The 120483-nt window shown below is 45.0% G+C and overlaps 3 protein-coding genes and 1 pseudogene across 4 annotated transcripts; all 4 read right to left on the reverse strand.

Moving 5' to 3' along the window:
- Positions 1–14510: 14510 nt before the first annotated feature.
- LOC137672762 (protocadherin alpha-3-like) lies at positions 14511–111016 on the reverse strand. Of its 2 annotated transcripts, XM_068417155.1 has the most exons (5): positions 108557–111016; positions 50592–50650; positions 48238–48326; positions 16545–16646; positions 14511–16104 (listed from the first exon to the last, which is right to left on the reverse strand). In XM_068417155.1, exons 1-5 carry the CDS (start codon positions 110996–110998, stop codon positions 16034–16036), a joined length of 2763 nt encoding a protein of 920 aa, XP_068273256.1. In that variant the 5' UTR covers positions 110999–111016; the 3' UTR covers positions 14511–16033. The 2 variants fall into 2 exon arrangements, with proteins under 2 accessions (XP_068273256.1, XP_068273255.1); XM_068417154.1 differs by having other exon boundaries at positions 16014–16646.
- On the reverse strand, positions 61752–94573 carry PCDHAC1 (protocadherin alpha subfamily C, 1). The gene is made up of 2 exons (XM_068417120.1): positions 92162–94573; positions 61752–61925 (listed from the first exon to the last, which is right to left on the reverse strand). The coding sequence occupies exons 1-2, from the start codon at positions 94571–94573 to the stop codon at positions 61752–61754; spliced, it is 2586 nt and encodes an 861-aa protein (XP_068273221.1).
- On the reverse strand, positions 98440–104536 carry LOC137672720 (protocadherin alpha-6 pseudogene; annotated as a pseudogene).
- A 4508-nt stretch (positions 111017–115524) lies between the features above and the next one.
- On the reverse strand, positions 115525–118486 carry LOC137672791 (protocadherin alpha-3-like). The gene has a single exon (XM_068417197.1). The coding sequence runs from the start codon at positions 118415–118417 to the stop codon at positions 115703–115705; it is 2715 nt and encodes a 904-aa protein (XP_068273298.1). The 5' UTR covers positions 118418–118486; the 3' UTR covers positions 115525–115702.
- Between the last annotated feature and the right edge of the window lie 1997 nt (positions 118487–120483).

Below are 120483 nucleotides of genomic sequence, written 5' to 3' on the forward strand. Positions count from 1 at the left end.
TGTGTGTGTTTTTCCTTTTTAATCCCTTGACAAGCTGCTGCTGTTGCTGCCTCCTCCATGACTTTATAGCAAAAGCAGTCTTTTCCCAGCTTTCCAGGGTGTGCCTTTTTAATCATCAGTGGCTGATCACCCATGATCAACTCATTGCTGACTCATACTTCTGGGGGCTCTGTTTCAACATGTGCCCTTGTTTTCAAGGCCTTCACTGCTATCCTATGTTTAAATTGTGTATATAGCTAAAGACACTAGTTCAAGCTCGGGTTTACACATAAAGTTCTTGTAACAAGCTGCTAATGAACCTAACAGGCAGGGACTGGAGTCTGGCACAGTTAGTACAAAACCTGAGACCTGTTCCTAGCATTGGCAATATTACTTTTACTAGGTCACCGAGTACAAAAATGCTTATACACTGTTTGATAGCTATGTGATATGTGTGTGATCATGTTTGAATTCAGAACAAACACTGATATTAACTATATCCTGCTTATTGAGCTCCTACTTCCAGGGCTGCAACAGGCCTCTGGTTTGGCTAGAGCCACCTTCAAGCCCCAGAATTTTTGAAAGCTTCATCTTCTGTAGAAAGAGCTATTGGTCTCACGTTGCTTGTCCAAAAATACAAGTACTCTTTACGCTAATAAAGAAACAGTAGCCTTATTCACAATTTCAAGGCTTCAACCTTCAAACTGCTCTGTTTGAATTAGTGGTTTACTCATTTGTTTTTCAATGAGACTTCTATGTTTGCTTTTTTATGGACATAAAAAATTAAGGGATGATTTAAAAAAACTATTACAGAAAAGAAGGAGGCTAATCTGAAAAGTCTGAGAACAACTAACTTTGAATATAGCAGCCTTCAACAGCAGAGTTTCACACCTAAGATTTAGAATAAAATTATTTAGAACAATTTGCAGCACTGGGGACTAAGCAAGCAAGCATAACATTTAACATATTTGAAAACAAGGGATTTTCTTTTACAATGAGTATTCAGAAATAGCCAAGATTTCTTACCCGGTGCTGGTCAGAAAGAAGAGCTCAAAGACAGTGTTCAGACTCCAGAGTCATGTCCAGCTACGAAAGGTCCCATCTTAGAAAAGCCCTCCTAAAATTTTTCACAGTGAGAGAAAACAAGTCATTTCTTGAACGAAATAACTTCTGCATAATGAGAATCCTAACCAACACCAAACACGACTTGAAACTCTTTTCTACAGTACAGAGCTGGTGTTCTGTTGGTATTCCCTGACTCTAATGCAACACTGAATTATGTACTTCATCTTGGGACTTCACATAATTCCTCAGCACTCTGTGGTCTTTTAAAATGTATTTTCTTACATTCAGAGCTTAATATCACTGTCTTGGAACTAAGTGCCATTTTTTAGAACATCAGAAGTTATCTGGAAAAACCTCCTCTGTCTCTTTTCCCTTTTTTGGTAAATTTGTCTCTTCAGTAAATTTGTCAGAGCATCAGCGACCAGCATAGCCTTATCTGTAACCAAAGAATCTCAGTCAGAATTTTAGCAGTTTCGTGAGAACATTTCTTGCACGACTTTAGCCAATTAAGTAGTTGGTTACTTGATCTGAAGTAATCCTCCACACGCACCCTCCCTTCTGAAAAGTGAAAAAGAAAAAAGGACTTTGATCCTTTAAAAGTGAAGAATGAGCATCTGCAAGTGATAATTCACTTCTAAAAAGAACTCAGAAGAGCTGCCCTCCAGGAATGCTCTTCTTTGTTGACTGTAGAGGCAGACCGGTCAAGTGTCTTTGAATGAACTTGTGGCATTGAATAAACAAAAAAGCAGCTTTGAATAACTCCTCCGTTTTAAGGTGGCTACAACTGGAAAGAAGCAAACCAGATTCTTTTACAAAGTGATACTTCGAGAATTATTTTTAACTGTAGGAACTACTAGATTGTTTTTAACTGCTTACCATGCCTGCCTAATACCTAATCTCTTTTTGAGGCAGAGACACTACCAGATTTTGAAGCAACAACAAGTTTGAGGTGACACAGCAACAAAATTCTCCCCTCTTTTTTGAACGAACCTGTGAAAACCACAGAGGGCTTGGTGGCTTTACTACTCTTAAAAGTGAAGTTTCTCTCCTTTCCTCTTTCACCTCAGCCTGCATTATGCCCTTTAAGGAAGGGAACAAGCAATCCTGTATCTTTTATAGGCTCAATCAAACCGGATGTTTCTCAGCCTAATTGAAACATTTCAACTAATTAGTACCAATTCAAAGCACATGTTGCTCAGCTCTTCATCCCACTGGCTTTGCAGTTATCCGCCCAGCCCACGTGCTTTTTGATGTGATGTGTTTTCTCTGCAATATTGCTGCCAGATATAAGGAGAATAGGCAAAATTAAACAATTAATTTTCTTCAAATCTAAGGTTCTGAGTTTAGGTGAAAGCTCTTTTTTCTTCTTTTAAATTCCTTTTTTTCCCCTCGACAAAATACAGACTTCAAAGGCAAAAATACTTCTTCCTTGTTGCAGTCAAGAGCTGCTACTTGCCAAAAAGCAAGAGCAAAGGTAGACATACACCTCCAGCTCACTCATTGTCTCACAGCATGAAATGTGCAGCCTGTTTGGGATTGAGATTGCAAGGTGGGGTCTGAGAGTGGCTGATGCTCTAAGGACTGATTCAGTCCGAACCCTTCCTGAAATCATGTCCTTCTCTGACACTCCCAGTCTGGAATGACAACTAAGGAGTTGAATATCACGGGATAAAGTTAATTTTCTTCCTTCTTTCTCTTCCAAACAGTGATTTCAGAACCTAAACGCTTACAAGCACTTGTGTCTTATCAGAGGAGCAAACAAATTAATGTGACTCATTTATTTACCAGAAAAAAGGGGGAAGAGGAAGGAAGATATTTAAGCATCTTCCTAATATTTAATGCTACAGCAACCCTCCCATCCCAACACTTAACAATAAATTAGGAGTTTAGTCTCGTAGCATAGCAAATAAGGAGGCGGGCTTACATGCACACAGATTTACTCGAAGGATCCTTCCCACAGCTGACAGAACACATCAACTCTAACAGAAAAAGTCATCACTGGGCAAAGTGAATTAAAAAAAAAAAAAAAGAAGGAAGAAAGAACAGAAAAGGAAAGCTCTCCTAGCAAAGAGCATCTCCTCCAAATGCAACAAGAAAACCCCAAATACTTTTCCAACTGTTACAATACAGTTTAACCAGGCCCCACTCAGTCTCCCCATTGTCAGGCTAATAGGGTTGATCAGAGCAGGCTTTGATGAGGTGCAGATATTACAGTGCTAATTGCCCATTAGGCTTTGTGCTGCTCATCACTGACTAATGTTTATTAGTTGTTTAAATGACCACTGCCTCCTGCTGTTATCTACTGAGCAATGGGGTCCCTAATAGTTTTAGATCAAAGCTACAAAGCCAGAGGTGGAAAAGGAAAGCCAATTAACCCACCAGTGCCCCACCACAAATCCAACACATCAGACCTAACAGATACTTACAGTGGGCTAGTGCAAGGCCTGGAGGGTTAGAGGACTTTGGGTGCAGAGGTGAAAGCACTATCCCAGAGCCTGGTGGAGATTGAAGGGCTGGAAGTGAAAGACAGACTGCAGGGCTATAAAGGAAAGGCTTCAGAACTGCAAGTATCAGGAAGTTCACATTACAGAGGTGAAAGCACTGTGAGCAAATCTTTGCCTATTTTGGAGGATATCAATGTTTGAAGTTCAACGTCCCACTAGTAGAACTACAAATAGGTATTTCATGGCCCAATACAATCTTTCCCATCAGAGGATGTCTTCCACAAGCTTGAAAGATCATCTCCCCAGATTTCAAAAATCTAACAAAGGAACTTCAAATTCATAGCCAAAAATATTGCTGTCCTACAGAGAAATAAAATTTGAACTACTACATACTTAAGACGTGGAACCTCCAAACACTATTCAGTAGGTGTTTTCTTCTCTCTTTGTTATGACCCAATGATTCTTTTACATTTTTGTTAAAAGTATTTTTTCCACCTCCCCTGTCCTCAGGGTTTTGACGTGGAATAATCTTCTTTCCTAGTCTGAAATATATTAAGCTGTGTATTAAAAGAAGCTCAGCTGCCCATTAAATGTCAAAATCTTTTGTGAAATCATGTATTAGCTTTTAAAAAAATTACATGAGTGAGAAGTGTATTAGAGAAAGCATTAAATAATTGCATTTTAAAGTGACAAAATGAAGAAACTAGGTTAGTAAGATACATAAGATTTCTAAGCTGAATCAAAACAATAAGCTCAGCTGAGCAATTCTTCTGCTCCCAATGATATTTAATTTCCAGATCAGCTGTTTGGGACAACAATAAAATCATTAAATGTGTATAAAATTGTGTTTCTTTGTTCAGGATGGGATCTCCCACACAATACACCCTGGCAGTGTATGCTCACTGGGACTACCAGATACTTTCCAAGAGTTCTGGACTTCTTAAGCAGGCGACTACCTAAAATTGCCAGTTCTGGACTATTTCTCTAACAGCATTATGCCCGTCAAGCCACTCATGCATTCATTTCTTTGTAGGATCTGGTGTGGTCATTGCCCGCAGCAGAAATGTACAAAGAACAGACGTTTTGTCATTAATGTTGCTCAGGTGGAAAAGAAATAGTGCCTGTGAATGCCTTGAGTCTACGTGTGCCTTTTCTTAGCCATATTCGTAGGGAGTCACTATGATCTTCTATTAGCAGAAAAAAAAGCAGTGAGATGATCACAGTGACTTTGCTGGACATATTTGAGGAAGAAACCCATCTACGTGACTGTAGCAGAAAATGTCTTGTACTGACTGAGAAAAGCAGTGCATGCAATAACGCCCCGTTTTTAACACATGCCAACGAAGGCCAACCTGCCCCCAGCTTTTATCGTGGCCTGTTACATTTCATTACTGTTAAAAGCTAGAGGCTGATGAAAGACCTTGTGCCATTTGCCCACTGCGTGATCGAAATTCCTATTTTATTTCTGGTATTTCATGCTTCTCCTTGTCATACAGAAGATGAACTTGACAGCACGTCTACATTTTGAAGAGGTTGTCCTAAGTCACCAGCCAGCCAGAGAAATGGGAACTGCCACATCTCAAAGAGCTTAAAATGGTGAAATGAAACATTCATAGTTCAAAAATCAATATCTTTAACTCTTTCATTTCTCTTCATATTTACAGAAAAGCTCCCTTATCTACCACTCCCTCCTACATCTTTTCATGTGTCAAAAGCCCCAATTCTTCTCTAATATTTTTGACACTTTCTATGAGACCATTTTATGAGAATAGGACAATCAGGGCTCTTGAGAAAAAAGGATAAGTATGTTATGTATGTCATTTAATATTAAAGTAAACAGTTCAGAAGAACTGTACTGATTATGTGAACAATTGAAAATGAAACCACTGCAAATTTTCTAGTCTTTTGCACCAGGGACTGGGGAATGAGATACTTGAAAGCAGGATTTAGGGCTCAGGTTGCAGCAGCACGTACATGGCTTTGACAATTAGATTTGTGACATTTCCCTACCTCCACTAAACTGCATTTGGCAGAGGCATTAGATTGTATTTCACACTTCACTGTGGCCCGAGTGAAACATTTCATTAGATCCTAGCTTCGGTACGCCCCACTGTCAATATAAGGGTCACTATTTATGAGATAAGAAATAAGCCCTGAGAAGCTGTGAGAGCTTCATTCTCCAGAGCCTTGAAGGGGATGAGAAATTGCTAGATAAATATCTGCCAAAAATGACTGTAAGAAATGAGAACATTTCTAGACAGATTTCTAAAGTGTATGGATTTTCACTAGCTATTGTTATTTTATTAAAGTATTGGCTCAGAAGCTTCACCTGAAATGGTTGTTCTACTATGTTAAGTATAAAATAAACCTCTGCTGTGATAAGATGACAGTCAAAACAGATAAAACACTACAAAGCACAACAAGTGAGCATCTGTTTACATGTATTTACATTTTTGCATGTGTAAGTGTGCCTGGAGCTGATGGCAGGTGAGATAGATATCTTCATTCAACAGCAATACAAGAATTGGCTCCGGTCTCCTCAGTGATTGATTATTTTAACTCCTCTTGGAACTGTGGAGAGAGACCAGTGAAAGAGGCCAAATGGCAAGAGCTAGAAAATTATGGGGCAAAGGGCCTGAAATTTGTGCCAGAACACATTAAGGAAAGACTGGTATGGTATGCAAACAGTGAAGAATAAAACTATGGTTTTGTGAAAAATGGGTCTTGTCAAATAAATGCAATACATTTTTTTAATGGATCATTGGCCTGATTTATAGAGAAGACTATGCTAACAAAAAAACCCAATCATTTTGTGTGCCTTAGTTTTACACAACAGTGATCATATATAATAAAGCTGTAAACTAACTACTAAATGTCTTAGAACAGATAGAAAGCAGCAAGTAAGTGTAAATCTTTCTCTGAGATCTTCTGTGCATCTCCAGGGGATTTAGTCTTCACCAAATGCTGCTAAATTAATAATGTAGAAGAAAACACAAAATTATTTAAGGAAAAACATGCAGATGGCACATACTATTAGATCAGAAAATGAGACAGGTAGGTCAAATATACAGACTAAGCTGAAATGGTTTGGAAGGTGGAGACCAACTGAGGCACACACACTTTACCACATCCAAAGGCATTATCTAATATAATCAAGAACATAGGTCATGTGTTTGACTAGAGGAATCATATCCATAACGGCCATACGTTGAAACAGGTTTTGGACCCAACAGCAAACCAGTTCCATTGCGAGCTTACGCTCAGTATGACAGCTAAGATTGTCCCTGGATATATGTGTACTGGCTACGCATGCCAGAGAAGTGTTGGGACACTGGTTGATGGAGCTTGGGGATCTTTGCTTTCTGTGTCAGCCCTTGGCCACTCAACTTTACAAATGACTAAAAACCTGAGAGCCATCAGTTGCCAGGAAGGAAGGTAGATGGCTTCTCAAAACATTTTAAACAGTTTTCTGAACCAGAGCTTGGGGTAGGTGGGTGGGTAGGAGAGCAGAAGAGAAGCTGACTTGATAGCCTTAGACAGAAGGTGTTTGGACAGTCTCTTCCTTTTGAAGGTGTGTCTGGACATGGGCATAAATCCAGTCTTGCTGAGCTTGCCCAGGTCTGCATTTTAAAACAAGATTTTGGAGAAGGCTAGGGCAGGAGGAGCTAGTACATGGTTTTTACCACCAAATTATTGTATTTGTTTTAACAGTATATAGAAAATACAGAAAGATGTAACCTCCTCCATGCATTTAAAAAGAGGATAGGGGACTTGTGGTTGAGTTAACTTGTCAGAGGAGAGGAACGACAGCCCTGACCTCACCCAGCTGCATAGACATGAAGAGACCTCGGAAGCTTGCTTTATTTGCCATGTGAGTGGGTGTCTTTGTTTAGCCCACACCCAGGCTAAACAATAACAGTTTTTCTCTCACCTAATTTCCCTTCCCCAGCTGAGGAAGGAATTTGGGAAAAAGAGTGAGACTGATGCCTTAAAATTAAACAGATTTAATAAAATAAAAAACCAATATAAATGCTAATACAAAACACACAAAAGTGTACTTAGCTACAGGTTGCAGGATGTTGTCCAGGAATAGCAGTCGTCAGCAATGAGGGGGGGAAAAAGAGATCAGAATAAAGAAGAGCAAGAACAGCCTCACCTTTCCCCCCCAAGCCCTCCCTTTTATAGGGAACTTGATTGTTAATGATATAGAATACATCTGTGGCCAGCCTGGGTCAGCTGCCCTGCATTTAACTGCTAATGGCCCTGATCACCATGGCTGGCCACAAACTGAAACCAAATCCCAATGAAACCAGGACAGTGGGTAAGCATCAGGGCATCTGTTCCATTCGCCACAATAATCCCACTATTGTTTGTCAGCAGGTATGGATTTTGTAGCCAGCCCTATGCCTTTACACAGAGCAAGTACCAGCAGTCCAGAGCCCAGTGGTATCCACAGTCAACAACATAGACGTGTATGGTGGAGCGTACACATGACCTTGCGGAGTGAGGTCAGGGAGCATGGACAAGAGCCTCTGGGGTTAAGAGTTTTTAGTACATACCTCTGTGTTGGGGAGGGACAAGACTTAGCACGTCATAACACTTTTCTAGAGTCTACCCTGCAGGGCGTGCAGCTGTCCTGCAAGTGTTCTTTACACAGCGGACCATTTGGGCTGCACATGCTTACACCTGCAGTTTGCCCGCAACCTATTTATTAGGGGAGGTTCAGGTTGGACATTAGGAAGAATTTCTTCTCAGAAAGGATTATTAGACATTGGAAGGGGCTGCCCAGGGAGGTGGTGGAGTCACCATCTCTGGAGGTGTTTAAGAAAAGACTGGACGTGGCACTTAGTGCCATGGTCTAGTTGACATGGTGGTGTCAGGGCAATGGTTGGACTCGATGATCCCAGAGGTCTCTTCCAACCTGATTGATTCTGTAATTCTGTGATTCTGTGATTATTTTATACAGCCACACGATTCTGGTAGGCACTGCAGCAGCGAGCGCTTCACCACGAAACTCACTTGCTGTAGGGGTTTCGCTTTGTAAGTTAATCGATGCAGAACTAACTGCACCATCAGCATTGATCTGGTTGTGAAGGCTTTGACATTCTAGTACTGCAATGTCCTGTTACTTCCAAGTTGCTTTGCATTAGCCTCTATGCATAACTAATGAATGCCAGCACCTACATGGCTCGGCTTGGCAGGTTCACGGCGGAGCCCAGCAGTGTGCAAGAAGGGCCTAAGCAAAGATACTTGATAGGAATTTTAATTTTTCCTTAGGTACAAACAACTGGAGCAATATAACTCACAGGTCAGCAGTTCCTGCCGTCAGCCAAAGTGTGTATTTGACAGCTTTGCAGATTATATGGACTGTCCATTTGTGAAAGGTTGCTTCACCCAGGGGGCCATTAGCAAGATCTGTAGGTGGAATACCTCTCCCTCTGACTGTAAGTAAGTGCATTTAGTGCCCTGGGTTGACCTGTCACACTTTGAGACTGGTATCTTCTAATGTTGTAGAAGAATTCACCCACATGACACCACCACTGCTTTCTGGCTAATAAATGTCTCCTTGCTTGTGCTGCTGTCCAGAATCTGACCCTGTGTGGCCAGCTGAGACCTCCCCTTGTGTGTGTGAAGGGAGCCTGAGGCTAAAATAAAACAGATTTCACCTTTTTGTGCCATTTACTCCCTGAGAACAGAGGGAGGTACTTGTGCCTGCAAGTTCTCAGTGCAGACACCCTTCAGGGTAAGATGGAGCTTATCTTCAGGATTGCATTTATATTGCAGCTGCACTGAACTAGATTACCAAGAGATTGTTACATGTGGCTTTGGAAAGATCAAGGCAGCTTTTGTGACATTTGGTGGCGGCTTAAATTCAGTCCTACAAAGACCTTTCTGAGTCTACAGGTAGCTGATCTAACACAATTTACACACTCCTGGTGTTAGGCAGCTCCTCTTTATTGGGTAAACACCCATAAGGAGCTTTGTGGGTCACTTTCTCAAATGTCAGTACCTAAATGTTGCATAATCCTCTTTTAGGCATCTAGGAAGACAAGCAGAATTTCATGGCTTGTCCCTTTAACATGCACCCCAGGTAATTTCCACACTGCAAGATAAGGAGTTGAGAGCAAGTTCAGCAAAGTTAAACCTCCTCATCCTGTCACCGTGTGGCCCTGGTGCCCACAGCTGGGGTTCACAGCATCTGGGAAGGGCCAGGTTGGCATAGCTGCTCTAGGCAAGGCCTGAGTCTCCTGTGCCAACCCATGGGAATTAGGTCTTGGGTCCTCACTGAGCCTAAGGCTGTTTGCATCATAGGTGATGAGGAAGAAGGTAGACACCAGTCAGTAATGGCTTTGACAGCGTAGATAATCCAGGAGTGCAAGGGGTTCATGTCGGAAAAGCCATAAGACCTAGTGTACAGAATTGATTTGAGTCGTAACTGCTCAGCCCACCGTTTCACAGGTAGAGAGACTTCAGGTAGGATTCTTTAAACACTGACAGAAGGAAGTTCTTTGAGGTAGGGAGTGATTTGTGCCTTCCTAAAGGAGGACTATGACACATTGGGGGGCTTAGCTAGGCCATACGATTACATCTACACACATTTTCAGTCTAGCTTCCCCCAGAATCACATGCATTTTTCCTCCTGCGGCTGCACTGAGTGGAATTTGAGTCCCAGAAAAGCTGAAGGATTTATTTAACAGGAAAACTATTGCAGGATTAAAAGTCTAGGGTGGCTGTGATTGATGTGTTTTAACAATTACTATGTCTTGTCAGGCTTCTTGTGTGGCGCCATTCCTGTAATTAATGGGCAAGGACTTTCTAATTCTCCTCAGTGCTGCTCAAGGGGTGCCAAGACACTTGAAGAATCCATAAAATATCACCAAAGGCGCTGGAATAGGGCTGCCAGGACCAGCTCTAATGTTATCCCACCTCAGTGCTGAAGCCTGAAATCATGTGTAATGCCCCAGCACTGCTGCAATACCCACTGCTGAGCCCACAGGACAGCCCTTCAGGGTCTCACATTTGGTAGGAGATTCAGATATTGTTCCTGCTGGAATGGCTCACTGGTAACATGGGTTTTCACCCTTCACCTAACACAAAGCCCCATAGAAGTGCCCAACATCCCATTTATGTGCCTTATTGCAGTGGTATGCCTGTGGGATAACATTTCCCACCTGACAGCATACATGGGGTTATCTCTTCATGACATGTCCCACTCTCCAACTCCTCCATAATGGAGCTCATTATGTTGAGGAACAAGTGAGTTGAGTGGTGGGAGTGACAACAGATTTATGGCTGCTCTACTTGGTATGAAGGCCAGCTTAATACCTCTAACTCTTTGTCAGGATCTGGTTTTAAAATCTAGTTTTCAAGCCTAGCACATCTGCTTTGTAATGTGCTCCAGACATTAGTTCATAAATGTGGATGAGTTACTTGCTGCCTTTATTCAGACAACCATTGCATAGCTCTGGGCACCACTGGCAGGCAAACTTTTTTAATATTTGCCAAGCTGTGTGGCTTTTGAGAGATACATCTTCACTACATCTCTGTCATCTTGTGATGTTAAAACCTGTGTCAGAGTGATTGCATGGAGGCAGCCCTGGGATATGAAAGGAATCCACAGTGCAGTGTAAGATATGCTCTTCTCACCATGTGGCAGAAGCAATTCTGTGGTACTTCACGCTGAAGGATTCCTTTCATTAGTTCTCTAAGCCAAAGGCACCTGAACTAAACATACTCTAGAAGTAGGTGCATAATGTCACCATAGTAGCATCACTTCAAAAAATCAGATAGATTTGCATAATAGCCTTTACCTAAGCAGTATTACCACTGAGAGTAGGTGTTGCAGTATTCTGTATAACAGCATAACCAGGTCCCAGATTTTTATATCTGTCTATCTAAATGCTTGCACAGATAGATAGATAGATGATAGATAGATATACCTATCTGCAAATGCAGAGCAGTGTCACTGGATCCTCTAGTGAGGGATGGAGGCTATAGGGAGGAGCAAGAACTCTGGAGAGTGGAGAGTAGAGAGTACAGCATCCCCATAGCAAGAGTGAATGGAAAATTAATTTATGTGCTAGCAATACTGATTTTCTAGTATGCAGGTTTAAGGAACTGTATGCATCACATCAGGTCATTAAGATGTGATAAAGCATTTATTTCATTACAGCTATTCTATGTACTCTTGGTATGTCTTGGTGTGAGTACTGTGCAAAGCCAGCCACTCAGGCATGTGTGAGCATCATACAGGGCCTAATATATACCATCCACCACATCAAGCCTTTCATATACACAATTATTTAATTGCTTTGAGCCCTCAGCCTGTCCTGTCCTTTCCAGGGCATGTATTTGCTTCATGCAGATTAAACTATGTGTGATGATATCAAAGTATTCAGCTGTTCACTCATTTCTCATTGAGACACATGTGAAGGAAGAAACCGAAGGGCTTCAGTGTACACTTACTCACCAAAGCCAAACTGTTGATCAAAGTGATACTTCTGCATATTTACAGGGGCCTTAACAGAACGTGGGACTCTTGGCACTGTCTTAAAATAGTGTCTGTGTGAAGGAACGGCCAGTAGTTTCCAAACAAATAAATAACAGTAAAACTGAGGAACCTGCTCATTCCTTAGGACTCAAACAAGGATAATAGCTCAGCTCCTTCCTGAATGCTTGTCTCACATAGGATCCACAAACTGCTGCTAGGGGAGAACAGGATAAGGAAGGAAGACTGCACACAGTTTATTTTACTCAGTTGTTGACACAAGCTTGGCTACAACCTGGATTAAAATAAGTGAGGCCAATCGCATAAAAGAAAGGCAGTAATTGACTTTACATTTTAAGAATGTAATTACAGTTTGAGAAGGGGTGATTTTAGAAACACAGAAAGCTCTAACTGAAGCATTTGGTGGAATGATGCTGGAAGATTCATGGACTCATTTTATACCAAAATATGTTACATATAGATTAGGCAGCTAATAAAATGAGGTTTCCTGGACGAAATACTATTGGAATCTTGAGACAGTTAAGCTCCAGAATGGGCAGGTCTAAGTTTTGACCAGCCAACATGAATTATGTATGCTATATACACTGTAGTCACTGTATCAGGTACTAATAAGCACTGTTCTATAAAGGTAGTTACTCACATTTCTCCTGGGGAGAAAGTCAATTAACAATGTAATGGCTGTTTCCAAAAATGGAAGTAGTTCTTGAAACACATCAAATGCATGAAAAAGAGGAGGAAATGAAAGATGATCCTAAAAGATATCAAAGCTGGCTGCAATTAATTCCATAATGGATTTTCATATATGAAATTTGGGAAGTGCATTTTGGGTTCTATGTTCTTCCCGTTATGTAAGATCACTGGAAAACTTTAACTGAATCCCCTCCGGTGATGTGCAATGACCCAAATACTGAGCAGAAAGAAACTGCACAAGACTAAGTCTCAGAAGCCTAATGTAAAATGAGGTATCTTTTTAATGATAGGGTGTAATTAATATACAACGTATCTCAGACTTAACTATTATTAAAGGTCATTGATTTTGGCCACTGATCTTGTATGCATAAAACTCGGACTTCCAATGGATTCTGAGAGGAATATATTGTTTCAGTGGTAAAAAGCCCCAAAACTGTAATTTCCTTGTTAACAATTTCTGCAGTGTATTTTGTCTGGCTTACTTCATTGTCAGCAAGAGGATAAAAGAAACTTTTGGGTTTTGCTTCTCGTTGGTCTTGGCCACCACCTCTGATTGTCAGTTCCCATTGTTGTGTGGTCTTTAACCAGTAACCCCCAAAAGTGTGGCACAATGTGCAAATTCTGTCCCACCCCCCACCCTGCCAAAAACACTTCATGCCAAGTGTTTCTCCTCCTCCTGCACATCCAAAATCAAGCTTGTCAATGGTATCACTTCTATACTAGTTTTGAAATATCCAAATTTCACTTAAGACGTATCAGTTGTACTAGAAGGTTCAAATGTGGAAAAAACTTTTTAAAAAATCTGGTGAGGTGCCTGATGCAGTTTCCTGAAAAGAGAGTGATTCTGTGTAATGTATGTTCCCCTGCTCCTCTCCAAGTTTTTTCTCTATCAGACCTCCGTACTGGAATGCTTGACTTCAGATACTCTGTTTTGTCTACCAGTTCATGCAAGCATACAGTCCTCCTGCAGTAAGCACCTGCAACGAAGCCACCATTGGTAAATGTAATTTCGTGTTAAAACAGGCAAATCAGAGACATACTGCAGCTCTTGGTTCATTCTGATAAAAGCAAGCCTTGGAAAACCGGCTGTGCGTGACCACTGATGAAAAATGAATGAATCAGATTGGCCTGTAGAGAGGAAAATGCAAGCACTCAAAAGAAAAAAAAAATATTCAATTAAAATTTAAAAATAATCAAATGTTAAAGATTCCTGGAAGAATTAAATCTTTGTGCTGGATTTTTGTCAGGGGCATTGAGGAGAACTACTTTGTGATGAGTACAAAACAACAGTATCCTTCTGTGTGTTTAAGTTACTGCTGTAACTCCAGTTTATGAACATTTTGGGAACTGTTGGATTAGTCATCAAATAAAAAAATAAGTCTAAATGTACTTGCATAGCACACACTCATAAAAGAACATCTCCCTCCCCAAATCTCAAGTTTTTTCCTCTTGGCTAGCCTTTAAAACTGAATCGAGGACTCTGTTTCTCAAGCAGCATCTTTTTGTTGCCAGTAAAACGAGACTGGTAGCAAAAGAAAAGTCTAAATAGACCACATGAGGCTATTGGTGGTTCATGCTTTGAGATATGGATTATTTTATTAAAGCTTTACCTTCTGCGATGTTTTAAGACTTGCTGCAGGTTCTTAAAAATGAATAGGGATTGTCCTATTCTGAACTGTCAGCAGTTTGGAAACTTAAAATATCCAAGACATGTCTCAAGAAATCCAGTTGTTCACTTTGATCCTACATTAAAGGGCCTGTTAGAAATTTTAGAGCTATGTAGTTTCTTACACAGTTCCAATTAATACGACATTTCAGCTTTATTCTGTGAATGTACAATAATGTAGAAAACTCCTTGGAATTCCCTCATCAGCTATATTCTATTTAAAAATACATGTATTGGTTTTATAGCAACATCCTCAACCACATTCAATATTCCACTTACATCCTTAGGTTTAGTAATTCACAGAGCTTTAGCTTCACAGATCCTTACCAATAAATCCCAAAATGCATGCATGGCTTGATTTAAGAAAGATATTTTACTTGTGTTTCATACACAAAAAACTGATAATCAACAGTGGCTTAAAAAATTAACACTACTCCACTTTTTTCACAAGTGTACAAAAAAAGAAATAATGAATTTACATTCAACGGTAAAGCTTAATGTCCACTCTAATAATAGTTGCATTGACATTCACATACACAAGCACATAATAAATATTTCAGGATTCTTATAAGAGCATACAGCATACATACAGTACTTGAATTTTACATAATGAGTGTTAGTAGGGTCAGAAATTCATAATCTCATAGAAAAGTAAAACTAAAATCAGAAAAGGTTGTGTGGGAGGTAACACCAAGGTACCGCACAGAGCTAGCAGGTAAGTAAATCCATCTGTGTGAGGAGTTTGCTTTTGCTTCTTCATATTAGGACAGTTTGTTTGCAAAGGTGTATTCAAAGTGCAGATTAATGCAAAAAAAAAAAAAAAAGATATTCTCATATTTATTAACACATGCAAGAGGCAGCCCCCAAGTCACCCGACAGAATAAAGCTGTTATTGGCAAGTGGCCGATATAATACAGATGTTTCAGGCAATTTTTCTAAAGCACTTTAATAGCAGCAATTGTCATTTATAATGGCTCTAGATTGACTTGTTTTTGGGTTAAAGGGCATCATATTTCTTTAACATTTACAGCTATATTTCTTTATAAATAAATATCTCAAATAACAAATAGCATAGTTAACATTTCTTTTTTCTCTCTTTTGCATAAGTGTCGTGGAAAAACTCTGACCTTTTCAGAGACATAATGTGCAAAATAATGTTAAGAGTGGAAACAGGGACACAGAGCATCACAGTCAGTTACATTCCTGGGATGTCAGCCCAGCCCTTCGTACACTCTGAGGGCTAACCTTGCCAGGGTAATGCAGGGCTTTAAGGGATAATTTTCCCAATGGCTTGCTTGGTAAGAGATAAAATTCATGGTATCTTAAAGAGCTGTAAATGCAAGGGTTTATTTGCAGGAGTGTGTACAATACGTCACGTACAGGGCTCAGTATTCCCACACAGTGACCTCTCAAGATTTGAAAAGCCTGGTCATCTCCTTTCAGACATTTCCTCCCCAGCCTGAACATCTTTGAACATTTGTGTTCATTAGGTGTTTCCTCGGTTGCATATTTACCAGCTCTTCTTGCATTTTATAATCTGATCTCGTATCACCTAGCTGACATCTGCACACAAATATTTCCAATCAGATAGAGGGTGCACAACATTAAAACTTTTAAACCTGTCCTGTAAGTGTCATCAAGACAGGAGCACAGGAACCACAGTGCAGAGAGTCCAACCTCTCACTGGCTGTACTGTGAAGATTCTCCTTTTCGGCGTAGGAGAAAGGAAACTTGTGTCTGCTTTTTAGATTCTGAAAACAAGCCAGAGTGGAGAAAAAGAGTTAACACCAGACTTAATAAAGCTTTCAAGACAAAACCTGTTAAGCAATTTAGACAGACACTGTGAATTTCCTGCTGATTTTTCTCAAGTCTGTACATACAGGAAATTTGTTAACAGTAGGAAGAAGTTGGGAGATGCTACATAGGAGAAATCTGCCATTATTAGAAAAACTGGCTAAGTGGGTTCTTTGAGTATAATCCCCTCACTGGTCACTGTTCTCAGTGGTGCTGTTGCCCTTTTCTTTTTTCTCCTGAGTCTTGCTCCCCTTCTTCTTTTTCTTCTTTTTCTTGGTCTCTTCCTTCTTGCCAAAGGTTATGAAGTCACTTTTGTCAATTTGGCTGTTTGGTGGCTCCTGCCGGATGGAGATGATTGCAGGAGATCCTGGGATAATGAATTTGTCTGGCAACTCACCAGGACCACCTTGTTTGGGATTGCCCGGTCCAAATTTAAAGGTCCAGCTGTTGCTGTTCACACCAGCTCCCACTGGGGGGGACACCTCTCCCGCCTCAGGTTCTGAAAAAGTCAAAACAGCAAGAAAAGCTTAAAGCATCATTAAATACAAGCACTCAGTGAGTATCAGCTGCCTGTTTAAAAGCTATGGCTTTAGCCTTGCTCTACATTGACTCTTGGTTGCCTGGCTGCTCATCTGGGTGTTATCCCCTGGTTCTTGTCCAGGCTGCTCAACGGTAGTATGCAGTGGCTCACGCCACATACTGCTGGGCCCAACACACTCTGGATCCCATGTTGTGCCTTGAAATACAGTTGTTCTCTCTTTTTCTTTTGAATTTGAAGTGCATGGAACAAGAGATCGCTGTGATGAAGTCCACTGTAGTGTTTTATAGCATGAAATACAAGCATAGAATCATAGAATTGTTTTGGTTGCAAAGGACCTTTAAGATCATCAAGTCCAACTGTTAACCCAGCACTGTCAAGTCCACCACTACACCATGTCTTTTAAATCCCTGCAGGGATGGTGACTCCACCACTGCCCTGGGCAGCCTGTTATAATGTTTGATAACCCTTTCAGTGAAGAAATTGTCCCTGATCTCCAATCGAAACCTCCCCAGCACAACTTGAGGCCATTTCCTCTCATCCTATCACTTGTTACCTGGGAGAAGAGACCAACACCTGCCTCGCTACACCCTCCTTTCAGGCAGTTGTAGAGAGCAAGAAGGTCTCCCCTCAGCCTCCTTTTCTCCAGACTGAACAACCCCAGTTCACTCAGCTGCTCCTCATCAGACTTGTGCTCCAGACCCTTCACCAGCTGTGCAACGTGCAACATGCACAGCATGTGCACAGCAAAGGTCCAGCATGTGCAATGCATGGCACAGGGTACGTTTGAGGGTGTCAAGTCTTTTAGGAAGGGGTTAGAGGAGTGTCCATGGCAGGGGGAGTCAGCCTTGGCAGTATGCACATCCATGCCGGATATCTTAGCAAACCATCCTGTTAGCTGTGGATTCCTCATGGCGGGAATGAGTTGGTGCATCCCAGAGAGGAACCTGAGAGCTGACTAGCATGTATGTATGTATGTACGTAGGCAATGTGGCTGATCAGCAGACATGGCCCTAGAGCAAAACCAGGAGTGAACTGAATTGCCTGGGTACAGATATGCAGGACTCCTTCAATCAGGGTGCAGAATCTGGTCCCAGAAATATTCACAGTTTTCTTCAAGGCAAGGCTCTAAGAACCTGTTCCCCTTTGCCAGGAAATGGGGTGACTCTTGTTAGAGAGCTGTAAAATTTTTCTAACTATGAACTTATAAGTAAAATGGGAAATTGGAAAGGGCTGGTGCCAAATTTGTGGTAAGCTGTCAAGAATGATTCAGAAGTAAATAATACTGGAGTGAGTTCTCAAACCTGGAAAGTCCTCACTATTACGTTTCTTTTTTTCTATTGTAATATCACAACATAAAGGATGAAAAACACCAGACTGGTGACTAACTCTTGGTTCTTTGAATTGATATGGTAGAATGGTAGGCCACAATATTTTATACAGGCAGATATAAAGCGAAGTGCTGTTCCCAGTTTCAGGCTTGCAGTATGAAGCAAGTTTTTAATTTTATTTCCGTGATTTTGCCAAGATTGAGCTAATCAGATTGAAATGTTTTTATGCTGTCCTGACAAGGACAATTTTCTAGCACAACTAGATACAACACAGATCAGGTTCTTCTGTGTCAGAAAGTCTTAAAACTTGGCGGTTCTCCTTTTTCTTAAACTTTGAAAATTCTTTGTAATTTACATATCTCCCCATTTTGAATAGGAACAGCATATCCATTTTAGTGTATCACTTTAAGTGTTTAAAGGATTGTGATCAGGGGAAAGCTCAATGCTTATGCATTGATGCTAAAGCCTTCAAATCTGATGAAAACATTCTTATCTACGCTCTAAAAGTGCAGTATCACAAACATAGGACCTGTCACACTTGTAACACTCCTAGCCACACACAAATTCTTTCAAGACCACACAAACAATGCCAATACCACCAATCTGACTGAGTCTCAGCATCATCCTATTCTGCATCAGAGCTGTCCAGTTGAATAGGTCAAGATGTTCGGGGGAAAGAAGGAGGTGGGACCTGCATTGCTACAAGGAAGAGTTGGAAAACCAGCCGAGAGGGACTCCATATCCCTTGGAAGAGGAGATAAGAGTGCAGGAAGGAGGAGAAGAAACACAAGTCCTAGGTCTCCTGCTGGTGAAAGAGGGCGGGAAGAGCAAACAAAGCAGACAATCTAGAGGGACATCTCCAACATTTTGCCAGCCCAGAAGATGCGATTCAGTAAACCCCAGCTACTGACTGCTCTGCACCCCTGTAGCAGTAATGGAGAATATTGCATTTGCTTTAGCAGCCATTTCATGAAACGAACAGAATCATCTGTACTTCTTATTCTTTTATGATTCTTAACCTTCTGTTTTCTTCTTTTTTCTATTTTATGAAATAAAATGTATGTCATGCGTGCAGACATAAGGCTCTCCTCATTCAAAAGCTAAAGAACACAGTTTGCTGCTTGACAATCTTTCTCCTGTCTGGCAGCAAAACAAACACCCCTGGAAAGCATGATTCCTTTTAAGCTTTTCCATGCTTACACAGTACATCCATGTTACAGAGCCAAAGAAAGGTGTATGCATGACACATCAGAAGTGTCTCTAAGACCATCTGTGTAATCGGTTTGGCACATAATCTTTGTAAAGCAGGTGATATGACTGCTTTTACAACGTGGTGTTTAATCGAGAATTAGAAGAGCCTGTACACTTCTTTTCCCCCTAAAACTGTATTTAATGATGAAGAAGATTTGACTTTATGTTCTTTCCAGGAACTGCTGAAGTTGTTTTCATGCCCTTAACCTCCCTAGTCTCAAATATCTTTTTGGAAGTTATTATTAACGTGGAAGTTCCTCTATTTTATCAGTTGTAGCTTTTCTGTAATTTTCCTACAGTCTTAATTATCAGCTTCAGATTTTTTATGTTTGTTGCTGGTACTAGCAATGTCCTAGCAAGCCCTTTTGTACTAAATGCATTAATAGGAACCAGCTTTCATTACTGCTTAATAAAGTATTTTGATCAGGTACCTTTCATATTGATTTTGTTTCTTTGAGATTATAAATTACAAAGGTGAATGTTGTGTATCTTGGCCTTTTTCCAAATTATTAATCAATTGTCTTTCTCCAGCAACACAAGAATGTGAGTTTTCATATTGTATATAATAAATCAAGCTCTATTTGACAAATAAATCCTTTCTCCTTCCCAATTAGCCCATGCAATATTCATTCCAAACAACACTGGCCCAGACCCAATGCTTTTTTTCTTTCCTGGCAGGAAAAAAACAGCTGAAGGTGACCTCAAATCATTTTTGAACCATCCTTGCTCTGGTTGGGGAGAGCCCTGTAGCAGTGAAAAGTCCAAACACTGCTTTGATGTGTAAAGGGTTACAGCACTTTATGGATCGCAGTGCCACCACAGCACAGCTGAAAAACCACGGTGTGTGGTCGTGCCATTTTGACGTGAGTGTATTAGGCTGAAGCCAGGACATGAGACAATGACAGTGACTTTATATTATCCATTTTACCACACAAATACACTAACGTGCAAGAAGGGAGAATATCCTTAAGGGGCAGTAACTCTTTTTCCTTGCATGAAAACTCTTGCCAGTCTAACAGGGTGCATGTACACGTCTGCATTACTGAAATCTAATTCAGAACAGGATACTGACCCTTTAATCTGGTTCTGCCTAGACAAATCCACTCACCAGATGAAGTCAGTAACATTCATCACAAAGCCAGCTCACATAATGTATCCAAACACAACAAACCCATCATATCTTCCCTGGAATCAGGACTCTGTCAAGCTAAAGACTAAGGGGGTTTGCTTGCATTTCTGTGTGTTTTTTTTCCCCCAGCCTCTGAATATGTTTGTTGTCTGTACAAACTAAGCATTTTAATACTCCTTAATACTCACTAAGCCAAAGGAAACTAATTATCCTTAGAGCTGTGTGGAGAGCTCACATACAAAAAAGCCAGAGACAGACAGAACTTAATGAGTTAATAGCTATAATTTCCTGAGTGGGGCTTCAACAGCCTCCTCAGGACATTTCCCTTCTGTGTGATTTACCTGATAACGTGCATTTCTCTGTATTGGCAGGCTGGAAGGTCACAGTTCAGGTGCACTAACAATGTTGTATGTTTAGGCATTTCAGATCAAGGATAAATGTCACCACCCAGTTTCCAAAGCTTCTTTAAACATCTCTTCTGTTTCTTACCAGCAGGAATTTAACAACAAAAACTTTCCACTTAGATGCTATTTTACATTTAACAGGATTAGTTGTACTTCTCTGGCATATTTTCTGGGTCTTATTGAATGCTTTAAAGTTGTTTATTAAATTTAGAGGAAAATCTAAATAAAGCAAATCCGACAGCTATATTTATACCACTTAATTTAAAACATTACACTTCTTCCTACAGCTACACAGTGGGGTTTTGCCACAGTTCCCGCATAAAAGCACAGAGTCTGACCATTTCCTGGTGTAACTCAAAGGATTATTTTGAAGACTGTCCCTTTGCTTTATTCTCAAGGAATACAGCAGCCTCCATGTTCAATGACCAAATGATTTATTTTTAATGCATGCATGCAGCAGAACCCAAAATCTAGGCTGCACCTGCAGTTCCTGATGCTTCTTCGCTTGTCTGCGTGCTAAAATGGGAGATGAACTTTTCACCCCTTCCATTTCCTCGTACTCTCACCAAAATACAAGTGTCTCAGTAGACTTTAAATGGAACCTAGAGCAACAGAGACTCCGCAGTTCAGTAGAGCATATATTTAGTTGGGAGGAAAGGACTTCTAGGTTGTCTTTCAAAAGACTTCTTTTTCTATCCAGTGACTGTTGTCTAAAATGCACAGGCAGATCTACATACAAAAAACCCCCACATCCTAAGATCACCTATCTGAAAGCTTGAAGCAGTAGGGTACAGTGCCTAGCTACCTTTTTCTCTTCCAGAGCCATTTATGGGTCATATAGAATCATAGAATCGTTTTGGTTGGAAAGGACCTTTAAGATCATTGAGTCCAACCATTAACCCAGCACTGCCAAGCCCACCACTAACCCATGTCCCTCAGCACCACATCTACACGGCTTTTGAATCCCTCCAGGGATGGGGACTCCACCACTGCCCTGGGCAGCCTGTTCCAATGTTTGACAACCCTTTTGGTGAAGACATTTTCCCGATCTCCAATCTAAACCTCCCCTGTCACAACTTGAGGCCTTTTCCTCTCGCCTTGTCACTTGTTACCTGGGAGAAGAGACCGACCCCCACCTCGCTACACCCTCCTTTCAGGCAGTTGTAGAGAGCAATAAGGTCTCCCCTCAGCCTCCTTCTCTCCAGACTAAACACCCCCAGGTCCCTCAGCTGCTTCTCATCACATTTGTGCTCCAGACCCTTCACCAGCTTCGTTGCCCTTCTCTGGACTCGCTCCAGCACCTCAACATCTTTCTTGTAGTGAGGGGCCCAACACTGAACACAGGATTCGAGGTGCGGCCTCAGCAGTGCCAAGTACAGGTGAGTATATGCAGTAGCCCTCTACCTCTCACAGGACTCAAAAAACGTACACATCTCAGTCAATAGGCACTTGTTCAACAAGTCCTAATTACTCTGAAGGCACCTGATTTCCTACACATTGTCAGACAGAAAGCGTCCTGTGGATGTCACAGGCTCCAAGATCTCAGAAGGGGAGCAGGCTGCAGGTGAGCTGTGCCACCTCGCTGAGCACAGAGCGTCTCGCTTGCACGCTCCAGGCAGTCCTGATCTCAGCACACGGGTTTTTCAGAGGTACCTAACTCTCACAGTGCTCTGTGCAGAGAGCCCAGGCACCTACTACAAGGAGCAGGGTCCCTAACAGTTAGCTTGTAGTAGCTGTAGGCACCTCATTATTTTCTTAGATGTCACTCACAGAGTAAGGCATCCCTTTTCTAAATTCAGCCACTGAAAAAGTAGGCGTCCAATCTAAACTGTCTCATTTAGTTCTTGCTAGAGTCTATAAAGAGAGACAAGCACCCTCAGAAGGCAGTTCAACCCACGTAGCTTAAATGACTATTTTAGATGCACTGAATTTTCTTTGTTCCTCTCCTTTCTGTGCTGGAGCTGTATTACCTTTGCTTCTTTAACTACAGATAAAGCCCGGAGAGACAGTTTAAACTAGACAGCTACCTTTTGGGTGGCTCAGGAGCAAGCTAAGCAGCATCGTTGCTTGGGGGATGTTGTACTAATGACCATGTCAGAGTATTTAAAAAAAAAAGAAGTTTGTAATGAATCTCTTTTAACGGTGACAGCCACAAAAATCCTGTGCCACTATTGGCAAGCTGAAGCCACTTTCTCAGCCCTAATCCCTTCGTGGGATTTTCATTTAGGCAGGCCTTGGCATCTTCTGTTCAGAAATACCAGAGAAAGTTCAGCCATATTGTTAAGGGTGCACCATTTCCACCCCTTGAAAGGTCACATTTTAGTTATGACAGCAATAACACCAGTACAGTTTAGGTCTTGAGCAATCCTCTGCTGCAAGACTCCAAAGCACAAGTCTGTCACTGAGATTTACGGTGCTGTCTTTTCCAAGGCGGCATTTGTGAATTCACTCAATTGAAGGGTTAGCTTTCATCAGCTTGTAAAACCATCCGAGCTGGTATGTAAGTGCAACAAAGTCGGAATGCTGCGTGATGGGTACAAACAGCCTGAAATTGAGATGTCTTCTAAACTGGGGGCAAAACGCCTGCTCACAGAACATGCCATCACTCAGCCCACAAATGGATATCCCACCAGGTCTGGGCAAAGCCTGCAGCTTCTAGCTCACTGACATTTTTCTCTCTTTTGTGGGGGGACACATGTTTTTTTCCTGTCCCCGTATAGCCCCACAGCTCCAATCTGCTGTTTACTAGGAACAGGTGGTGCTCACTTCCCATAATGGGAGCTGGCCATATATTCTGAGTGTCACGTACATCGTCTCTACCTCCTACGCCTCTGCTGCTTTCTTAAAGAACCTTTGTCAGAAGGCAGCTAACTCATGTTAGAGCAGATGTGCCCCTGCTCAAGGGGGAGGAGAGGAGAGTGTTTCTGTGCAGCTCTGTCTCCCTGCAGAGGCATTTTTGACTGTGTGACATGCTCAGCCCAGACAGCAGCTTGTTTTCACTCTGTTCCACCCCTCCCCATTCACCATTTTGTCCCTGTCTTTAAAAATTTGGCGGCACATGGATTCAGATAAAAGCTTTCAATCAAACCATCTATTATTATTAAGTTTAAAAGAAATATTTTTCAATGTGTTTTTTTTTTTCTGGACACCAGAACATGCCGACTAAAGCCACTGTGAGACTAGGAATACCCCATCATTAATCACAGACCCTTCTGTCCGCAGGTCAGGGTAGCAAAACACATTAATTAAATGAATTTATTTAAAACTGAGATCAGGCAATAAGCAGGAAGCAAATTGCAGAGAAAGCTAGTCATTAACCTGATTTCTCTTTTCCCTGCCTCCTCCACTGATGCTGTACTGACTGCAGCTTCTGCCTCTGGCAGGCTTAATGAATATTCACTGTTATAAAGAGTCTGACATTCTGCACTGATTCCGAAACAGCGTATCAAATGCAAACAGCGTGCACTGAAAAACCCTCTCCGTGTCATTTGGAGTATCTCTGCGGACATTCTGGCTTCACTGATCATCCCTAAGCCTTTTTGGGATTAAAATGCCCATTTAATCTTTCTTTTGAAAAACAGAAAAAAAACCCACCCCAAAACAAAACCACAACAAACAACACAACAAAGAAATCCAAAACCACGAAAAAATCCATCATCAGCATGATAAAATGACAGATACTGAACAGAAAGACAGAGAAATGATTCAGTCAGAGCAAAGTTGAACCGTTTTAACTATCAGTTTGCCAAACAATCCCAACCATCTCTAAGGACTGTGTCCATTTGGAGTCTTAAAGAAAAAGCAAATAAATAATTCTCACACTCTGCCTTTCCATCTGTTTGACCTGTTCTGCACTAATGATGCAGAGACAGGAGGAATGAATAAAATGAAAACTTCTCCCCACCAAGGAGCCTGTAGCTTTAATCCATTGCTTGGATTTAAAGTCAGTAACATTAAACAGGGTAATTATGGCACATATGTTGTGAGAGATCTGTAACCCCCCCACTGCTCCAACATCCAGATACAAAGCAGGGGGTGGGCACGCTCGGCCTCAGGTTACTGTCCGTGCTGACACTGAAATTGAATTTAAATAGAGATTATGTATCCCGTTATAAGAAAACAATCTTACGTGGCTATGTATTAAAGCGATTGTCTCAGCTACCGAAGAGCTCTGCCAGCATATTCTGAGATATGTGAAAGCAAAAATTGATTTGCTTGCTACCACAGCCTGCTGTGGCCAGGGCACAACACAGGCTAAATGGCTGCTCACAGCTGCTGAAGAAGCAAACAAAGCCCAATGTCTGCAGCCCCAAGCTTCTCTCACTCTCTTCTCACTAAAAGAGGCTTTTCCTCCCACAAAAAAAAAAATCAACTTTCTCAGGTAACATCCTAGTGCTGTACTTGTGCCCAGTCCTGCTCCCACCGGTAGAATTTGTCTTGGAAAGCACCTGTTAGTGCTTGCTCAGCACAAGCTTTAACCTTTTCCTCACCAAACTGAGGACTAATCTGCTGCATCACCAAGGCACCATGCGCACACATCCAGGATGCTCCACAGCATCTTTCCAGCTCCAACTGGAGGCTGGGGATGCAGTGTATGAACATTTGTGTCGCACGCAGAGGTTGTTAGGGAGAGACTACCCTGCAATATAAGGTAGACGGATTTTTATTTGGGTATTTCGCATTGTCTGCAGGCCCACAGTGACCATTTTTAAGAGTTCATAGTTGAAAACAGCCAAAAAAAACCCCAAACAGATTATTTTCATCTTATAAATGCATTGTAAATATAGTGTGGGCAGCTAGAGCACCAGCCATTCTGCCCCTGTTTTAATGCAAACAGTGAGGTAAGGGGCAGTGAATAGTGTGGGAAAACTGGACTTGGTGTTGGGGGGGGACTGCTGTGCCCCTCACTACCTGGGAAGGGAGAGGGGAGAGGTGGTGTGGGCAGTGGCTGGGGACAATGTTCTCCTGAGGACCTGTGGTGGGTTGGCCTTGCTGCCACCCACCCCATCTCCACCAAAGAAAGGGCTTTTCTTTGCCTTCGTGTCAAACCAGGTGCTATGTAGCCTCCTGGAATGCCCTAAACTGAACCGACTGGAGTGGCAAACAGCTACCCCGGCCTCTGCTGAGGGCTGATTTTAGGATTGCTACATGATACATCCCAAAAATATGGACTTTGACACAAATCTTTAAAAACTGGGATGTCTGATTTGTGGATCAAATCTCCCTCTGGATGTGACCAGGAGGGAGGTGGCATTCTAATGGCTTTCAGCTGACTGGTGCTGTCTGTGGAGGCCGCTTTTATTATATAAAGACATGAAATATTGCCAAGAGAGCAAAAGTCATTGCAGAAGACAAAGCTCCGAATGTCAGGAGGACAGGAACAGATCTGTGCACTGCCAATTCTGGTTACTGTATTCTGTCAAATTTCAATAAAAAATAATTTGATTCTTACAAACAAGCACTTTTAATGTGAAAGACAACAGGCTCACAGACCATCATAAATCCTGCTGTGAAGGTGAAAAGGAGGAAGCATTTCCTGGCTGCTGCTGCAGCCTGTAACAGTATTCTGCAGCCAGCCAGAGAGGGGGGGGCTCTTTGCTCTCTGCTAGATGAGCTATTGAACGGAGGCCAAGCGCACAGATGCACTATCTATCCGGTCGCCTCCTGCCACTGGAGGCCACTGTGCTTCTATGGGGTGAGCACAGGACCAGCAGCTTGGACTCCTATCTACAGCCACCACAGCCACCTTCTGCCTCAGCTCCCATCTCCATAGCTGGCTGGGATTGATTCCCCAACGAAGGAAAATTTGGGGATTTTGGGTTATCTGAAGGGAAAATAGAAGGCAGGATTAGAAGTTCTCCTAGCGCTGGATTTCCTGGACAGGACCAGCTTGTTTTTATTTGTGTCCACCTTGGCGAGTGAACACTCCTCAGAGAATTCAGTTGATTTCAGTCCCTTCTACTTACCCTCAACAAAACTGGTTACCAAGTACCAGTCTCTACAGCTGTGAAAACCTTCTGCAGGTAAATTTACCTTAGCATGCTCTGTATTACAGCTGGTGCCTAAAGAGGAAAGAGCCCAGCACAGCTGCCAAAATCCAGTGCCGGTAGGCAAAAGAGAATCCCCGCTTTTTAACTGAGCACAATTAATAGAAAGACAGTAACTATGGAAACTTGAAGCATCAATTTTAGTCTTTCGAAGCAGAACCTAATTTTAACCAACTAATCGGATGCTTGAAGTGGTAGGGGAAAAAAAAGGGACACATTTATTTCAGTGCTTTTAGAGGCATCTATTTTAAACATGAATGAACGTGTGAGCTGCACCACTTGGAAAGGATAGCATAGTAATGGATCATGGAGACCTAAGAAATGATGTTAAAAGACAACTTTTTTCCTTTCTTCATCATCTATGTTTAGCTCACAGGCTTCAACCATTCCTCTTGTGTATAGCTCCCATCCCAGCAGCCCAAACCATTGTAACCTCCAGGCCAGATGACTACAGTGTGAAGTTTTCTGCTTGGATCTTCCTTTCAAAAAAATCACACAAAGCTTCAGAGAGTGGAAAATGCAGTGCCTCATCTCTCAGAGGCTGGTGTTTGCTCCATACTCTGAACCCCAGAGCTGGAACCTGTTCCCTGGCTCCCTCTGGCTCTGATCACAAATAAAGGGATAATTTTACTGGTATTTTATGGATGAAAGCTGAAACTGGCTTTTTCTCTACCTGGACCATAAAGGGGAAGAAAGAGTACTATTACTGTTTAGTTTAGTTTGGTTTTGTTATCCTCAAGGGATTTCTTCATTTTAAAAGTAAACTGTACCATACAGGTATACAAAAATAATTCAGAGCTACAAAATCCTTTAGCTGACTTACTCTGACTAGTTTATCACTGAATCTCTGCAAACTTCCCCTCCTCTGAAAGCCATTTAACTAAATACTAACCCATGTCTATTTTGATTCTCACCAATACGGCTGTTAGCCAGCAACCTGCCCTAAAAGAGGTGTGTTACAGCAAGGGGCTGTAAAACAAGACATTACAGGCCTCAAAACAGACTCTGGCAGTCACAGCCCTCTTTCCCTTCCACAATACGTATTTCACATTAGCAGCTTCCTATCATCTCCTCTTAGGATCACATCCCATTATTATTCCTTTTTACTGATATCAGATGAATAGAGTTAATATTTCACATCAGATAAAAGGAATCTTAATTAAATGTGATGAGTAACAGCTAATACAATATGATAAGCCCCCTGGACAAGCACACTACACAATTTATCTATTTTTCAGAATCCTTTAAACATTCTCCAAGGAGAAAATGGAGGTGACCTTGCGAAGACTCCCCACATCCATTCTCCTACTGCAGAAATAGCTTTGCTCTTTCAAGTGGATGCGAGGTCCACACTTGGAGAATTTTTTCTTAGGTTGTAGGTAAATCCAGATATTATGATCATTTAGAGTCATCTGGGTCTTTAACCTTTTAAAGTAAATTATTTTGGTACTGATGAGATGAACCTAGCAATAGGACAAGAGGACATAGCCTCAAGCTTCGCCAGGGGAGGGTCAGGTTGGACATTAGGAAGAATTTCTTCTCAGAAAGGGGCATTAGACGTTGGAAGGGGCTGCCCAGGGAGGTGGTGGAGTCACCATCTCTGGAGGTGTTTAAGACAAGACTGGACATGGCACTTAGTGCCCTGGTCTAGTTGACATGGTGGTGTCAGGGCAATGGTTGGACTCGATGATCCCAGAGGGCTCTTCCAACCTGACTGATTCTGTGATTCTGTGATTCTGTGACTGCCCTGGAAGTCTGGACCTACTGTATCAGGGCTCCAAGACCTGTTTGTCCTTCCCTGAAGCTAAAGGTGCCCTCTCTTAATTGGGAAGATGGTATCTGCTTGAACCATATAATGAAAAGTTTGCATTAGGTTTTCAACAGATGTGTTTCTGTGTAGTTCTGATGAATTTAATAGATCTGCATGAAGTTCTGCTCTGGCTGGCTGCTGAAAGCCAATTTAAATGTGAACCTCCTAACTTGTTCAGTGCTTTATTATACTTGGTCTCATAAATTGAAATCACAAATGGCTAGATGATGTGCTGTAAAGGCCATATAATGCTGAAACAAAACAAATTTAACAAAGAGATTACCTGAGGGGGGATAATACACAATTATGGAATATTAAGTATAGTTATCCAAGTAAAGATGAGATCAAAGCGGGCAGTTGCTTGAAATGGATGGCACCACATGGCAACAGCCATTTCAACAAAGTTGCAGATGCCTCTTGTGTGTTATCTCTAGGACGACACCACCTTCAATATTCATTAGATGGTAAGTATTAAGTCTTGGAGGCTTAATACTTACATAAAAAGTGAGTAGAGCCACTGCTGTTCATTTTTGATCACTGTAACCTTTTCAGAATAGAGCCCTCATAATCCCAGTATAAGAGTTGGTAAATGACCTACGTTATATTTCAATTATTTTGATTTTAATTTTATAGCACCGGTTATGCTTTAAGCCAAGAACTGTTCCCTCAATGGAACAATTGAAGAAATGGCTCAGGCTTGTCCTTCCACGTAAAATGATGCTTTACATTGTACTCAGGAACTGCTCATTTGCTAATGAACTCTTTCAAGAAAGGCATTGCTCAAACAGTGGTAGCATCATATCAGGAAATTAATTACATAATATGCCTGCCATTTCACTTCTCTGAAGGAAATATTAAAAATGGAAGAACTAGCTTGAAATGAACAGGAAGATCAAATCTGGGAAATGAATTATTACACAGAAAGTGTAACGGATGTAAAATGGATGTCTGAGAGTAAAGTAAGGAAAATTAACTTCATTTCTACATTATTGCTTAATGGAGGCTGACCTAGAAAAAAAAAAATCCTATCCTGATTAAATTTTAGAAAATTCACATTTCATATAGCTGTGATTCCTGTAAATGAAAAGGCAGGCAGAAAATCAAGGACAGACTGTATCTGGATTGATAGAATAGTTATTTTCCTTCCAGGAAACGTGTCATATGCCCAGGTAACCAGGACAAGCTGTCAAAGAATAGAGATGTTTAAAAGATCTTAGTGTTTATAAAGGCTAAAAGGTGATGTTACTGTTTCTTGAATCCTTCACTTCAAAAGGAATTTTAAATTACCATCTGGTGGAATCTACATGTAGAGTATTTAAAAAATATTTTAACACTGAATTTAACTTTACATTTTTGTTTTTTTTCATGGTTCGTTTGTTTTGAATTTCTGTGATTTTTGAGGAGGTGAGTGACTGGCTTCTTAATTATTACATATGTACTCTACATGTAAGTGCACTCAGAGGGATGTAGAGAGCAACTCCTGACAGCAACAGGGACCACTGTGAAGTGTCGGCCTTCAGTCCGTAACACGGACACTTCTCTGAACTGCAGCTGATGGAGGGCTGTGCAAGGCACTTCCTTAGCAGGAAGGAAACCGGTGATGGAGCTGCACACATTGCTACATTCTGTGCACAAATTGAGGCCTGCTAAAACCCACAGTAGTCCTTTCACAGAGGTGGACATACATAAAGTAAAGACAATGTTACTTTCAGAAACTGTAGGCCAAATCAGATGCTTACACCTCAGGAACACTTTAAAGATTTATTGGAGTTAGAAAAATGAGGTGAGACCACATTATTTGCAATTCCATCAAAACCATGTGCAACCAAGGCCTTCTGAACCTGTCTTTGTGTTTCCCAGGGTGGACCAAGCCCTCTCCCACCTCAAAGAACACCCCATTTCAGATTCTACTTTCCCAGCAGCTTTCCCCAGTCACAGAGCTACCAGGTCAGGTCACGGAGGAAAGCGCTTGTTACATTATCAACCCTGTATCTGGAATAGTAGTTTTACAGCTATTGTGTCCAGGTCTGTTTTAATCCACGCAGACCACTCAAGTTCACAGGGTCCTGATGTGTGGTGCAGCTGACATATGTCAGATCACATGATGATAAATGCACATTCCTGCTATACCAGGGAACGCTGTTCTCCCACTCGGGGATCCCAGGTGCCAGGCAAACCAACCCACCCACCAGCTCTCCAGCTCTCTCAGCTGACTGCATTTGGTGTACGAGTTGGCAACAGTATCAATTCTCCATTGCAAAGGTGTGAAATCAGCATGTGTCAGCAGGGGAGTACAAACCCAGAAGAGCTTCATGTTCAGACTGTGAAACCGGACAGTTCCATAAAGGGGGATTTTTGCTATTTCAATATATTCCTGCACTGGAAAGGGAAAAAAAAAAAAAAAGGAAACTTCTGCAGCAAAATGCAAGTTGCCTGGACAGCAGCAAGAGAAGCCATTCATTAATCTCGATACGCCTTGTCCCACTAAGCACAAGGTGTAAATGGCTGCACTCCTTATACTGCTTCATATTCTCCCTACGAACCATGACTGCAGCGCTGAACCTAACTTAAACGTATTCCCTTTACACCAGACTTGACGAAGAAATGGCTTGGGGTAGCCAGCAGAAGCACAGTTCATGACAACAAGGAGAAAAAAGCTCTATTTTTATCTCTTCCTGCTGACACATGGAATAGCACGCACTTCATTCAAGCATACACGCAGCTGCTCAGGGGCTGGAATTTCTGCAGCGGCTTAGAGACTGGAGGAAGCGTTGTCAAAGCACATACACTGCGTACCGAGGAGAAAAGGCAGCAAAAGGGTGCTTTAAAGGCTCTGCTTGATCTAGTTCATTCCACTCACCAGAGAGGCACACAATTCCGAATTTTATATTCAAAAACATGTGTGCATATTTACTGAAACTAGCACTAATATTTAATACCTCTTCCTGTAAAAACAGTACAATCATGCATGCAGATCTTCGAGAAGCAGCTATCGACAATCTTTGCATCAGTAATTATCCAGTTTGCATCTCTAGTGAAACAACTCAGCAAACAGACAAACAGAGTTGTATCTCTGCGGATGAGCAAATCTGCCAGTTGCTTAGAGCTGATGTGTCAGTCTTCAGGAGGGGACAATACCGGGAGAGTGGGCAAATATTGAGGCTCAGCAGCAAATACTGACGTGAGCTGTATAGCCTTGCCTATAGGATCTGAGAGAAATAAATAGCAGAAATGAATTATGATGGCTTTACTCTTTTTTTTTTTTTTCAGGGGCCAGAGCTTTCCCTTTGGCATATAAATATTTTTTAGAGATATGGACACAATTAAAACAAAAAAAAGGTGAGAGGAGAAGCCAACAAAATGCCAACAAAACAACTGCTTATAAATACTGAAAATAATCTGTGGATTGTCCAGTTGCTCTCGAGGGCCTCAGTCATTCACCAGAGTATACCAAATGGTGCCAGGTGGGATGATTTTCCCCTCTGAAGGGGAAAGATTTCCCCCTCACTGAAGAAGCTGAGATGAACTCATTGATCCAAGGCCACACTAGGACCCAAAGTCACCATTTTGGACAGCTATGTCTGCAACTGCACCCAAACCTGCAGAGCTTTAAGGCAAACCCCACTATTTTTCCCCTCTATAAATAACTTAGGAATCACTTCATACTCCTCCCAAATACCCTTCCTGCTCCTGCCTCCAGCTTTGTTTCAGTGCTTGTCTTCAGGAGCCAAAGTGAATCACCCATTTCCTGCCTCCTAATCCTCAACTATCACAGAATCAATCAGGTTGGAAGAGACCTCTGGGATCATCGAGTCCAACCATTGCCCTGATACCATCATGTCAACTAGACCATGGCACAAGCCTATCTGCAGGTTTTCTGCTGCTCCTCCAGGTAATTCTGCTTTGGGCTCAGTAACAAAAGCTGCATTAATTAAAAAAAAAAAATGCTGAGCAGGTGGCACTGCCATAGTCTAACACACAGAGAAAGGAATCAAGCTGGTACTCTTGTGGCTGTTGTATTTTAATCACAATTAAATAATGAAAGAGCATAAACTGCAGCCTGAATTTTCTCATGGAGCTTTTTATACCTATGTGGGATTTTTGTGTTTCTAGTCTCTGTGCTGTGGGATCATGTCATGCCCACTCATCCTGCCAGTTCTTAGAATATTTGTCGCTTTGCTTAAATATCAGTAGCTTTGTGATTGTGAGCGAATCTCAGGTTTCGGGGCGGGGGGGAGGGGGGTGAGTTACTTTTGCCTGCTAATGCACCAGAAAGCAAATAAAAGGAACTCATTCTTTGTTTCACAAAAAAAAAAAATAATTACTGAATCACAGAATCGTCTTGGTTGGAAAGGACCTTGAAGATCATCGAGCCCAACCATCAACCCAACACTATCAAGTCAACCCCTAAACAATATCCCTAAACTATATCCCTAAGTACCACATCTACTCATCTTTTATATACCTCCAGGGATGGTGACTCCACCACTACCCTGGGCAGCCTGTTCCAATGCTTGACAACCCTTTCCGTGAAGAAACTTTTCCTGATATCCAATCTAAACCTCCCCTGGCACAACTTGAGGCCGTTTCCTCTTGTTCTATCCCTCGTTACCTGGGAGAAGAGACTAACATGCACTTCACTACAACCTCCTTTCAGGTACTTGTATACAGTGATAAGTCTCCCCTCAGCCTCCTTTTCTCCAGACTAAACAACCCCAGGTCCCTCAGCTGCTCCTCATGAGACTTGTTCTCCGGACCGTTCACCAGCTTTGTTGCCCTTTGGACTCGCTCCAGCACCTCAAGGTCCTTCTTGTAGTGAGGGGCCCAAAGCTGAACACAGGATTCAAGGTGTGGCCTCACCAGTGCCGAGTACAGGGGGACGATCCCTGCCCTAGTCCTGCTGGCCACAATATTGCTGATACAAGCCAGGATGCTGGTGGCCTTGGCCACCTGGGCACACTGCTGGCTCATATTCAGCCAGCCATAGACCAACACCCCCAGGTCCTTTTCCACCAGACTTTTTCCAGCCACTCTTCCCCCAGCCTGTAGCAGTGCCTGGCGTTGTTGTGCCCCAAGTGAAGGACCCGACACTTGGCCTTGTTGATCCTCATACAGTTGGTCTCAGCCCATTGATCGAACCTGTCGAGATCCCTCTGCAGAGCCTTCCTGCCCTCCAGCAGATCAACACTCCCACCCAACTTGGTGTCATCTGCAAACTTACTGAGAGTGCACTCGATCCCCTCGTTCAGATCATTGACAAAACAATCTCTGCTTGAGGCTTAAGTTTCTCAAAACTTCGGGCTTGGCAGCATAGGATTGACCCAATACAATTTCACGGTCTGTTTATCCATTTTATTCTCTACACCATCATGCATTTAATAACAGGTGCTCTGCCTTACCCAGGCATCTGTGACAAACAGAACACGCCATGCATGCATTACCGCTGCAGAGAAAGCAACTGCCTTCATAAATCTAATTCCAGTCAATGAAGAGGTCATGTCTGAGAATCACAGAACTGAGTAATCAATAATCATGGTCTGCAGGACAGAAAAATATCTTCCGATGGCTTCCTTCAAAGCTGTGCACTGTTTGCAGGATTCTTTTTCAGCATTCCAGTATTATGCTGCTTCCCTAAAGGCTGCGTGGACCAACACTGTTATTCTGCATAACCGTATCTGGCACTTGACCTGAATATGTTTCTCCTGATTAGGCAGTGACATTCTCCTCTGGAAACTCTCTTTGTACATTCAAACTGTTGTCTCAGCATAAAGGTGTACCCGAATTATTCTGAAAAACCTGCTGAATGTTTGCTTGGATGTACTGTGTCTGTCTCAAAAACGTTAGTGACCAGTATGATTTGGAAGTTTTCACCTCCGGATTCCAGAATCTGCTGCAACTTACACCTCCCAGCCTATGTGTTATGAAGTGATCGGTCTCTGTCAAGTGGTGGGAAGGACAAACCTCCACACCACAAATAACAATTACAACATCTTTTTCCCTAACTGCCAATCTCAGCAAAGAAATAAAAGAAAGATTAACACTGAAATAAGAAACAGCCAGTGGCTACCAGCCTTGATTCTTCCAGGTCAAAGATGAAACACAAGCAGGTCTGCAAATAAGGTCAAAATTTCCACCCAGCACCTCTCCTCTGCAGTAAACAGGAGATCTCAGCTCCCTGAACCAGCTAACTCTATAGTCAGAGGAGAAACAATGCTGATTTGAGAGAAGACTGGAATGTATGGCAAGAACTAGAAGAAAAAGCAGACCCCAAAATCCCAGACTTAGCCTGATATAAGCTGATATGGAACTACACAAAGCCCATCCATTTAGTCCACACAGCCTCCCTGAAATGCAGGCAAGCTCTTCCCTGCTACAAGCCTCACTGTCTTCCCTGCCAGCTGCCTTCATGTTTCTTGGAATACAAGCTGAGTAAGAGCAGGGAAGTATCCCATTGTCCTAAAGTTGAAAACCAACTCGTTTTTTAATTAAAATTACTTGCAGTAACCCTGCAACACAGACAGGACTACAGACACTGGGACAGAGATGGACTTCCTAGTGCTTCCTCCCAACTCTGCTTTGTGCAGCTTCTCTCCTCTCTCCATTCTCCACGACCTTGCTTAACCATCACCAAAAAAAGAAAAAAAAAAAAGAGGAATAGCAGCAAAAATCTGTCACGCTCATGATATCACTGTGCTTTACAAAGTAGGGATTTCTATTTTGGTTTCCTAGCAACTCCGCAGGCAAACTTGGCAGTGATTTTGTACTGAGCACTACTTAACGTAGGGTTGGTGCAGCTCTTCTCAAAGAGTTACTTTAGACTCTTTAACTGCCATTTTCTCTCCTTTAATGCACAAGTGGAGTGCACTCCAAGGCTGCCTAGATTAGTACGAAGCAGGAGGAAACACCTACATTTTAATTTTACCTACAATCAATCCTCTGATGGTTTTTTGACTCCATGTGAGGGAACTGTGAAGAGCTCTTAAACTAGTATTTAATTCAAATTAATCAGGGGAAATGAACAAAAGGAAAGCAGAATCTGCAGATTAGAGTGAAGTTATCATCAAAGATCTCCAGCCAGGGCTGACCTCACATCACAGCTACAAAGGACCCAGATGCAGATTCTACCATGTCTGTTACAAACACTTGCCATCTGGGAATGGTAAAAAGAGGAGGTTAATTGTAAACTTTGATGAGGATTAAGCTTTTAAAATTATATTCGACATATAATTTGAAGATTCATAAAAATGCAACAAGAAATAAACAATCATAGCATCAGTATTCACAGCTGGGAATATATTTTCCACTGAGAACAGCTACAAAGCTGGCAGAAATGCTCCGAGTTTCCTATCATGCTGTCTAGCCAACGTGCCTCAGACAAGATCAGAAGCTGACCTGCATGGATTTAGTCTTCATGACCCACTGGCCTCCCTGCTAGGGATGCCAATTCATTTCAGTTGTGATAGTGCTTTCTCCCATGTGGCAAATTGTCAGTGGGGAACAGGATTAGGATCACCAAATTTTGCCTGTCGACGTAGAATAAAGTAGTTCTTTTTCCCATTAACAGGTCTTCCTGATAGGTTTAGCTGCAGTTTGAAAGTCTCTACACTGAGATGGATACACTGATTTACGGTGTGGAACAACAGAAACGTGCTTTGTTCTGTCTCCAGACTTCACTGCTGAAAACAGTTTTGCTGTGTAACTGCACCTGCACTCTTCAGAGGGATAAAGACAGTGATCCAGAGTGGACCACAGCGTGTGTGGACCATGTGAAACTCTGCGACCTTTCTTGCCTCACAAGAAATAAGCTCAATTAAAAGCAAGAGGTGATGTTGATCATGGTGTTTTATTTCTCCCAATGGCAGTGAAGTCTGGGAATAACTGAGGCAGATAATCTGACACTAATATTGTTCATTTTTTTTAATTCTTCTGTTTCCAGCTACACATGTGGGAGACTCTGCTACCTACTTAGCATAAATTTGCAGCAAGATAATAATCTACCAAGTACAGGTAATTTTTGCCATGAAGAGAGAGCATTATGCATGATAACTAGAGAGGACAAATCCCTTGAAAACCTAATGAGTAGTGTGGTGGCAGCACACTCCTCCTCTTGCCACCCTCCTGCTGATGGTCTATGCATGCTACAGTTGCAGGTTACTTCTTTGGGCCAGCTTATCTTCTATATGTGACTGAACACATTTGACTCCAGGCATTTCAAACCGTCAAACATTCAAAACCTGCCTGGACGCGTTCCTGTGTGATATGGTCTAGGCAATCCTGCCCCGGCAGGGGGATTGGACTAGATGATCTTTCGAGGTCCCTTCCAATCCCTAACATTCTGTGATTCTGTGATTTGGAAAGGACACTTCTTACCATTACAGTCTGTCTGCTTATACTGTCTGAGATGACAATGGGAGCAGTTTGAAATGGTATAGTGAACACTGAAGACAAAGTATTCAGTTATTGTAGTTACTAATTATGACCACTTAAACACCACTATAGGCATGCAAGCTGATTTACTGCTAAAGTGACAGCCTCTTGCTCCTGCGAGCACACACGATCATGGAAAAGTAATACAGCATTAGACAGTGAAACACTGAGAGCTGGAGGAAGGAGAATGTAATTTGCAACTGCAGATCCTGAGATACGTTTAATGTGTAACATTCCTTGGTAATGAAAAACCCAGTTTGGATTTTGTGTCTTAAAAGCAGTGTTGTAAAGTCTGCAGGCAGTGTTTGAAGGAAAGCTGGGGGAGGAATCATTTCATTGTGCATTTTTCAGTATGATGATAATATTTTTAATAGGTTTTGCCATGTTTCACTCACTGCCTTTGTTAAAACCGCTCTGATTTTATTCTAAGTCTTAAAACATTCTGTTCTTCCTTTAAGCTCAGCTACCATATTCAAGTGATTACGCACAACAAAAATATCAGAAAATTGAATCAAGAGAACTAAAGGAGGTTCAGGACTTTCCTGATTGGTTTTGAGCTCAGTCCACAATTTCTTGATTTCTAATATATTAAAAATCTGAATGAGAAAACCTGCTGAAGTTACTTGAAGACCAGAGTTTGCTAGTTGGAAATAACCAGGTATTTCTTTTCCAAGGTTTGAATAACCTAACTAGAATAAGCAAGCCATAGGACCAGGCACTAGGCCAAGGAGGTGTGATTACAGGATAAGAAGGTATAACCTACGGCAAAATCCCTTGGCCAGCTCTAGTAACTGCAGGGACAACTGCAGAGAGGGACCTCTCTTGCCATTAATTGTCTAAGTGAGCCTAAGGAGATTAGCTGCACAATTAGGTATATAATCAGTGCCACCCCGAGCCTGGGCAGCAGCCTGTCTTGTGTGTGCTTTAATATTATATGCCTGAGATCTGACCTTTACATGGAGATTGAACTCCTTTTGCAGCTCCTCAAATCCCACCCCACTCTATGCAATAGGATAGTACACACACCCCCAGAGAGCCTGCGAATCCATTTGCATAAGATTTGCTTGCCAGTCAACAAAGCTTACTTGTTTTTTCAACAGCTCCTTTTCTTAACAGTCAAAAAATAAGCCATGGGAGACAGAACTGGGATACTAACAACAGCAAATGAAGCATCTGCTCTCTTCCTAATAACAAACTGGATCAAAATATAAGCAATTTAATTTCATCATGTTCAAACCACCACCAATGAATTCTGTTCTAGATCCAGCCTCCTTGATTGCATTTGTTGTGGGATGAACTGCTGCTGTTGAGCGTTTTGCTCTGGTAACCTCTTGGTATCTGATCCTGGCACTGCACGCTGGGCTGGGGTGCGCAGGCTCCGCACAAGGTCCCACAGGCTGCACCAAGTCTCCCCTGCTGCTCTGAACCTGTCATACCTACCTGTGCAAGTAGAAGCAGCACACTATTTTTCTCAGCATAAACGCGTAGAAACAATTTCCACAAGACTACAAAGGGTTTGTGGATTGTTTTTTTTTTTTCTTCCTAATCAACCCATTTATTTTGCTAGCTGTGTGTGCATGCTAAGAGGGGATGCTTTTAGGGATGGGTGACTGTAATTATAAAAGACAAGAGCAGAGAAGCTGCACTCAGATTCATTCCCTCCACAGGCAGAGCCTTGATTTTCTGAGAATTAAATCCCCATAATGAAGGGGATGCCTTTGCATGCTGCTGTTACTGTTTTACATCTCTCATTACACCCTCTGAGTGCACACAAGTAATGACCGAATGAGTTCAGAGTTTAGCTCTTAAAGTAAATTCAGCAGCTCTAGGACATTGTTACATAAATAGTCAGAATGTGTGCTGGAAAAATATGCACAGTATTGCAGTATTGCTTTCTCTGCCTTGGGTAGCCCCGTTCTATGCTGGCAGTCCCACCAAAGCAAGGATATAGGTGCAAAAGAGAGGAACGATGGCCAAGGGGATTGAGTGAGCAGCTAAAGGCCTGACATTGCAGGCAAAGGGCCTGTAAGCACAGCAGTGAAACATGAAGGTCGAAACAATAATCACACAGTGTTTGGGAAGCCCTGACCTAACGGGCTCTCTATAGCTCAGCAAGCAGGGAAGGATGCCCCAAAACAGGCTCACAGCTCAGTTAGTCCTTGCTCATCCCTACTGCGGTGAGAGCATTTTGGGCCAGGTGGATGCTGATCCAGTCCTCAGCATCACCATAGAGCATTCTGTGAGAAGAATAATTTTAACTTTTCTGCACCTTGTTTTTTTCCTTTTTAAAACAGGATAATGATCATGTCTTCTCCCTTGTGTTCCCAGACTTTTTCTGCCTTGCTCATGTAAGTGGTAAGTTCCTCAAGGCAAGGCTTGTCTTTTTCTATTTGTATGAGCTTTGTGTAGTGCCATCTGACCCAAGAGGCACTGCCACACTACAACATTAATAACAGACGCTGAAGCAATGCCTGGTTACAAAAATAAACACATGAAAAATACATTCATGACCCTTGTGTACAGCAAAGTGCTGCACACAGGCAGCCATCCATTAGGGGAAGATGTAATATCACAGAGAGGTCTGTACTCCCTCACCCTCTTTTCTCCTTCCATCGCTTGCACTATAAATACACTCCAGATCAAAATCTCTTAGAATTGCTTAAATCCTCCCTTATTTTATCTACCTATTTTCTACCAGATAGGGAATTGCATATTGCAAGAGATAACAGGGTTGAAATTCCTCTGGGATCATGAATATAATAGGTTGTTATAACACTTACTTGAGTATATTTTCTTTTAAGAAAAATCTAAAAAGAATAAAATTAAGCCTACAGCAGTAGAGAAAGAGGGAAAAAAACCCAAACACACACACAAAATGGAGGCACAACATGGAGAGAATAAAACAGCTGTAAGCTCATGTGGAAACAATTTGATAACCATCATTTCCCCAAAGTACTGAGCAGATAAACACTTGTTTAGCTTATAAGTTCTGACAAGATAACAACCCAAGATAGTACAGCTGCAAGTGATTTTTCTATTTATTTATTGGAACATCTGAGAAAATATTAGAGACAGGAAACAAAATCCATGTCTTCTGCGTAGCTACAGAATATCACCACCAGGCATGCAAGACAAACTCCCTGGTATTGTTACCAAGATCACAAAGAAGCGCATGCCTAGAGCAATGGACAAGTGGAAAAGTTGCTTAGATTTCAAAATCAGACTAATTTAATTACAAAACTATTTCCTACCATATGTCTAGGAATCAATCACACCATCCAGCAAATCTATTTTTTTGTAAGAAGTGTTGTCGCTCCCCTTTTTGCTCAGTCACAGCATCATTTGGGGTATGATTAACTTCTAGATGGTAGGTTAATCAGGGTGGGAAACCTGATAAACTAGCTGGAGTTTTTGGTGTTTGATTCAAAAGAGTTTATGAACTATTGGCCATTATAGACATAACAATGTTAACCATAATGAAAATGAGGTACTTTCCGAGAGATGTTACTTTGTTCCTAAAACAAAGAGCAGAGTTACTAACAGCTATCAAATGAGAAACATTTTTTAGGTGCAACTGTAACTTCCATTTTGAGGAAGCAGACACATTATTATAGGAAAGGATGAATTAAGTAGACAAGGAGTTATTGTCATTAAACTTTCTCCTAGCACCTAAATATAGAAATTATAGCCAGCTAACCGGCTGAACTGCTTGTGTAAAAATCTTTTACTTTCACACTCCTTAAAATGACAGTCTTGAGCTGCAGCAGCTTTTGTCCACAGTTTGGGAACACCTGCTTCATATTACTCAGTCACAGAAAACCGCTAACCTTTTGCTCCTCTTACTCTTATTTTATTCCAGGTTTTAGAATTTTTGCAGGTCTCCTGTGTCATTAGTATCTCAGCTGGAGCTAACAGTCTTACATGAACCTTGAAGAAATCTGCACTGGAACTATCACCCCATGTGGAGATCAGAAGTTGGACATGGTCGTCTCCACTTTGGGAAATTCAACAACTGGTTCCAGTCAGGGACAAACGTGACCCTAATCTAAGTGGAAGGGCTGCACTTGCCCACGGGACTTGATTAAATGCCAAGATGTACAAACACATTCTGCATTGCCTGAGGGCTAACGAGAAAGGTTAATTCCTCTCACAAATCTTTGCAGCAGGTGGAATCGAGAATTCTCCACAGTATATGGAGACATAAACTGTTCGAAGACCGTTTTCTTTCACAGCCAAAATGAAAACAAAGTCTTAGTCAAATGTATCAAGAGAGACCACACAACTCTGAAGTTTCCAGCAATAGTGTTTTTCAAATTCTGATGAGTCCTTTTTTTTTATTACACTGAATCTTCAAGGACTAAGGTATCACACACTATTAAATCTCTCATCCATGTAATCTAATTTACTTGGTACACTCCACTGAAAAATAATGGACCCCATGATAAAGATCACAAAAGCTATTTCAGGTCAGCCATGGGTTTTTTGGAGCTAAGAGGAAAATAACAAAATAACAGAAAGTAAATTTAACATTAGCCAAGTCATGACTGCAGTTTCTGTAAAATCTAATCTATCTTCCCTTCCTTTCTCTGCCCACTCAGCTGAACAGAAATCTAAATTAACCTATTCATTTACCTAGTTCTGGCTGCAAATACTGAAAGCCCAAACTACTGGTTCAACTATAGTTTGCATGTGGTGAAGCAGACGAGTTCCTGGTCAGAACAGTTATCAGCTTTTAAAAAATAATAATCAGTATGTCAAGCTGCATCTGTCATAAAAATATTTACATTTTTTGACACGTTCTTTTGAAAAAAATCTTTCTGATTTCTAAATGCTTTTCTTCAGCCCCAGAAGTATCTGAAATTCTCAGCCTTCTCCAGCTTCCTTCAGGCTGTCAGAAATGAGAAGCATTTACCACAGAAAATTTGTAGTTCAGTGTGAAATATTGAAGAGGTGATGTGTGGCCAAGCCAGTGATCTACAGTTCAGCATTCCTGGAGTAACAACATACTGTGGAGACACAGTGGACAGATGAGCAGGAAGAGACTGCTGGTCTCTTTCATAGAGCTGATATTTTGATATGTAGGTAATTCTGGTTTTAAAAATTGGAATGATGACATTTCATGAAAAATAGGTTATTAATTACAATAAGTATAGAGAGGACAGACATGCATAGCTGCGTTTTCTAGCTTCTTCCATTTTAAACAGTTGCAACTTTCTGCAACAAGCCAAGATCCCAGTTTTGTATCCTGGGTTGCTAATTAGTTATTATCTTTTTCAGCTTTAATCAATGAACTGCTAAAGCTAAGCTAGACCAGTGTTCTGTGCCCTTATTTGTCAACTAACCTTTAACAGTCTCAAAGCAGCAGCACTTTTGGCCCCTGCACATTCTTTGCAGTGACTGCTTGACGAGTCTTAATTAGCCCCTTTTTCTGTAGATAAGGAAGGTCATTTGAAGAAGGTGAATAGAAACTCACTGACATTTAAGAAGAAATTGTTCTCCATTTACAACCACAATGTAAAGCTATATCGTATGAAATATGTTGTACCTGAGGTCTTATAGCACTCGGTTATTTTCTTAGGCTCTTTCTCTTTAAACTGAATTTTTAGAAAAATACTTCAGAAGCAAAGAGCCTTGTGACACTATTGTGGTCCTCTGTGAGCTTGTACTGGAGTGTTATGCCTGCTGAATTTCAAGAACAGCGTCTGTTGCAACAGTGAGAGAGTCAAACTTAGAAAAAAATCAATTCATTCCCTTCTGTGCTGATGTTAAATGGACTCAAAGACGCAGAGAGATCAAATGATTATTCCATGAAAAGAACAACTGACTTCAGGGTGTCTTTCTGTCCCCCTCATCACAATCTATTACCCAGTCTCGGTGTGCCAATCTTCTTTCCAGTGACCTGTGCTCAGTAGTCACTTAAGAGTCTACACTGTGCTATTCCCAATGCTATCTGCCTCCTGTAGACCTTCTAGCATCCTTTTCCAATTGTTTCCCTCTACCAGATCCTCCGTGCTCACTTTCCTATTCTGAGATTTTTACTGGTGACCCACCTCAGGTCCTTCATTACTCTGCTCAGATCTCTCCTGCTTACACTAATGCCCCATCTCTCATCTGGGCCCTTCTCATACCATTCTGTTGTAATAAAGTGTCTCTTTGACAGAATGTTCTTATTCAAGTAGGATTTATTTGCTTGACATACAAATTACTTTGTGAAACACAGAACTGGGTATGCCGCAACTTACACTAGATAATGAGAATAATTTCTTCTCCTGTCAAGGCATTCTTGGACATTTTTATTAAAATCCATGCAAGTTTCCCCTTTTCCTTTCTTCACAGCTTTCCCACAGTCATTCCGTTCACACCACTCTACCCCAAACCAGGAGTACAAAACCTAGTAGAAAGATTGCCTTTACCTTTCAGATAATTTTGCTTATTTGCCATATTTATTGTCGCTTTTCATTTAATTTTCAGCATTCATCACTTATCCTACAGCCCATGCCCCATCAATGGACCTCTTCTGCATTCCAGCTGATTGCATCAGGAACCATCCTCTGAGAGCAACATAAATCTATTCCAGAGCAACTGTAGTTCCCGGCATAAAACCAGGACAGTCTGAGAGTATATGTGAATGGAATATCCCTAGCTAGCATGGCATGTGTTAAAAGGTCACAGTTAGGTGGGAGGTGAGGAACAGCAGGAAAAACTGAGTAAAGAGGAAAGCTGTGATAGACACAAACTTCAGAGGACAAACATTGAAAGAGACTTGGGGTGATTGGGCACAAGGAGCTGTATATCTTTGTATAAAGATTTTATATATATATACAAACATATATATGTATAAATTCTCTATATACATACATATATAGCACATACAATCCTCTTCAGACCTAGAGCTGTTCTCTGAGTTTCTTTAATGTCCCCCTGCCTTTTCAAGTAGCTATGAAACCCACAGCTAAGCTGTCTCTCCTGCTTATTTCTCTTACGGAATAGCAGCCAATATTACTACTGCTGTTTACTTGGCTGGTTCAAGGGATAAACATATGCACCATGAATGTCAAGCATGGAGGACTGCCCATGTTGAGGTCAGTAGTTTCTCACACAATATGATTTTTTTTTTCATAACAGTGCTTAAAAATGCAAGGCTACCACCTCTCTTCCCCAGCTAATTACCTGGGAAAAGGAAACAAAAATGGCAGATACACTTAGAAGAATGTTACCACTGCAAAATCAGAAGCATAAAATTAGCATGGTTTAGGATTGCATTTGCCTGTGCAACCTTAATTCAGTCCCTTATGCATATTTATAAGGCTAGATACTGAAAACCTAGCTTCCTTGAAGTCAGTGGGCTATTTGCCGTGGACTTCAGAGATGCCAGTATTTCACCCACAGTCTTCACCTACATGCTTCCAAATATCAGATGTAGATTTTTTCTACGAGGTCCTTTCCTCTGTTGTTTACAGTGTTGTCTGAATGGAAGCCTTTTTTTTTCCGCCCCTGTATATGCGGTGTGTGGCCCGGTGCCTTATTTACCACACACATATAAAGCCTACATTGAACAGAGGATTTAAAATTCCTCATGGCTCTTTGTCATCACAAAATCTTACTGTTCTCCTGAGTCTTATACGTGCTATGAATGCCTCTTTAGACTGTTTTGTGAAGCACTTGCATTATTAGTTCTGTTCTGTAGATTGGAACCTGGAGCACAGAGAACTACACACAGATTTGTCTAATATCCACTAATTATAAGCTCTGAATTATGCATTGATCTGATTTATTCAGAATCTTCAGTGTTGTGTGTTTAGAGCAACGTTCCTGTTCATCTTAGTTTCTATTACTACCTCCCACCATTTCTGCAAATCAAGCTCCATTTATTCTGAGTTAGGCATCCAGAAAATAAAGCTCGCTCAGATTAGTGGTGACCTATAGAAAGTCTGATACAATTGCCAAATCTGTCAAAGGACATAGAACAGAAATCAGAAATGTGTCTGCATTTCCTGGACTCACTACATAGCACATGAGGGACAAATGAGTTGCCCCAGAGAGCTAAACCCAAAGCTATCCTCTACCCAGAGGGAGTTTTGAGCCTTCTTGTCCCACCTCACTTGGAAGTATCCTGACTACAAACCTACCAACTACTGGGCTAGTGGGTAAGAAAATTCAAAGACAATTAAAAAACACCAGATCGAGATTGACTGTCCCCTGCATGGGTGAAATATGCAGTAAAGTCAACAGGGGTGCTGCCAGCCACACGAGGACCAGGTTTTGCTTGGGCAACACATATTTGCTGAAATATCATGTGACATTCAAGTACAGCCATGCATTAGGAATTAAGGATTTACTGATTTAACACTTGACTTGTTCACCCTTCTTAAAGTGTTCCTATGACATCATCTTTGAATGCTCTCATCGATTAACTCTCTGAATCTGTCTCTGTGAAGCATCTTATACGGGGTTTTTGTGGATTGTGAAATGAAATGAATGATTTAGTGACAAACTGATTGGGATTAATCAATTGACTAAAACAACTGCATGGAGAATGTGTGCACAGAACAGGCTTGGAAGTGGTTTCTAATAATCAGAAGTTGAGACCTGCAGCTGCCAAGGTATGGTGATGAGAACAGAGGTAACAAATTATCTAGGAGTTTATCTGGACCAAATGCACTCCATTCATAGGCATTCATATGATATGTCAGGAGCAAATGCATTTGTTGACTCAATCGATTACAATTGACCATAATGAGTTGAATCTCTTCTGAAAAGCATCAGTTGTGTCTGTTAACCTGACAAAAAATTATTACAGGTCTTGAACCTAAGCCAGAAAAAAAGAAAGAAGCACTGAAAGAGATATTTGTGGGAAACTGCAGATAGGATTCTAAAACAGTGGTAGTAAATTGCTGAAAATGTGATGCATGATGATGTACTTAAGCTATGAGAATTAACACAATCATTAATCCTAACTGAGATTTCCCTGTGAATCGCCTGTTTGCTATTAAGGACCAGGGACTTCTGTAGCTTTTGCTTGCAAAGAGTGGAGAAGAATATTACCCGTAACTCACTAAAAAAAGGGGCTAATTAATGTTATGTCAGGGTCACTAATCCCTTGGGAGTAGACAAAGACAAAACAAATGAATCTTCATTGTGCAGGAAAAAATATTCATTTACAAGGAACCTGATTCACAAAAACTGGATTTAAAGGCAGTTGTAACTAGCATGGACATTCTGTAATGCAATTTTAGTCACGTTTTCCTGTATGGCAGAAAAATTTCCTGTTGCTGAAGGTATTTCTTACAACCTGTTTGAATACATTACCTACAAATAAAAACCACAGAGAAACAATGACCGACAACGCTCAGTCCAAGGGCCAGAGTAAACAGTCTTGGCACTTGGACTGCCTCCTCTCCAGCTGCCCAGCTCCACGGGGCCTCCTGCCAGCTTCTCCTCTCACTATGCCTTACAGTTTTCTCCACCCTACATAGTCACCAGCATACAGAGCAGTGCACGTGATCGGCACGCATTCGTTGCACAAGTATCTCATTGCGTGGTCATGGAGGGAAAGAGCAATAAGAGCCAAGGGTTAGTGCTGCTCCTCAACCAAAGAGATGTTCAGGTTCCCAAAGTGAGTCTAAAATGATAAGACTCAAAAAGAATAGCAGGGAGGAGTCCACATAGTGGAACAGGGCTCTGGGACCCAAATGCCAATGGACCTCCCCAGAAGACAGGACCATTGTACCTTTGCCTTTACATTTACATACTCAGAAATCTGCGTAACCAGCAAGCAAACATCTGGGTGAATATTTGCATCCATACTGAACTTGGTATAAGGTAACACACGAAGTGCTCAGTCAAGGGTGGTTAGTGCAGCTGAAAGCCTGAGGGAACCCCTTGTAAAGGTTAGAGTGTACTTGTGGTGACATTTTCAAATGCAAGCTCAACAGTTACGCGCCCTTCATAACATGCACAAGCTGTGCTTTCCTGCAAAGCCTGCAACGGAAGGAAGAGCACACAAAAAACAGGCTAGGGGCCCATTATATATTATATTAATTTCCAAATCTGTTTCTGTGGACAACCCTCCTGCAACATCAGTGCAGGTCTGCTGGGGACCATTAATTCATGGATACGTTGTAACTGTGATGGCAAATCCTGAAGTTGCTCCTCAGCCTTTGGATAACTGGATAAATTTTACCTTTATCCAGGTAAAACTCCCATTTAAGCCAAGGGAAAGTTTTTCACCGAAAAAGTATTAAAGCAAGCAGTTCTCACATCTTGTCTGCTGGAGACCCCACGTCTCAGCCTTTGACCTGCCTCTGTGATAAGAGCATCACTCCTCATCTGAATTTCTGGAGGACTCACAATGCTCGCAGAGCTGTCATACAGGGCTCACAACCCTACACAAGGCACCCACTAAGTTGACAGCTTAGTTTGGACATGAGTGAAAATGCTGATCACACCAGTGACTGGCTGCTCCACTACCTCTCTATATTATTCCTGCTCCAACATAAAAAGTGAGAATATTTTATTGCCTGCACTGCAAAATATACAGGTGATTTTTTTTCCTTAACTCAGTAAGGACCTTTTGCCAATGCTTATTGACTGCTGGGAAGTCATCAGTCAGTGACTGAGTTAAATGAAGCTACGTTCTAAAATGTGGTTTTGGCCATTTATTTTGACAAGCAAATAATAGTCCAGTTTCCATCATCACGTACTAGTGAATGAAAATAGCTAGCAAAAAAAATAGGTCTGATTTCACCACAGAAAACAAGAAGGGACATTCAAAGAGACTCACTGGGTTTGTAAAAATAGCAAAGGGAGAACTGATAAGCTCCTACTTCAGTCTTACTGATCTTTTGAAATGGAGGGCAAATCCCCTCTAGAATCTGAATACACCCATCAGAACCCAATCACTTTCATTACACAAACCAATAACCTCCCAAGGCAGGGTGAAAGCTGGGATCTCCAGTGCTCACCTGAGACCAAGTAAAGAAAAAGATGTATTTTATGATTTATTATTCCACTCTATTTAAATTCCACAGATTCATTTACAAGAACTTCACTCAGAGACACAAAACACATGAAAAAATAAGACGGAAGCATTAGGAAGTCTACTTCAGTTAACATTAGCTCCTCACATATATTCTGAATTTTCACACCCTTACCTGGAGTAGCACTGGAGACTGTTGGCCACTGCTGATCAGGCCCTCCTGGTCCTCCACGTAGAACTCCTGCCTCCTCCATATGCACAGCACTGAATAAGCATATATCAGAGTTAGATTACGCAGTTCCCCTCTGCCCTGGGCTTTATAACACTCCCCTTTGTTGCTACTCTTCTGTAGGTCGTAACTGTTTGTCGCTCTGCAATGACTACTATAACACTTCATGATGCTAACAAATTCTGCTGGAGCATTGGAGAACTAGCTATTTTGACTTGCAAAAGTTATCTTTGATTATTTACTAAAACACAGTTGTGGCATAATTTATAAAACAAACATACCTGCAAGACACTTCGCTTTCATGGACTGGAAGTCGCTAACAAGGAAGTTACACACCTTCTTTGCTGTTACATTAGCATTAAAGTAAATGATTAAAAGTTGGTGGAGTTAGTCCTGAGCTTCTGTCATTATGCTACTTTAACAGATGCCACTTTCCTGGGTTACTGCGTGCTTCTCGTGAGCAATTCAGAAAGAGAAATACATTTTCTCAAATGCAGAAACTAACACAGCAAATTTTACAAGTGTCGCATCGTGAGCACTTGGCCTTCAAAGCACCAATTTTGCTATTAGCCAGCACCTTACGTGGAAGGAAAAGAAAAAAATCTGCTACTTTTAATGCAAAATTAGGCATGTATTTGTGTGCAGTTCCTTAGAGAAACAGGATTCTGTGACTGTGTCCCTGCTCTCTGCTCATCTGCTTCTTAGCTCCCTTCCACACTCCCAGTTGAACTTAATGGGCAGTTTCAATCAAATGTGACGGACATCGAGGATCCTATGGATAAGAAATTTCTACAGGTTTTATTAAAAATTAGCATTTTATGAAAATCATCAGCTAGGCAGGTCACACAGGCTCAGATCCTGAGATTTCAGGTAAGGACGGGGTCTGCCAATGTGCGAGAACAGAGGAATACATACAATTTCCCAGAAAGGCTTCATTAGCTCCTCTGCTTGTGGGATGAATTGCTTTGAATGAGCTCTGACTTTTCATTAGCTGTTCAAGTAACTTCAGGCAAGATCTTGAACCCTGTATAGAAAGGAATGTGGATCCACAGGATCACTGCACAAGAGCACGCCTGACTCTCAGGACTGCTAGGTAAGATGCTCAGGTAGGCAGGAAAAATCCTGCTTCAGGATCCTGCTCCCCAGACTGTTTATTCATTTTGCAGTAAGCAGACAGTGATTAAAAAATAAAAATATATCAGGAACATAAAAGAAAAAACAATTTGCCCAGCAGGCCACAGAATCAAGCTTGCTCTTTCTTCCTTTCCTTCTGGTCCCTGGGGTTTTAGGTTCCTTTTTCACACAGCAGCCCAAAGTCAGCTGGAGAGGTACACTGTGCCCTCACCCACATGAAGCACAGTCTCAGGGATGGACAGTCTGAATCTGAGTTTTGGACTTCAACTTTATGAAGACTCTTCAGCCCTGTGGATAACGGATAAAAGGTGATGACTACAGTCCCACTGCACCAACAGTTTGGGGAAAACCATACTGTCCTGCGCTTTGTAGCACCACTAGGAACTACTGCAGCCTTATAACTGCATCTAAACCTGTAAGGTAGTCTTATTAATCATGTCAGATTACATCTCAATATATAACCAGTTTTCTAATCTGCTCAGGAAGGGAAAGCAAAGATATTATTTTATTTAGGCTCTACAAAACCAACTTCATTATAATCCTTTTTTTTTTTCCAGGTGCACTGAGCAGCAAATTATAGCAGCGACTGCTTGCAATGTTAGGCAGAGGACTTTCAAAGATGCCTAAAGAGATTTGGACACAGCCTCACTTTTCCTTCTTTGAAAATCCATCTCCTGTCTCCAAAATGTCCTTTAAACTGTGTTAATCATCTTGATTGCACCATGTGGTTAATAAACCACCTGCAGGAGCAGCACACTTTTATGGTAACAAGAGAAAACGAGACAGAAAACGCATCAATGCTGCAGACAGTCTATTGAAGCATATCAGCACAGATGATTACAGGGAGCTTTGAAGTAAACAAAAAGTGTATAATCACAGTTAAATAATCCAATAATTGGAGCAATTATGCCTTGACAGTCAATGTATAAAAAGGAAGGAGGTAAACACAAAAAAAAAAAAGCACAGATCTATGGTAGTATAATAATAGCATAAGATGCAGCCAGACTGAGTCTGTAACACCTGGAGATTGGAAGTGACAGAAGCAGGCCTCAGGTGGTTGCCATCTCAGCGTAGATACCCTCAGTCTAGGGCACCAGAGGAGCTTTGTCCTTTCCACAGAAGACAAAGACAGAATACCCCTTCCTATGGGGAAACACCATACATACCTTTGCATTCCTGCCCTTAGGGATGCAGAGTAGCGCCAGTCAGGATTGGGGTGTTTTGGCTGTAGAAACAAAAGCCCAGGATAACGTTGTTAACGTATGTTAAACATGCAAAAAAGCATATACATCTAGCTAATTTTGTCAGAAGAGTCTATATGGAGCTACTCAATTTTTGTGAACATTCAGAACGGCCAAATCCTCCTACAAACCTAAAGAAACGTTCAAATGGACACACAGAGATTGTCTCTGGAACAGAGAAACCTGTTTGCACGCCAAGGCCTTTGGCTAGAGATGATCTCTGTGGAACAACATTTAATGCTGGAAACTGGTTGACTGGAAATGCTGGAAAAGTTATTTCATACATTTGTCAACATTCTGAGCATAGGGAAAAAAAAAACCAAACATCATAAATCCAGAACACATATTGTTTGTTTACCTGATAAGCCAAGGAACCTTGAACTCCTGCACTGCAGAGCATCTGCCTGAGGACGTATAAAAACCAGCCCCCTGCGAAGGGGACATGCGGGGTAGCCTGTCTGCTGTGAGGTTTCTGCTGGCATTTAGCATACTGCAGAGGACTGCACGAGATTGTATCAGATTTGCAGACTGCAGCAAGTCTTTTATCAAAGGCAGATGTGTTCTTTCATAATACCAACAACTACTCCATTCTCCATATTCATAAGAGGTCATAAAAGATGGCAGGGGAAAATAGTCAGCAATACCCTTTGACCAACAAACCTTGACATATGCTCACCTGCTGCAGAATGGCTTGCTAAATAAAGAGATAATTAAGAAATCCTCTGTTGAGCAAAAATTGCTCCAGAAAATCTCTTTTGCATTGTCAAGGGACCACCACAATAATTTTCAACTACAGCCAATGAATGCAAGCTCAGGTCCTTTAAAATCAAGCCCTAAGCATGTAACAAGGTTATTTCTCACGATTCTCAAGACATTATTCTGGAGGTGATATCGCAGCCAGTGCTTAACTTCAGCCACTTGAATTCAAAGAGAGAACTTATGTCCAGAAACATAATGGACTACACTCATTCCTGGTCTGTCTTGTACAGCGCCAAACACACAAATAATATATGACAGTAATGGTTTAATTCTCTTCAAGCTGTTGGAGGCAGATCAGAAATGAATTTGGTTCCATTATTTGAAAGAGAAAAAGAAAGTGTTGAATGCTCTGAATTATTTAAAGCCAATTCTTTCCTCTTGAGGTTTGGGGTATGCTTTCTCCCTGGATCAATAGGTTTTATACAAATAAAAATGGAGCAACTACAACTTACCCTATCACTCTATCACCATATTTCCCAGGTCAAGCATCACTCAAGAGTGAGATGCTCTTGGATGATGTGCATCCTAATATTCTTTACGGTCTGAGTTACACAAAAGGGAGGGGGCTGCTATTTGCAACCACACATTAAACATTTGTGCTAGCAATTTCCTTCCCATTTAGCCCCCCGTTCGCTGGCATGCTCAGGTTCTGCTGAGTTTAGCAGAAAAGTGGCTTGACAAGGAGCTCATTATGCATGGCTCCTGTATTTTCTGATTCATTCCATCTTGGCCACAGTCCCAGGGATGTCAAAGCAACTCTAAAGTCAACCATGTAGTAACAGTCAATGAAAGAAGATAGAAAATAACACACCCTGATCAGACCCTCTCCTGAGTTTGCCTTTCTTGATGTAGGAAGGGTGCTGACACCAGAAGATTTGACTTTTCCTCTGCTGGGGATTTTCTTATAGCAGAGGAACTGCTGGGCTGGGGGTGGGGGGGAAGCCCCTTTGCTCTTTTTTTGCAATGGGAGAGGCACAGGTTACTAATTTGTCCAGACTTATAGGCAGTGTGAGGAGGAGGAATCTTACCACAGTCCCAGGCAAAACACAGATGAAATGAGATTACATTGAAGAGCTGGAAAAGTCTGACACGAGTTGGGTAGGAGTGAGAAAAGAGGAAAACGGCCACTCGCTCACAGTATATAGATTTCTGTTTTTCAGCTGAGAGCTTTCCAGCTGTTGGCTAGAAGACAAAAATCTATGTTCTGTCGCAGTGGGGACTTTCAGACATCAGATCATAAATGAGTGATCATGGCAGGAGACACTCATCAGTTAGAAATTCATCATTCATTCAATCCACATGCATGGACCAACATTCACCATGTCAATATAACACAAACAGCAGCAATTAGGAGCTGGTGGTATTTTCAAAGGTTACTATTCAGAAGCTGTGGCATCTTGTAGCTACTCCCAAACAGTTCTTGGTTTGTTATTACTCTTTAGGCAAAGCTGTAGTGCTGCTCCTGGATGGGCAGAAGAAGGAAGGAGAGGACAGGATCATAAAAATATACTCTGGAGATGGAAAGATCTGTTGCCACAGTTGACTTTCAGGAGCTGTGGGGTTTTTTTTGTTTTTAACTGTGAAAAAATCAGTGTCTGGGACTTCTCTACTTTTTGAAGTCTTCACAGGAAGAACAGGAGGAGCAGGCAATTGGGCAGCACTCTGCCTTTGTCCAGGCCTACACTCACCCAGCTTTACCGTGTGTGCACTGCTTGACTGGGAACTTTCAGACCTCAGCAAGAGACGCATGTTTGCCCCACACTTGTGTTATCACAGGTCAACATCCTGCAGCTGGCAAAATTGGTGAAATTTCAATTTTGTCAGCGTAACTGGCTTCTCCTTTTGTTCTGCTACAGACTGCAACTCTTTAAGATCCTCTGGTCATAAGAGAAAAGCTGTTTCAATACACCTTTAAATGAGATTGGGCAATTAGGAGTGAGAAAAGCAAAAAAGCAGGACCAATAATATAAGTGACAGCATAGCAGAAGAACGAAGCATGTTCAGTAACATCTTTCCCCGGTTCAGATGCAGTAGCGTTGCTTCTTATAGATCCACCAGGCATTCACAGTGTGCATGCTTGGGTTGGCTTATATCTCTGGCTATCAACAGTCCACCTTAACCAGGCCACCCCCTGAAACCTGCCACATTGACACATGCTGTCACACAGCATGCAGTCACTGTGTCATGACACGACAGGGCCCGTCTCAAAGCAGAGCAGTGTCTTCAGCACAGTCCCAGGGGACAGGAGTCTGCACAGCAGCTGCCAGTGGGCTCCTCTGCAAAGCCCTGTCGCAGGCTTTGCTGTGAGAAGTGTAGCTGTGTCATAAATCAATGCCACCAGGACAAGGTACAGCTGGCCAGGAAGCGTGAGCACAGAGAGGAAGCACAAAGAGGAATAGAGACTCTGAAGTGGTCCAGATGCTTCCCAGTTGTATATCCCCACACTCTCGCTGTGTCACACAATGCTGACAGAGATAGCATTGTTCCTTTTACCTTCCCAGCTCCCAACTCATTACAAGACCCTGTTTATCACATGCCAGCCCATTCTACTAACTTTAAGGTAATCTCAGCCTGCCATTTCCCTCAGAGATTTTTGGAGGCCACGCATCAGGTCCAGTGGTCCTCTCCTTACCACTCATCTGTGGAGGTGCGGGAAATCACACGATCCAGCACTGAAGGAATCAACCAATCCCAGTTTCTCCCATCACCTGCTTTTTCTGCTTTACTAACAGCACACATCATCATAGTTGTGAGACGAGTCAAAACCTCTCTGAGTGCCTATAGAAGTGTTGTCACTGCTCTAGGTGAACACCTCATGGCAACAGTTTGCTCGTGGTAGTTCTTCCAGGCACCAGGGTTACATTCTGCCAACCACAAAACCACAAGCATGAACATGACTAGTCATGAACGACCAACCCTATTTGAAAGTCTGATAAACAAAGTGAATGTGTAACTTAAAATGGAGCTGCCTTAGTAGCAAAAAAGCTGATGCAAAATTGCACACAGTTGTTTTCAAATTGCACAGCTTAATTTAAGAATCATTTCATTGGTTTATGGAGAATAAATCTAGTTGAGAATACATTGTTGCAAATGTTTTGCTCTTTTTTAGCTAATACTTTAACACAGTAAAGATTTGTCCCTGGGATACAAGGATTTTCTAAAATTTTTTAATGTTGTCCTGATCCTGTGCTCATGAAAATCAATGCAAAGGCTACTGTTCACTTCAGTGGGTGTTGGAACAGGGCCTGTTTGAGGTAGAGAAGTGTGAATCAAACATTTACAAACAGTTACCAGATGATGAGACTGCTAAAAACATCCCACTCCATTCCTATTTCCACACAAACGCACGACAGAATGACATAAGGTGTATTTATCAAATATATCCGCTTTGAAGCAATAATAAAAGGCCTTTTAGAACCCCTGACCGCATACAGCTCTGCTTATTTTCCAGCAAGACAATGCTGACAGATGTGGGGAAACATAGGCTTCTATTCCTGATTTCCTTCTGTAAATGTTTAGAATTAATTTGGTGTGGAGAACAAACTATTTATAGACTGAACATATGTTTGTCATACAAGAAAAGGGAACAGAAACTGGAAAAAGGTGTAATTCAGAAGCCCAAAGATTTTCTTCCTGGCAGTGTTCATTTGCATTCCTAATTCTGAGAAAATTAAGGTGAAGGGAACAGGCAAGTGCATCTATAAAGTATATTTAATGAGTTCCAAGAGAAGGAAAACTCTTCTGCTTAATATTGGATGCAAATTTCTGCTGGCACAGCAGTCAGCATCAAACCGTGTGTCTGGCTGCCCTGAAGCACAGAGCCCTGTCCCTGCTTAGCAGAACACGTTCAGATGCTGCCACTAAACAAAAGAACAAACATTTATAGTTAACCTTTACAATGTCAGTGGGGCTGGAGAATTTCTTAAAGGCTTAAGTTCCTGAACTGAGATTGTAAGATATTCCACCATTAATACCTTTAAAGCCTCTGTGAGAAATCTCTTGGAAAGACTGCTCCAAACAACACTGTGGGTTTACCAGGTTTAGACACTTCAAAACATGCTTGTGTTTTAAAGCAGTATCGAGACGTGCTCAAGTGTTGTTTGATTTTTTTCCATGTGTTTAGCAAGCTGGTTTTGAAGTGCAAAATACAGAGGAAGAGCCAGAAGCAAACAGCCATAAAACTCCCATGAACCCTGGGTCTTACCATCACTAATGTGCAGCTTTTGTTTCACTTCCTGAAAAGCGTGCAGAGCATCACGCAAATTTATTTACGAACACCCCGTGAAACATCACGTTCTGTCAGCCACATGTGTCACCACACAAAAAAGGGTACAAGGAAACGTATCATCAGAAGAGCTGATAGCTATTTCTATCAAGTATCCAGACTGCCCACTCATCGCTGTGCCAGGCTGCCTTCTGGGGCAGAAAACTTGGGTTAAAAGATGTTGGTTTGATTGTTATTCCCTGCATTGAAGGGAAAAGGTTGTCATGAGATGTAAGATATAATGGATGAGCTTAACCACACAGAACATTAAGAACAAGACGGGAGAGATGAAAAGACAAACCAAGGACCAGATACTAACTACTCAGACATCACTCAGCATCTTCACGTGCATATGAGGAAAGGGAATCCAGACTAAGGCACTGAAACCTTTCCTGAAAATGACAGATCATCACTGCAGCAGTGCCCAGGAAAAAAAAAAAGTCACATCTTCACACACCCCCTTCACATCTGCGTGCAGCCCCCTTTCCAAAGGCAGGAATCCAGGCTGCCCATAACCTCGTGCAGCGCCAGCAATGAAGCCACAGTATTTTGCTATCTCTATATTTTGCCTACACTGCCTGCCTGGTCACCCTGCAGTAGTCATTTAGCTGATGAGAGCACAATAGCCATTAACCCCACGTTCTGACCCTTATCACCAGACTCCTGCCAGCAAGAACTGTTTCTAAGGTTTTCAGTGCAGCTGGGTCAGTACATTTCTTCTTTTACAAAACACACTTGGTTTAAGATATTCTTATGAACCTATAAAGGACCAGACAAGCAAGCAGCGTGAATGCAGAAGCACAAGCTGTCCTGCAGAAACAAGCTCCCCTTCCACCATCACACCACGAGCAGTACAAGTCAGAATAGTCACACAGGAATCAGCGCTTCAACAAATACAAAGAATTCCCCACTTAACCTTAATACACTGCGTTTTCCCTTCCACTGCACCCCTCTAATGTCCCAATGAAGTCAGTCACAACTTAGTGTAAAGTAATTATTAACATCTTTAACCTTACTAGTAAATATGAAAAGGACTAAGACCTTATTGCATGGAGTGTGACTGAGATTAATCCCAAATATTTTTCCTCTCACTGTGCAAACATTCACAAAATATTAGCCTCCACAAAACCTGATTTACAATATGCATGCATAGAAAGCCCACTCACGTGGTCCCATCCTCATCACTGAACAATAATAGAACACCAATTTGCAAAAACTGTAAAAAACCAAAAAAAAAAAAACAACAACAAAAAAAAAACCTGTTCACATTATCCAGAAGTAACAATCACATCAGAGATTAACTTTCTAAATCAAGGCAAGGACAATGGTGCCTGTTGCTGTGCTTCACAGGTGAAGACATGGGCTTTTAAAGACATTAAAAGTTCACTTTAACTAAAAAGAGAAGCACAGTTTTCTGAAGATCTAGTAATACAAAGATAATTATCCTTAAAAGGTAGAATTCAGTGTTGCTAAGCAATGGATGGCATTTTCAGTGCATATGCTGAGCTTGAAACAAGGGAAAGACGGGATTTTACAGTATGTAATTAGCTAGGAACTAATAATTAGTGAATGCCATTACATTCACCTATTTTTCCATATACACCCAGCATTGATACATCTTCACAGCATGTACTACCACAGGACAGTTTAAAAAGCAGAGACCTAAGAAAAGAACTTGTGATGAGTAGAAATTGTCAGAATTTCACCTCTGTTTAAATCATATGGAACTATTTGAATAATTGATTCCTCTTTACTCATAACTCCACACAGGCAGGCAGGCAGTGGTTTGTTCTCTACTTTTGTACTCCAAGTTTGGGCTGGCTTTGCTGCCACTGCCTGATCTGCACTGGTGTTCAAAACTTGCTAATTCATTGCATTCAGTGGAGCAAACCCTAAAATGCGATAGGAATCTGTCTTTTAAACTAATTTCCTACTGATCTTACATCTAAAGTGAGGCCATTTTTGATTATTGCTCCTTTTTTTTTTTTTTATCCAGAAAATTAAAGTGTGTATTTCACACTCTGATTCTTCAGCATTCAAGCTTATACGTCTCATGTTCTCTCCTGTATAAAACAGATCCCAGGCATTTCATTATATTCAGAAAGATTTTAAGGTACAAAACTATGTAGAAAAAGAAAAAATACCCTCCCCCATACCCTGCCACTGTACTTTACAGAAAAAAGCTGCATTAATTTTCAATGGATTAGTTTTGAATGGATGATTATTATTCTCTAAAAGCATTTTTATGGAAGACTTGCTAGTCCTTAAGATTTGTGTAACTAAACTACAGTTGCAAAAGATGCTAACACCTTAATATATGAATAAATATAAAGAAATAAAGAAACAAATTATATTTCTGTAGCAAAAATACACAAATCAGGCTCCTTTCTATCACACCACAGTCACTCTCCTAGCTCTCCCACGTCTAGAGGCACAGCACACATTAACGCACGAAGTGATCTTATGTCTGCCACAATTGTAGGGTACAAACAACACACAGTAATTGCAAAATTTTCCTTTTGTGAATGAGAATCAGCCTCTCCAGTGAGTGCTTCTAGGTTTCGTTGCAATATATGTAGAAAGGAAACTGTACAGAGCAGGCAAACCACACACTGACTGCAGACTGCCTGGATGCTAGCATAAAGCAACCATTAATTCTTCACTGGGGGAAAATATTGGAAAGGTTAATACACTGCTGGTCAAATCACAGGTATTAACAATTTTCAATAGCAACCCAGCAGGTTAGAAGTTGTCACACTGTAACATAACGATGGTAACACTGTAATTCTCTACAAAGATGTCACTGGATTGTCACTGTCCAGAAAGCATGAAATGCAGCACTGGGTAGAACAAATACTATCAAAGGGGGGATTGCAGTTTTCAGACAAGTAAAACATGCCCACGTTGGTAAGCAAAGCATATTACTGCAACGATCTAAATTTTACCAAGAAAGAAGCAAACATCTATAACTACTGTAATCTATTGATTTCCAGGCTAATCACATTTTTTTTAATTTTTTTTCCTGCAATATTAGTTTTAGCATTAAAAATTTAAGACCACACATGTCACTCCCCAGCACTCTGTGGCAGCAGGCAATTTTAGATCTGTAAGAGAAAAGGGAAGGAGGCAATACTCTGTACAGCATATGCTGCAAAAACAAAGTGAATCTCAAACACCACACGCATATACTGAACTTACCAAACGGACCCTGAAAGTCACAGTATTTACCTAGAAACAAAATGCATTTTAGAGATTAGAATTCCTTAGAACCATGTTTCGTAGCTGTCTGTCAGGGAGCCCAAGAGGTAATATGCTTAACCTGAGTTTTCCAGCTCAAACCTCTGCTTAAGTATAATTTGCTCAGAGCACTGTGCTGACCATTTATCACCGTAGCCTCACCTCATTAGGAGTAATGGAGTCATTTTTAAGTATGATCAGGTTTTGTGCGCTCTGCCCGCTCTGTCCTGTCAGATGCCTCTCAGTCACCACTGCAGAGGGACCAGTTCCTGTCGGGCCACAGGTATTGTAAAACATAAAAGTGTCGCTTCCTGATCCTGCGGTTAGGCATGCCTTATAGCAGTAGGTCTTAGTGAGAGAGCCGTTGCCCCTCACTTCAATGAAATGGGGTTGTACTTTTAAACCGTGGGGCAACCTAGCATCGATGTTGTTGTTGGCCTGCTTGTACAACTCAGCAGGGCACCGTTCTCGGACCCCACAGAACCCTGCACAGCAGGAGTCCCCATACAGACTGTATCTGTAGCACTTGATAACAGTAAGCCCAATGATTGTGAAAAGGAAAACGAAGGAGATGGCGCTCAAAGCAATAATGAGATAAAGAGTGATCTCTGAGTAACTGCTCGGACTTTTAAAGTGCCTTCTTGTGTCAGGGATGATTTTGGAAACTCTGTCCACCACAGCAACAGTAATGGCTACTGATGAGGACATCGGTGGCTCTCCATTGTCTCTCACCTCCACCGTCAGGTTGAAAGTAGGCGTACTGTCCTCCCCCAGTTTGCGAGTAGTCCTAATCTCCCCAGTGTGGAGCTCTACCCGGAACAAACCTGGATCTGAGGTTTGCACCAGGTGGAAGAACAACCAGGCATTTTGTCCTGAGTCCCCATCAATGGCTATAATTTTGGTTACCAAATATCCAGCATATGCCGAGCGTGGAATCATCTCCAGGGCTGCTGAAGTGTTGGTTGAGGTAGGATACAGAATCTGCGGAGCATGGTCATTCTCGTCCACCACGTAGATGTGGACTGTGACAGTGCTGCTCAGTGGTGGGATCCCGGCATCCTGAGCCTGGACAACCACCTGGAACTCCCTTAGTGTCTCGTAGTCAAAGGACCTGACAGCATACATGTTGCCACTATCGGATTTAATAGAGACATAGGAGGCGACAGGTAGCCCTTCGATCTCCCCATCTAGTAGAGAATAGGACACATAGGCATTTTCGGCGACATCTGGGTCAGTGGCTTTGATAGTGCACAGCAAGACTCCAAGGGGGTTGTTCTCAGGGACGTAAACTGAGTACACAGGTTCCTCAAAGTGTGGAGGATTGTCATTGATGTCAGAGATCTCCACGTGGATCACCTTCTGGGAGGAGAGAGGGGGGCTCCCAGAGTCAGTAGCCGTAACTGTGATGTTGTAGGCTGCTGCTTTCTCATGGTCCAGTTTGCCCTGGGTGATCAATGTGTAGGAGTTCTTGAAAGAGTTGAGTGCGAAGGGGAGGCCGGGGGGAATACGCAGACTCACCTGCTTGTTCAGCCCTGAGTCCTGGTCAGTGACACTCATCAGGGCCACCACAGTTCCTGCCTTTGCATCCTCTGGCACTGGGCTGTACAGGGAGGTCAGGACCACCTCAGGAACGTTATCGTTGGCATCCACAATGTTGACCAGCACCTTGCAGTGCCCAGTCATAGAGACAGGACCCTGATCAGTGGCTTGCACATAGATCTCATAGGAGGATGCCTCCTCATAGTCCAAGGTACCATTAACCCGCACCTCCCCTGAGTGTGGGTCCACACTGAAGAGCTGCCTCACCTTCTGTGGGGTGTAGCTGCTAAAGGAGTAGATCACATCCCCATTGGAGCCCTCATCAGGGTCTGAGGCATTGAGTTTGACCACTAGTGTGCCAGGAGGGGCATTCTCCAGAAGGCTCACAGTGTATGTGGAGCGGTCAAAGGCAGGTGGGTTGTCATTGGTATCCACAACTCGCACAGAGATCTGGGCCGTACCGGACTTGGGGGGGTCCCCACCATCCACAGCAGTGAGCACCAGCTGCTGCAGGGCACTCTGCTCCCGATCCAGTGGCTGCTGCAGCACCAGCTCCAGGAGCTTGCTGCCACTCTGGAAGCCTTTAAGGTCCAAAGCAAAGTGGCGGTTTGGGCTGAGCTGGTAGCTCTGCACAGAGTTGGTGCCCACATCAGGGTCCTGGGCACTCTCGATGGGGAAGCGGGCCCCGGGTACGGCGGACTCACTGATCTCAAGCTGGTAATCCTGCCGGGGGAAGCGCGGTGCGTTGTCGTTGATGTCCAGCACCTCCACCTCCACGTTGTGCACCTCGATGGGCTGCTCGATGACCAGCTCCAGGCTGAGGAAGCAGGCGGGGCTCAGCTCGCAGAGTGCTTCGCGGTCCATGCGCTCCCGCACCAGCAGCACCCCGCGGCCCAGCTCCAGCTCCAGGTACTGCCGGTCGCTGCCCGAGGTGAGCCGCGCTCCCCTCGCCGCCAGCCGCCGCGGATCCACGCCCAGGTCGCTCGCCACGCTGCCCACGAAGGCGCCGTGCGGCAGCTCCTCCCGCACCGAGTAACGGAGAGGCCCGCCCGCCGTCCGCCCGCCGCACAGCCCCAGCAGCAGCAGCAGGCCCGGCACCACCGCCCCGCCGCGGCTCCGCCGAGCAGCCGCCGCCATGGCCGGGGCGGGGAGTGGGGAAGCTGCCGGAGCCGCTTCGCTCGGCCCTGGCCCGGCCTCACTCCCCGCCGCCGCCGCCCGGCCGCCTCATGCAAGCGGCGAGCAGCAGCCGCCGGCCGCCTCCGGCCCCGCCGCCGCCCGGTCCATGCTCACCGGCTGCCCGAGACGGCGGCGGCTCCGGGGAGGAGGAGGAGGAGGAAAAAGAGGAGGAGGAGGAAAGAGGAGGGACCGGGACTCGCCGGATCCGCTTTCTCCTGCTCCAGCTGCTGCGCGGAAGGAGGCGGGGGAGGACGCTTAAGCCGCAGCTGGCGCCGGTTCAGCACCTGGGCAGGGAACAGCGACACGGTGTCGCCGGGAGCCGCCCCCGCCGCCCCACCGCACCGTCCTCACCCACGTGTTGCGGGCCCCCCGCTCCCGGTGGCCGCGGGCTCTCGCCGCCGAGCCGGGAGGGGTGCGGCTCCCACACCGCCACCGCCCCTCGTCTCCGCCCCAGCTTCGTTGCTGAAGCTCCGGGGGCGCGGGGAGGGGCGGGGGAGGGCTGCAAACCGCCTGCACTTCTGGACCTGGTGCTGCAGTGCTAAAGTACATCCGCTTGGGAGGGTTAAATCAGCGCAGGGCTCCGACAAAAAGTGGGCCTCCAGCCAGGGCTGGTGCCGCCTGCGTGTTGCTGCAGTATGTTTGACAACCTCTTTCTTGGAGACTTGCCCCTCTGCTCCCTCGGAGATTCATCCTTGCTGCGGCACCGTCCCTCTGCCCAACCTCTGCGGGCCCCTCTCGCCCTTGCCCCAACAGCAGCTCAGCTGGTAGAATTCTGCAAGTCACACCCATGAGTTATGAGCATTTAAGGCGGGCTTCAGTTTCTCATCCAATGCAACAGACAGGCTCCACTTGATCAAGTGAAGTTACAGAGAAGACGCAACACGATCTGTTTTCCAATTAATAGTTTTTTCCTTCTCTACCCTTGTGATGAAGGACTGACAAACCGGGCCATGAAATTGAACAAACTCAGCAGTGGTGGTGAGGCTGCTGCAGCTGCCATGAATTTTACCTCAATGCCACAAATCCCAGCAAAGACAATAAACTTAAGCATTCATTCGTATAACATCTAAGTCACTAAGCTGACATATTTAACAAGACAAATCACAGGACATAGTCCTTCAGGGTGCAACTATGTTGTACCTGCTACCCAGTATAGAAACTGCTTCTCTGCTAGGATTTCTCTTCCTGTTACTTTTTTCCTTGCTTACCCCACAAAGTCTTTTGGAATGTCCAATGAATCCTCTCTGGCTTAGGCTGGTCTATCAAGAGGAGGGAGTGACTCCAGTATTCAGCTAAAACCTCTTTCATTGCCCTTTGTGGGCCTGGGCACCCTTCACCATGTGGGATGACTTTTGAGAACATAACCTTACACTATAAATCCCAAAGGTTTTTACTATAACGTACCTGATGCACAAACCCCGGAGAACAATTGCCCTAATTTCTGATTCAGCACTGCTAAGAATGATTACCAGTCTATGAGCTTTTATTAGTGGTCACCATTATCAGAAGAGACAACATTAAGAGCAGGATTACCCTATTTATGTATTGAATGATGGGTTCATTTGATTCTCAGGCCATTTTTGTGGCCCAAATATTTGCCCACATATTTATTCTAATGTGGCCAATACCCCAGTGTCTGCAAATGCTGCTCTGGAACCACCCAACCCTGATTATCTTTGTAAGTAGGATAAATGTAGGTCTGTGCAGACCAAGTAGGGCAGATAGAGATGCCAAGTGCCTAGAACACGTGGAAATGTGCCCATTTCATCCAATTGTCTAAACAGGAGCCAAATACTTGAAAAAAAATATCAGCTTCAAATTTTTGGCTAGCTACCCACCTTCAGGATCACAATATTCACAGATTCAGAACAAAATACCCAGACAGCCTCACAAAAAAACCCAAACCAAACAAAAAACAAACCCCAAAAACAACACCTTGCTAAAAGCTATTAAAAAAAGCTACAGCAACACTAATATACATGGACTACGCGTCTGTGCGTCAAAACAACTTGCAGTCACCACGTAAAACAGAAGCCTGAAAAGAGACACCCTCAGTTTTCCAGACAATCAAATAGTGGTTTCATCGAGACAGTCCATGGATTATGTCTGCCCCACACCTCCCATGTGTACAGCCACAAAGTTCTCTAGCAAATATACAGAACACCAATAAAAGGCCAAAAGTCACAGCAACATTGGCAATATCTAAGGTCCTTCCTTAAGGAACACGTTGGTACAGACTCTCCTGGAAACGGACAATGCTCGTGCTAAGAGGTGGTGGGAAAACAAAACTCATCTCTGTAGGCAATGCCTTTCTGGCCACAAGTTGATTTTACTTACAGTGTATGAATGAAACACACCAATCACACATCCAGGGGTTTTTAATACCAGTGAGGAATCTTTCACACTGTTCCTACACCCCAGTGAGTTCCTTCTGATAGTCATTCAGGCTCTGCTCTAGTGCATTCCAGTTGGGTCCCCCAGTAAGGAAGGGCTGATGAACACTCAAATCCTGGCCCACCTCACTACACTCTACCTAGGTTCATCTTTCCTCATGTCCTGTCTCTCTGTGGACAGGTAAGACTGTGCACATCCAAAGTTTTGCAAAACACTGTGGAATGTAAAACCAAACAGATAACACACATGTAACCAAATCATTCTAGAACACATTCCATAATATTTTCATTCCCATCAAACATGTTTCTAAACCTCAGGTTCTTAGAAAATTTTTCTCCTAATTTCAGAATCGTAAGTCCTAGGATTTTCTGGCTTCTTGCCTTTTTCTAAGTTTTATAGCACCAATAAAATAGGTACTTTGATATTCATTTTACAAATGTCATTATACACAGTAGCACTGCACAAACGTAACAGTCTCAAACTGTTAGCTTTATACAGTTTATGCTCACTACACAGTTTGTAAGTGATATACTGAAACTTGCTCTGTTCTGATTAACTGTTCCCCGAGTCCCTTTAAATCTACATAAAATTCATCAATGGCCACAATAATTTTAGTTATTTCCATCAGCTTCAGTGATAATGCTGAGTCAGTCCTGCAGGCCTCAATTTTTAATTCAGGAAAAACTTCCATTGAGAAAACACTTCAAAATCTGGTCTGTAGTAATATTGATTTTTCTAGTGAAAGGCAAAAATTGAAACACAGAAAAACATAATTTCAGTTTCAATTGAATTGAGGCTTAGGGGCTTTCTAGTTTTCTTTTTCCCGGAGTTTCGTTCTCCAGTCATTTCTCAAAATTTCATCTAAGCATCAAATTTTGAAACACCTTCAAAGCTCACTAAATAAAAATGTACCCAGCAGGTTCAGATCAATCCACATGAGCAAGAGCACCAGAATCCATCCCTGCAGCAAAAATAGATGATAAAACATACCAGGCCAAAATATCCATTTGCTGATAAACCTGATAACCCCTGAAGTGATTGGATACTGCCTGTATGCAGGAGCTATATACACAGGCCTATTGGGCTTTGCTGACATATAAAAATTGCACCACTTTAATTAGCTCTGTTAAATTAAATGGTATGAGTCCTTTACTGTGAGTACAAACATATGGGTGTAGAAAGAATACACTGATTTTTACCAAGTCCTGCAGAAGAAAATTAAGTATATATCAGGATAGTAATACACTGACATATATCTATGCTAGAGGTTGTAGTAATGGAACTACTTTAGTATGAAAAGTCCTCGCATTCCTATGCAAGCCTTCCTTGAAACAGTTCTACATATAGATATGCCTGAATTAGGAGCAGTGTAATGCAGTGCCACAGAACTATTTCTGTGTAGATATTTCTCTTGGGAGCGATACAATTATACACAGATCTAGTTCTGTAGGTATTTAGGGCCTTGAAAAGTTCATCCATTTCAAATCACACCTGTACAAGGAACATTTTTATACAACATTGTACCTAGAAGCATCTAAATCTGCTTGAGCAGCAATAAATCCGTGTTCAATCTGCTTCATTGCAGAACACCATGCGGAGTCCTTCCTCTGGCTATTTCTGAGTCTCACACAGCAAGAGGAGAGAGAAAGACATATTAGAAAACAGGCAGATGTGAAAATACAACATGTTAACTGGAGAACTCCAAGGTATTTCGACATCTGAAAAGACATTTTGCTGCTTTGGAAATAATTTCATCTTCAGTAAATCACATCCCTTAAACATCAACGAACTAACATCATGATGTGGCTCCCTTCTGAACTGGTGGGAATTCACCAGCACCAAGGATCAGGCTCTAGATTTTTGGTGTAATCATGCCAGCACGTAGGTTTTTAGCAACAATGAGATTGCTTGCATACAATATAAATGCACACACAATTTCTGCCTCCTGATAAAACAATGCGCAAAAAAATATGGAGACAAGCCTAGAGAATCCTTATAGTTTAGCCACTAACAAGCAGGTAAGCTGTGTCATTCTCTAGCAGAACCTAGACTGTCTCTATGTGCCTGTTTGCATGCAATGCCTACAATTTGTCTGTCTTAGAATTAAATCAAGCCCAGAGGAAAGGAACAGTCATCATTCACAGGCCAGATTACATCAACCACAGGGGAAAACAATACCTGCAAACTGTAAGGGAATGACTCAGATTTGTGGTGTTTCCTCTATACAGTTTTTTCCAGTTTTTCCAGTGAGATGGTGGACGTTGCACCATCTTCTAGCCCATAGGTACTCATGAGATCTATGGAAAAAACACCTTGATAATCTCAGGGAATGCTCTACACTACTTCTTCAGTCCAGTCCCGTCTGTCACTTCACCCTTGGGATTCCTACACAGAGACAGAGAACCCCTTCTCTATGTACAGGAGTGTTCCTGGTGAGTTCCCATGTCTCAAGTACTATCTGGTCAGGATACTACCTAGATGATAAGGCAACGTAAAGGCAGGACTAAAAGGGATTCATACCCTACAGTGGCTCCCTGCCTGACAAGCCTCCAACAGTCTCCATTTAGCAATCTCAGCTCAGAGATCCCAAAATATGACAACAGGTTCTGTGGGCAGAACAGAGCCACTGAGCACCCCCTTAAAGAAAGTCCTGCAGTTGAACCAGATCTCTTTCAGTCCACATTCTCTGTATGGGATTTTCTGGGGACATGGGATTCTCCCTCTTCCTAAAAATACTGCAGAATGCCTCCCTGAGGTGACGTACACTTCTTGTTCCTACACCCAACTTCTTTGCTCCTTTGTTAATCTCCCACACTTGAATTACTTGTTGACAAGTGATCTTTTCAACATGCAACTTGCTTCTCCCTTGTGTGAAATAGATGGGTATGGTGCCAAATTGCTCAGTTGGGTTAGGTCTGTTCTTTCATATCTTTCATGGAATCATTGCATGGTTTGGGTTGGAAGGGACCTTTAAAGATCATCTAGTCCCACCCCTCTGCCATGGGCAGGGATACCTTCCACTAGACCAGGTTGCTCAAAGCTCCATCCAACCTTGCCTTTCCCTAAATCCATTTTTCACATTGGTATGAATCTAACTGGTGAGAATTTGGTTTTTTTTTGTATCCCAGACATCTGAAGCCAGACTACTTAAACCATTGCTGTTAAGGGAACGTAGGCTGCTAAACAGCCAGAAAAAATCCTGTTTGTATCTAGGTCACAATTTCTTTGCAGTAGTGTACTTGCTGTTATTCTAGAAAATAGCATGTAAAGAAAAAAGAGGTGGTGGGCTGCGGTATGGAAAGGGATCTGTGTTGTAAACCTGAATTCAGACAAACCACATATAACAAAAATACATAGAAAATACATTTCTTTGCTTCTCCTAGTTGCTGGTGTACATTCAATTATTTCTCACTGCTTGTCTAAAATTTAAGGACAGCTATCTCTCTGACTCACTCTGTTTGTCTTCTGCTATATTTTTCTGATGACTTCAAAATCCTTTCAGTAATTTATTGACCATAATGTCACATACTGCGCCATTCTAAATGGAAGGACATTAACAACTTGGACACTGACAAAATAACTTTCACCTTTCTAAAGTCACCACAAAGCCTCTAAGTGCTGCTTCTACTGCCAAGCGTTTTCTTGAAGGTTTTGGTTGGTGTGTTTTCCTTCATCACCATTGTCTCTCTTCAGAGTCACACTCTTTGTCACTCTTCTACGCAGGCTGTGATTCTTCAGCTCAAGCCATCACCACTAAATTTCAGCTCAGTGAACTAGTTGTGAGACACACTCTAGTCAAATGAATCTCTTCCAGATCGTAACAACTTCACTGATTTCCTTAGCCCTGGCTACTGCCTCACCCCATGCTTCTCTTCACATGTGCTGCACTCCCCTCTTTACAGTTTAAGAACTGGGACAAAGTCACAAGGTAGCTGTCCCCCTCTTGAAACTGTATATGAATGTGTCAGAGCAGTTGCCCAGAAACTGAAGACTCAATTTCATTTTCTGCTTTAAGGAGTTCAAACTTCTTTCCTCACCTCCCTAGAAAGTGCCTTCATCATAAGCCACAGGATGTCCTCTACCTCCTTATTTAAACAAGGCAAAAACTTATGCCATTCTAGGTCAAAAAGAACAGCAACATAAGAAGTATCATCTTGTATCCTAATACCTGAGGTACTCACTTGGAAAGGAGAAGGAGATGGTAGAAACCTGGTTTTGCTCCACTAAGTTTTATTAACTTTATACTAAACCACCTTGGGATATAATTCACAGTAGAACTAGTTCCAATGTTTTGTAACTTTTCTGTTACTTCTTACACACACACATCTCTCTTTGTTAGTGACAATAAACTATTTTCACAGCATGAGTCCTCCCATTTCATGCTCATTGTACCACATTCTGATGACACTGTGTCATGGGCAATGCATAACCAGTACCATTACACGTGCAATAGCACCTTTTATTCTTTGCTATAGTTTTAATCTTTTTTTTTTAAACACATAAATGTTAAACTTTATGGTTGTAATTTAATTTTACTTATGTCACCTTTTCCTATCTTATCCACAAAATTTACTTATTAGTCAGACAGTCCTTGACCTATTTTGGGGGACGCCCATTCATATCTGTATATTTCATACACATTATTCTCATGTTCAGGCATAGGAGTATTTTGTTAACTTTACACCCCCTATGAGAAGATCTCAAATCTGAAGGGCCTGCCAGTAAGCCGTATTTCTGAGGAATAGGTACATTCTAGCACAAAGTTACTTCAAAGATCACCTTATTTGTCCTATTAAACAAGATCTACTAGACTTGGATGATCCTATCAGTTCAAGTCTCTACTAATGACTCCTGAGCTCTCCTAAATGGACATCCAAGTTGGACTGGTAGGTCTAAATCTGCCAGTGCTGTCTTCTTGTTCACAGTCTGTCTCTTCAACCCTTCAACCCATCCTTTTCTTTTCTTGTTTATTTAGTCTGCTTCTTAAATATTCATTCCATATGAGTTTTTTTTCTATTATTAGCCACAGCTTAACTGCAACTTTCCATCTTTTATTAATACTGTCCTCCTCTTTTCATTTTGGTTTCTATACTTTTCTCCATCTTGTTTCTTTCCACTGAATATTGTCCTCTTTCTTTTCCAACTTCTATCTCTAGTCCATTCAGTTATTTTCCACTCTGTTTTCAGTCAGTCCTCCTACTGCTTTCACTTTCGCCTGGGTCATTCACTTTATCTCTTTATGTTGATTTTCCATATTTCTTTCCCCTCAATGTCCTAGGACTTTTGCATTTGTCCTTCTAGATATACAAGAAATTTACTGCATTCCAAAATGATGCTGATAAGGGTTGCTGATGTTTCCTTTTCCCTTCATTTTTGTCTACACAAGTCAGGTAAAGCAGGAATCTAAGCACTAAACAGTGGCACAGAACCAATGGAAATGGAGACCCAGGTACAAAAATAGAGAGAATCAAAAGTACAGGCAAGGAGTAATATGAGGAACCGTCACCTTCTTCACTGCTGAGAAAGACTGACAGCATTTTCTTTAGAGCCTATCAGTGCCTCTCTTTAGTAGGCAAAAGACATTGAGTTTGCATTATAAAAGACAAGTACTCAAGTACTGTAAATTCACTCTCTTGAAAACATATACTGAATTACATCTATTAAATTTATTTCTGCTCCCTGCTTACTCCTAAGTGTCTCTTAGAAGTTAACCACCTAAATCTGAAACTGCCTAGGTTGGATCTGAAGAGGAGCTGGCAATCACATAGGTTTGTTATCCCACTGTTTTAATGATGACCTAAGTTTGCCTTTGAGCATGTTGGAAGTATTGACCGTCAATGCCCTAACTATAACCTGTACATCTTGTGCTAGATCAGATTTTGTTTTTTGGAAGGTTGGTGCTTTCTCCTCCTTCATTTGAACTTTTCTTTCTTGGTCTACTGCTCACCTAATGACTTTTCCAGGTTTGCTGCATTTGCTAATACCACCTCCATGAATTCTCTTAATCCGTCAAAGTACCTCAAGTTAGAAAATGATAAATTCAAGACATAAAAGCATATCTTAAACTTTATTTTCAATGTTTAACTTATTGAGTTCTGTATCTGGGCAATCATATTCAATTCAGAGCCACAAAACTGCACAAAAGGACATCGTGAAGATCTCCTTCCCTCACTCGAGTTGCCCTGCTAAGGTACTAACAGGATTACCACTTGTACTGAATGGTGTACTCATGCTTTTGTTATTCAGAGATTCTTTCACTGCAACTTTCTCTTATTAGCCTGCCTAATCCATCCTTAACACATCTTCAGGATACCTAAAATGTTGCAGACCTTCTGCTGACTAAATAAAAAATAATTAAAAAAAAAAAGAAAAACCAGACTCACCTCTCTCACATCCACTGCCACTCTGCTTACTGGTGTTTTCAAAAAAATACACACCACCAGCTGAAGCTTGCATTAACCTACTGCACTGGGCTGCTAATATCAAGTGCATTTTCTCAGCAAAGCAGACCTATGTGCAACTTCAGTCCCATGTGACATCTTAAGCGTGACTTAAGTGGTTTGTGTTTATTCCCTATACAGGAATGTATTTCAATATACGTTCAACATACTGCCTGCAGCCACTCCAGACAGCCCAGACACGAGTAGAAGTTTAAGATGCACAATGTGAAGATGGATGGATCATCCAATGGTTACAACTAAGTAGTCTTCAGGTTGCTGTAAATTTCTTCCAGCAGCTGAGAGTCACAGTTCTGTCCTTTCTTCCTCCCTGGCATATCTCCACTCCAAAACTACATGGAATGTTAGCACTGAGCTACAAGTGCCTGTTCCAAACGTCCATGATATTCTTACACAGCAGCAAGCTACAACTTGCTCCTGAATCTGAACATGTAAAGCAGCACAGAAATTATGAAGGACAGATTTTCTCAATCTAAAATCAGACCCAAAATGCTACTGTACTGAGATGTACAGAGCTGCCCCAGATTTCAACAATTTCTCAAATTAATAGAACAAATTGTACTTAATCAGAGCTAAAAGTGTAGAGATGACTTTCCTTTTCAAAGTTATATTTTAGGAGTAGCTGCTTAATTGCTGTTTTCTTGATGTTGGAAAAAGTCGAAGTCAAATTTGCCAGGAAACTAAATCATTAGAGCCAGGCTTTTTGAAACATAGAAGTGAGGCAAATCATCACCTCTACCTCTGGCTGTTGCACTTAGACACATTTCCCATGCTTTCTGCAGCCAGAGGCTCAGGCACCACTATGGTACTGTCTCCAAGCCAGAGTAGGCAGAACTGTCTAGTTAGCATGGGAGTTTCTTGCTGCAGAATGGATGAGCAACCAAAGGAACAATGAAAGTGTTGCTCTGGGCTTCCAGAGTTCACTACAACAAACACAGGTTGGGTACAGGTTGTATTCAGCATACCTGCCATGCCCGAAGAGCCAGATATGGTGTGGAGTGAACCTCTGCACGGCTGGTTCCAGCCTTTCACAGCATTCTCAGGATTAGTCATTGTTTAGACTTGCAATTCTCTATGTGGTGGGAAGGAAGAAACTTCACCCCAAGAACAAATGCTTGAGGAAAATCTCCATCACAGAATCTACCCAGCTCTTAGCACAGATAGGAAAGACTTTGCTCAGTATATGTGGCCAAATACCTAACAACTCTCTACTCTTACCAGCCTTGCAGTTGTGCTTTCAGTTGCAGGTCTTTGCCTACGGTTCTGATACACATACCATGATCTCGAGTACACAGACAGAAAATTAAAAAACCTTCAACTATTTTAAAGAGCAGCTGACGGCCATAAAAGAGGCAGGAGCAGATTAGAGCACAGGTTCCATAAAACATACTGAGGATTTTTTATGAGACCAGTATACTGCTCCCCAGCTTTCTGTATTCCATGTGTCTGCACAGGAATGGTTGAGCAGGGAAAGTAGGGCAGGAAAATATTTTGGTTTGTCTGCTAATTCTCAGCAGGCATTTCTGAGCTTAGAAGATTTTTACCTCAAATCCTATTTAAAAAAAATCCATCTGCCCAAACTGTGCTGTGCTTGGACTATTTTTAACCTATAACCACACATATGATGGGCAAAATGTTAATACTGCAGATTCTGCTGATATTATCTGACCTCAGGACAAGTCCCATTGATTTTCTTACTCAGCAGAACAAGGAACAGCGTTTAACCCTGACTTACACTCTCTGCCAAAGATTTTGGTTTATATTGGTGTTTTTCTTCAGGGTCCTGGCTCACAGTGGGATCCCACACCCTCCTTGCCCCTCAACTCTCTCTTAAACAGACAGGCAAAAGCTTGCTCTTTTTTTGCTCTTCACTTGTAATCTACATTCCAGCCATTTTATGCCCTTTACTGCACCTTTACAATCCCAGTTGTATTTTCCCTTTAATAAGGTTACCAGAACAGCACAGAGAATTGGATTCAAACTGTGGACTTACAAGTAATGCCTGATAACATGCCAAAAGATTGTCTGCCAATAATTCTATGCAAAAAAAAAAAAAAAAAAAAGCAACAATTTTGCTTTCTCACTTCTTGTGAATACCACATCAATAGTCTGAGTTCATTGCCTGTAACTGATCTGAGTTTTCCTTTTCTGTAATCCATGGTATTTCACCTGTACCCATTTATTATCTTTCCTTTTGCATGTAGAGATTTGAGAAAATATATATTTAAGATTAATATGAAGGAAGTATGACTATAATTGTATACACATGTGAAGCACATAAAGAAAATACAAAATAAGGATTAACAGCAAATGTATGCATTAATTGCTACAGAGCACCCTATATGGAGATTTAATCCAAATTAATGAAGAGGAACAAAATGACCTAAAATAAGGTGTCAATAAGATGGAGAAGAAAGTGGAGCCTTAAAATACTCAGATGAGGAAAACAAGAGAACTGTGAAAGCTAATAATTTTACCTAAGACTTATAAGGGGGTGAGACAAAACAACGACACAAAAAATCCCAGACAGCACCCATTCCTAAAGGGGATCGATGGCAAGTCCCAGATCAGTTTATTGTCACCAATGAATGAGAACCTACGAGCCATGATAGCCAGTCTCCTTGTCTTCTGCACTGCACACAAGTGATCATGGTCACCAGTGACCATCAGGCCCATGAGGTGATGCTTGTGAATATGTGGGTATGAGAGTGTGAGTGAGCAAAATGTATAGGAGAATGAGTGAGAGTGGGAAACTTTAGAGATTTTGTAAAGAGAATCACTTTTCCTTTCCACAAGATCTTGCATTTAGTTCTGTTGTACTGCTTTTCTACTTAAATATTCCAGATTCTTTGCTGAGAGACAGTTTTTGTACACAAGGTCATATCCTGAGAGGCTAAGGGTTCAGTCAGAAAGGATAAGACATAACAATAACCAGAAAATGCTGTGAGGAACCAAGAAAAAACAACCCCCAAACCAAACAACACTATGTGGAAGGTCCCAGAGAAGAACAAGCAACTGTAACTTTTGCAACCTGGAGAGACTTTAAGGGTTGAAGGCACAACTGTACCAACTTTCTGCTCCAGGTCCACTTCCCCACCTACAGACATCAGCACTAGATCCTGCATCCTTCTTCACAGCTCCACGCAGCCTCTAGCACTCACTGCTGCTATTGCTGCCGGAGAACAGGACTAGCTCCATGCAGCTGGAGGGGTTGCAAGGAACAGAGCAGGAGGGAGATGAGAAGGGAGAAGTTAGTAGCATCTCTCAACTCACTGCCTGGATGGGAACAGCAACAGAGAACGAGGCAGTGGTGAACAGACCTTAAAAAACACAAGAGCTGCAATGTTGCACATGGTATTAAAAAAGGATTTGGCAGCATGGCATGAAAAAAATCCTGTGTTGTACAGGGTGACAGGCACACCTCTGGGTGAAATAGTGGTCAAGTTATTAAGATGACAGAAAGCCAATGACCACAGCTGCCCCGTTCAGGGCCTGTATACACAGCTTCAGCACTGGTGAGATAGCTCTGTTCAGATTCTCCAGTGCAAAAAGTTCACCTCTGATTTACAGCACGTAAGAGCATCTCGGAGTACTTGGAAGGCAAAGCAAAGGGAGGATGCAATATATATGGTGGGGCAGATTATGACCAGAGAAGCCCTGAGGAACGACTGAGAAGCAATGGCTCTCATGCAGTAACAAGAAGGGGAAAAAAGTTCCCTGAAGCTAAGTTGGGGCTTTTGAAAGTGGGACAAGAGAAAAGCGAGATGGTGACTGGGGCAGCTGAACATGCCATAAAAGCAGGAAGTCAGGAGAACTGGGTTCTGTTCACTGTTACATCAAGGGCTTCATGACTTTTGGCAAGTATCTTAATTGGTTCCTAAGATGTCAGCAATATCTGGGCTCAAATGGCCACTTCAAGGTTTAAAGCACTATTGCAAAGGATACTCAAATATTCTCAAGAAGGTTCATACACATATGTATAATTTATTATTTGTAATGGGTGCTGAACTGTTTGGCTTTTTTTAAGCATACACTAAGCAAATCTGTTTTCAAACTTCTCTTCAGAATCCTTAAAACCTCAGTGACACAAAATATTTATGTTTTGCATTTATAAGAGTTCAATATTTCTTTCCTTGAGCACAAGAATACTTACCAAATAGGTCAGAGTGGTTGCCCTAATAAAACAGTCTTTTAAAAGCAAGACTATATTTGGTGTTTAGCTCTAGTTAGTGCTATAGTATTAAGCAGATTTACCTTATGCATTTTGCATGGATCATACACATGGCAAACTCATTCTTCAGTACTGAGGGAAACCCACATAGTATGTACCTGTTGCTGCAACTGCAGGCAATGGCTCTGTGATGCAGAGGGCAGCGTATCTGCCAACCTTACAGGGATACATCTGTTAGCCCTGGTATACCTCAAATGACACTAGACTTTCAGCTTTTAACAGCTCAGCTGAGCTCAGTGTATTTCTTCCATCCTTGAACAGACAAACCACAGTGGGACATGTGAGACTCGGAGTGATAAGCAGTGATGATGATATCAAATATATCCACTGAAATCAATCCCCACTCCTTGTACTAATCAAAACATTGTCCTCTACAAGCAGACAGACCTGCAATGTCTCAGCATGATTCTTCTCATCTAATACTCTTTTTAAGCTGTTGTGTTTGGAGACAGGTTTCCGGATTGAGCATTTGGAATACAAACTATTACTGGCCGCATGGTTTGAAAAAAACTAAAACAATATCCAGCAGCAGTGTTCCTCCTCAGTTTCTTTATCACACAGAACAGTGGTTGAAAGCACAAAGTCTAGAGGCCTTCAAGCCCAGTCCACTGAGAAGGTGGCCATATCCCCCCAAACTATTACCACAGTAGTCAGGGGAGGCATTTCTGTGTAAACAGAGCCAGTCTCCAGCCAACAAACTCAAGGTTCACGAGATCAAAAAAGGCAGCCTGGATCAGGAGACTGGGTCTGGTCCCTCTCTCAGGAGTTTATATATTTTAAATCAGAGTACAATCTGAAAACTTTTCTGGGAGTAGAACTAGATCTCAGGAGAAGGTGAGGAAATGGAGACAAGGGCTGGGGAGGACAAAATGAAAGCAGAATAAGCTAAAAAGAGGTTTGGAAAGACAGAGAGACACAACCTGACGAGTATTCCTATCCTCTAGGTACTTAGTCCTGCAACCATGAACACCACAGTTATCTTCCTGTTGTACATACACTGGGAGCAATCTTGACATTGCATTTTCACCACAGACTTTCAGTTCTTGCTTAGTCCTTCGTTCAAGAATTCTGGCACGTAAAAGCACCCACAATGGGAACTCTGCCAAATGTTAATACTGCTGAGTTGTTTTCTGGCTTTTACACTGCCACAATACAAAAGCCTTTACGCTTTTCAGTCTTGCTAGAATCTCTCTGAAACAAAGCACCTCCACTCCAGGTAAAAATATTGAAAGAAAGAAGCTATTAGATTTCTGAGCTATCAAACATTTTATCTATTATCTCCCATTGGGATACTTCTGTTTAATTACTAGACTGTTGCGTCACCTAATGACTGAGTTAAGCTCTGTTTATTTACCTTCATCTTTGGTACTTCTGATTTGTTCACTTCTCTGTTCTTAGGTTCTTACACTCCTTTAATGTGTTTTTAGTGATACTGTGAAACTAGTCCCTCACATGAAGCTTCATACGGCTTATTTATACAAGAATTAATGTCACATTTTCTACTGATGAATCTGCACTATGAGGTAACTGACCCTCAAGACTTACAAGCCTCTAAAGTTTTGAGACACATTTCCTCCTAAGATAGATTAAAAAAAAATAATTGTCCTTGTCCAGCCAAAACACATATCCAATCATTGGAAGACAAAAATAGAGGACAGTGGTGTACTAAATATTCAGTTAAACTAATTAAGTATTCATTATACCACTGTCTGCCATTTGCATATTCCTAAGGGTTGGATTTTTGGTGAGTACACAGCTGCTGCTTTCCCATTTGCAGGTTCAACCAGGAGAAAAGCTGAGTGTGTATCCCAGAGACCCAGCATGGTCCCTCTGCTGCCTGGCACCCCTGCCCAGTTCCCAGCCCTCTGATCCACCCCAGAGGTTCCTCACTCTCTGGCTGGTCCAGCTTGATACTTGCTGCAAACATGTATCTCTCACATGCTCATCCAATAGGTACCCCTCACTCGCAGGTCCTCCTGGATACCAGCGTGGGCCCCTGTCTGCCCTGATCCAAGGCCCCCTGTACAGTCCAGCTTGAAGTTTGCTGGTGAGTACACATGCACACCCCACATACACTCATTTGGGGAAGATACAAGGCACTCACTCCCCAGAAACTGGCACTGGGCAACATGGGCTCTGAGCTGCCATCCCACTCCAGTCATTGGTGCTGAGCCCCTCATTGCCTCACTCATGCCAGTCCCTCAGTAATGTGGTTTCTGGGACACACACCATTCCCACCCCACTCATTGGCATCAAGACCCCCACTCACTCCAGCTGCTGGCATCACAGGCCAGGAGCACCTACACCTCCCCTCTGACTCTAGTAACTGGTACCCAGTCCACTCATGCCGGTCTCCCCCATAGCTGACATTCCAGGTACCAAGTCTGTAACACCCACCAAGATCCAGAGGGCTATGGTCCCTTGAACCACTGACGCTAGGACCTCAGGTTTGCATCCTTATCAACTGCAAAGTCCCAGTTTGCCTGCAGTTTCTTGATAGCCCCTCAGTTACTGGGACTAAGTAGGTTTGTGTCTGTTATTGTCTTTGTTATGCTTATTGGTCAGGTTTCATGTCTCCATGTGTTTGCCTCCCACCCTTTCCTATCATCCCAGTCTGGCAAGGTCCCTAGTCACGTAATCTTACTGGAAAAACCAAACATTCTTACACTCCACATATCCTTACCAACTAGAGTGGCTGACCAGATCTGTTCTTCTCACTACCTCCCTTATAATTTCTCTATCAGGTTTGTCTCTGTATATTCTTGTCTATGGTTCCTTTGACCAGATACCTTTAAAGGAGCAAGCACTCTCCTTCCACATACCCTTCCACATCTCACTTGAATCCTCCAGACCGTGTACTCCTTCCTGTATGACATGCCAGCCTTCCTCTAGTGCAACTGCATCTCTTATATTTCTGTATTGAACAAATCATACTTTTACTTTTTCTGTTGTGAACTTTCATAAAGATCTACTTTAGAAAAATCCCTCTTGATAGTCTCCCCTCTAGTACAAGTCTCTGGTGTTTAAAGTCAGTTCTTTATTTCTCTGTTCTTCATCATCATTTCTAGCTTCTCTAATAGTTTCCCATGTGTCACTTCATAATATTCTTCACTGATGTCCACAAAAATGGCTCTTCTTCTCAAGTTCTACACACCAGTGCAGTCAGACAATTAAACCTTCATAAAGCCTCCTTCCTTCCACTCCACAGGATGACAATATATAGAACAGGTCTCCAAATACACATATTACTCTTGATTTGATGAAACTCTTAACATAACTTGCTATTGGATTTGGATTCTTGTGCATAATTATTTTGGCCACCTATTCCACGTCTTTTTTACTTCCTTTAGCAGTTTCTTTGTTAGCATCTCCAAGTCACCTCCCAGCTTTCTCTCTTCCTCCTGCCTGTTCTCATCTGACTTCCCTGAAATGCATAATATTCACCAACACTTCGCTTATATTTGGTGCTTCACTTTGGAACATCTCGAAGTACTTCACAAAGGAGCAGTCAGCACGACTGACATAAATTTACAATGGAAAAATGACTCGCAATGGCAGAAGGACATGTCAAGACCATGCAGGAGAACCAAGAACTGATCCCATCTGTCTCCCATGACCCAGTTCAGTGCTCTTCTCATGGGATCTCTTGGTCTCTTCCTGTGCAATGCATTTCTACACCTTCTGCACTGAAATTAGGGACCCTCCCCTTCCCTGCAACCTCGTCCTGGACTGCGCATTGTTTTTATTTTTTCTCCCAGTCTTCCTGTTCTCAGCTCCAGCTCCAACTTTGGTCTGGGCCACAATCATCCAACTGCAATTACAGGAAGGTCCTGCCAGCTCTTGGCTGAAGCAGGGCTCTGTGCTGGCAGGACTCAGAGGGAACTGAGCTTTCCTGCTCTTGCAAGTATCTACCAAGTACAGTGAACAAGATTTTCTCAAAAGCTTGTAACTCAGCCAACCTTAGCAGATCTTAATGGCTATCAAACATGACACAAAGACCACTTCATAACAAATATCAAGTCCTTTTTCCAAAATATACTTCAGCAAGACTCTTCAAGGAAAGATCGGACACATTTTTTGCTATAAGCAAAAAGAATATTTTTCACTATCCTCAGTCTGAAGAATGACCAAACTGTTCAGTTGAACTTGTCTAACAGGGAATCCCCAGTTCACACATATCACCACCCTGCGAGACTAGAGGGTTTTATAATGAATAGCACCAGACCAGTTTTATACTAAGTAGTGGTATGAACACAGCCTGAAACACTGAAAGGTTTTCATTCATTCAATAACGGACAGAGCTGGAAATATGGAAGTCCACAGCTCCAAATAACCAATTGCAATTTTATTAAACAGAAAAAAAGAGTAATTTGAAAGTTGCTCACACTGCTGAATTTCCTTCCATCTCTTACCAAGACAACAGTTCTCTTCAGATGGCACATTAACCTACCCTTTGGTTTAAGCAAAATATCCCCCATGTAAACAGTATAGGTTTGCTCCTAGAAGACAATTCAGTTTGAACAGAAGATGCTACTATATATAGTAGTTACTACTGTCCAGTTTCTTGTATTTTGAAAAATAGTCCTTTTGGAAGAATTAATATCACATTGGAAATGCATGATATTAAATGACTCAGCACTACTTATAATAGTAAATAAAAAGTGTCTTTCAGGCAGAACACTTTTATATATAAAATTCTCCCAGCTTTATTAGAAGCAAACCAGGCTTGAGCATTAGCAGCAGCCAAACATATCCTTGGAACAGTCTAATTGTACAGCATCATGGCTGATAAAAAGGACAATTCTGCTACCTCTGTGGAGGTGGCTGGCAGCCCTTGGTATAGAGAGATGAAATATATTATGAGATAATGTAATATACACTTGTTTGGGATTTTTATTGTGTTTTAAACAGCCACAAGTTATGGAGATTTTCCAGGGTGCACAAAAGAAATGCTTATGCCAAGACTAAGATTTATTTAGAGCCAATGTATTTTTTTTTTTTACAAATGAGAAAAAAATGGCCATGTTTTCAGGAAAAAAAAACCCCACACAACAAACCCATAGCTATTGTAACTCTATTCTTCTGTTACTTCTGTTCTAACATCACTTCTGTTCTACAGAACCAGTTAGGGGGGAATAGGGACATTTAAAGGTATCTTTGGCTTTTTCAATGTTTTGGACTGCCATCAGATGGAATCCAAGACTCCCCAAAGTCCTCCAAGTCCAGAAGCAAGTGCTGTCTCATTAAACAAATTATCATCTCCCTTCCCTAATGGGAGAACAGCACCGATGGTAAGTCCTGAAAATCTGCAAGCTGTTTAATCTTGAATGCTAGATGCAGTGTAAAAGCTAGACTTCTCCATGAATCTTACAACAGTGTCATCTCGGATAAGAATCCCCTGTGAGGGGGGGATAATCAGGCCGTGAAGTGAGGTGAAATATGCTTGCAGGTGCTCAAATGTTTCTTTCTTTCCCCTATACTTTCCCACATACTTTGTACTACTGATCATAAGATTATTAAAAACACACTGAATTAACAAATTCTGATAAAATTAATTACAGCGTTGCTTGCAAGTAGATAAGTAAGCATTCAAAAGGACACTACAAAGGAAATTTATGGATGGTATTATAATTTCATATTTTAAAGGACAGATTTGTGAACTATTCCAAAAATCTCCTTGCTATCTGGCAAAAGGAAAAAGGAATTAAAAACTCCTTACAGGATTTCTGCTTGGAAGGATCGGTGCAGTTGCCACCATGACAGATAGTTAGCTCTCAGCTGGTATCAATGATAAGTGCAAGCATAGGTCTAGGTAGGTACAGGTTCATTTAGAATTATTAACAGTGGTTTCCAGTAAACTGAATTTTACATTAAATCAGAATGACACTTAATCTAAGTGCTCTAGAAAAAAGAAAACAATTCTCTCTTGTTCTTTTATCTTACTGGTATTTCTAATCTGGCAGGTAACTCTACCCCATTAATTTGTCTGCCTCTTAGTGCTGCATTCAACAGTGCACAAAATGTTATCCAGGAGAAGCAAAAAACTTGTATACAATGTATCTGTCAAATCAGGCCATATGTAGAAGATTAAATTATTCAGTATGTATCATGTATGAAAATTAACATTACTTTTAATCAGCTTCATCATTGTGTGACATTCATCAGTGACATTCATCACTGCTTTCATCAAACAGTGAACCAGACTACAATGACGGTGTATAATCCCTTTCCATCAACTTTACTTGGGTGCTATAGTTACCAACAGGTTCAAGACAGAGGAACAGAACCTGTGAATTTCACAGCAGAAAGAGTATTTCAAAGGTAGAGTAGTATTTGAGCTACCAATTCTTATACAGTACACCACAAACTACTAGCTGCAGTAAAACCATTTCCACACCTTCCTATTGAATCAGGATCCTACACCATGGAGTATCTCTCCTCTTCCCCATTTACAATTATCCTAGAACCCTGAGTGCACCTGACCAACAGCTGTTTCAACGCAGTCACTAGGCTCGTCATTTATATAGTGCTATTCTATCTAAGAACTCTTATTTTGTAAGGGGAGAGAGAAGAAAATTAAAGTCTTCTCAATTATATCTCAGTTATACATAGCTGAGGATAAAGGTAAGATCTAGGCTTCCTGTGGGAGCTGAGTTATTAGCATAAATGCTTCCTAGAAAAGCAAAATAGCTGTTCTATTGCAGAAAAAGATTCTTTCAGGACAGAACTCCAGATTACAGTTAAAAGTACAAAGCCGGTTTCAAATACCAGAACTTTCCCCAAAGCAGAACTTCCTAAACTTGTGTTACTTGAGTTTAATCATCGCTGTATCTGAAGACAGCTGGGTACAACCCAGCATAAGGATCCACGACAGGGAATGCCACTAGCTGTGCATCTGACACGGAAGGAATTCAGATGTTTTGGCATGATTTTCATATCTTTCGTAGTGAGATTTGAGCACCTATTGGGAAATATACACTAGTTTCAGAACCCCTGCAAACACCTCAGTACAGCTTTTGAAAATGAAATACAGCATCATTTTTGGGAAGGCTATAGCAACTTTTAACTGTTTACTTTTTGCCACATTTCAGAGAGTCACAGGAAAAATTTAGGTTGGAAAGAACCTGCGGAGGTCTCTACTTCAACCTCCTGCTCAGTGGGAGGAGGGCTAACCTGATAGGTAGATTAGGTTGCTCAGGACCTTTGTCCAGTCAAGCTTTGAGTATTTCCAGGATGGAGATGCCAGCACCTCTCCATGTCCTGTCCTTGGCTTGCAACTCTCTCACAAGGAAGAATTTCTTCCTCATGCCCAGCAAGAATTTCCCTTGCTGCAATCTGTAACCATTTCCTCTCTTTCCATCACTGCAATGCCTGTTAGGTAGTGAAAAACTACTGTTAATTCCCATCTCGTGTTTTTGGTGGGATGGTTTTTATTATTTTTTTTGTGTGTGTGGCTTTTTTGGGGGGAGGTTGTTTGTTTTTTTTTCCCAATCAAGTTTAACTCCAATATTAGCTGTTTTCCTAACAGAAAAATTATGTAAATTTTTAAATAACAGAAAAAGAACGTAAATTACCTACGTTAAAGAACACTGGCCCCATATCCTAGATGATAATACAAACAATACAAAACAGAACCACTTGGTGATGAACTATTAATTCATACAATGGGGATTTACAGCTCCAGAACTCAATAGTTCAATTCAGATTTTATCCAAAAGCATCTGGGTCCTCTTTGAGCAGCTTAAGTGAAGAAGAGCTTTTTCATGAGCCATAACATTGCAGTAGTAAAGGGTCTCACCAGAAGAAAAGCTCCAAAATTATAATATTCTTCAGTGTACATTTGTATTCTACAGCTATGTTCTGGCCATGATCAAACTGGCATCCTTCCACGTTCTGCATTAGCTCAGGTTAATTTTTCCTGTAGTTTTTCAAGTAAGGTGACATGCCTTAAAGAGATTGAATGCCTTGTAGAGAAGCGTGATGTTGTAAAAGAGAAGACAGGAACTCACTAATTCTAATCCCTAGACAAATATATAATAAAATTAAAACAAAGATGAAAGTGCAAATAGCAGTCCTAAACCAATAGCCCAAAAATCCTTTGAAGGTATTCCAGCTGGCAACTCAGATTAGACAAGTCATTTACTAGGGTGATTTTACTTCACCAGCCCAAAAAAAGGTGAGACAACCCGGTAGTTATATTTCCTCCAACTGGACGGAAGAAATCACTTTCTTTTTCCACTAGATTTCCTTCCTACCAATACTACATTGAAAACAAATAGCTTTAGAGTTTGATTCTCTTTAGGGTAAAGATAATCAAACTCGGATTCATGACTGCCCAATCAAAAAAAAAAACACCCCAAAAACCCCACAACAACAATAAAAAAAAGCAAAACAAGTGAAGATTTCGCCTGAAGGAATATATATAGACAATAGAATTGATATAGGCCATGCTCCATAAGACTAGGATTCTACAAAGAAGAAAACAGTCAACAGAAGGAAATATGTTTACAACATCACATTCTAATGATTCCTGAACTACTACAAATTTTCTCATAATGTAAACCTATTGGGGATAAATAGCAGGCTGAGAGAGAGAGCAGAATTAAGATTATTTGATAAATTTGCCTAGACTTTCTTTTTCCTTTTTTGGGGACTGGAGGTGTGAGGGGTATGGGAAGAATGGGTAACACAAATGGGATTTTGGCTACAAATCTGAAAACCTTAAAAAAAACCCAAACACCTCAGCCAGCATTCTTGCAGAGGTTATTGGGTTTACAATGTAAAATATTAAGTCAGTCCTGTTTCAGCACCTTTAGTATTCTTGTGCTCTTTGCAAGATCCACGCCCTTTTACAAGGTTTGGTCACTGAACATTAACTCATCGATTACCCCGAGTAGCACTTTTAACCATATTTATCAGTATTCATAAATTTCCCATTTTCTACTAAACAAAACGCCTCCAATCCTGCAGTTCTTTTATGCCTAAACAAATGCCAGATATTTTGAGTTCTTTGTATCTTAAGACGAGTGAAAATGAAAAACACGGAAAAGGTCTCCCTGAGAAAACATGTGATCTGAGTTGATTTTTTTTTTTCCTTTTCTGTCCAAAAATGATCCTCCAAAGTACAGACAAACAAAAATTGACGCTCAAAGTCTATGGAGTGTGATGTTTCAGGTGGAAATTCCTCAGCACCACAGATCCTATGGATAGATCACCCTCTCATGGAGTATCCAGTTGCTAAAAACTTTTGTTACATTAACCCATTCCCCCTCCAATCTCCACTGTTAATTTTGACTGAGCAATAAATGTCCAGGAAAGCTGCTTTTTACAGACCAGCATACTTAATCCATGTTGTAGGCACAAACATGAAACCCAATAGTTTTGTTGAATCCCATAACTTTAAAATGGCCTAATTTAGTTCTTATTATCTCAATTATGACAAACCAAGGGTTAAACATGTTAAGTCTATAAAAAAAAGAAAGATCTCTGCACCCTCAAGCATTTACCCACACTTTAGCAACCTCTATCTCATGCTTGTAGTCCAGCACCACCCTCTCCCCCAGGAATTGCCCAAGAGCATTTTATCCACTGGGAAACCCATGAAACCTACTAGAGGATATACTCTGCATCGCAGAAGTTGCACCTTTTCTCCATCGTCATCACACAGCTCTGTAAGGTAGGGCACACCCAGCACACCTCCATTAAGGACAACGCATAATCACAGATGGGTTGAGGTTGGAAGTGACCTCTGGAGGTCATCTTGTCCAACCCTGCTACTCAAGCAGGGCCAACTAAAGCAGGGTGTTCGGGACCATGTCCAGGTGGCTTTTGAATATCTCCAAGGATGGAGAATCCACAGCCTCCCTGGGCAATCTGTGCCAGTGCTCAGCATCCTCAAAGTAAAAAAAAAAAAAAAAAATTTAAAACCTCCTTTTTGCTTCTCTCTGGACACCACTGAAAAGACCCTGGCCTAGTCGTCTTTACATCCTCCCTTCAGATATTTACATACATTAACAAGATCCCCCCTGAGAATTCTCTCCTCTGGGCCAAACAGTCCCAGCTCTCTCAGCCTTTCCTCATACGAGAGATGCTCTGGTCCCCTAGTTATCTTAGAAGCGCTTCGCTGGACTCTCTCCAGTAGCTCCATGTCTCTCTTGTACTGGGATTCATGGAGTCTCACAAAGTTAGAAGACCAAAATCAGGCTTATATTGAAATATCTTCATGTCTTAATACTATAAGTCTGATCACAACCGTGTGAATTTAATACCATGCAATGAAAACTGCTTTAACCATAAGGATACCGCACCAATGTCCAAAATAATTATTAACTAGAAAGTAGAGCCTAATAACTATCTAAAATACATTCCCAAGACACACAGGAACAGCTACATAGTTCAAAAGATGAGGAGCGCATTCAGCTGTAAAACTTCCTTGCTTGGCTTCTGCCCCTTACAAAGGAATTGGAAAAGGACGAGGAACAGCACAAAACTTTTTGGAACCAACAGCTGCAGGTTTCGTGAATGAACATCATAAACTTTGATTTCACAGACCGATCATGCAAGGATGTTTGATTTTGTGAAGGCAGCTTTTGAAGAATAAGAAAGAAATTAAAAGCCACTAAATGAGGCATCAAGGAGGAAAGACCCATCAGGCTGGGACAAGCCCAGGGGGAGATGGAAGAAATAACAGACCAAAATATAAAAATCATTCCTTTGGAGAACAAAGAATCCAAAGAAAAAAAAGTGTGTTCATTATCCTTGGGGAGTCTGCTCAAAGACTAAAGAGTACAAACCTCTTCTTTATTTCTTCATGTATCTTCTTTCTCCTATATTTATTTTCCACTTGCCACATTTATCAAACTTGCTTTTATTCTCCAAATGCCTCTCATAGCATCAAATCTTTGAGTTGTTGCCCTGCCCTGTTCTTTGCCTTACAAATCTTAACTAAATGTCTTAATTCCCACATGCCCACTTGCCTCCCTTTTCAGTTCTGGTGTTGGATTTTGTTGTTATTCTTTTGATTAATTGTGACTTCAAACAGTTCTCAGCAAGTCACACTCTTGGCAGAATTCCTTTCATTACATTGAAACAAGCTAACTGTAATCCCAAAACTACATAGCATGAGTGCTGTTATACTGGGCCACACTAAAAGCCCAGCAGCCCCTCTCCAACAGGACAGAGGATGCACAGGCCAACAGTACAAAAATATGGCATACATGGACCAGCCATCGCCTTGAGACACCATCCCATCTTATGACAATAAATCTATATTTTCCTCCATTTTCAATATCTTGAGTGTGATGTTGACTATGTGACAAATTACTCTGAGGGAATGGAAATTGCTATCACCAAGAACTAAAATGCTGAGAGTTGAGCATCCTTGAATCCCCACCACCTGATTTCCATCACAGGTTTCTAGAAGAACTGATAACTAAAAGCATAGGATTGAGGAGGGTTTGTTTTGGTTTGGGGTTTTTTGGTTGTGGTTGGTTTTTTTGCATTTTTGTTGGTTTTGTTTTGTTGTTTGGTTGTTTTTTTTTTTTTAAGATAAACCAGTCAAGTTTGAAGTAGAATAATCAAATTGGAGAAAAGCAACTGCAGTGCCAGTAATTTAGAATGGCAAAATCCAGCCAGTGTGACCACAAGCCCACTAGCCCGCCTGTCCAGATAAAAATTTGGAGGAAGGAATAAACGAGAAATGAAGGTACGCTGAAAAGGAAGGAAAATTCTCATAGATTTATCAAAGACAACTATGTACTAGACTGGTCTTCAGTTCTCTTCAATGAAAGCACAAGCTGAAATTATTCTCATCTATTCTGATTTCAGTAAAACATTCAATACAGCGCTACACTGAAAAGTTTAACAATGGCACAAGAAGTTGGGCTATTCTAACACCAATTGCAGAAGACAAACGTGGCATCATGCACTGCAGGAACAACTCAACATCTGTCACAGAAATGGATGACATCTAACAACGCAAAGTGCAGTCTCCCATTAAGGTACTACTTATATCAACTAGTTTCAGGCATTTAAAAGTTGTGCATCTAGTCTCAGCACTATGTCTAGTCTGTGTCTAAACTCTCACGTTTAAGATGAGCAGGATGAGTTGCTCTCAGCAGGTGGCTATGACTTTTTAACACCTAAGGTTCAAAGATCAAGCACCTAGATGGATGAAGTTAGGCAGAAGAACCACCATCTTGGGAACCAACCTTCCCCCATCCACCTCTGCCCCAAAGTAGTTCTGCGATAATACTTAAATGACTGATTAAGCAACATATTACAACTATGGAGGAGGTAACTGCCATCCCAAGATGTATCAGGTGATGTATTCCCTATCGCCTGGACAGGGAAGTATTCCTATCACTGTGTAGGAGGCCCTTTGTCTCAAATATTATATATAATTCTGGTCACATATTTGCAAGAAATATATATCCACAAAGGAAGAACGGATGCAGAGAAGGGATATCAGCATGATAAGTGCAGAGGTGACCTTAGAAAAAAGGCTGAAAGAAGTTGACTTGTTTAGCTTAGTCAAACAAAGCCTAAGAAAAGATGGTGTTGCTCTCTAAGCTATGAAGAAATCATGACCCAAAGAGGGAAAAGAACTACTTACACTAAAAGGACATTGCTGCACAAGAACAAATGTCTACAAATTCACAGCAAATAACCGCTGACAAGATGTCAAAAAAGGGTTTCAAAGCCTCAGAGGAATAACTGGCACAACCTAGTGAGTTTTGCAATTCAAATCAGTACTTTAACAATTAAAATTTAGATCTTTGAATTTGAAGATTTAAGATTAAATGGTGGCTGATATAGGAAAGGACTAGACTTGATCCAAATTGTGTTTTCTTGTTCTATGCTTCCATATAATCATTACTACTCACATCTACTCTCACTCAGCCCAGGTCACCATTCAATCTCATCCTTCCCTGCCCATCATCGCCTTTGCCTTATGCATCTCCAAATAGTCACAATTCTGTCACAGAATCAGAATCAGGTTGGAAGAGCCCTCTGGGATCATCGAGTCCAACCATTGCCCTGACACCACCATGTCAATTAGACCATGGCACTAAGTGCCATGTCCAGTCTTTTCTTAAACCCCTCCAGAGATGGTGACTCCACCACCTCCCTGGGCAGCCCCTTCCAATGGCTAATGACCCTTGCTGAGAATAAAAAACCACATCCCCTCAAGCCCTTTGTCTCAAGCTACTCCTTCTGTCACTCCCCCTTCCACTGCCTCTAAAAATAATATTCCAAGGCAGACATCAGACAAGCAAAGTTTCAGCCCAAGCACTTGTAGCCTTTCCTGGACACAGTGGTCTTTTGTTGAACATTGCATCTGCATCCTTCTTTGCAAAAGGTAATTGGAGTGGTCAGAAAGAGGGAAATCTACAGCAGTTTCCTGTGCTGAATTTTCTTTGATCATCACTCTTTCTAGGATTTTCTTGGCCTGACCCCAAGAGTAACTTCTGTAGCCAAGAATTCTGCCTACATAACTGAATTCTTACAAATCCGGGCATAAGACTGCTGGTTCTGGGCAGGTTTTCAGCACAGACACAAGAAATTGGGAAGGTGCTTCCCACTTAGATTTGGCTATGTTATGAGGCATGCTCCCATCGAACGAGATGCAGGGAGGGCTTACTCACACGGCTGGTCTTTACTTGTGCGAGTAAGCCACTGATGCTTAGCCTGCAGCAGTTCAGCCTAGATTGCATGCCACCATCTCAATGTAAGTGCATCCATTTCTGTCACTGGAAACACATGCCACATTGCACAAAATGATTCCACTCCTGTTACAGGTTAGCAAGAAATAGTCTCCATTGCTGGGTTTGTGTCTATTTTTGGATGTAACCTAAATATTGAATGTCAAGTCACAGAGAGGTCACTATGCTCTGAATGTAGAAATATCTGCCAGGCCTTTTGCGTAGCACAATGGACAACACAAGCAAACAAAAGAACTGTAATAATCCCTGGTCACATCACAATCCTAGAACCTCTCAGTGAACTACTGCTTGCTTTAGTATTCCCACTAGTGCCTTTGGCTCTAACGCAGCACAGCAGCATAGCGGTGTAACGTGCTTTTCACTTAGCTGTCACTTATGCTACATCGCAGAAAGACACAGCAAAACACTGGAAGAGATACAGTTTATGATACTGCTATTATGGCCATACATAGCTCTATTTTTAGGTCTAACCTAAATAGAAGATATAAAAGCATAAAAGCGTCTCGTGCGTCTGCATACGTAAAAATCATTCAAGCCTATCAAGCACATCAAGGCCAAGAATAAAGAAGTTAACCTAAATTTTGAAAATACATTTAACTTCTGGAATTTCAATTAACTTCTCATATATGTGGACAATTCTATCTTCCACATACTAAAAACTTTAAACCCCTCCCCCAAAATTAAAGAAATAAAATAATCAGGGATATATTTAAGTTCTGCTAAAATTGCAATTTTGGAGTTGTTTCCAGTGCCCTGTATTGTAAGGAAGGAGCTGCTTCCCGTGCCTTTCAAATATTTCAGGGTGGTTTTTTTGTTACGTTGATATTCTTAGGGAGCAATACAATGATCCCTCCTCAGAAGTTCAAAGGGTCACTTATGTTTGTATTTTTATCTCCAAATGGGTCATTCTGAAAGCACTTAAAGACAAAACTTAGTCAAGACCCAAACTTAAAATTTATTTTTTTATTGAAATTTCTATTGGTAAACACTGAAAAATTATAATCCTCTCATTTTAATATAAAATGAGTAACAATATTCCTGACTAATAAAGTGATTGCGACCTTTCTGCATAGAAGTCATATTTCAGTCCACAGGGATTTGGACTAAGGAATAGTTCTCAAGAACCAGTGACAGTTCTCTTTCCCACCTCAGATGACTGGAAACTATTTTCCAAGCTTCTCTAACATAATTATACTTTATTTTAAATCGTGGTGAATCTAAAGCATGTACAGAAATGAAAGTCCAGAAACTGCAGCTTCTGCCCACTCCTGATTATTTGAATATGAATGGCATTTTAATAGCTTGCAAATTTTGCAAGAAATATGTAAATTATATACACACACACACACATATATATGTGTATATATACATGTAGTTGATTCTCCCGTATACTAGCCACAGGAATCATCAGCACTAAATTAATAATAACTGGCATAATTTTGTTTCTAAGGGTTGATAAGTTTTCACAGTCTCTGCCTCGGCTTCCCTGCTCAGCTCAATTAATGCATAGCCTTTGGACTTCCCACGTAGGTCACATCTATGGTTACCCACGTCTGCATATTAGGAGCTAAGAAAATAAAAGAGCCAAAGGTGATATCTCGGATTTATTTTACCCACTATCAAAAGCTCCTAAAAAGGTGTCTCATCTTTCAAGTTTAAAAAGTCACCTGAATGACTGAAACACAGTGAGATGTAATGACATACATTTTGGTTGCTCTCATTACAGAGGTTAGGGGTACTTTTGCATTTTTACTATTATTCAGTCCATTAATGTGTTGATAACTTGAGTTTCAAGATCTTGCTCAATAGGAACATGGAAATCAGTTGTGCCGGCGTTGTTTCTATATCACCTTTGTTACAGAAGTTGTGCAATTATGAACTCCTCACCAGCCAAGGACATGTCCCCAAGACACTATCAGGGTTCTTGCAGTTAAGAGCTTGCCAAAAAGATTTTTAGCTCCCCATTACAAAGGTTATAACTCAGCCTTTTTTGCAGATCCTCAAAATAATCCATGATATTCCCAAAGCACACCAATGCATTCAGCACAAATTCTTCTTTACAACTATTTTCCTGGACTCTACGATTTCTTACTGAAAGACACTAACGCTTCTGCTTTTGCAAGATTTATTCCACGCACCCTCCTGTGCACAGTGAGAGCCCCCCGACATGTACAACCCCCTGCCACTACAGAGAACAGAACTTAAAACTGACTGTGACTTTGATTAAATAGTAGGTAAACCATCAAGAGTAAATCAAATAACAAATATTTGAGAAAAGAACATTCCTTGTCAGTAGGATTTCTGTGGAAAAGGTGTTCAGAAAAGAGTGAAAGGGGGGAAAAAAAAAACACAACCCACAAACCTATTTCACCTTGTCAACAGATAAATAAGAGAAGGCATGGTAAACCAATCGCATAATTGAGAGCAAATCAAGAATCTTTTCTAGAACAAGGGAAAACTTACTAAAAATCACTACTTGGAAATTTAAGAGTTATAGAAGGAAGTGCTTCTTCAGATACTGTATAGCTGAATATGATGTATTTGATTATCCAAAGAGGTCGCTGAAGCTATCCTTACATCAAGGTTCAAAAAGAGGCTGGCCAATTCTATGTATTTAAAGGTACAATAGTGATTTCAGAAATTAAAAGAAACACCATGGTTACAGACTTAGGACAGTCTCTAGTAAGTGTAAATTAGGATAGAAACAACTGTAGGAAGCAGATTATACCATGTCTGTCTAACATAGGTCCTTATATTTGCCTTAGAAACATCTGGAATAGCTCTTACCACCAAGTACTGGCCTGGAGAGAGCCAACACTGGTTAGTTACTGATATGCACCCTAAGGGAATTCGACTGCCTGCAGGCAAAACATCTCAGAACTTCACAAAATATAAAGAAAAATCACAGCACCTATTAAAAAATACAACCAGTGTATTTTGCTTATAAGAAAACTGAATCTTGGACAAGTGATGCAGCAACACCCAGCAGATCAGACCTGCAGACATATCCCACCTTGTAGCCCTACACAGTGATCAAAGTAAGATATATTCTCCTGCACGGTCACCCATCACACTCCTGAGAAGAAACCAGCTTGGTCAGAGGCTCAGAAGAGAATTATTTTAGATTCACAAAACCTATGGATTGCTTGGAAAGAGAGATGAGCACTACAAATTCCACTTCCAAAAGATGGGCTGGATATTGAATTCCTGCTACTCCATTATAGGTTTACCTTGGGCATTGTAAACCAGCATCTTGGCTCAGCAAACTACTTACCCCTCAATGAAAAAATCCCACGAATTGGGGGAGGATAAAAAAATAAATTAAAAAAAAAGTCACAAGCTCCATACAGCGTAGATTAGGATGACCCATGGATTAGAACCTTGCATGGACTCTTACCATGCCCCTACTTAGCCATCTGAAGACAATGGCTCAGCTTGCAAGGTGTTTTTTCACTTACATCACTTACACACTTTCAGTTGTGTCTGAAGGTCCTAAATGCCTATGGGAAAAATATCTTTTGTCATCCCATGACCATGTTTCATCCAAAGAGACCTTGGCTTTAGGAAAGATATAAAACGCACTGAAGTTTGCTCCAGGTGCCAGGAAATGACGCCTGCTCTCCTGCAAATACCCTCACTACCTTCTTCTGCACCCACTGCAGACACAAGGCCATATGTCTAGGAGAATAAAAGAGAAAGGAAGAAGTACTTACCACCAGGACAGCACTCAACCGATCACTTTGGACCTGCTGCACTTGGATGCAGGGTCCTGGCACTTGTAACCTTGAGCCGCTGGGAATGTTCCCAGCATCACCATTTGGGCTGCTGCTGTTACTAGGCCCAAGACCTACAGATGCTCTGTACAAGTAGGTATGAGTCAGTTTACCCATACCAGTGATCTCCAGCACATCTGGTGGGAGGTGGGAGCTGGGAAGCATGTGCACGCTATAGCGATACTTTTCATACTCATCAGCTGGGCAGCAGCAGCTGCAGCAGCAAGTCTGACAGCTGCACAGCCGCACGATGGCAAGAAAGAGGAGGAACGCCGCAAAGATGCAGGAGACGCAGGCAAGGGAAACGATCAAGTAGATATTTGTAGCATTCAGCAGTGGTGGTGGCTCCCCACTGTCATCAAAATCCGGCAGTGCCTGGGGCAGGGTGTCAGCCAGCAGGATGCCCACCGTCACAGTAGAGGAGAGCGGCGGATCCCCGTGGTCTCGCACCACCACGACCACCTTGTGCTTGAGGAAATCAGTGGAGCGCATGGAGCGCGTGGTGCGCAGCTCACCAGAATGCGATGACAAGCGGAACAGGGTGGAGTCAGAGGAGTGGGCGAGGTGATAGGACAGCCAGGCGTTCTGCGCATTGTCCTCATCATCCGCCACCACTTTGGTCACCAGGTAGTCCTCATCAGCCAGGCGGGGCACAACTTCCACGGCTATGGAGCCATTCTGGCTGATGGGGTACAAGATGGTTGGGGCATTGTCATTCTGGTCTGAGATGTAAACATTCACAGTTATGGCAGCACTCAAGGCTGGTGACCCATTGTCCTTGGCTTCCACTTGGAAATAGAAGCTTCTAAGCTGCTCAAAGTCAAAGGCACGTGTTGCATAGATGCTCCCATTGGCCAAGCTCACAGACAAAAAGCTGGCCAGGGCACTGCCTGCAACTGTAGAGTTCCTGAGTGTGTAAGAGATGCGTCCATTCTCCCCTATATCAGGGTCAGATGCTGAGATTTGGTAGAGAAAAGCACCAAGTGGATTGTTCTCCTCCACAAACACATCAAACGTGTCAGCACTGAAGACAGGGGGGTTATCGTTCACGTCAGAAATTTGCACCCAAAGGGCCTTCTGAGTGGTGATGGGTGGAGAGCCCAAGTCTGTGGCAGTAATGGTGATGTTGTACCCACTAATCAGCTCTCGGTCCAGAAGCCCACTGGTGACCAGGCTGTAGTAGTTTCCAAGTGAAGGCTTTAACTGGAAGGGAAGGTTATCAGGGATCTGGCAGGTTACTTTCCCATTCTCCCCAGGGTCCTTATCCATAATACTCAGCAGAGCTATCACTGTGCCAGGAACAGCATCCTCAGGAATGGGACTGGAAAGGGATGTAACTGTTATCTCTGGGCCATGATTGTTCACATCAGTGATTTCCACCAGCAGCTTAGCTGTACTGGACATGCCAAATGCCCCGTTATCCCTTGCCTCAATAAGCATCTCGAGGAGAGGTCTCTGAACAGCTAAAACGCCATTGACCGTCACCTCCCCAGTGAGTGGGTGAATTAAGAACATTCGCTGTAGATCAGCAGAAGTAGTATTGCTAAATGAATACCTGATCTCTCCGTTTGGACCTTCATCCAAGTCTGTGGCATGCACTTGCACTACCAAAGTGCCACTGGTGGAGTTTTCCAAGATACTTGCCCTGTAGACCGAATACTCAAATTCTGGTGCATTGTCATTGGTATCCAGCACAGTCACGATGACCAGGACATCACCAGACTTTGGAGGATCCCCACCATCTTTGGCTGTAAGGACAAGTTTGTGAGTGGCTTGCTGCTCCCTGTCTAAGGCTTTCTTTAGCACCAATTCAGGATATTTACTCCCGTCCCCTCGTGTCTGCATTTCCAAACTGAAATGTTCGTCAGGGCTCAGAGTATAATTCTGTACACTGTTGGTTCCTTCATCAAGATCTTGGGCGTTGGGGAGTGTAAACCGTGCCCCAGGTGACAGGAACTCAGGCACGTTTATATGATATTCACTTAAGGGAAAGCTGGGAGAGTTGTCATTTATGTCCAAGACTTTAAATTCCATCCTATAAAGCTCTAGAGGATTTTCTAACACGAGTTCATAATTCAGAAAACAGGCAGACTTTAATTCACAAAGCTGCTCTCTGTCTATGGGCTCCTCAACAGACACAGCCCCCGTGCTTGCATTTATATTAAAATATTGCTTACTTGAACCGGTGATCATGCGAAATTTCCGAGCTGAAAGTGTAGCTGCATCTATTCCTAAATCCTTCGCTATGTTCCCAACAGACGCTCCACGCTCCGCTTCCTCAGCGATCGAATACACCACTTGCCCGTCCACGGTGCAGCAAATAAGGCAGAAGACCATTAAATAGACCCGCATTCTTCCTCCCCTGGCTCAGCTCCCCGCAGACCGGCTCAGCACGACCATAATCCAGAATTTCAGCAAACCCCCCCCAAGAAGTTCCCCAGCGCAAAGCGAACGGGTACCGGGGCGCACCGGCGGCAGGGCGAGAAGTTCGCGGGAGGCGCCCCGGTTCCGCGGTGGCTCCCCCCCGCCCCGCGCTGCCGGCTGCCCTGCGGGGAGAGGCGGCAGCTCCGTTCCGCTCCCCTGCGCCCGCCGCCGCCGCTCGCTGTGACCGGTGCGGCGGGACCCCGCGCGGCTCTTACACGCGCGGCGGCGGCAGCGCCACCCAGGGGCCCCGGTGACACCTGCGCCACCGGGGGAGGGGGCTGCGCTCCCCGCCGCCGGCCGCTTCTTCCCGCCCCCCCGCCCCGGTTTTTCCCCTTTTAACGCCCCGCCGGAGATCCGCGGTGAGGGGCGGGGGTACGGGTCCCCGTGTCCGAGGCGTGGATGTTCCGTGAAGCAGAGATGCAGAGCGGACCCCCCGCCCGCCCTCCCTCCGCTCCTTGCGGGAGGGGCAGCGAGAGGCCGCGCTGTCGGAGCACCGCGGTGGAAGAGGAACGCGGATGAGAAGTGACAGGCATCGGCTAAACCCGGGTCAGCACAGTCCAGGCAGGCTCCGGCTGAGCACAACACTTCCCTGAGGGGTTTTAAGAGCACGATGAAAAGAGGCAGTCGACTCTGTCCCTGTTAAACTTTAAAGAAGGGGAAAAAAAAAGGAAAGAGAAAAAAAAAAAAAGAAAAAGCCTCTTTCCTGCTTCGTCTTCTAGGCACAATAAATTAACACGGATTATCGGAGAGAAGGATCTCTCCTCTGACAGTCCCCAGTCGGATCACCCGCAGCCCCATCCGAGCTCCCATCCAGCCGCCGAAGCAGGATGGGGATGGCTCGGGTGGGCGGGGGAGAACGGGAGGCTGCAGCAGCGGAATTACTTGTAGAGAAGTAAATACCGGCTCCAGAGAGGACCTGCATTTAGGACATGCCCAGGAACTGTGGGGAGAGACGAGCTGATACCACGCAGAGACAGCAGATGATGAGGGAAAAATGATTAAATCAAAGCTCTCTGCTCCCCGACTTTCTACCCCCAAGGGCATAGATAGCAACCACCCTCTAAGCAGGTGGGAGAGGGCAGAAAGCATTTCAAAATACACTCCTGGAAAACCTTCCTGGAATGACCTTCAGCAGCAGCTTACACAGATGGGCCTCCAGCCCTGACAACCCCTCCGGTTTCCAGCTTCCTTCTGTGAGAGCTTATTATCATGAGATCCTCATCCATCAAACCAAGAGGCTATAAACGTGCGACAAGGACAGATCTTAACCCTTTTTGCGTTCATTGTGTTTCTTTATGCAGCTGAGAATTTCCGGGCAAATGAAAAATAATATTTCAATTACACACAGTACCAGAGCCTTTCAAAATAGGGAGAAGATCGGGAGCACAGCCAAAAGCTGTACATTAAAGAAAAAAAATCGATACATCTGTTTGCAACCTCACAACTCAGCAAAACTTCCCAGTGAGGTTCCTATCCTGCCCGCACCGGGACAAACCTCGGTCAGCCCAAGCACAATCATCTGCGGATATTAGGATTTTTTAACTCCAGGCGCCTCTGGCAGCACCTGAATGTGGCATTTTACTTCTACCGCGTTGACGCTACAGCACCCGTTAGAGCCTGGGGGGGTGGGGGGAGGTGAGTGTAAGAGCTGCAGAGCTGGTGTGCGCCCACCTTAATTCACAGACTATGTAAATTTAGCCAATGGACTATTGCACAGAGTATACAACATAAATATTTATGGCACGCTATTTATCTTGGCTTTTTTTTTTTTTCTTGATAACTGCAGAAATCCCCAGTTCCCACTTAGTCACCACAAACCGTCATCTAGGATACCCCTCTCCACCCCAAATTTGCCCCAGTCTCTTTTTCGGCCAAGATATGACGTCATCTACAAAATATGACAAAGTTGGTGGGTTTACTGCTCTGTAGTGATGCAGAGTCATTATAAACACCCTGACCCGATGCAGTAACACTTATTAAAGTCACAGGAAAGGCTGATAAACTGCCCTTAACACTGGCCAGCAGCAAAGACAAACCCACCCGCCTGGGAAGGCTGGGGCAGACGGGCGTTGGTGTCCCAGCTGCACACACAGGGAAAACAGACTCTACTCACCCGCCTGTGACTGGCTTTCAATGAAGAAACCCCAGAATTTTGGGCCCAATATAACAGATAAACCCACTCAAAGGCAGAATTTCTTTAAATCTTAATATCAGAATAACAAGCTGTGGTTATGGGTACCGGTACCTGAAATACCAGCAGCGCGAACAGAAACCGATTAACGAACAATGGCCAAAATCAGTCAAATTAATTGTACATTTGCCTCTTTCCCAGATGTACTCACCTTGTGAGAAGTACCTGGCAGCCTACACAGACTTTGTATTTAATTCACTCATTTACCACCCGAAATAACTTCTTCAGCTTTCTGCTACATCTCTGTAATTTTGTAGCGTTGCCTAATGCTTGTCTACAGGGCTCTAAGGGAACCTGCCTTCAATTCTCTTTCTTTTTGACATTTTTTAAACCTTACAGCTCTGCTTTAGTATTTTGGCATCCTTTGTCCTACTGTCTTTTTCCACACTCTGGACAGTGATGTCCGCAGCAGTCAGGCAGCTTCACTCACCAGAACACATGTGTTGCCAGCCCCAACTCAACACCCAGCCTTCCCAGTCCAGCCTGGATGAGCACCCGACCCACACACCGCTCAGGCAGACAGCTCTGGCTCACAAACAAAATCCACTGCTTAGTAATAGTAAATATCCAGGACCAGTTACACGTTGTGCCGTGGGGGCAAAATCCAGCCTTGCCCTTTGTGCGAAGCTACTGCTCTGCTCGGCAGAGTCCCACGCCCGTTTGTGCTCAGCCTCCCACATCCAGGTGCCCCGGGGGTCCCAAGGGTGCCTTTACACTCAGTTTCTCCCCTCTCACTCTTGTTTGGTCGCCCTTGCACCTAACTCCTCTTTTCAGGATCTCAGAGGTCTCCTCTCCATCTCAAGTCGTTTACCCTAATTACGTTATTTGCACCTCAGTCGGATTAAACACCTTTAATGTAGACACTTCTTGGTACCACAGCAGATAATAGAACCACCGTTTTAAACCCTCGTCTTTGATCTGACGCCTGCCTTCAATCTGCCATCTCCGAACCGTTCCCTAATTCCCTTCCCTCGGCTTGATCCATTATTAAAGCCGGTTTGACCCGACTCGCCAAGGAATTCGACTTTTGGCCATCCCGAGGGCATGGTCCTGGACCTCCGCGGTCTCACCCACGGCTACACAAACCCCTCTCATCATCTCCCACTCCCCGACGTGCTCACAGAGCGCTTCCTCCACAGCCCGACAGCACAGTGCTGCATTTACACCGCCTCAGAGCCCCGAGCATCCCTTAACATACTCTTTCTCCCACCCTGTCGTATATTTTCAGTCAATCATCCCCTTTTTTCCGGCAATAAGACGTCAGTAGTCCAGCCCTGCACGTTGTGCTCGGAACAATGGGAGCGGCCAGAAGAAACAGTTAAGAGAGCAAAGACAGAAAAAAAAAAGCCGAATAGTAAAACCGGGTTACCTCGGGGCTGTGGAGCACATGGCTGCACCACACGAAGGGCCACTCGTGTTTGAACATCATAATTACATCAGCGATGATTTTAAGACGCCGTTACCGCGGGGCGATGCACCAGAAGCGGTGCCTTCGGCGGAGGTTTGCAGGACAGGTCCCACTTGGTACTGAGGCTTGGGAAAATCCCCGCGGTGCCCACCAGAACCGAGGGGCCTCTATGGTGCTAAATTAGGACAAGGAGCTTCAGCAGGAGACGGCAGAAGCGGCTGAATCCGTTCGGGGGGGCGGGGGGCAGACGGAGCGACAGCCCTGCGGTTTCTCCTCCGAGGGGAACGGATGAGCTCCCTCTTCGGCAGCCCCAGCCTTCATCTCCGCCTGGAAGGAGCATGTGAATAGCTCGTACACTGACGGGAGCCCGACAGTAAACAGGATTTGCCTACGGACTGAGAAAGACTGGTCCCCGAAACAGGGGCTGCTCCCCGGACCGAGCCCAAATCGCCCGCGTGGAGCTGCCGAGGGAGGTGCGGGGACCCCGCTACCGCCTTTCGCGTGCGGGCTCCTCCGGGCACAGATGAGCGCAAGGACGGTGATACCCCAGCGACCCGAAACACCGGGCTCCTCCCGCTCGGCACCCGCCGTGGCGGGCAGCCCGCGCTGTCCCCCGTGGGAGCCCCCGCCCCTGACTGACTCTCAGCCCGCATCTTCCCCGGCGAAGGGAGCGGGCAGAGCAGATCTGCCGCTGCCCGCAGCGCCGGGCTGATCCGCTGCTGTTCCCGCAGCTCCGACCCCGTCTCCGCGGAAGCAGGCTGTGCCTGCTGGCAGAGCTGGCAGCGATGTCAGGATGCCCTTCAACAAGCCACGGGAGCTCGCAGCTGCTACGTGGGGCCAGCGGGAGAGGAGATGACTACAAGGAGCCCGGGAGAACAATCTCGCATGCAGAGGATTTCTAGATTTCAGCGAACCCCACGAAAATCCTCATTACCCACATCAAGCCACAGACATGCGGGCTCAACGTGCTATTCAGAACGCGAGGGCGGAGATTGGTCTGTTTACCCCCAGTCAGAGACCACCGGGCTTCGCGCAAGCTGCCGGGGAGGGGGGGACATCAGCGGCAGCGGGTACGGGGAACCAGTCCCGTTCCTGCAGCAGAGCAGCTCCGAGCCGAACACCCGGCGTCTCTCACGACTCCTCCGGCAGCCGTGCCGGGCATTTCCCTGCCTGTAAAATCCCCAGTTCTGAGGCTCCAGAGCAGCCTCCGGCCACCGCAGCGCTACAGCCGCGGCTCCGCCGCCTCTCCCGCCCCTAGAGCCGCCCGCGGAAGCGCTCCACAGCGCACCCGGCTGCCACGATCGCGTTGTGCCTCATAACATCGCTGCTCATCAGCAACATTCTCCAAAATAACATGAGACGGGAATGAGAGCTTGGGCTTACAGCGACTGACAGCCCTGCGCGAGAATGTTCTCTTTTATTCAAGACACTGACTGGATATTCTAGTGCCTTCTGTTAGCGACTCCTGCCCAGACGACGCTACGAAGTAAAAGCATCCACGAACTCTGTTTCTAAAGTTAAGATTGCTTTATGTTTCTAAAAGAAATACTCTAATACTTCCTGGCAGTGTACGTCTATAATAAATCCCGTTTAGATCTTCATTACCGCAGTCAGAGAAACCAAGAGACCCGCACGGAAGCCAAAGCCTCCCCTGCCCCAAATGATCATCATCAAGAGACTCCACATCGCCCTTAATCACAGCCCAAGGAAACGAGTGGCTTCCCACACGTGTGAGCAAGTGCTGTGTTTTTCCATCCTCTTCTACAGAATTAGTTAAACCTTCTTATAAACTTCACCAGAAGATTCTCCTTCAGGAGACCGCGGTTTGCTGTCCCTGTCCTCTATCACATCCATGTGAATTAAGGAAAGAACGCGACAGCTCTACAGCTCTGGCATAAGCCTTGCTACTCACCGGCAAAGGTAGTTCACGCATACTTAAGAGCTAATGACCCACTCCCCTTAAGTACATCAATTATCTGACATGATCAAAGGAGACTAGAAACACAGTCCTCAGCAAATACACAAAGAACTTAAAAGTAAAGCCCTTATTAAGGGATCTCAAATAGATACAGAAAGGAAAGAGGAATTCGGAGAACACGCTCACATTTTTCTATGGATCAGCGGGAGATAACCCACTCCTACGAATTTTGTCAAGACCGATATGAAGTTTTCAACTTACTTTACTGGATTTCGGTACTCCTGTAAGCACCATTCTTGTCAATTTGGAACCAGCGATCTGCGATTTTATTTTTTTTATTCGACGCCCTTCGCGTAAAGCACTTCTATTACTACAAAACCCAACAAAATATACGTCGCCAAAAGAAATATACCGCGATACAGGTACCACTTTGCCGCAAAACTATAGTAGTTATCCAAACGCGTGTCTTTGGCAAATAGAACACGTAACACACACACAAAAAAAGAATGATATCAAAGAACTGCTTGGTTTTACTACCCGGGTAGCCATACAGACTTCGTTTCACACTATAAAAATCGAACGTAAGAGATATTCGCTTTTCCCTGTAGAAGCTGTACCCGGTTTCTAACATCGAACAAGGAGCCCTAAACATGATCATAATCTCTCATCTCCAAGAGTGCTTTGGAGCTGGTCTCGATGAGAACAGAGTCGATTCAGCGCCGTTAGTGCATGGCCAAGATCAGCTGCTCCGATAACAGTGTTAAAACAAACAGGTAATTAAGCAATCACTCTCCACACAGCAAAATCAATGTGGAAACCAGTATCGAAAACTTTTCTCTGGCTGAACTTGTGTTTCCCAGCTTTTTCTGCTCTACTGCTGGGAGAACCAAAAGTTTGCAACCTACCATCTCTAGACTATTCGATATTGCATATAGAAGTTCTCCTTTCTACTTTTCCCTTAACCCCTCTTCCTCCCTCTCTCGACTCCCACCATCTGAACAATTTCCAACTCTACTTTCCACAGCACTTTTCTGGGGTGGATGGGGTAGAACAGAGGCCGCAACACGATGAAAAAGGGGGACCAGGTCACAGGGAGAGGTGCAGTAAGGCCAGGGAGCACCACTCTCCCTCAAACAGTTCTCAGCTTATTCATAAAACATCCTGTGTTTCATTCCACTTTCCCCCCACATTTCCACTGGACTTCCAGAGTCAGAACAGTACTCACGACCTCCACGAACGTTTCATCCCCTCACTCCACCCCACAACTGCCACTTCACGGATTTCAGCTTCTTAAGATTGGCGAAACCCACCAACCAGCGAGCTTCTGAATCAATAAAATCCTCTAACGGTCTTTGACGCACATGAACACAATATTCATCAAATCAAGCGTAACCACACCTGGTTTCAAAGATAACTAGTACCCTAATTACAGTCATCCTGAGGGAGTTACCAAACGCCTGGGCACCTCCCGGGTGTTTTCACGCGTTGAAAGACGCTAAAACAGGGAAATAAAAGATCCGCTAACACCTACTTACTGCCATTTGACGCCAAAAAGCGGGGAGGGGGAACCTTACAACACTCAGAAAACCTTTAACCATAAAGTCCTACGCGAAGAAAAAAAAAAAAAAAAAGAAAAGAAGACATAGAAATTTTGCTAGGTATTCAGGTAGTCAAACAATGATATATCAAAAGGCAAACACAAATCTCTAACGCGGATCACTATGGCTACATCCAACAGCAATACAAGGCATCGTAGAATTATTACCACAGAAAAGGAGTTTTAATACATAGGTGACCTCTTACATGTAAGAGGTAAAAAGAAATACGCAAGAGAAAAAAAAAAAAAAAAACACGTATTTGCGAATACACTCACCACACCTGAAGCAAAGGGGGAGAGAGACGGCCCCTTCCCAGCAGAACCGTTTTCTGCAGCGGGGCCGGGCGGCGGCGGCGGCAAGTTGGGGCTGAAAACCATCAGGTCGCTCTTGCCCGCGCCGTCCGCCACGCACAGGCTCCGGCTCTGGCGCTGCGAGTACGACCAGCTCCCCACTTCGCTGGCGCACACCAGCGTCGCCGGCCCGGGCCCCGACAGCACGCCCGCCCGCGGCGCCCACCGCCACGCCCCGTACAGCACCACCGCCACCACGAACACGCTCGACACCGCGCAGATCGCCACCACCAGCCACACGTTCGTCCACGACGACGACGACGAACCCAACGCGCCGCCCTCCGCGCCCGCCGCCGCCCGCAGACCCGGCCCCGACCACGACGAGCCCGCGGCCGCCAGCGCCGCCTCGGCGCCCTCCACCAGCGACACGCTCAGCGTGGCCGTGGCCGAGCGCGACGGCTCCCCGTGGTCCCGCACCACGATCACCAGCCTCTGCCGCGGGCCGTCCGCCTCCTCCAGCGCCCGCGCCGTGCTCACCTCGCCGCTGTACAGCCCCACGCGGAACGGGCCCTTGCCCCGCGGCTCCCACAGCTCGTAGCGCAGCCACGCGTTGTAGCCCGAGTCCGCGTCCACCGCGCGGATCTTCGCCACCACCTGCCCCGCCGGCGCCCCCCACGCCGCCCACGCCCACAACGCCCCCGACTCCGGACCCGACCACCCCGACGCCCCGACACCCCCCACGCCGCCCGCGCCCGGCAGCAGCGCCGGCGCGTTGTCGTTCTCGTCCACCACGAACAGCTGCACCGTCGCGTTGCCGCACAGCGGCGGCTCCCCCGCGTCCACCGCACGCACCTCGAACTGCACCACCTGCACCTCCTCGTAGTCCAGCGCACGCAGCGCCCACACACGCCCGCTCTCCGCGTCCACCGACACGTAGCTCGACGCCGCCCCCGAACGCCACCCCCCCACCGCCCACGCGCCCCCCGCGCCGCCCTCCCACACCGAGTACCTCACGCGCCCGTTGCTCCCCTCGTCCGGGTCCCGCGCCCACACCCGCGCCAGCTCCGCGCCCGCCGCGTTGTTCTCCCGCGCCAGCACCGTGTACACGGCCTGCGCGAACGCCGGCGCGTTGTCGTTCACGTCCGACACCGGCACGCGCACCGCAAGCCTCCCGCGCAGCGCCGGCGCCCCGCCGTCCTCCGCCCGCACCTCCACCTCGTACTCCGACACCCGCTCCCGGTCCAGCGCCTCCCGCAGCACCAGCGAGTACGAGCCCGACAACGTCGCCACCAGCCCGAACGGCGCCGCCGGCCACAGCGCACACCGCACCCGCCCGTTCGCCCCCGAGTCCCGGTCCCGCACGCTCAGCAGCGCCACCACCGTCCCCACCGACGCGTCCTCGGCCACCGGCACCGACAGCGACGTCACCCACACCTCCGGCGCGTTGTCGTTCACGTCCAACACCTCCACCACCACCTTGCAGTGGCCCGCTAACGGAGGGGAGCCTTTGTCTCTTGCTTCAATTGTAATCTCGTAACTGTCCATTTCTTCGTAGTCTAATTTCCCTCGAAGTCTGATTTCTCCTTTGTTTTTGTCGATAGTGAACATTTCTTTAACTTCTGCAGTGACATGCCTACTAAATAAATATATTATATCACTATTGATCCCTTCGTCCAAATCCGTAGCACTGAGCGTGATTAACAGAGTTCCGACATCTGAACCCTCCAAGACTTCCACTTTATACACCGACTGGTTGAACTGGGGCGCGTTGTCATTTGCATCCAGCACCGAGATCACCAGCTCCATCGTGCCCGTCAGCGACGGCCGGCCCCCGTCACTCGCCGTCACCACCAACCGGTGCACAGGCAGCGTCTCGCGGTCCAGAGATTTCGTTAAAACAAGACCCAAAGACTCAGTCTGGTCATTTTTCCCCTGATGATCAAGTCTGAAGTGCTCGCTGGGGCTGAGGGTATAGGAGAGCTGCGCGTTGGCTCCCACATCTGCGTCCGACGCGCCCTCCAGCGGGAACCGAGACCCCGGCAGCGACAGTTCCGCGATGGTAAAGGCTTCCTCGTTCACACGGAAGAGCGGGGCGTTGTCATTGATGTCGGTGACCTCCAGCTCCACGTGGAAGACGCGCAGCGGCCGCTCCAGCAGCACCTCCAGCCGCAGGGCGCACGGCGCGCTCTTCCCGCACAGCTCCTCCCGGTCCAGCCGCGAGCTCACCACCAGCGCCCCGCTCGCCCCGCTCACCTCCACGCTCGCCCGCCGGCCCTGCGCCACCAGCCGCAGACCACGCGCCTCCGCCTCGCCCGCCTCCATGCCCAGGTCGTGCGCCAGACGGCCCACCACCGTGCCGGCCTTGCCTTCCTCCGCCACCGAGTACCGCACCTGTCCGCCGCCCAGCGCCCACGCCGCCTGCAGCACCAGCACCCGCACCACGGGCCCCCAACACACGCCCATGGCCCACGCCGCCCGCCCGGGCCCCGCACGGCTCCCCGCCGCCGCCTGGATCCCCGCCTTAAGGGCTCCCCGGCAGGCGCACGGCGCCTCTCCGCGCTCCGCCGCCCCAGCCCGCCGCATCCTGCCTCCCGCCGCTGACAGAAGCCGTGACAGCGGCTCGGGGAGGAGCCGCCGCCCTCCAGCGGATTCCCGGTGCCTTCGCGGCCAACAGCGGCACCTGGTGTCCGACCGCGGCTCCTCCACCCCGCAGCCTCCTCCCGCCGCGGGCAACGGCGCTCCGCTCCCGGAAGGACGGGCCGTGGCTCCGCCCGCTCGGCCGACCAGCTCCGCGGCTTCCCTCCGGAACATTTCCCTTCGTCAAAACGATAATAGGTGGTTCTCTCCTCTCCTTTCTCTTCTCTTCCCTTTTCTTCTCTCCTCTTCTTTTACCTTCTCTTCCTCGTCTCTCTTCTCTCTCCTCTTCTGCTCTTTTCTCTTCTCTCACTCTTCTCTTTCCTCTCTTCTCTTTCTCTCTTCTCTTCCCCTCTTTTCTCTCCTTTTGTCTTGCCTTCTCTTCCTCGTCTCTTCTTCTTCTCTTCCTCTTTCTCTTCCCCTTCCTCTTCTCTTCCTCTTCTCTTCTTCCCTAAAGGCACTTTAATTGATACGTACTTGCCAAAATGTTTCCTAAACGCTTACATTAACCCAGTCATCACACCTGGGAAGGTCTTCACTGAAAAGAACCTACCCCACTTCTGATCTGCTGACTTTGTCTTCCCTACCCGTTGCTAAGGAGGCATAACTCAATTTCCTCATTTATTTATTTCTTTGCAAAGAGAGTTCAGCTGTTTCCTCTTCAGAAGAAGACTGTATCCTTGATCTTCCATCTATGGAAAGTACTCAGGTCTCCAGAAGAAATAGATTCACATGGAATTTATTTGTGTCTAGTGCAGCAACGCTAAAAACAAGCAGAAATTGCTTTTCCGTGGCTTTGTGACAGTGCTGTAGCTGAGCAATCCCTCACAGTCTCGTTGGTTTTCATACAGTAAATAACAGATGGAGGCCATCACATTACAAAGAATACCTGTGTCTGTCCACAACAGAATGGTTTTGCCTTTTGAAGTCCAGGTCCAACCTCAGAAACCATCAAGGCATATAAATTCCAAAGACTTTCAACTGCATCATCAACTCCCTAACTCTGTATGTCAGTCTAAACATAACCCACACAGCACAAATCCTCTCGGAAGGGTGGAATAGCTCAGGGAACCTGAGCTCTCTAGTAGTCTTCATCTGTATCGGTAAAGTATTTGCTTTAAGTTTTATTCCCCTCTTGTTGCTGCACAAGGAATGACAAGTTCTTTCTTACCTTTTTAGGCAGGTTGGCACTCACAGCACAGCGAAACAACGTGCCCATGACTGATGGAGATGTGCCGCTGCAGGATACGGTACAGTCATCCACCCATCACATAACTGAAGACAACACTAAAGGGTTGTACCACTGCTCTGGCAAGGTACAGTTCGTCCTACAACATGTTCCCAGGCTCCTACTTCATCCACTGACATAAACACATCTGGGCCCCTTCTCTACACGGCTACGGACACTGCTGCTGCCCCACCACACAGGCCAGGGAGCAACACAGAACACCCGATTTCACATGCTAGTGAGTTGCTGGTTCTACTTCAGAAGCATCAACAATGCAACAGGAGGTCAAAGCAAAATGAAGATACCAAATGCTGAAAGTATCCAGGTAGGTCTGTCGATAGGTCATCTTTAATTACACCTGCTGCTATACTAACAGTTGCCTTGATTTATTTCCAGGTCTCCATTGTCAGGGCCGAGTTCAAGGATCGCTGTTCACAATTTCAGGGAGGCAGGGGTGGAAAAGCAAACAGGTTTTGTCCAGTCTCTCAAATCCCTGCTGTAGTGCCAGTGTTTCTGTATCCACTTCTATGAAGGTGGAAGCAGAAATTAAACCTGAAGTTTCATGGCATTCTCTCAAGGTAAACCTCACCTGAAGAGACTACGAGACAGTGAACCACAGTGGTGGCAAGGGGCACAAATCCTGAAATGAAGCAGTCAACAGTATTTGGCAGCATGGCTCTCGCTCACAATTATTGACACATCTCCTGAGAAAGGCAAGCTAAACCACGCTGTCTGCAGGGGAATCAGGAGTTTCAAGTGTCATCCCAGTTCATATTCACAGGATCATCGTAAGGCACACACTCAATGAGACACAAAATAACAGTTTATTTTTAAAAATATTCTCAAGATGGAAAAAAAAAAAAAAAAAGATAGGAAATACAAAGCCCACCACTGCAGGGTACATGGAACTAGCAGAGTCAAGAACCATAGCTGAGGTGTTTCTACAAATATATTTGCCCACCAAAAACAAGTTCTCTAGCAATACATTTTGCCTAACGTAGCACTATAGCTGCACGTTTTTCACACCTACCTTGGTTCGTGCTCTTCTGCCATTAAGTACTTTGTATTAGTACATTTACATCATACTTAGAAAGGGACAACGTGAAATGCTTCCACTATCTTTTCCACGTCCATAGTAATTCTGTAGTACTTCACAAACTAACATATGCCATGCAAGGTGAACAGAGAAGAACCTGGAGTACCAACTGTGGTCACCTTGCACGATGTCTGTTTGAGAGGAGAATCAAAAAGGAGGACAGACTTCTGATTAAGAAAAGACTGGAAACCAGCACTTCGCAGCAACCAAAAGCAAAAAGTTAATGAAAACTGCCCTACTTGCAAGACAGGAAAACGTACACAAATGAAGACACTCCATACAACATGAAAGAAGGCTGAAAGAGGCACTTAGAGTTGTGATTAACTACACACATTGTACGAAAACCAAACCTCGTCACTTAAGCAGGATAATAAGGTCAACACTGCAGTCGGGCAGAGATATTTGCCAGGAACTGTGACATTTAATAGCTCACCAAGGGATCTCAACAAGCTGTGGAAAGCGATGTAACAAAGGTTTAAGCAGATATCACCCCACGGAGCAGAGTTAAAATACAGATCTGCTGAGAAGAACTGCAGAAAGAGTTGATGACCCTGAAGACCCCCGTGGGAAAATGGCAAAAGATTTTCCATGCAGGACACCACAAAACTGAGCAGATGAGGAAAAAAATGTGACTTAACAGAGACTGCGACTGACTCTGAAACACCGATTTAAGGGTCAGAAATTATCTCTTTGGCATAGAGAAGACAGTGACATGGATATATCAGTTCCATTCTCAGTGCCAATCAAAATGGTTCGACATATGAGAGCCCGGAAGAAAACAATGCATTTCATCCAACTTTGCAGAAATACAAGGTTTGCGAACACTTTGAATATTTTGTAGAGATTCTCCCCTTCTTAACACGGTAAGAAGAAGAGAGAAGGCCAGTAGGAGTTTCAGAGGAGCCCCCCAGGATAACTAAAGATTTAGAGCAGCTTCTGTTTGAGGAACATTTCCTTGCGTTATAAAATAAAAGACTGAAAGGCGATACGACACAGGTCTTCAAAGCACAAGTACCATGAACAATGAAAACCTAGATTGGACAACACCACGGCAAAAACCACCTGACTTCCACATGTCTGCCATTCAGGACAAGTTTGGACTGGACATTTCCACACATCCTTTACATCCCAACTTAGGCTCTCAATCTCCCCATCTCTCTACAAAAAGATACGAGGTGCTACAGAAAACAGCAGCCTACCCGATCACACCACAGCTAGAAATAAAGAAGTAAATGATCACGTGAAGATATTAGATTGAGATCGCGACGCTATGGAACATGGCTGCAGAACGGCTCCAAGCAATTCCGTGCCGTAGGAAAAGGAGAAAGTAGCATAAAAAAACCTGCAGCAGTAAAAGAGCTTGCAGAAGAGGAAAACACAAGGACCACTGCAGTCAGCAGTCAGCGAGTTATCACCGGCCAAACACCCACCGACCTCACGCCCCGCGGGCGGGGCCCGGCTCCTACAAGCACCTCCCCAGGGGAGCAGGCGAGAACGAAGGGCGAGCAGGGGGAATAGGGGAGAGGCGAGAGAGGGAGGGCCACTGACCGTGTCCAGGAGAGCGGGCGGCTCCGGCTGCGTCTCCTTCGCCGCGGGGCCGGGCGGCGGCGGCGGCAAGTTGGGGCTGAAAACCATCAGGTCGCTCTTGCCCGCGCCGTCCGCCACGCACAGGCTCCGGCTCTGGCGCTGCGAGTACGACCAGCTCCCCACTTCGCTGGCGCACACCAGCGTCGCCGGCCCGGGCCCCGACAGCACGCCCGCCCGCGGCGCCCACCGCCACGCCCCGTACAGCACCACCGCCACCACGAACACGCTCGACACCGCGCAGATCGCCACCACCAGCCACACGTTCGTCCACGACGACGCCCCCGCGCCGCCCTCCGCCGCCCGCAGCCCCGGCCCCGACGACGACGAGCCCGCGGCCGCCAGCGCTGCCTCGGCGCCCTCCACCAGCGACACGCTCAGCGTGGCCGTGGCCGAGCGCGACGGCTCCCCGTGGTCCCGCACCACGATCACCAGCCTCTGCCGCGGGCCGTCCGCCTCCTCCAGCGCCCGCGCCGTGCTCACCTCGCCGCTGTACAGCCCCACGCGGAACGGGCCCTTGCCCCGCGGCTCCCACAGCTCGTAGCGCAGCCACGCGTTGTAGCCCGAGTCCGCGTCCACCGCACGGATCTTCGCCACCACCTGCCCCGCCGGCGCCCCCCACGCCGCCCACGCCCACAACGCCCCCGACTCCGGACCCGACGACGACCACCCCGACGCCCCGCCACCCCCCACGCCGCCCGCGCCCGGCAGCAGCGCCGGCGCGTTGTCGTTCTCGTCCACCACGAACAGCTGCACCGTCGCGTTGCCGCACAGCGGCGGCTCCCCCGCGTCCACCGCACGCACCTCGAACTGCACCACCTGCACCTCCTCGTAGTCCAGCGCACGCAGCGCCCACACACGCCCGCTCTCCGCGTCCACCGACACGTAGCTCGACACCGCCCCCGAACGCCACCCCCCCACCGCCCACGCGCCCCCCGCGCCGCCCTCCCACACCGAGTACCTCACGCGCCCGTTGCCCGCCTCGTCCGGGTCCCGCGCCCACACCCGCGCCAGCTCCGCGCCCGCCGCGTTGTTCTCCCGCGCCAGCACCGTGTACACGGCCTGCGCGAACGCCGGCGCGTTGTCGTTCACGTCCGACACCGGCACGCGCACCGCAAGCCTCCCGCGCAGCGCCGGCGCCCCGCCGTCCTCCGCCCGCACCTCCACCTCGTACTCCGACACCCGCTCCCGGTCCAGCGCCTCCCGCAGCACCAGCGAGTACGAGCCCTGCAACGTCGCCACCAGCCCGAACGGCGCCGCCGGCCACAGCGCGCACCGCACCCGCCCGTTCGCCCCCGAGTCCCGGTCCCGCACGCTTAGCAGCGCCACCACCGTCCCCACCGACGCGTCCTCCGCCACCGGCACCGACAGCGACGTCACCCACACCTCCGGCGCGTTGTCGTTCACGTCCAACACCTCCAGCTCCACGCTGCAGTGACCCGACAGCGGGGGCGTCCCCTTATCTCTCGCTTCGATTTGCAACTCGTGTAAACGGGCGTCTTCAAAGTCCAGGGCGCCCGTCAGTCTGATCTCGCCCGTGTTCGGATCAATAGCGAAAAGATCTGTGTTATCAAGAGGAACCGAACCCACGATGCTGTAAGAAAACTCCTTATTGAGACCCTCGTCCAGATCCGTGGCGTTCACCCGCACCACCAGCGTCCCCTCTGCAGCGCTCTCCGGCAGCTGCACTTTATACACCGACTGGTTGAACTGGGGCGCGTTGTCGTTCGCATCCAGCACCGAGATCACCAGCTCCATCGTGCCCGTCAGCGACGGCTGGCCCCCGTCACTCGCCGTCACCACCAACCGGTGCACAGGCAGCGTCTCGCGGTCCAGAGGTTTCGCGAGTACCAAGAACACAGGTTTCTTGATTACATCAGAGGATTTAACATCCAGCGTAAAGTGCTCGCTGGGGCTGAGTGTATAGGAGAGCTGCGCGTTGGCTCCAACATCTGCGTCCGATGCGCCCTCCAGCGGGAACCGAGACCCCGGCAGCGACGATTCCGCGATGCTGAGGTTTTTGCGGGCGGCGGGGAAGAGCGGGGCGTTGTCGTTGATGTCGGTGACCTCCAGCTCCACGTGGAAGACGCGCAGCGGCCGCTCCAGCAGCACCTCCAGCCGCAGGGCGCACGGCGCGCTCTTCCCGCACAGCTCCTCCCGGTCCAGCCGCGAGCTCACCACCAGCGCCCCGCTCACCTCCACGCTCGCCCGCCGGCCCTGCGCCACCAGCCGCAGACCACGCGCCTCCGCCTCGCCCGCCTCCAGGCCCAGGTCGTGCGCCAGACGGCCCACCACCGTGCCGGCCTTGCCCTCCTCCGCCACCGAGTACCGCACCTGCCCGCCGCCCAGCGCCCACGCCGCCTGCAGCACCAGCACCCGCACCACGGGCCCCCAACACACGCCCATGGCCCACGCCGCCCGCCCGGGCCCCGCACGGCTCCCCGCCGCCGCCCGCACGCACGCTCCGGCTCTCCTGCCCGCCCCGCGCCGCCCCCCCGCGCTCACAGCCGGGCTCTCCGCCGCACCGGGGCGGAGCCGCCTCGCCGCTCCGCCGCCGTTTCTGAGCCTGCAGCGACACCGTGTGCTGCTCCGCCGCCTCGCACGCTCCCCGACACCGCCCGCGTCCCCGGCCCCGTCCTGCTCACCTCCTCTCGCCTCTCCTTCTGCCCTTCTCCTTTTTCTCCCCTCCTCTTGCTTGTTGGCTCTTTCCTTCTTCCTCTTTCTTTCTTCCTTCATTTATCCCTTTTTATGCGTTTCTCTCCTTCTTCTTTTCTTTCTATTTTATATCTTCTTTCTTCTCTTCTGTTTCCTCCTTCTCTTTCTTCTCTTCCTTTTCTTTCTTCTCTTCCTTCTCCTTTTCATTCATGCCCTGCCGCCCCCGATTCTTTACTCCCCTTTCCCTTCTCTTTCCATCCTTCTATTCTTTACCCCCGCTGGCAGCTCGACACTCGCCTCCGGCGCCGCGGCGGACACCATCAAAGATAGAGCAATCAGTGGTAATTACGGGGCATCAACGCTAATTACGGGGGATCAGCGCCGCAGCGCGGTACTCTAACCAAGGCGGAGGCTCTTAGGGACCAGCTCCCGTCAGCGTCTAGAGGTAACGTCGGTGCGTGCCGGTCCTCTCCTCTATCGGCTCTTCTTGTCTCTCTTTCTCTTCTTTCTTTCTTTCTTGCTGGATTGCTTTTCACTTGCATAGAGTCCTTCCTTTCTTTTTCCTTTCTTTCTGCTATTCTTTTTCTCTCCCTTTCTCTCTTCTCTTGTTCTCTTACCTTATGTCTTCTCTTTCCTTCTCTTCTCTGTCCCATCTTTGCCTCCCCTCCTCTTCTGTTCCCATTCTTGTCTCTTTTTTTTTTTTTCCTTTACCAAAATGTTTTCCAAATCTCTACACCACGCTCGCAATGAAGGACGGACATGTCTCTTGGCATGTGCTCTCATTCGCTTCCTCACCACTCTTCATCAACCTTTGCAGAGTGACCCTCAGTACCAAGGATGCTGAGTTCCTCAACTCCATTCAACATCGGTACATGCTGGTAATCTCCTCAATCATCTCTTCCTTCCTTCTTCCTTTCTTCCTTGCAAACAATTCCTTCCTTTCCTTATTTTTTTTTGCTCCTCGTTTCTCTTTCCTTCTTCCTTTCTTTTCTCTCTTCTTTCCTCTCTTCCTTCCTCTCTCCCTTTATCTCTGCCTTTTTCCTTCTTCTCTGCTGCACCCTGTCTTTGCCTCCCCTTCTCTTCTGCTTCCAGCCTTGTCTTTTCTGTTCTCTGTTTCCTTTACCAAAATGTTTTTAAAATAGCTCCACCACGCTGGCCATGACGCCAGACATGCCCTTTGGCAAGAGCTCTCATTCCTCTCCCCTTCCGCCTTCCATTGGGATGGGGAACAACCTTCCTGCTTTCCTACAGTCCATGCACCTGCAACTTCCCCTCCCTTCAGGATGAAGGCCGTACTCTTCTGCCTCCCATCCTCTCAAGGACCCAGCAAATAACACAGCAGGGCAATCATACGGCAAAGAACAGCTCTGCTACGTCAGAACAGGATCCACCACCTTTGGAAACACAAGCCCAAGCTCCATATACTTGGACGTCCAATAAAACAGCCTCCAAAGAGTCCAAATAACACAGGGGAGTTTCTCATTCGGGAACTCAAACCCATCACAGCCCAGCACACCAATCCTCCACGAACGCTGAAAAAGCACGGGGCAAACACGGCTCCCAGGCACTCTTCATGTACCTTGATGAAGAGCTGTTCTTCTGGCCTCATTTTCCACCTGCACACTGAACAGCAAGCTCTTGCTTCCCCTTTCAGGCAGGCAGGCACCGCAGGAACAACACGGCAACAACCTCTGCACCCAGGGGCATCAGTCCCCACGGAATACCTCTCACTCATTAGCATGATCCATGTGTCACGCACCAAACAAAAGCCAACAAGGTAATACCACGGCATTTTCATTGAGAATGTCCCCTTGACTCCCAACACATCTACTCCTCGAAACACATTAAGGTCCCTCCTCCATCTGTCCTTGCTGCCACCCACTCACACTGTGCCTGGAAGCAGCACAGAAGAACGAGAGCCGGCAGCGGTGCTTTGCTGCTCTGAACCTACAGGCATTTCAATTCAGGCAACCCTGGGTCAATGCAACATGAAGACACCACGACTGAACAGGAACAAAAGACCATATATAAAATATCTCAAACATATCCACTTACCTGTAGCATCACTGGTTGCTTCTTCAGAAAAAGAAACACTTTCAGAACAGGAGAATTGTTTTTAAGAGTCATTGTCGCTTAACATTATCAACAGTTTCGGGGGATGGAAAAAAATTACTGATGTTCTCCAAAACCTTCAAAAACGCTGGACAGTGTGTAGTGCTCCCTTATGCACTTCTATCACAGGGAAGCAGGAGGGAGACCTGAACACTGGTGACATTCTCTCAACATCAACCTCAGCTCACAAGAGTGGGAAAACCTCCCCACACACTGATGGAAAGCCCCCAGAAAATCTGCAACCTGTCAGCTGCCAAAATTCTGCTGTCTGCATCTCATCCACTGTTAGCAACACATTGCCGATGCGAGAGAAGAAAAAAATCACAGGGTGATCGTTTTCACTAAGACAAGAGAAGAAGATCAAAGGATCCCATTCCACTGTGTTGAAACGCCAGCTTTGCCAACATCTTGAATAGAGAGACCACTCCTTCCCCTCCCTAGGAAGAGAGATGAGCAGAGTGATAGAGATGTTCAGAGAAGGCTGGCAGAACGATCCACATTTGGAAAAGCTTCTGTTTGACCAACAACATCTCAGATCCAAAGAAAGTGATTAGAGGCACGTATGGCAGTTATCTTCAAAATTAGTAATAGCACAGAGAACAACAGGGCACATGGATATGTAGAATATCTGGAGCTCCTGAGAGGATCTCAGGCGACCAGCCATGTGCACTGGGCTTCCTATCAAGGTTTTCTACTGGCTTCCTCTATCCCATACAATGGGAAATGGCATCTTCACAGCTAAACAGATATTCTCCAGTCCTTCCCCAATGACACAGACAGTGTTCTACCCACCATTTCCATTTCCCTGAGCTGAGACTCTTCCCCGCTCAAGGTCACCCTCCTTGTGACATGCCCAGGCCCTGCTCACTGGCACTTGCAGGATCACTGCCACAATACTCACACATTGCTCCACCACAAGAACATGCCTCAGCTCTAAACCCCACTCTGAGCATGACCCAGGCCTTCGCACATCCTCACCTTCCCTCATGATCAGCACAAAGAACATTCGGACGGATGCACAGCCACTCACTCTCTGGCAGGCTCTTCGCAGATGCCTGAACTTCACCATGAATCCTTTTGACTTTTCAGTAATCTCAGGTGCAAACACCACAGATCTGCACGTTAGAGTTCTTAAGGATTCTGTGATTAGTTGTGACAGCTCTGACCCAGTCCACACGGATTTTACTCTTTCACAAAACCACACCAAATGCTGATGTCAACTGGATGAGAGAATTTGTACCACAGCAACCCAGAGCTGGGTTCACACACCATTCACACAGGGACATGGCCAGGCCCTACTCAGTGCCACTGCCACATTCACCTCGATGACATGCCACAGTTTCCTTTCCCATCTCAAGGCTCAATCCGACTTTTACAGACCCTTCCCAGCAATGACAGCACCATAAAAATCACCCACAGGTACCATATACAGGGTATTCCACAGATTCTTTGCTGCTGACCCTTCAGGTTTGGCAATGTTCAGCTATCTCAGATGGAAATGTGGCAGACCTGGGAGCAATGTTCCTTCTAATGGTGATGCCAGGACAGCAATGGGCATTGATTCAGGCTCTTGAGAGAAAAAAAAATACTGACAAGGACACCACCATAATAGATGGTATCAACTGTGTCGGAGAATTTGCCTTGGGTTTTGTTGGGGAGGGGTGGTTCTTTGGTTTGGGGTTTGATTATTTGTTTGTTTGTTGCAGAAAAGATTTTGAGGGCTTTTGAAACGGTGTGGCTGTTGACAGAAATTTTGAAAGAACATCAAAAGAGGCCAGTGTTAATTCATGACCCTTCACTGGCGAGGAATGCAGTCCACAACTTGGGGGAAAGGAGGAGCAGAAAAAGAAAATTCCCGTTTCTAACACCTCCCTTCGGTCACACTCCTCTCCCTGAACACTTTAGACTACTACCTACGGCTACAACATACTTGGAAAAAGAACAAAGGAAAAGTCCACCACGCCTTCCCTGCTTAATGGCTCCGTTGAGTGAATAAAAATGGACAAATCATAACATATGGAGAGAAAACCCTTATGTCCCAACTGTCACCTGGAATCACGTCTTTTGCAGAGAAGAATCAAAGCGGAGGAGAAAGAAACCACAGCTGATACCAGCCCGGTCAGCAGTCAGCAACGGGAATAAGGCAGTAACTAGCGCATGGGGGACTGTCACCACCACAGCCTGGGGGACTTCCACCCCCTCAGCAAGGGTGGAAATGATACACAAGAGCAAGCAAAAGCGTCCGCAAAGCCCATGTCCTGGCACCTCTCATCGCCATCGGCAGGGATTTTATTCTGCGGGAGAACAACTAACACCCACAACAGCAAACCTCAGCTGCGGACCCTAACTGCTGCGGGGTGCGGCAACACCTTTATCTAGTTCTCCCCCACACTCGGGGGGCTCCGGCAAGGACGCCAAGGCAGATGCAAAGGTCCCGCTAACATCCTTAAGCACCCGCCAAGCACCCACCGCCCTCACGCCCCGCGGGAGGAGCCCGGCTCCCAACAGCGCCTGCCCAGGGGACGGGTGATAAGTGAGGGCGAGAAGGGGGAAAGGGTCGCGAGGGAAGGGGCGAGAGGCGAGACAGGGAGGGCCACTGACCGTGTCCAGGAGAGCGGGCGGCTCCGGCTGCGTCTCCTTCGCCGCGGGGCCGGGCGGCGGCGGCGGCAAGTTGGGGCTGAAAACCATCAGGTCGCTCTTGCCCGCGCCGTCCGCCACGCACAGGCTCCGGCTCTGGCGCTGCGAGTACGACCAGCTCCCCACTTCGCTGGCGCACACCAGCGTCGCCGGCCCGGGCCCCGACAGCACGCCCGCCCGCGGCGCCCACCGCCACGCCCCGTACAGCACCACCGCCACCACGAACACGCTCGACACCGCGCAGATCGCCACCACCAGCCACACGTTCGTCCACGACGACGCCCCCGCGCCGCCCTCCGCCGACCGCAGCCCCGGCCCCGACGACGACGACGAGCCCGCGGCCGCCAGCGCCGCCTCGGCGCCCTCCACCAGCGACACGCTCAGCGTGGCCGTGGCCGAGCGCGACGGCTCCCCGTGGTCCCGCACCACGATCACCAGCCGCTGCCGCGGGCCGTCCGCCTCCTCCAGCGCCCGCGCCGTGCTCACCTCGCCGCTGTACAGCCCCACGCGGAACGGGCCCTTGCCCCGCGGCTCCCACAGCTCGTAGCGCAGCCACGCGTTGTAGCCCGAGTCCGCGTCCACCGCGCGGATCTTCGCCACCACCTGCCCCGCCGGCGTCCCCCACGCCGCCCACGCCCACAACGCACCCGACTCCGGACCCGACGACGACGACCCCGACGCCCCGCCACCCCCCACGCCGCCCGCGCCCGGCAGCAGCGCCGGCGCGTTGTCGTTCTCGTCCACCACGAACAGCTGCACCGTCGCGTTGCCGCACAGCGGCGGCTCCCCCGCGTCCACCGCACGCACCTCGAACTGCACCACCTGCACCTCCTCGTAGTCCAGCGCACGCAGCGCCCACACACGCCCGCTCTCCGCGTCCACCGACACGTAGCTCGACGCCGCCCCCGAACGCCACCCCCCCACCGCCCACGCGCCCCCCGCGCCGCCCTCCCACACCGAGTACCTCACGCGCCCGTTGCCCGCCTCGTCCGGGTCCCGCGCCCACACCCGCGCCAGCTCCGCGCCCGCCGCGTTGTTCTCCCGCGCCAGCACCGTGTACACGGCCTGCGCGAACGCCGGCGCGTTGTCGTTCACGTCCGACACCGGCACGCGCACCGCAAGCCTCCCGCGCAGCGCCGGCGCCCCGCCGTCCTCCGCCCGCACCTCCACCTCGTACTCCGACACCCGCTCCCGGTCCAGCGCCTCCCGCAGCACCAGCGAGTACGAGCCCTGCAACGTCGCCACCAGCCCGAACGGCGCCGCCGGCCACAGCGCGCACCGCACCCGCCCGTTCGCCCCCGAGTCCCGGTCCCGCACGCTCAGCAGCGCCACCACCGTCCCTACCGACGCGTCCTCGGCCACCGGCACCGACAGCGACGTCACCCACACCTCCGGCGCGTTGTCGTTCACGTCCAACACCTCCACCACCACCTTGCAGTGACCCGACAGCGGGGGTGTCCCCTTATCTGTCGCTTCGATTTGGATCTCGTAGGAACGGACCTCTTCAAAGTCCAGGGCGCCCGCGAGATGGATCTCCCCGGTCTTCGGGTTTAAAATGAAAACGTTTAATGCCTTTGGTGGAAAAGTATTGATCAGAGAGAATGTCATTTCGCCATTGCTTCTCTCGTCCGGATCTGTGGCGTTCACCCGCACCACCAGCGTCCCCTTTGCAGCGTTCTCCGGCAGCTGCACTTTATACACCGACTGGTTGAACTGGGGCGCGTTGTCGTTGGCGTCCAGCACCGAGATCACCAGCTCCATCGTGCCCGTCAGCGACGGTCGGCCACCGTCACTCGCCGTCACCACCAGCCGGTGCACAGGCAGCGTCTCGCGGTCCAGAGATTTCGTGAGCACCAGGAACAGGGATTCTCGGTATTCTTCACTGCGATGCAAATCCAGCGTAAAGTGCTCGCTGGGGCTGAGGGTATAGGAGAGCTGCGCGTTGGCTCCCACATCTGCGTCCGACGCGCCCTCCAGCGGGAACCGAGACCCCGGCACTGTGTTTAGCTCCGCGATGCTGAGGTTTTTGCGGGCGGCGGGGAAGAGCGGGGCGTTGTCGTTGATGTCGGTGACCTCCAGCTCCACGTGGAAGACGCGCAGCGGCCGCTCCAGCAGCACCTCCAGCCGCAGGGCGCACGGCGCGCTCTTCCCGCACAGCTCCTCCCGGTCCAGCCGCGAGCTCACCACCAGCGCCCCGCTCGCCCCGCTCACCTCCACGCTCGCCCGTCGGCCCTGCGCCACCAGCCGCAGACCACGCGCCTCCGCCTCGCCCGCCTCCAGGCCCAGGTCGTGCGCCAGACGGCCCACCACCGTGCCGGCCTTGCCTTCCTCCGCCACCGAGTACCGCACCTGTCCGCCGCCCAGCGCCCACGCCGCCTGCAGCACCAGCACCCGCACCACGGGTCCCCAACACACGCCCATGGCCCACGCCGCCGCCCGCCCGGGCCCCGCACGGCTCCCCGCCGCCGCCCGCACGCACGCCCCGGCTCTCCTGCCCGCCCCGCGCCGCCCCCCCGCGCTCACAGCCGGGCTCTCCGCCGCACCGGGGCGGAGCCGCCTCGCCGCTCCGCCGCCGTTTCTGAGCCTGCAGCGACACCGTGTGCTGCTCCGCCGCCTCGCACGCTCCCCGACACCGCCCGCGTCCCCGGCTCCGTCCTGCTCATCTTCTCTCGACTCTCTTTCCTGTCCTTCTCCTTTTTCTTTCTCTTCTTTCTTTTTTCTTTTTTCTTATCTTCTTCTCCCCGTATTTATTTTCCGTTGCTTGCTTGCCGTTCACTTGCATACATTCCTACCTTCCTTCCTTTCTTTATTTCTTTTCTTTCTTCCTTTATTCCTCCCTTTCTTTCTTCCTTTCTCTTTCCTTCTTTTTAATCTTATTTTTCTACTTTCTTACTTCCTTCTTCGCTGTTTTCTTCTCTTCCCCCTTTCTCTTTATTCTCTGTTGTCTTCCTTCTCCTTTTCCTTCTTGCCTTACCCTGCCAAATTCTTTATTCCCCTTTCTCTTCTCTTTCCATCCTTCTCTCTCCTTTACCCCCGCTGACAGCTCGCCACTCGCCTCCAGCGCCTCGGCAGAGACCGTCAAAGACGGAGCCATCAGCGCTAATTAGGGGTCAACAGCGCTAATTAGGGACCAGCAGCGCCGGAGCGCGGTACTCTAACCAAGGCGGAGGCTCTTAGGGACCAGCTCCCTTCAGCGTCCAGGGATAACGTCCCTTTGTCCTGGCAATCTCCTGTATGGTTTCTTCCTTCCTTTCTTTCTTTCCTTTGTCACCTTCCTTCCTTTATTACTTGCTTCTCCTCCCCCCCCTTGCTTGTTGACTCTTTTTTTCGTCCTTTCTCTTTCTTCTTATCTCCTTCTTTCTTCCTTGAATTATCTCTTTTTATCCGTTTCTCTCGTTCTTTTATTTCCTATTTTTAATTCTCCTTTTCTTTCTTCTCTTCCTTCTCCTTTTCATTCATGCCCTGCCGTCCCCGATTCTTTACTCCCCTTTCCCTTCTCTTTCCATCCTTCTATTCTTTACACCCGCTGGCAGCTCGCCACTCGCCTCCCGCGCCGCGGCGGACACCATCAAAGACAGAGCTATCAGTGGTAATTACGGGGCATCAACGCTAATTACGGGGGATCAGCGCCGCAGCGCGGTACTCTAACCAAGGCGGAGGCTCTTAGGGACCAGCTCCCTTCAGCGTCTAGAGGTAACGTCGGTGCGTGCCGGTCCTCTCCTCTATCGGCTCTTCTTGCCTCTCTTTCTCTTCATTCTTTCTTTCTTGCTGGATTGCTTTTCACTTGCATAGAGACATTGCTTTCTTTTTCCTTTCCTTCTGCTATTATTTTTCTCTCCCTTTCTCTCTTCTCTTGTTCTCTTACCTTATGTCTTCTCTTTCCTTCTCTTCTCTGTCCTGTCTTTGCCTCCCGGCTCTTCTGTTCCCATCCTTGTCTCTTCAGGTTTTTTTTTTTCCTTTACCAAAATATTTTCCAAATCTCTACACCAGCTCGCAATGAAGGATGGACATGCCCTTTGGCAAGAGCTCTCATTCCTCTTCCTCACCACTCTTTATCAAGCCTTGCAAGTGGCCCCGAGTACCGAGGATACTGGGTTCCTCAACTACATTCACTCTCTCGAGGTAACATCGATGAATGCCAGCAATCTCCTCAGTCATCTCTTCCTTCCTTCTTCCTTTCTTCCTTGCACCAATTCCTTGCTTTCCTTCTTTTTTTTTTTTTTTTGGCTACTACTTTCTCTTTCCTTCTTCCTTTCTCTTCTCTTTTCCTTCCTCTCTGCCTTTTTCCTTCTTGCCCCGCTCTGCCCTATCTTTGCCTCCCTTTCTCTTCTGCTTCCAGCCTTGATTTTTCTGTTCTTTTTTTTCCTTTACCAAAATATTTTTAAAACAGCTACACTATGCTCACCATGAAGCACGGACATTCACTTTGGCAAGAGTTCTCATTCCTCTTCACTTCCACCTTCCATCTATCTGGATGTGGAACACTT

The sequence above is a fragment of the Nyctibius grandis genome, chromosome 22 (assembly GCF_013368605.1).
Source record: "Nyctibius grandis isolate bNycGra1 chromosome 22, bNycGra1.pri, whole genome shotgun sequence".
Taxonomy (NCBI): Eukaryota; Metazoa; Chordata; class Aves; order Nyctibiiformes; family Nyctibiidae; genus Nyctibius; species Nyctibius grandis.

Coding starts and splice junctions, on each gene's coding strand:
- PCDHAC1 (XM_068417120.1), bottom strand. CDS start 94,573: ATGCGGGTCTATTTAATGGTCTTCTGCCTTATTTGCTGCACCGTGGAC. Junction 61,926..92,161: donor GGTTGAGTGCTGTCCTGGTG/GTAAGTACTTCT, acceptor TTCCCTGCCCAG/GTGCTGAACCGGCGCCAGCT.
- LOC137672762 (XM_068417154.1), bottom strand. CDS start 110,998: ATGGGCGTGTGTTGGGGGCCCGTGGTGCGGGTGCTGGTGCTGCAGGCG. Junction 50,651..108,556: donor CGCCCGCTCTCCTGGACACG/GTCAGTGGCCCT, acceptor TTGTTTCTACAG/CCAAAACACCCCAATCCTGA. Junction 16,647..48,237: donor AGTCTCCAGTGCTACTCCAG/GTAAGGGTGTGA, acceptor TGACTTTTTCAG/AACCTGAGGCGGGAGAGGTG.
- LOC137672791 (XM_068417197.1), bottom strand. CDS start 118,417: ATGGGCGTGTGTTGGGGACCCGTGGTGCGGGTGCTGGTGCTGCAGGCG.